This window comes from Neofelis nebulosa, chromosome 5 (genome assembly GCF_028018385.1).
Source record: "Neofelis nebulosa isolate mNeoNeb1 chromosome 5, mNeoNeb1.pri, whole genome shotgun sequence".
NCBI lineage: Eukaryota > Metazoa > Chordata > Mammalia > Carnivora > Felidae > Neofelis > Neofelis nebulosa.
In genome coordinates this window covers 14,246,496-14,390,674 of record NC_080786.1, presented here as the reverse complement: position 1 = coordinate 14,390,674, position 144,179 = coordinate 14,246,496, and the positions used below count along the sequence as shown (strand labels likewise).

At 37.3% G+C, this 144,179-nt stretch overlaps 1 protein-coding gene and 1 pseudogene across 1 annotated transcript; both read left to right on the top strand.

Moving 5' to 3' along the window:
- LOC131513035 (SIN3-HDAC complex-associated factor-like) overlaps positions 1-820 on the top strand; it is a 1,727-nt pseudogene extending 907 nt beyond the window's left edge.
- A 32,889-nt stretch (positions 821-33,709) lies between these two features.
- On the top strand, positions 33,710-122,718 carry ZCWPW2 (zinc finger CW-type and PWWP domain containing 2). The gene is given in 10 exon segments (XM_058729661.1): positions 33,710-33,743; positions 33,745-34,058; positions 42,239-42,398; positions 64,845-64,959; positions 77,666-77,712; positions 99,344-99,393; positions 100,477-100,544; positions 106,735-106,859; positions 110,205-110,367; positions 122,314-122,718. Coding segments are annotated over 9 exon segments (1,062 nt in total). The 5' UTR covers positions 33,710-33,722; the 3' UTR covers position 110,367; positions 122,314-122,718.
- The last annotated feature ends 21,461 nt before the right edge of the window (positions 122,719-144,179 follow it).

Below are 144,179 nucleotides of genomic sequence, written 5' to 3'. Positions count from 1 at the left end.
AACACAAAAAAACGGAATCATGTGGTAGGTACAAGGGCAGGACTCAGTCTAAACTCTATATCGAAGCCAAAGAACGTGGAAAGTATCTTGGAAACAAGATAAAGAAGCAACCAGATGCGTAAACTGCAGGAAGAATTTCAGCCTCACAGTCCTGATACCCACCATACCCCCTCAAGTAATTTGGCCACCTCAGTCTCCCTGTTGCACTTACCTGTCAGATGATGGCTCTGATACAGAGATGGCTTCTGGTTCTAACAGCACACTTCCCTTTTCCTTTTTAATCTGACTTGTTGGAAAAGGTATAAACTATGTTGTGAGTTTAACTCTATAAAAGGCACTTTGGGGAAGTCCTTACCACCCATTTATTGTAGCCTTGCTGCAGCAACAAGAAGGGTTTCTGAGAAGCTGGACGATCAGGGTGCCAGAGCCTCTGCCATTTCCACTGAGGAGTGGTTTATGTAGATGGGGAACAAAAAATCCAAATTTAATTTGCTGGGGCTGCCATAACAAAGTATTACAGACTGAGTGGCTTAAATGGCAGAAATTTATTTTCTCCTTGTTCTGGAGGCCGGAAGTTTGAAATCTAGGTGTCAGCAGGGTGGTTCTTTCTGAAGTCCTTGAGGTAAGGATCTGTTCCAGGCCTTTCTTCTTGGCTTGTAGATGGTCACCTTCTCTCTGTGTTTTCACATTGTTTTTCCTCTGCAGGTGCCTGTCCAAATTTCCTCTTCTGATAAGAGCACCAGTCAGATTGGATTAGGCCCACCCTAATTTTAATTTACTTAAGCTCTTTAAATACCCTGTCTCCAAATACAGTTATATTCTGCAGCACTGAGATTTAGGTCTTCAACATATAAATTTGTTGGGGGTGGGGGGGAAGGGGAGATACAATTCAGCCCTTAATAGTGGCTTTCCAGCTCTTTGATACTTATTATTATGCTTAAAGGCAATTTCTAGAATGATTTGAGTTGGTTCTTTTCTCCATTTCCACAAACTCTGAAGCCAGTACTATAGAAAAAAAATATTTTCATAATATTTAAGATACTGTTTCATAGGACTCCTGAATGCCACTATAAAGTCTTTATATCCCCTTCTAATGAACGAAAGTAAGGGAATTTCAGAGGACTGAGATAGGATTAATTGTATGATAGACCACATGTAATTGTAGCCTTCTATATTGAGAAGCGGTGGTTGAGGCATTTTTCAAAGATGACTGGCTATACTTGTTTTCCCTCATAATAATAAATACTCAATCACGTAGTCTTGTCACTGGAAGTATTTGTTAACAATTTTGAATTAAGGTTTTGCCAAGGTTCTGATCACTCAAATCTTTACTACTGAAATATTAATCAGGACACACTATGCTTCCTAGTGTAAACACCTTGAAGGAGAAAATAATTCCTAAATATACAAAGAGGTAACTTGACTGTCTATGTTGTATCTTGTGTCACTTCCCTCTGTGTTAGTATTTGATAAGGTGTTTCATTTATATGAGACTTCTAATGCATAACCAAATCACCTCTTTGGGAAAACTTATGAATAGTACCAAAACACTGCATATAGTAGCTAATATACTCTATCACTCTGTTACACTCTCTGAAAAATAAAATGTGGATCTTCAAGATGGCACAGAACAAAGGCTAACACTTCTTGAGCTTCATTTCTTAGAAGGCTTACCATATATGTAAACAGTTGGCTTTTGTTTTTATTATGTGACCAATGATTTCACTAAAAACCTGCACAATTCAGTTTTAGCTGTGGGTTCAGTTGACCTTTGTATTTACCTGTGTAGGTGGGCATTTGACTTGTGGTAATGTATTAGGATTTCTTGTTTAATATTAAGGAAAATTTCTAGGAGAAAATACATGTGTATTAATGCTGAATGGATTGGTTTTTTGGGTGTCTTATTTTAGTCAGGCTTTCTATACAATGAGATGTCATGTGATTAATGAATCCTGAATGTGGAGCTCTTTAATTCTGAAATCACCATTAAAAGCCTTTCTTAGTTGAGCCCAAGCCAAAGTGTTCTCATTGCTGCTTTTCTAAAAGTTCAGGTGGGGAGGGGGTACCCACCAGTTCACTTTTTATAATGAGGGAAGAACATTTTGCCTACCTTATAAAAATGTGATTCAGTGTCATTCCTTAACATTGGATTTTAAAAATTGGATAGTTTAAATAACAGTAGCAGTGAGCCACTTTTATGGGTATCCTATAATTTTATAATTATTAATCTAAAAGTAAAGTTCTGTTCTTCTTTCTTTTGGACAAGCCTACACAGTACGTCCCATCCTAGACACAAACTACATAGTGAGTTGAATGGATTCTCCCATAGCCTTTGAGATATATTATGAGGTCTTACCCGTTATCATCTCTCCTGAGTCATATCTGAATTTTATTTTGTGCATTTTGGCTGGTACCGGTGGTATAGGATATACCATAATATAGATTATCTCTACTACTATATTTATTACTGGACGCAACCAGTCTTCTTTTTTCCCTTTTACCTCTCTTTGCTCATAGGATGTACTATATGTAGTCATATACTTTGAATTAATATATTAGAAATCACAAATCTGTTTTGTACTTTTTAAGTTGTTCAGTACAGGCTTGTACTAGGATAGTTAATAAATTTAGTATTTTACAAAATTCAAAAAAGAGTATACACAGAAAAGTAACCTTGAGGCTTTCCTGCTTTCCTAAAGCTCTTCTACTAAGTATATTCGCTCCTTACAATATGCATTCTGAATCAGTCCATATGTCTATATTTTGAAAATATTTCTTCCTTGTCTCTTTTTTGCCTTTCAACTTTTTTATGGTTTTATTTTATTTTTTTGAGTTTTAGTTCCACAGAAGATTTAATCTCAGTGTGTTCAAGTTTATTAGTCTTTTATGACTTTTATGTCATACATGCAAACACATTGGTACTTCTACATTATATATGTTATTTTACACTTTTTTACATTAGTGTTTAGTCATTCTGGAATTAATTTTTATAAATGGTGCTAGGTTGAGATTTAACTTTAGTTGTAAAAATTACGAATGAATGTTGAATTTCTCACATGTAAATATACAATTATTATATGGTTTTCCTTCTGTAATCTCTAATGTGATGTGTCATTGCAAACTATTGCAAGTGGCCAAACAGCATACATATCAAACCTGCTGGGGCAGTATTTGCAAGGGAAAGCTTCGAGGTATAGGTGTCTGTACCTCAGTGGTGAGTCACCATTGCCTTATTCCACTCTGAAATAGAGCATAGCAGCAGTCTCTTTGGGCCATGTGACAAATTCCATTGGACAGACCTTGACCATTGAACTATGAAACTTTTAGTGAGTAATTGGAGAAACACCAGCTCCTCCCTTGGCATGATCAAGGACCAGAATACAGTAGTAATATGATGCGGCACAACTTTGATTTCAGCACTGTCCTGACAGCATGGCATTCAGGGTTGATGAGAAGTCCCAGCCCAGCTGAAATCTAAGACCTTTGGTTATAGACACAAGATGCTTCAAGTTAGCAAGATTTGCCATGCTAGTAGGCCATATCAGTATACATGATTAATTGGGTTAACACCAGCCCCTTCCCTGACATGAGAAATGGTTGGAGGTGGCAGCGGGGCCGAAACATTATGGTCGACCAGTATTGATTACATCAGGCTCTGGCCATAGCCTGTTTCTGTGGAGCTTTGTCAGATGCCACATTTTTGGCAGGCCATCTTGCAGAGGACCAGTCTTATAACTAGTTAGCTTTTACTTTTCATTGCCTATTTGGCCAAGATCACTTTTTTCCCTTAATATTCTAATAGATGCACTTTACTTTACAAATCTGATCTGCTTTAGCTCAGATTTTTAAGATCTTTCCTAAATGAAATTGCCATAGTTTTTTTTCTTTTCTTATGTTCTCCTTATCTGTCTTTTTAAATTTCCTTTTGAGTTAAAAATATGCAAGGTATCTTCTAGGAGCTTTTAAATTTTTCTAATGCTCTATTTATATTTATAATATAGTTTATTTCTGAATTTTCTCTTTTTATTCTTTTTTTTTTCAATGTTTATTCATTTTTGAGAAAGAAAGAGCATGAGCAGGGGAGGGGCAGAGAGAGAGGGAAACACAGAATCCAAAGTAGGCTCCAGGCTCTGAGTTGTCAGCACAGAGCCCAACGCAGGGCTCGAACCCATGAACCACGAGATCATGACCTGAACTGAAGTTGGATGCTTAACCAACGGAGCCACCCAGGTGCCCCTGAATTTTCTCTTTTTAAGGAACCAGCTTTTGTTTTATTGATATCAGCTAAAGTTTGTCCCCCAAATTCATATGTTCAAGCCCTAATTCCCATTGTAGCTGTATTTAAAGATGGGGCCTCTAAGGAAGTCATAAGGATTAGGTGAGTTCCTAAAAATGGGGACCTGATCTAATAGAATTAATATCCATGTAAGAAAAGACACCACAAAGCCCATCCTCTCTCTCTCTCTTTGCACATACACTGAGGAAAGGCTACCCAAGAGAAAGGACATAGTAAGAGGAAGCCATCTACAAACCAAAGACTTCCAGTCTGCAAAACTGTGAGAAATAAATTTGTTCTCTGTTGTTTAAGACTGTTATTTAAGCCACCTTAGTCTATGGTATTTTTTTTTTTAGTGGAAGTTTATATTGATCAATTCTATTGGTTCTTTATTATTTGTGTTTTTTTCTTGTTTCCTTATACATCATTTTTTTTTAAGTTTGGGTTGCATTCTGTGAAAAACCCTTAGTTCAGTCTTGTAGCTCACTGATTTTTTTTAACCGTCTTGACAGCATATTGGTTTTTTTAAATTTCAGTGGTCAAATTTTAAATTTCTATGATATTCTGTTATTTCTTCTTAAGTTTATTCCTTTTGAGAGAGAGAGAGAGAGAGAGGGAGGGAGAGTGCACACGCATGTGTGCACAGGGGAGTGGCAGGGAGAGAGAATACCAAGGAGGCTCCACACTGTCAGTGTGGAGCCTGATGTGGGACTCAAACCCACGAACCATGAGATCATGACCTGAGCTGAAATCAAAAGTCAGATGCTCAACTGACTGAGCCAACCAGGCACCCCTCTGTTATTTTTATTTTAAAATGCATATCCTTTTATATCTTTGTGAAGTTACTAGGTATTTTAAAATACTATCCTTTTTACATTATTAAGCTTATATTTTATGGGTAATGAGTTCTTCCTTTTGTTGGGCTTGTTTCTGCTCTTTCATTATTGGCTCTTCTTTTTGATTATTGTGATTGGGTGCTTAACGATGTATTTAAGGTTGTTTATGAAGTCCCTGTTTACTTTAGCTTTTCTCCGTATATGGAAAGAGGAGTGAAGGGACAAAACCTCTGGATGGAGTGGTTCAGTAGCTGCTTCTGGGTAGTAACAGTTCTCCATTCTTATTGAGGTTGCTAGCCTCCTTAAGTTCCCATTTTACCTCTTTCCCCCCAGCATCAGCTATTTCTGCTCTTTGTGACAACAGACATCTCTGTTGCTTGCTGCCTGGCCCAAAGAAAGATGATGCTGTAATGCTCCACTTAAGTACTCCAACCAGTCACTCTTGGTTGTCCAGATCCCTCCTGTAGTCATCATCTGACAGTTGTAGGCTTAGCACATCCCTGGACCAACTTCCACCTTTATAGGCATTTTCTTCTGTGCATGTTTTGGGCTGTGGCTTCCTTCTCTACTTTTTTTTTTTGTTTTTTTCATGAAAGGATTCCTCATAGTGTCTGAAGACTGAAGATAAATACTGCTTTTCTTTATTATTATATTTTAAGAAATATGGCACAGTATACTCTTCTGTAATTTTTTGCCACTTGGGATCAGATGAAAAGGCTTGGCATATATTCAGTCTTCCTTCTTGAACCAGTGTCCGAGGTAGCTACTACTTTCTAAAAATTGCTATATTTTTATATAATTTCAGACTTACAGAAAAGTTTTATGAAGAAAAAAGAATTTTGGTTTATTTTATATTCAGCTTTCCATATCAAATATGTCATATATATATATATATATACACACACATACATATATATATTTGGTAGATATATCAAATATATGCTTGAAAATACATATTGGATTATTTAAGAGTAAGTTGTGGTGATATTCCTAAAAATGGTAAAATAAGGAACTCTAAAAAAATATGTCCCTCCACTAAAGCAATGTTTAAACCGACAAATACTGTTAGAATTAGCATCTTTGGAAATCTGGAATCTAATTTTGCAATCTAATAAAAAGTGAACAATACCTAGAAGAGTGCTTAATAAAGAAAGAAGCTACTAAATTTCAATAAGTGAACTATGTGACATTTTTAATTACCCACTGTATTATCAGGGTTCTCTAGAGAAGTAGAACCAACAAGATATATTTATATAGAGAGAAATCATTATTTTAAGGAGCTGGCTCATGTGATGTGGATTCTTGTGAGTCCAAAATCTGATGGGGTAGGCCAGAAAGCTGGAGACTTAGAGAAGAGTTGCATTTCAAGTCCAAAGTCTGCTGGAAAAATTCCTTCTTGTTTAGGGGAAGTTCATTTTCAACGAACTTCAACTGATTAGATGAAGGGCCTTCAACTGATTAGATGAAGCCCACCTGCATTATGGAGAGTAATCAGCTTTATTCGACTTTATTCGATCAAACATCAGTTTGATGTTAATCTCATCCAAAAAACATCTTCATAGAAACATCCAGAATAATATTTGACCAAACAGCTGGGTACCCTGACCCAGACAAGTTGATACATAAAGCTAATCATCAGACCCACCTACTGTCCCCCATTCCCCAGCTCACAGATGGCAGTAGGGATGGCAGCTTGCATTCTTGGTGCAGCTTGCTGGTGCCAGAGGGGTTGACCACACACAGCAAAGAATACAGCATTTCAAAGAGTAAGTTGCAAACATGATCCCTCTCTATCACTTGATATTTCAGTGTGCATTTCCAAAAAACAAATTATTTTTATTATTACGTGACCATAATGTAGTTATCAAAGTCAGCAACTTAGCTTTGATGAAATACTATTACTATATGGGTACATTTAAAAAAATTTTTAATGTTGGGGTGCCTGGGTGGCTCAGTCAGTTAAGCGCCCTACTTCGGCTCATGTCATGATCTCACAGTTCGTGAGTTGGAGCCCCGCGTCCGGCTCTGTGCTGACAGCTTAGAGCCTGGAGCCTGCTCCAGATTCTGTGTCTCCCTCTCTCTCTCTGCCCCTCCCCTGCTCATGCTCTGTCTCTCAAAATTGAATAAACATTAAAAAACATTAAAAAATTTTTTTAATGTTTATCTTTGAGAGGGATGGAGAGACAGAGCGCAAACAGGGGAGGGGCAGAGAGAGAGGGAGACACAGAATCCAAAGCAGACTCCAGGTTCTGATCTGTCGGCACAGAGCCTGATATGGGGCTCAGACTCACAAATGGCAAGATCATGACCTAAGCCGAAGTCCTATGTTCAACCGACTGAGCCACTGTATGCCGCCCAGCTATATAGGTACGTTTTAAAGGCCCTTGGTACATATTGCAAAATCTACCTCCCAAAGTTTCTACCAATTTATACTTTTGTCAGTAGTGTATGACAATTTCCAGTGATTCTTTACCATTTTATTTTTTTATTTTATTAAAAAAAATTTTTTTAATGTATGTATTTCTGAAAGAAAGAGTATGAGTGGGAGAGGGGCAGAGAGAGAGGGAGACACAGAATCTGAAGCAGGCTCCAGGCTCTGAGCTGTCAACACAGAGTCTGACGCAGGGCTCGAACTCATGAACCATGAAGATCATGACCTGAGTTGAAGTCAGACGCTTAACCAACTGAGCCACGCAGGTGCCCCTCTTTACCATTTTAAAATTGTAGATTTATGTTGCTGAATTGATATGCCACCTAGCATTCATTCTAATAGAGCCCCTATTTCTTTTTTCTTCTTCTTTTTTTTTTAAATATAGACCTCATCTCCCTCTTCTGTATTTTGGTTTTTCTTTTTCTTCATGGAATCTTCCTTAGGAAAAAATACAAAACAAAATTCCAACTCTGGGAATGTTGGGGGAACTTCCAAACTTGACCGTTCCTAATACAAAAGCGTTTTATTTGTTACTCTATTTGTTCTCTATTACATACATTTATTTTTTTAATTCATCTTTACAGCCTCTTTATGAAATAATAATTTTGGAGATAAAATTGTGAGAGGTTAAATGATTTTCCCCAAGTTCTATCACCAATAATTGGTAGATTCTGAACTCCTCTTAGACTTCCTGACTTCAGAGCTGATATCATATTGAGCTGCTTAGGTGGAAAGGACAGTGAAAAACTCTATCAACATTTGCCCAAGGGAATTCATATCTGCTTCATTTAATTGTCTTGAAGGTAGTGATAAAAGCATCTTTCATGAGAGACGATAGAAGGTATCAGACTGAAGACTCTGGATGGGGATCAAAGGTGATGAAGAGTGCTGGGTGTTAATGATTGGCAAGACATGTACCTTTTAGTCTAATATGCTTGCCAGGTAAAGGGAGATTATGTATGAACTGAAGACAGAATAAACAGTGAAAACCAGCACAGACAAAGCAAATAAGGTTTAGCAAGTTTTCAGAGCTGATGAGACTTAATAGCGCAGATGCGATGAACCGGTGGCTAATGAAATTTGGACTCTGATACATGGCTAAAAAGGACAAAGCATAGGAGCTGATAATCCAGCAGGGGGAGTCGAGGATTTTTGAGAAGAGCAGCCAGAGTGGAGAAATCAAGAAACATTAATGCAGAACTTTTTAGAGATCATCTAGCTTTATTTTCCTTACATTACAGATAAGAACACTGGGGCCCTCTGGAAATTACAGAGCTAGAAAGTTACAAAACCGAGATTAGAAACTACATTTTTTACACCAAGTCCTGATCTTTTTCTTTTGTCTCTTGAATATGATGAGATTATAATCCATAATATTAAAATTATTCAAATTCTCTTTGGAAATAGGTTCATTATTGCAGTCTTATGATCAGTGGTTATAGTGAGACATTATCTAGAAAATAGAAATGATGAAAATTGAAGTTATGATGCTAAAATGCCTGAAGCCTAAAGACCTTGATACAGATACTATTACTTTTCTCAAACCCAAAAGAGTTGCATCATCTGGAATAGCCTGTGGTTAAAAATGGAAACACTTCCTATAACAGCAGTGTCGGAGAACAAAAGATAATGACAACTCTTTTTTTTTCTTGTTTGGAAGAACAATCATTATTTTTCTCATTCACATACAAACAATAAAAACAATTTCTATTACAAGCAGTCATTTATCTTCATTCCTATTCTGTATGTATTTTTTCACACTGTCTCATTAAATTCTCATATTGTTCAGAACTCCTTGGATATGTTGTAATTTTACCATCTGGGATTCATCAGTCACAAGATACATATACATCGTAATAAAAATGGATGCTTCACAAGGATTCATATTGGCTATAGTCCATCTTAAAGACCTTTGTTGTGTTGAACAATGGACTGTGTAATATTTCAATTCAGGAACAGATGATCTTATTTTGTAATTTTTTCCGACTCTACAACATTCTAAAGTAACATTCATGGAATACAGAAATCTTTGGAGAATGTATGTCAAATCCATGTGCAGTTTTCTAATTTTCTTTAGCTTATAAATTTTACTTTAATGCCACAAATATCCATAATAGTAATTATACTTCATAAAGTTGTTTAAAACTGTTTAGTGGGGTTTTACAGATTTTAGTGGTCTCTTTTAAGAAATGTAATTTAACTCCTAATGCATTATAATGTATTGTTACAAATAAAATATTACTGATCTCTTTTCCCTCTGTTAGCTAGATGCCCCACAGAAATATAGAAGAAACTGAGCAAAATTAGGGAAATGATATGAAAAATGCCTGCAAGTAAATTGTTATTTAGGCATTTGGGGATCAGAAAACAATGTTTCCATCATCAACTGCACTGCTGGAGATACAAAAATAATGTGTCTGTCCTCAGAGAGCTCACAGTCTAATGATGGGAAATATGCAGTAACACTGTAATATGAACTAGAATGCTGTAAATATCACAAGTTAAAAGAACATGAAAGCAAACAGGGAGAAATTGCAGCTCATTGGGGATATCAGAAAGACTTCTTGAAAGAGCTGGTATTTGAAGTGGATCTTGAAAGTCAGCAATTTACAAGTTAAGATAGAGTAAGGAGGATAACATGAGCAAAAGTATAGAGACAGACACACTGGGTATGTTTGGAAAATATCAAATAATGTAAGAGTGGATGTAGTTTGAAAGACTTATAGAAGAAAGTAATACTAGCCCTCATTTAATGAGCATGTACTGTGAGCTCTGCTTTTTGCTACCTACTCGATATGCATTATTTTATTGAACTTTAAGAACATGCCATGAGGTAGGTACTAGTATTATTCCCACTTTTTAAATGAGAAGATATTAAATGATTTGCCCAAAGTTATACAACTATTAAGTTGATGTTCTTGGATCTTAATCTAGGCCTGACTGGTAATAAACCCAAACTCCTAATCACTAAAATATAAAGTTATATTGTGGAGATTTCAAATATAAAATGGGGATCTTATTTCCAGTAATGTTATCAATAGAACACCGTGTGTGTGTGTGTGTGTGTGTGTGTGTGTGTGTATGCAAAAGGACCAATTTTTAAGAGTTCCTAAGATTAACCTATTATCAATGAGTTGAAAGAACACATTTGGGGAGAGAAAGTAGACTAGCTGGTCAGTAGACTAGCTGAGTGTGCCAATGAACTGAGTGGGTTTGTGGGTTAGTAGCATTGAAAAGGTGGGAACACACAGAAACTTAATTTTTTTAAAGTTATAATAAAATGACAGCCATTTTTAAAGTTTATTTATTTATTTTGAGAGCGAGAGAGAGAGAGAGAGTGAGCATACATGCACAGGGAGGCGCAAAGAGAAGAAGAGAGAGAATCCTAAGTAGGCTCAATGCATGGCAAATAGCCCCACGCGGGGCTTGATCTCAGGAACCATGAGATCGTGACCCAAGCCGAAATCAAGAGTTGGACGCTTAACCGACTGAGCCACCCAGGCACCCCACAGAATGACAACTATTTAAATGGAGGGGGTGAGGAGGTAGGCAGTTTCAAAGATGACCCTGGGTGAGTGAAATAGCAATAATGGGGAAGAGAAACTTCTGAAGGAAAAGAAAACTCAATTTGGCCCAAGTTACAGGGTGCCTGAGCAGCATCCAGGTGACAGTGTGAAAATTACTTGGAATGTAGGTGTGAAGTTGAGACTTGAGGTGGAGATTTGGCAGCTATTTGCATAGGAAAAAGTGTCAAAGCTATTTGAGTGAATTCCCAAAGATGAGAATAGAAAGATAAGTTTGAAGACAGAACTTTGAGAAAGGCCTACATTTAGGGACTATGAGGGGAAAGAACTAGTAAACGAATCAGTAGTGGTTAGACGAGCCTTTAAGTTTAAGAACAAGCCTTATGACTAGGTGATTAGAAAATCTCTTGTCTCTTTTAAAAGACCATAATAAAAACCAGATGGTCAGTTATTGAAGTAGATGCCTAGGGTTTCTGGCAACTAGTTGATACTCTGACTTTCTGTTGTGTGGCTCTAGAACTTTTCTCTAAGGAACAGACCCATAACTTTAAATTGTCTATCTAGCAGACCCATAGGCATCTTAAACTCAAGATCAAAAAGATTGTATTATTGTTATCCCCCAAAGCTCAAGCTTGCTCCGTATTTATGTTCTCTTTTTTTAAAACTATTTGAATTTTAAACTATTTGGTTATTAAACCTATTCAGTTATTAACTCCACTGTTCATTTGCCCCAAACAGAAATCGCAGATTGATCTGCCACTATCCTCCCTTTCTTATCATTAGGACTTCCACTTCCAAAACCAACATATATTTGATTATTGCTATAGACTGAATATTTGTGTCCCCCCAAAATGTGATGGTGTTAGGAGGTGGAGCCTTTGAGACGTGAGTAAGTCATGAGGGCTCTGCCCTCATAAATGGAATCAATGCCCTTTTAACAGAGACCCTGAGAGATACCTTGTCCTTTTTGCCATATGAGGTTATGCAAAAAAGCAGCCATCTATGAACAAGGAAAAGGGCTTTCACCAGACAGTGAATCTGCCAGCACCTTGATCTTGGACTTCCCAGCCTTCAGAATTGTGAGAAATAAATGTATGTTATCTGTAAGTCACCTAATCTATGGTACTTTTGTTATAGGAGCCCAGATGGGGTGCTGCTCTAAAAATGTGAAAGTGGGTTTGCAACTGAGTAAGATTAGATTAGATTAGATTAGATTAGATTAGATTACATGATTAGAGAGGCTGGAAGAATTTTGAGGTTTGTGCTAGCAAAAGCCTACCTTACAATGAACAGCCCATTAAGAAGGATTCTGTTGATAACCCAGAAAGAAAAGAGAGCTACAAAGAAAATACTTGGCTGGATATTTGGCTGAAGAAATATCTAAGCAAAGTATTGAAATTGCAGCTTAGCTTTTCTTTATTATAGTAAAATGCAAGAAGAAAGAAAAGACAGACTTGTTCATCAAAAAGGAAGAGGAACTTAAAAGATTTGGAAAATTCTAAGCCTGTCCGTATTAAAAAGAGTGGGTGAACTGTTTGGGAGAGAATACAAAGAATGTGGCCAAACAACCATCTGATAAGGAAATGAGCCATCAAAACTGAATTTAGGAGCTATTGTTCAAGACAATGGAAGAAGGCAATTTAGTGATCATCCTGCTCTGCCACCCCCATTACAGAGCCAGAGCATAAAGGTCTGGGAGGCTGAATGATTTCAAAGGAAGGGCTGAGGGCACTTGTGGGACTGTGTTTAGCCTTGCCTCGAGAATTTCCACTCCCTGCATTTGTACCAAGCCCCGTGATTGCCCCAGGTGCATTTCCGGTGAATCTTTGTGGTGGGAGGCCCCAGTAGTTACCCCACCAGAAGGCACAGGCAGCAGATTTTGCTGCATCCATGTGGTGCTGTCCCGTGGCAACATCTCTGCCAGGGCAGAGTGCACAAGCTATGAGATCAAGGCTATTTCCACCTAGATTTCCTGATGCATGACCCAGGCAGAGAATCTCTGCAGAGGCTCCAGTGGAGCTGTGGGGCTGGGGTTGCCCTCATGAACACCTTCAGGCGATTCCAGCCCAGGAAAGGCATGTGACTTTAACCTTTGAGAGCTATGGTCTGGTCTGTTCCAAGCAGTCATAGGGTTGGGGGCTGCCCAGAGGCATGGGGGGAAAGCCATCGATAGCCTTTGGGACCCAGCCCCTATCTGGCAAAACTGTGGGAGTGGGACCCCAGTGGGTCTGGGAAGCAGGACCACAGCTTGGACAAAGACAAAGAAGATTCTGCTCCAGCCTTAGGTTTTAGACTTGATCAGGACCTGTCATTACTTTCTTTCTTCTTTCTCCCTTTTGGAATTCTGAATGTCTATCTTATGTTGTCCTATCATTGTATTTTGGAAGCACATAACGTGTTTGATTTCACAGGTTCACAGCTGGGAAGGAATTGGCTCAGGATGAAGCCTGCCTTCAGTCTCGCCCATATCTGGTTTAGATGATTTTTAGATGAGACTTTGGACTCAGACTTTGAGTTGATGTTGGAACAAGTTAAGACTTTCAGGGGTTGTTGAGATGAAATAAATGTATTTTTCATTTAAGAGAGACATGAATTTTGGGGGCCAAGGATCAAATGCTACAGATTGAATATTTATCCTAATTCATATTGAACTTAACCCCAATACGATGGTATTAGAGGATAGAGCTTATGGGAGGTGACTAAGTCATGAGGGCAGAGCCTTCATGAATGGGATTAGTACCCTTATAAAAGAGACCCCAGGGAGCTCCTTTGTCACTTCTGCCATGTGAAGTTATATTTAAAAGACAGCCAGGAAGAAGGTTCTCATCAGAAACCAAATCTGCCAGTGCCTTGATTTTAGACTTCAGAACTGTGAGGAAGAGATTTCTGTTGTTTATAAGCCACCCATTCTATGTACTGTGTTACAGCAGCTTAAACAGACTAAAACAACGATCAGTTCCTATTATTCTTCCGGAAAGGTTCTTCTATTCCATCTTACCTTATACAACATCATACTGTCCTAATGAGGTCCTTGTCATGTTTTCTGTGTACTTTGTAGTAGCTTTCTTACTAGCCAATTAGCCTGCATCTAATTTCTTTGCTTTTTGATTCTACATCAAATACAGCTCTCAGAGCTATATTTCTATACAAAACGAATGTAAAATAACATTGAAATAGTAAGTGCTATTATTTCATATACTAACAAAGAAGAAAAACTGCCTAATTAAGCTACAACACAATGCTTTCTTAATATGTAGGATTTTTATTTCATAATTAAAAAATTCTTTTGGAGATATTTAGACATATTCTTATCACATCTCACTTTTGAATAGACATAAAAAAGAATATAAATGAAATAAATTGGTTAAGGAATTCCTAAAACTTCTTTGTATATGAGTACTTTTCCTAAATAACTTTTCATTTTGATGTTGGTGTTTTCACACATCTTCTGTGCCATCAAAAGCATTGGTGAGACAATTTAAGAGTGCTTCACTGTTATCTGAGAGGTTTTCTTTCAAATCACAATACAGTGTCTCCAAGTTTGGATTCTGGTGTTATTCTGCTTTTATCTGAATATGCCAATGAAGGTTTTTGATCAAAAACCAGGACTTGGGGTGCCTGGGTGGCTCAGTCGGTTGAGTGTCCGACTATTCACTTCAGCTCAGGTCATGATCCTGCAGTTTATGATTTTGAGCCCTGCTTTGGGCTCCACACTGCTGACAACTTGGAGCCTGCTTGGGATTCTCTCTCCCTCTCTCTCTCTGCCCCTCCCCTGCTCACTGTCTCTATCTGCCTCTGTCTCTCTTTCTCAAAATAAATGAACTTAAAAAAAACTAGGACTCATTCTTGAATTAATATTGAATTTATATATATTTAGTGGTGGTATTTGTCTAGTCATTCCATGAGGAAACAACCATGTCTCTACACTTTTAGGTGAGTTTATACTTTAACTTTTATGTACAGACAAGGACATTTCTTTATGACTTTAGGAGGCCGTTAATTGGAAGACACATGGTGATTTTCAAGATAGGAAAATGTGAAAAATGTGTACCGGAGAAATTCTGAAGTAAGTTGTCTGACTTTTGTGATGCTCTTGCTTCTAAACAATGGCTCCTCTCTGCCTCCAGAATAACTTCTATTAACATAACATGGTAAATAAGGCCCTTTACACTCTTGCTCTTAGATGTTTTCTTCAGCCTCACTTGCTGCCACTTTGTTTCCCTTAAGAAGTATTCTAACCATGCCTGGCAGCTCAGTATTTCTGTACATGCTTTGTACTTTTGCACCTTCATGCATTTGCTTGCAGTTCTTCTTATATATTCTTTGCCCTCTTCTCCGTGATGAACTCCTATATCCTCTCAGGCTCAGCCCAAAGGTCAGCTGTTTCATGCATCTTTCATGGAACCCTTCTGTCCCAAAAAGAATCATTTCCTCATTTGTGTTCTCACAGGGTTTTGTTCATTTATTCTAACATGTATCACCCATGTTACATTTATCCAGTATTTTATGGAACGTGGGTTTATCTGTGTCTCTGTCTGAACTCAAGAAGAGACATTGTTTTTTGTTCATCTTTTGCTCATAGTCCTGAAATCCATGCTTGACATTTAGTAAAAACTCAATTCATGAGTTTTTGAATTGAATTGAATTGAAATGAGTTCAATTAATTTGAATTAATGTTTAAAGTCAGTCATTTATTCAACAAATATCTATTGAGTATCAAAAGACTGTAATACATGGTACCGGGAGCTCAGTACAGGGTAATGGGTAGTACTTTTGTTATCTCCAGATGCGGGACCAAAGATTTAGAATGGTTGACTCATTTGTCTAGTAAAAAGTGGTAGAGCTCTCCGACTGAAAATTGATTGTCTATGACCGTTCATGAACTATTACCTTGAATGAAAGAACTAATAATGTATAGCCTGAACTTAAGGGTGTATAATTTTGGGTAAGTGTTTCTGTTTTTTATTTTCAAATTTAACTTTCGAATTTTCTTCTGAATTCTGTAGTTCAATGTTAGCTACATTATGAAATCAAAAATTAAAAACAAGTCATGTAAAGCAAGTGTTAATGCTTAGTGAAGCTTTGCACATATCAATATCTTTATAATCTGTAGTGTGAACTACTTAGACATGAATTTATAGGGACACCCCCCCCCCCGCCAAAGACTTTAGAAGTTTCCAGACTACATTGTTTTTCCCCTTCATTTGCATCTTCTGTATGTGGTAGTAATTTTGAAAACCAGCAAAGTGTTGGAGAAAAGGTAATACAGATAATGAGAATCTGGTTTGAAAAGAGTAAGTGTTTTGTAATCTGTATTATACATTCTATTAGCCTGGATAGACTGTGTCAAATCTAAAATACCAAGAGGTTTAAGTTAGATGCAATTGAAAATGAGTATCACTATCATTTGAGTAATAATGACATTTTCTTAGTGTTAATTTATCTTCTCAATATTATCCACTGTGAGACCCAACTTCCTAAGAAAATCTGAAAACTTTATCTACCATTTAAAAGTAATCTTTTAATCCCTTTAACATTTTATAATAGGCTATCATAATGGATTTTCCTAAGCTTTCCATTGAAATGGTACCATAAACTTAGAGTGCTTTCTCCATGATAGCAGTCCAGTTGTTGCAGGATAGACAAAATTCTAGGCAATTGAGTGCTAGATAGCAATCATTTTTCACTTTCTTTCTTATCTCTTACACATTAATTATTTGCATTATTAGCATTCTCTTAAATATGTTGTTTCTTTGTAGAAATATTTTAAAGTGAATCCATTTTCTGAGGAATAACACCTGTTCAGTTAGTTAATTATAACTCGAATGAATTGCAGTATGGTAAAGGTAAATAGCTGAAGAGCACCTCTGTGAAACACTCTCATTTGTGGTACTTTCCACTTTTCCAGCAAGGCATCACATCACATTTAGGACATATGACCTGCCTTTATATGATCTGAGTGAGGATTCTAACATCAATTTGAAATTAAATATTAAGTCCTGGTTTTCTTATTTATTAAATAAAAACAAATAGAAGTTCCTTGAATGAACTTGTAATGGATAATCTCATTATTTCTAGAACTGTACCCAACTCCTTGCCCTCAGCTTATGTGTTACATAATTTCCCAATAGGTGCCTTAGACTTAGAATCTTCCACACCTCTCTTTATATTTGATTTGGGGGTTGGTAGCTTTTCACCCGGTGGCCAACATCATGCTTTCCTACTGTTTTCTTTGCAGCTAACTGTGGGGACTTGTGGAGGATGGATGACTGTGTCCTGAAACAAAAAAAGAAAGCCTTGACAGGAATCACTTTAATTTCTTTTGTTTTTGATGACTAGATTTATGCTTCACTATTGTCAAAGTCCCAACAAGATAAAGATGTCTGCTATTACTACTGGTGTTTAGTATTTTCCTAGAACTAATGTAAAAGTAAAGAAAACAAAATACAAAGGATGTCAGCATGGTGGCAGAATAGTAGATTCCTTACTTTGCTTCCTCCCACAGATTCACTGAATAAACAGCTACACACAAATCAATTCCCTTGGAGAGAAATAAACTAGTTGAGTGACTCCTACACAGTAAGTGACTGAGAAAATACACACATTGAAAGGAGTAGGAAAGGTTGAGACACATTCATCCCATAAACTCCTGGCTTAGCAATTTGCAATAAGAAGGGAACCCCAACTGCCAGCTTTTCCCTGGGGAGCAAAGGGTTTGGATCACATGTCTAGCTCCCCAAATTTATTGTTGCTACACAAGGAATTGGCTCCCAAATCACCTAGCTGTGAAAGCCATTGGAGCTCCACATTCATGACTCCCTCGGGACCATATTAAACAAAGAGGAGGTTTTAAACAGAAGTGTGAGCACTTACCGTGACTATACCAGTGGCTCAACACAGAGAGAACAGACAAAAAGACAAAGCTACCAGTTTCCCCATTGAAGGGATTTGACTGCACAGTTTTATAGCTGCTGTCTGAGGGTCCAGTGTCTTCTCCTTCTCCCCCCACCCAAGGTTGAGTTTCTAATCAACCTTCATCTGGAAGTTGACTGGACTTCTCTAGGGGCCTGAAAGGGATTATGGGTACTTCAATACTTTTCTTTCCCCTCACTCCAGTGATGAAAACAAGTGTCCGTCTTCTCCCTGGAAAGAGATTATCCACACATCTAGCATCCCACCTGTCATGACTGCCTCTTAAGGGACTGGCTCCCAAATCACCTAGCTCAGAGATCCAAAAGGGCTTGGCATTCACAAGTCCTCCTTTATCACCAAAAACAAAGAGGCAATTTTTAATAGATGTGTAAGCACTTCCTACCACCATCCCCCTACCATCAGTACAGAAGAAGCAGACAAAAACACAAGACTCTCAATTTCTCTCTGGAAGGAATTTGGTTACATAATTTCCCAGCTGCTGCCCAGGGGCCAGGATTCTAATTATCCTTCATCAGGGAACTGATGGAGCACATAGTTAGTAGTCTTATGGAATCCTGAACCTACTATGGGAACTTCCTGTGCCTTTCCTTCCAACTCACCTCACTGATAAAACCAATGGTGATAAATGATTTACCTGTCATCTAATTCAAAATAATGGCCATAAAGATGCTCACCGAACTCATGAGACCAATACATAAACAAAGTGAGTTTCAACAGAGAAAAAATATTAAAAAGTAGTAGACAGAAATTATAGAGCTGAAGAATACAAGTGAACAGAAAAATTCAGTACACGGGTTCAACAGGAGACTGGGTCAAGCAGAAGAAAGGATCAGTAAACTCAGAGGTCAGTGGAAATCATCCAGTCTGAGGAGGAAAAAGAGTAGAGATAGCTTAAGGAACTTACAGGATGCCAACAAGTGGAGGAATAAACACATTATGAGAATATGAGAGTCCCAAAAGGAGGAGAGAGAAAAAAAGTCACAGAGAGATTATTAAATGAAATAATGGCTGAAAACTTCCCAAACCTGGGGAAATAGACATCCAGATCAAGAAAACTTTAAAAAGCACAAAACAAGATAATTTTAAGAGACCTGCACTGAGACACAATCAATTTTTCAAAAGTTCAAGAGAAAAAATGTTGAAAGCAATGATTGAAAAGCAACATGTTACATACAAGATAACCCCTGCCCCAAGACTACTTGCAGATTTTTCAGGGTAAACTTTGTAAGCTAGAAGGGAATGGAGTGATACAGTCTAAGTTCTCAAAGAAGAAGGAAGGAAGGAAGGAATGGAGAAAAGGAAGAAGAGAGGAAGGAGGGGAGGGGAAGGAGGAAAGAAGGAAGGGAAGAAAGAAAAACTGCCAGCCAAGAACACTTCGCCAGGCAAAATTGTCCCAGAATTGAAGAGGAGATAAAGATAAGACAAAAGTTGAAGGAGCATCACCACTGGACTTGCCTTACAAGAAATGCTAAAAGAAGTTCTTCCAGCTGAAATGAAAAAGTGCTAATTAGTAAAATGAAAACATGAAAGTATGAAACTCACTGGCATAAGTGGATATATAGTCAAATTTGGAATGCTCTAATATATAATGGTGGTGTATAAATCACATATAATTCTAGTATAAAGGTTGAGACAAAAGTATTAAAAATGACTACAGCTGTAATAATTTTTTAATGAGTACACTAAAAAGATATAAATTATGACATCAAAAACATAAAATGTAGGGTCAGGGAGTAAACATATAGAGCTTTTATATGCTGTCCAAGTTAAGTTATAAGCTTAAAATGGACTGTTACAATGTTTTATGTAAGCCTCATGGTAACCAGAAAGCAAAAACCAGTAGTAGATACACAAAAGATCAAGAAAGGAATCAAAGCATACTACTACAGAAAATTACCAAACAACAAAAGAGGAGAGCAAGAGAGGAAGAAAAGAACAAAGGGTCTACAAAACACCCAGAGAAGAATTAACAAAAGACTTTACCTACCAAAAATTACCTTAAATGTAAATGAACTAATTATCCAATCATAGACTGAAAGTGAAGGGATGGTAAAAGATATTTCCTGCAAGTGGAAACTGAGAGAACAGGTGCAGTGATAATTATATCAAACAAATAGACTTTATGTCAAAAACTATAAGTGACAAGGCCATTACATAATGATAAAGTGGTCAATTCATCAATAGGATGTTAAAAAAATATGCACCTAATATTGGAGCATCTAAATGTATAAAGCAAACATTAGCCGATCTGAAGGAAGAAACAATAATAATAGGAGACTTCAATACCCCTCTTTGAACAGTGGGTAGATCAGACAGAATATCAATAAGAAAATACTGGACTTAAACTACACTTTAGACAAAAAAACATCAAACAGACATATACAAAACATTCCATCCAACAGTGGCAGGATACACATAGAACATTCTCTGGGATAAATCATTTATTAGGCCACATAACCAGTCTTAACAAATACAAAAAGATTGAAATCACATCATGCATCTTTGCTGACCACAATTACATGAAACAAGAAATCAGTAACAGAAAAACTGTAAAATTCACAAATACGTGGAGATTAAACAACATGCTTCTGAACAACTAATGGGTTAAAGAAAAAGAAATTTAAAAGTATCTGAGACAAATGAAGATGGAAACACAGCACGCTAAAATTATGGAGATGTGGTAAAATGAGCTCTAAGAGGAAAGTTTATAGTGATAAATGTCTATATCAAAGAAACAGAAAGATCTCAACCTAACTTTACATCACATGGAACTAGGAAAGGAAGAAGCACTAACCCTGAATTGAGTAGAAGGAAGAAATAACAAAGATCAGAGCAAAAATAAACGAAATAGAGACCAGAGAGATAATAGAAAAGGTAATGAAATTATGAGTTGGTTTTTTGAAAAGATAAATTTGACAAACCTTTAGCTAGCCTAACAGAAAAAAAGAGTGAAAACTCAAAATAAGAAAAGAGATGTTACATGTAATGCCCCAAAAATACAAATGATCATAGGAGACTACAGGAACAATGATATGCCAAAACACTGGACAACTTAGAAGAATGGATAAATCCCTAGAAACACACAGCCTACCAAGAACAAATTATGGAGAAATAGAATATTTGAACAGACCAATAACTCTTAAGGCAAATGAATCAGTAATAAAAAAATCTTTCAGCAAAGAAAAGTCCAGTAACAGATGGCTTCACTGGTGAATTCTACCAAACATTTAAAGACTTAATAACAGTCCTTCTCAAAGTCTTCCAAAATAATTGAAGAGGAGGGAACACTTCCAAACTCATTTCACAAGGGCAGCATTACCTTGATACCAAAGCCAGATAAGGACATTGTAAATTAATAGGCCAATATTCCTGATGAATATATATGCAAAAATTCTCAACAAAATACTACTAAACAGAATGCAACAGCATATTAAAAGGATTACATACAGTGATCAAGTTGTATTTGTTTCTGGGTTTAGGTAGTTTAGCATATTCTAAATAAACATGATATGCCACAATGAAGAGAAAAAAAATCATATCATTGCAGTAGATGCAGTGAAAGCATTTCACAAAATTTAATAACCTTTGATAAAACTCTCAACAAGTTAGGTATAGAAGGATTATACCTCAAAGAAACAAAGGTTTTATATAGCAAGCTTACAAGTAACATACTCACTGCTGAAAAGCCAAAAGTTTTCATCTAAGATTAGGAGCAAGACAAAGAGGCCCACTCTCATCAATTCTATTCAACTTAGTACTGGAAGTCCTAAGCAGCACAATTAGGCAAAAGAAAGAAATAAAAGGCATCCATATCAGGAAAAATGAAACTTGTTTTGTTTTCAGAATACATTATCTTATATATAGAACACCCTAAAGACTCCATCCAAAAACTGTTAAAACTAATGAATGAACTTAGTAAAGTTGCAGGATACAAAATCAACAAATGAAAATTGGTTGCATTTCTACACACTAACAACAAACTATCTGAAAAAGAAATTAAGAAAACAATACCAGGGGCGCCTGGGTGGCGCAGTCGGTTAAGCGTCCGACTTCAGCCAGGTCACGATCTCACGGTCCGTGAGTTCGAGCCCCGCGTCAGGCTCTGGGCTGATGGCTCAGAGCCTGGAGCCTGTTTCTGATTCTGTGTCTCCCTCTCTCTCTGTCCCTCCCCCGTTCATGCTCTGTCTCTCTCTGTCCCAAAAATAAATAAACGTTGAAAAAAAAATAATTAAAAATAAAAAGAAAAAAAAAAGAAAACAATACCATTTACAATTGCATCTGAAAAAGAAATTAAGAAAACAATACCAATTACAATGGCATCTTATTCTTAAGAATAAACAAAGGAGGTGAAAGATCTATACAATGATAGCTATCAAACATTCATGAAGAAAATTGAAGACACAAGTAAATAGCAAGACATCTCATGTTCATGGATTGAAAGGGTTAATATTGTAAAATGTCCATACTATACAGAGTGATCTACACTTTCAGTGCCATCCCTATCAAAATTCAAATGGCAATTTTACAGGAATAGAAAAAAAAAGTCCTAAAATCCGTATGGAATCATAAAAGACCCTGAATAGCTAAAGCAATTTTAAGCAAGAAGTGCAAAGTTGGAAGCATTATACCTTCTTATGTATGTTACATAACTATATCAATCAAAACAATATGGTATTGGCATAAAAACACAGATCAATGGGACAGAATAGAGAGCCCAGAAATAAACCCACATATATATGGTCAACTAATTTTCGACAAAGGCACCAACAATACGCAATAGGGGAAGGATAGTCTCTTCAATAAAGGGTATTATAAAATTGGACACTCACATGCAAAAGAGTATAATTGGTTCCTTATACGATACACAAAAATCAACTCAAAAGGGATTTAGGATTTAAATTAAAGACCTGAAACTGTAAAACTCTTATTAAAAAAAAACATAGGGGAAAAGGTCACTGAGATTGGTCTTGTTGGTGATTTTTTGGATCTGACACAAAAACTAGGTTTTTGTTACTAAAATGTTACTGTACAGCAAAGGAAGCCATCAAAAAAAGGCAACCTATAAAATAGAATGGAATGAAATATTTGCAAGCTATACACTCAATAAGGAGTTAATACCCAAAATATATAAGGAACTCTTACAATTAATAGAAATAATAATCAAGTTTTAAAATGGACAAAGAACTTGAATAGACAGTTTTCCAACGACATATGTGTGGCCATCAGATATATGAAAAGATCCTCAACATCAATAATCACCATGGAAATGCAAATCAAAACCACTTACTTATTGCCTCACACCTGTTTGAGATGACGATTATCAAAAAATTAAAAGATAATAAATATTGGTAAGAATGTGGAGAAATTGGGACCTTGTACACAGTTGGTAAGAATGCAAAATGGTGGCTATGAAAAACAGTATAGGAGTTCCTCAAAAAATTAAAAAGAGAACTACTGTAGGATCCACCAATCCCACTTCTGGATACCGATTTAAGAGAAATGAAATCAGGATATCAAAGACAGATTAGCACTCCTGTGTTCATAGAAGCCCTATTCATGATAGCCAAGATATGGAAATAACTTAAGTTTCTGTCGATGGATGAATGAAGAAAGCCTGCAAGGGAATGTTATTCAACCTTAAACAAGAAGAAAATTCTGCAACATGCAAAATATTGCAAAATATTGGATATTGGTCAATTCGGGGCCGTTATGCTAAATGAAATAAACCAGCTACAGAAAGACAAATACTGTATGATTCAATTTATATGTGGTGTCTAAAATAGTCAAATTCATAGATTCAAAAGAGTGGGACTAAAGAGGAAACAGGAAGTTACTAATCAGTGGGCATAAAGTTTTAATTAAGATGAATAAGCTATAGAGATCTGCTATACAGTGTTGTAACCTATGGTCAACAATATTGTATTATACACTCAAAATTTTGTTAAGAGGGTAGATCTCATGTTGCTTCTTTACCACAATAAAATAAAATTTTTTAAAAAACTGAAAATGAATCATCTAAGCACCAACTCAAGAAGAGAAAGTTGAGGTCAACAAAGAATGCCCAAGAAAGTGGAGGAAGGAGACAATAAAGTTCAGCTATTAATAGAATTCTAAAGAAAAGATGGGGAGAGTAAAGATGGTGTAGTAATAGGGGGACTCTGTGATTGCCTTGTTCCTTGAACACAGCTAGATAAATATCAAATCATTCTGAATACCAAGAAATTGATTTGAGCACTGAGAGAAGAAACTGCACAACTAGAGGGAGAAAAGAGGCTGCATCATGGAAGGTAGGAAGTGCAGAGAGTGATTTGGGGGAGAAAAGAATCATAGTGTGCTGCAGAGGAGAGGGAGCCCTAATAACAGAGACAGGAGAAAGAGAAAGGAAGAATGCAGCATACAGGTGTAGGGTGCTGCACAAGAAAAACACTTCCCCCAAATCATTGAGGAAATGAGAGTGGCTGATTATCACAAGTTTTTACAAGCAGCAGAGCTCAAAGTCTGAAGTTTTAGAAGTCCACACTATCGCTAAGGTTGATCCTGGTAGATGTGGTGGTGCTCCTGGAGAAGGAGGGTAGAGGTCCGGGAGCAGACAGCGTGGTCTGAGGTTATCCTGGGTCCCACCGGGAGAGACAGTTCTCCTTCTTCGAGTGCATTTGGGAGAGGTGGCACTGCCCCTAAGGGGACAAAAGACCAGGCAGGCACCATTGAGCTGCCTCATTCATCAGCATAATGCACCTGCTAAGTGTAACTAACCAGGAAGCTAGCTTTTGGCTGCACTTTACCATAAACTCCCAAGCCCCTGCTCAGTCCTGGAACTGATTTTCTGGGACAAATTGGAAGCAGCCAAGCATGGCAATCCTTCCCCAGAGGATCAGTGTAGATTTGCACCCTGCCACTCCAGGTCCCTAAAATTTGAAGTTTTGAATGCCAGCCAGCACACCTGATGTAAAACACAGGAGCAATGTGCCACTGGGAAGGTGGACAGTTTGGACACAGACAAGGGTGAAGGCAGGGATCTGATGGAAGCCTGTGACACAAGAAGGGATTGTTCACTCTTCCGTGAGGGCTTCCTGAAGAGTGGCAGGCATGAACTACGCTCTCTAGGGACTAGAGCAGGTGGATGCCATTTTTCACCCCTTCCATCAGCACAGATGTACTTGAGAGAGAGGCACAATGCCCACAGTAGAGGCTTGAGCCACTTACACCAGGCCCTGCCCCCCTGAGCTCTGCAGGTGTATTTGTTTCTTTGTTTTATTAAGGGCAAGCTCTGAAAGCCAGAGCTGAGGAGGGCTCCTCCCCCACAAGACCAGCATAAACCCTCTGCAAGCACCAAGTCTACTGACCATAGAGTGCTGCAAAACTTCAGCTCTAGAGGAAATAGGATCTAACCTTTTTTAACAAGCAGACTAAAACACACCTAGTTAAAACTTGCCACATACTGTACAAGGTCCAAACACTCCCCACTGCAGGTAAGGAGAAACTCTACAGAGTACTGATCTGAGGAAAAGAGCAGCCAAACCACAACAGCAGAGCACATACAGCATACACCAAAACACTTCCTGAAGCACCATACCCTGGGAAGTATATGACATCTTAGTAATATAGCCATTACTCTCAGGAGCAGGAAATATAACAGGTTTTCCTAATGCAGAGAAGACAGAGATCTAGACAAAATGCCAAGATGGAGGAATTCATCCCAAAAGAGAGAACAAGAAGAGATAGAAGTAATGGCCAAGGAATAATCAAAACAGATATAAGTAATATACCTGAACAAGAATTTAAAATTTTTTAATGTTTAAGAGAGAGAGACAGAGTGCAAATGGGGGAGGGGCAGAGAGAGAGAGAGAGAGAGAGAGGAAGACACAAAATCTGAAGCAGGCTCCAGTCTCTGAGCTGTTAGCACAGAGCTCGACGCAGGGCTCGAACCCATGAATCATGAGATCATGACCTGAGCCAAAGTCAGATGCTTAACTGACTGAGCCAACTGGGCACCCCTACCTGAACCAGAATTTAAAACAACAGTCATAAGGATACTAGCTGGGCTTAAGAAAAGCATAGAAGTCACTAGGGAGTCCCTTACTGCAGAGATAACTAAAAACTAGTAGGCCAAAATGAAAAATGCTATAAGATATATGCAAAACCAACTAGATGTAATGACCACAAGGATGGAAGAATCAGAGGGATGAATAAGTGATATACAAGATGAAATTATGGAAAATAATGAAGCTGAAAAGAAGAGGGAAATAAAAATATTGGATCATGAATATAAACTTAGGGAACTCAACAACTCCATAAAGCATAACATTTGTATCATAGGAGTCCCAGAAGAAGAGAGGAGAAAGATGGCATAAGGTTTATTTTAACAATTACAGCTGAAAACTTCCCTAATCTGAGGAAGGAAATAGACATTGAAATCCAGGAGGTACAGAGAACTCCCACCAAAATCTATAAAAGCCAGCCAACACCAAGATACACTGTAGTAAAATTTGCAAAATTTTAAGAGATAAGAGTCCTAAAAGCAAGGGAATAAAAGTCCCCAACCTACAAGAGAAGACAAAGATTTGTAGCAGATCTCTCCACAGAAACTTGCCAAGTCAGAAGGGAGTGGCATGATATATTCAACATGCTGAATGCAAACAATATGCAGCCAAGAATACTGTATCCAGCAAGTCTGTCATTCAGAATAGAAGGAGAGTTTCCCAAACAAAAACTAAGGGAGTTTGTGACCACTGAACCAGCCCTGGAAGAAATATTAAAGGGGGCTTTTTGAATGTGAAAGAAAGCCTAAAAGCAACAAAGACTAGAAGGGAACAGATGAAAAACCTCAAGAAACACCAACTTTACAGGTAAATGGTACTAAATTCATACCTATCAATAATCACTCTGAATGTAAATGGACTAAATGCTACAATCAAAAGACATAGGGTATCAGAATGGAAAAAAGTAAAAATAAAAATGAAAAAAATAACCCCACAAGACCCATCTATATGCTACCTACAAGAGACTCATTTTAGACCTAAAGATACATGCAGATTGAAAGTGAGGGAATGGAGAATCATCTATCATGCTAATGAGTGTTAAAAGAAAGCTGGAGTAGCCATACTTATATCAGACAAACTAGATTTTAAAACAAAGAGATGATAAAGGAGGCACTGTATCATAAAGGAGTCTATCCAACAGATATATAATAATTGTAAATATTTATGCCCCCAACTCATAATAACTAAAATATATAAATCAACAAAAAGCATAAACAAACTCATTGATAATAATACAATGATAGTAGGGGACTTTAACACCCCACTTAGAGCAATGGACAGATCATCTAAGCAGAAAATCAATTAGAAAACAATGGCTTTGAATGACACTCTGGACCAGATGGACTTAACATATATATTCAGAACATTTCATCCTAAAGCAGCAGAATACACATTATTTTTTGAGTGCACGTAGTACATTCTTTAGAATAAATCACATACTGGGTCACAAATCAGGCCTCAACAAATACAAAAAAGGTTTAGATCATACAATGCATATTTTCTGACCGCAACACTATGAAATTTGAAGTCAACCACAAAAAAGAATTTGGAAAGACTACAAATACATGGAAGTTAAAGGACATCCTATGAAATAATGATTGGGTTAAACCAGGAAATTAAAGAAGAAAAAAAAATACAAGGAAGAAAATGAAACTGAAATCATGGCAGTTCAAAACCCTTGGAATGCAGCGAAAGCAGTTATAGGAAGGAAATATCTAGCAAAACAGGTCAACATCAGGAAGCAAGAAAAATCTCAAATACACAACTTAACTTTACGCCTAAAGGAGCTAGAAAAGGAAGAGCAAATGGAGCCTAAAGCCAGCAGACTATGGGAAATAATAAAGATTAGAGCAGAAATAAATGATATAGAAACAAACAAAAAACAGTAGAACAGATCAATGAAACTAGTAGCTGGTTCTTTGAAAGAATTAATAAAATTGATAAACCCCTAGCTAGACTTATCAAAAAGTAGAGAGAAAGGATCCAAACAAATAAAATCATGAATAAGAGAGGAGAGATCACAACCAACACCACAGAAATACAAACAATTAGAAAATTAGGAGCAATTATATGCCAACAAATAGGGCAATCTGGAAGAAATGGACAAATTCCTAGAGACATAAACTACCAAAACTGAAACAGGAAGAAATAGAAAATTTAAACAGACCCATAACCAGCAAAGAAATTGAGTCAGTAATCAAAAATCTCCTAACAGACAAAAATCTCCTAACAGACAAATGGCTTCCCAGCAGCATTCCACCAAACATAAGAAGAGTTTATACCTATTTTTCTCAAACTGTTCCAAAAAATATAAATGGAAGGAAAATTTCCAAACTCATTCTATGAGGCCAGCATTACCTTGATTCCAAAACCAGATAAAGACCCCACTAAACAAAGGAGAATTATAGGCCAAAGTCCCTGATGAATATGGATGCAAAAAATTCTCAAGATAGTAACAAATCAAAAATTATTCACCATGATCAACTAGGATGTATTCCTGAGCTGCAAGGGTGGTTCAGTATTCACAAATCAGTCAAGATGATATACCGCATTAATAAAAGATAAGAACCATATGATACTTTCAATAGATGCAGAAAAGTATTTGACAAAATACACTATCTGTTCTTGATAAAAACCCTCAACAAACTAGGGACGAAGGGAACATTCCTTAACATCATAAAGGCTATATATGAAAGACCCCCAGTCAATGGAGAAAAACAGCTTTTTTCCCCAACAGTCAGGAGCAATATGGGGATGTCCACTCTCACCATTACTTTTTAAGATAATACTAGAAGTCTTAGCCTCAGCAATCATACAACATAAAGAAATAAAAGACATCAAAATCAACAAGGAAAAGTAAAACTTTTGCTATTTGCAGATGACATGATACTCCATGTAGAAAACCTGAAAGACTCCATCAAAAAATTGCTAGAATTGATAAGCAAATTCAGCAAAGTCATAGGATATACTATCGATGTACAGAAATCTGTTGCATTTCTGTACACCAATAATGAAGCAGCAGAAAGAGAAAATAAGGAATTGATCCTGTTTACAATTGCATCAAAAACCATAAGACATTTAGGAATAAACCTAACCAAAGAAGTAAAAAATATGTAATATGAGAACTGTAGAACACTTATAAAAGAAATCAAAGAGGACGCAAAGAAATGGAAAAATATTCCATGCTCATAGGTTGGAAGAACAAATATTGCTAAAATAGTCTACACTACCCAAATATACATATTTAATACAATCTATACATTTAATACAACCCCTATCAAAATACCACCAGCATTTTTCACCAAGCTAGAACAAACAATCCTAAAATTTATATGGAACCACAAAAGACTCCAAATAGCCAAAGCCATCTTGAGAAAGAAAAGCAAAGCTGGAGGCATCACAATTCCGGACTTCAAGCTATATTACAAAACTGTAGACACCAAGACAGTATGGTACTGGCACAAAAACAAACACATAGATCAGTGGAACAGGATAGAAAACCCAGAAATGGATCCACAACTATATGGTCAACTAATCGTTGACAACGCAGGAAAGAATATCCAATTGAAAAAAGTCTCTTCAACAAGTGGCATTGGGAAAACTGGACAACAACATGCAGAAGAGTGAAACTAGACCACTTTCTTACACCATACACAAAAGTAAATTTAAAATGGATGAAAGACCTAAATGTGAGCCAGGAAACCATCAAAATCCTAGAGGAGAACACAGGCAGCAACCTCTTTGACCTTGCTAGAACAACTTCTTAGTAGACACATTGCTGGAGGCAAGGAAAACAAAACTAAAACTGAACTCTTGGGACTTCATAAAAATAAAAAGCTTCTGGACAGGGAAGGAAACAATAAAACTAAAAGGCACCCTACAGAATGGGAGAAGATACTTGCAAATGGCATATTGGATAAAGGGTTAGTATCCAAAATCTATAAAGAACTTATCAAACTCAACACCCAAAAAATAATTCAGTTAAGAAATGGGCAAGACATGAACAGACATTTTTCCAAAGAAGACATCCAGAAGGATAACAGACACAAAAAGATACTCAACATCACTCATCATCAGGGAAATACAGATCAAAACCACGATGAGGGGGGCGCCTGGGTGGCTCAGTCTGTTGGGCATCAGACTTTGGCTCAGGTCATGATCTCACAGTCCATGGGCTTGAGCCCCACATTGGGCTCTGTGCTGACAGCCCAGAGCCTGTAGCCTGCTTCGGATTCTGTGTGTGTGTGTGTGTGTGTGTGTGTGTGTGTGTGTGTGTCTGCCCTGCGCCCCCCCACTCACGCTCTGTCTCTGTTTCTCAAAAAATGAATAAATGTTAAAAAAAATTTTTAAAAAAACCATGATGAAGTACCACCTCACACCTGTTGGAATGCCTAAATTAGCAACACAGGAGGCAGCAGAGGTTTGTGAGGATGCAGAGAATGGGGAACCCCCTTACTCTGCTAGTGGGAATGCAAACTGGTGCAGCCACCCTGAAAAACAGTATAGATCTTCCTCAAAAAGTTAAAAATAGAACTACCCTACAACCCAGAAATTGCACTACCAGGTATTTACCCAAAAGATACAAAAATAAGATTTGAAAGTGCACATGCACCCCCATGTTTATAGCAGCATTATCTTCAATAGCCAAACTATGGGAAAAGTTCAAGTGTCCAATGGAAATATACATATATACAATGGAAGTAGTATATATACAATGGAATCTTATTCAGCCATAGAAAAGAATGGATATTTGCCGTTTGCAACAATGTAGATTTTATAAACAGCTGGAGTTTATTATGCTAGGCGAACTAAGAGAAAGACAAATACCGTATGATTTCACTATGCAGAAATTAAGAAACAAAACAGATAAACATAGGGGAAGGGAGAAAAAAAAGAGCGGGAGGCAAACCATAAGAGACTCTTAAGTATAGAGAACAAACAGAGTTGCTGGAGGGGAGGTGAGTTGGGAATGGGCTAAATGGGTGATGAGTATTAAGGAGGGCACATATTGTGATGAGCACTGGGTGTTATATATAAGTGATGATTCACTAAATTCTCCTAAAACCATTATTACACTATATCTTAATTAAAATTTAAATAAAAACTTGAAAAGAAGAAATGGGGAGACTCAAACTCTGGTTGTTTAGAAAGTATGGACAAGATGAATGAAGTAAAAAGAAGATATAAACAAGTTTCAGAGTGAAAGAAACATAATGAGAGACATAGTAGATACACCAGAATTCTTAGATGTATGGCAGAATTGGGAATTCCTCCCTTGGGCAAACTTTGCCAAAAGGGGAGACATTCTGCACTTCATTTTATGAGACTATTTTCATCTTGATATCAAAACCAAAGACAAAAAAGAAGAGAATTGAAATTATTAGACCAATCTCATCTATAAACATATACATATGTTTATATATATAAATCTTAAATAAAATCTTATATGTAAATTATATAAAATCTTAAATAGCTGTTAATAAACTTCATACAGCAATATATATGTTAAAGAAAAATTCTCCTAACGCTTGACAATGTAGGGTTTACCTGGAATGCAAGTATGTTTATCACTAATAAATTCATTATTACAACATACCCAATTAACAGGCTTAACAAAGTCTTTGTTTACCTAAATATATACAGAAAAGCAGTTGATAAAATCCAACAGTACTTCATGACTAGCAAAAAAAAAAATCCTTGTCGTAAACTGGTAATTAAAGGAAAAAAAAATTTTTTGTAATCTTTTAATGTTCTTTACAAATATATATATACATATTTGATTTTATAGTCAAATAGAACCATTCTCTTTGAAATTAGAAAAACGTGTCTACCATCATGGCTTCTATTCAATATTATGCCTGTCTTAGTATAGTCAAAGATGATACAATGATTGAAAATACATAAACAAAACTCTCTCTCTCTCTCTGTCTCTGTCTCTCTGTCTCTGTCTCTGTCTCTGTCTTTGTCTCTCTCTCTCTCTGTCACACACACACACACACACACACACACACACACACAGGAGGAAAATACACATAATGTGATGTGAAATGCAAAATAATGTATTGCCCAAGGACAACTGGTGAGTAGCCGAACCAGGAGTTCACATATAATTTGCCTCTGAAGTCTGAACTCAGCAACTTGTGCTGTACCATCTAGTGGCCCAGAGAATGGGGAAGACTAGCCATTTCAACTGCAATCTAAATTGCAGTCTTGCTTCTTGTAAATTTCCTCACCAGTTTAAATAACCAGAAATCTTAAATTAATATTATTAACGGAGTGCCTTGATGGCTCAGTTGGTTAAGTGTCCGACTTAGAGGCTCAGGTCATGATCTCACTGTTGGTGAGTTTGAGACCCAAGCCAGGCTCTGTGCTGACAGCTAGGAGTCTGGAGCCTGCTTGGGATTCTGTGTCTCCTTCTCTGCTCCTCCGCTGCTCATGCTCTCTCTCTTTCTCTCTCTCTCTCCCTCAAAAATAAGTAAACATTAAAAAAATTAAAAAATAATAATTCTAATTAATATTATTAGCAAAATTTTATATTTATCTTCCAGAAGATTTGGTCTTCATGTTTTCAGATTTTTCCACTCTTCCCGTATGATAAATAGTGCCACACTAAATATTCTTGGGTCTTCGTATATGTAGAATAGTCTCTTGTAAGTTTATTTTCTGTGGATACATTCACACGAGCAGTATTAACAGGTAAAAAAAAAATGTGAGCCATGGCTATTGGCATATGTTGGCAAATTTCTAAAGCAATTTGTGGTGACCCTGTAATACGATAAGTAATTGAGTTTCTAAACATATGATTAACTCATGAATTAAGAACTCGTTTAAATGGTGCTTATACTTGGAGAATAGTATTTTACTAACTCATGAATATGGTATATTGACATCATTCTTTAAAGTAGGTTTTTATTGCAAAATAAGTTGCTAATATTTTTACTTTATTTTAGTTATATTATTTTTAGTACACACATAATTATTGAGCCTAGAAGTTGGAGGCTTAATCATATAATTCTAATGTTTTGTATGTTAAAAATTTTTATAATAAAATACTCAGAGAAATGTTGTTTTCAAACCACTTGAATTAATGGATAAAAGGCAAAACTGTATAAGCAAAAGATTCCTTTAGTTTTAAAAGGAGATTTAAAACTTTGATATGGTGAAATATTTTGTTACACTTGATTTTCATCAGAACTAGAAAAGGGTTATCACATAATTTCATATACATATACATATACATATACATATACATATACATATACATATACATCCCAAGAGGCAGTATAGCTTAAGTAGGTAAGACCACAGAATTTGGAGCCAAACTGCCTGCATTTAAATCCCAACTCTACCATATCCTAGCTCTGGGACCTCAAACAAATTTCTTAGCTTCAGTTTTCTCTGTAAAAATGGTCATACTTATTTTTATTTTTATTTGTTACTTAAAAAATTGTTTTTAAGTTTGAAGCATTTTATGCCCAGAGCAATTGATGCTTCTATTTTGTTCCTTTCTTTCTGGGTAGGTGGAAACATACATTGTTCAAAATGTATAGTCTTTATGGGATAGAGAAGATGTAAACAAAGAAGGTATAATAGGGCTGTTTCTCTGATTTTAGTTTGAACTTTCTTTCCTCATATTCTTGAATATTTATTCTTTTCTTCTGGTTTTCCAGATTAAGTGTATTTATGGAAAAAGAAAAATTGGACTGTAATAGTAGAATACTGTAATGCCGCAATGGATTCCTCAGCGGAAAACAGTATGTACGTAAACAAATTGTGGGTTCAGTGTGAGTATGAAAGCTGTTTGAAGTGGAGATTGTTGTCAAGTGAGGATGCAGCCAGAGTTGATCACAATAAACCATGGTACTGCTTCATGAACGCTGATGCAAGATACAATAAGTGCTCTGTTGCTGAAGAAGACTTTCCTGAAGAGTCTCAGCTTCATCAAAGTGGATTTAAGATTGTCTATTCACAACTCCCTCTTGGAAGTCTGGTTTTGGTAAAATTACAGAGTTGGCCAAGGTAAAGTTTTTGTTGTTGTTTTATAATAAACCATTGAGTTACAGTCTTGCTAAGTTTATGAATTTTTTAAACTTTTCAAACAATCAACTTTTTTCTACTATTTGTCTGATTTCTTATTTACTGTTTCCTGATCTCATCACTATTATTTCCCTGATACTTTAGGGTCTGATTCTTCTTTTTCTAATTTTTTAAATTAGAAACTTTAGGTAACCTAAACTTTAGGTGATCTTCTTTCAAATGAGCTGTTAGAAGTGTATTTTTAAGTTATGTAATATTTGGGGATTTTTAAATATCTTATTGATCTTGAGCTCTAGTTTAAATATATTGTACTCAGTTTCTTTGAATCTTATTTTATGGCCCAGCATAGTCTGTCTTGAAAAGAATGTATATTCTATAATTGTTGACTAGATGCCCAAAATATTTTTTTTCTTTTAGATTCTATAGATTTACTATTGTATAGCTCAGCGTTTCCCACACTAGACTGATTTTCCCAAGTGTGCAATATGTACTGTCGTTTGGGAAACTGTTTATCGCTCTTTCTATTCTGAATGATAGCCTTGCTGGAGTATTCTTGGTTGCAAGTTTTGGGACTTTTTTTGTTTTTTTGTTTTTTGTTGTTTGTTTTTTTTTCTTTCAGCACTTTGAATATATCATGACCACTCCCTTCTGGCCTGCAAAGTTTCTGCTGAAAAATCAGCTGATAGCTTCGTGGGGCTTCTTCCCTTGTATGTAATTGTTTTTTCTCTTGCTGTTTTTAAAATTCTCTTTATTGCTATCTTTTGCCATTTTAATTATTATGTGTCTTGGTGTGGACATCCTTGAGTTGATTTTTTTGAGCATTCTCTATGCTTGCTGGATCTGGGTGTCTGTTTCCTTCCCCAGATTAAGGAAGTTTTCAGCTATTATTTCTTGAGATAAAATTTCTGCCCCTTTTCTCTGTCTTCTCCTTCTGGGACTCCTTAATGCAAATTTTATTATGCTTGATGATGTTACTGAGTTCCCTTAACCTGTTATCATTTTTTATTATTCTTTTTTTTCTTTTTGTTATTCAGTTTGTTTGCTTCCCATTACCCTGTCCTCCGGATGTTATCTGTTCTTCTGCCTCATCTAATATGCTATTGATTCCCTCTAGTGTGTGTGTTTTTTTCTTTAATTTCAGTTACTGAGTTCTTCATCTCTGACTTGTTCTGTTTTATATTTTCTAGCTCTTTCTTGAAGGTCTCACTGAGATCCTTCACTCTTTTCTCAAGTCCAGTGAGTATTTTTATGACCATTACTGAATTCTTTATCATGCATATTACTTATCTGTGTTCCATTTAGCTGTATTGCTGTGGTTTTGTACTGTTCTTTCATTTGTGACATATTCCTCTGTTTCCTCATTTTGTCTAACTCTCTGTGTTTGTCTCTATGTATTAATGAAGTCAGCTATGTTTCCTGATCTTGAAAGTGGTGGCTTCATGAAGAGGAGGTCCTGTTGTGGCCTATAATGCAAGGCTCCCTGTTCACCAGAAACAGAGGTGTGTCCTATGTGATTTGCTTGCACCCTACTAATGTGGCTGAGTTGCATTTGCCTTAGTCCAGTTGGCTACAGTGGCCCACTTTGCTTGTGGGTGCACTAGGCAACGTTTGGTCCTTGTGCCATTAAGGGGTTAGTCTAGGTTGTCATGGGCTTGTGGTTGGGTGGTGTCAGCAGTCAGACCAGATGTCTGTCCCCAGTCTGCCTGCTGGGGCGACAGTTGGACTGATCAACAGGGCACCCTCTCTGTGCTGCCAGCTATAAGGTTTGGCCACTGGGACTGTGGGGGCACTGATATGTGTGGTTATCTTCCCCTCTCCCTGGGGCAGAAGTCATTTTGGAGTGGTACCAGTTCCACTTGGAGTTGCTTGCAGGCTGTATTGGGGCAGGAGCTGCTTTGGAGGGACTCTTGCTGTGTCTCTTTCATTTTATATGACATGAGTTCTGTTCTTTAAGAGATTTTTTTCAGTCTGTTTTCTCTCTGTTGTTCAGATTGGATCATTAGCCATCAGCCATCAGCCCAGAGCCTGACGCGGGGCTCGAACTCACGGACCGCGAGATCGTGACCTGGCTGAAGTCGGACGCTTAACCGACTGCGCCACCCAGGCGCCCCTAAAAAAATATTTTAAAAGACATGACTATTGGAGCACCTGAGTGGCTCAGTTGATTGAGTGACCAACTCTTGATTGCAGTTCAGGTCATGATCTCAGAGTCATGGGATCAAGTCCCGCATCCAGCTGCACCCTGAGCATGGAGCATGCTTAAGATTCTTATTCTCTCTCTCTCTCTCTCTCTCTCTCTCTCTCTCTCTCCTGCCCCTCTCCCCAACTCACTTGCTCTTGCTCTCTAAAAAAAAGGCATGAATATAAATGCTTATTTTATGATGTTACTTATGACAGTATTTGTAGTCCCATGTCATTTTTCAGATCTAAAATTAATATTTTGAAAGCATAGAGGTTTTATTTTCTAATGGAAATTCTTAAGGTTCAATAACTAATTCAAGAAATGCATTTGTTTCTTGTCACTATATCTGAAATATTATGTTATAAATCTGATTAGGAATTTCTGTTGCAGTTTTGTGCTTATAACTGAGGGTTAGAACTTGAAATACACATGAAACATGTTTTACTCCAGCCCCTAAATGTGTCTAATCTATGATTAGAACCATCAGAATACCTGCAAAATGCAGCTATATCTACCTTCTTGCTTACTGGAAAGAGTAGAATGCATTTGGCTAAGTAATCAGATGTATTCCTCTTTATGAAATAAGTATAGTTGAATACAGGCTTAAAATATAACTTTAAAATATAAAAACTCAAATCTAGTTATATTTTTTTATTTGTTACTGTAAATACATACAAAGATTATAACAGGATAAATTGCAATAGCAGAATATAAAGGTAGAATTAACCCACTAAAAACAATCAAACATCAGTTCTTAGTTAAGCAACATTAAAGACGTTGAAGTTTCAAGTGGGAAGACCAGCTAGGTGGCTATGGAGACACTTAGGAAGTAACATTATCTGGGTCAGTTCTTGTTAGCCTATGGGTCTTACACTGAGCTTTGAAGGCTCAGAAATTCAATCTTATCAACATCTCAGAGTTAGTCTTTACAAAAGAGTTGACCTTTTCTAATAAAGCTAAAAAAGCCAAAGAGAGACTGATACAGAATCTAGAAAGGCCTATTTAATCTTTATGTAATAAAAACAAATAATTGTCAAGAGAAAGCACTCTGTCTATGGGCAAACTCCATGGAAAATCAATTTATAATAGTTACATTTACCTCCACATTGTGAGATACCTCCACACTTACATGCTTACAAAAGTACATATGTAGCTTCTTGTCTTTGATCTATGCATGTCTGTTGTGCTTAGGGTGGGGATACCTACATGTACTAAGAAGAGAAAAACTATCTTCCTAATGTTTAAGCACCCTTAATTTTTAAAAATCGATCAAATAGCATGGTATTCAGCTAGAAACAGCATAGAAGTTAAAAGTGAAAAATAATGGTGCATATTTTCCTCAGCAGAAGAAGATACATTGTCAAGCAGAAACTAGGCTCTATTTAGGGTAACTACCTTGGGCATATTTACACAGACATTTTACAAAGTTTTTCATAAATATGAAAATAAGTTTATAGAAAATATATTTGCATTCTAATGTAGTGTAGTAGTAAAATTTATAGTAAAATATGCCTTTAAATTAACAAACCAATCCAGTGATACATTTTAGATATAGTATTTAAATTTCTAAAATGAGATTTCTACTAGATCCTTTCACTATTATAAAATATTATTTGATTACTTCTTATTTGCATTATTTTGCCTATAGATTAATATACTTATAATGGGGGGGTGGGGGTGGGGATGGGGAATCTCCTCCTCCCATCAGCCCCCTGTAGTTGGGTACAGCTTAGAGATTTTGTGGCAAGTATAACATTCAGTTAGTGATGATTCCAATTCATCCATTTTGTTTCCCACAGATAAAGAAGGAGGCCCAAGTAAAATCTGCTCTCCTCTTAAACATCCAAACCATGGTTTGAAAATAACAGTCATGTACTTCTCACTGAGTATAAATACACAGCAACTGAAATCATGCTTAAGCTTCAACTTCTATTGAAGGCAGTAGCTATCTCATTAAAGATCATTTCTGGGGCACCTCGGTGGCTCAGTTGGTTAAGTGTCTGGCTCTTGGTTTCAACTCAGGCCATGACATCATGGTTTGTGAGGTCGAGCCCCATGTTGGCCTCTGTGATGTGACACGGAGCCTGCTTGGAATTCTTTCTCTCTTCTCTACTCCTCTCCTGCTCATGCATGCTCCCTCTCTCTCTCAAAATAAATAAACATTAAAAAAAAAAAAAAAGATCATTTCTACTGGATGAGAAATGTGTAAGACATCAGTTTCTTCATGGTATATTTGCACTTGAAGTTACCTGTTGTATCCAAATTTCTCCTTTTCTCCAAGTGGATTCCAATACATGGATCTATTTGTGTTGTATTTGTGTATTTTACCTCCCACCACCCACAGATTCTAAAATTTATCACACGACTTTTCTTGTAATTCTGATACCTTCCCATCGGGTTGCCATCTCTTACTCTCCCTCTCTCCCTCTAAGCCCACAGACAACACTTTAGAATTTCTCATCAATATGGGGGCGCCTGGGTGGCTCAGTCGGTTAAGTGTCCGACTTCAGCTCAGGTCACGATCTCACGGTCTGTGAGTTCCAGCCCCGCGTCGGGCTCTGGGCTGATGGCTCAGAGCCTGGAGCCTGCTTCCGATTCTGTGTCTCCCTCTCTCTCTGCCCCTCCCCCATTCATGATCTGTCTCTCTCTGTCTCAAAAATAAATAAACGTTAAAAAAAAAAAAGAAAAGAATTTCTCATCAATATGGATGTGAGAAATCGGGGGGTGGAGGTGCACAATGCAGTGTCATTGTTGACAGTTTTAGAACTCAAATGGAGTTCAGAGTGAGATAAAAAAAATGGACATCAGCTTTCTTCAGTCACACTGAGTCAGAGAAAATGATGGCTGTCGCATGTGGAGAGAGGTAATCTTGCTTTCTGCAGCCATTGCCTCTCCTCAGCTTCTCCTGCAATTTGGTACATTCTATCTAGTCCTGCTTGACTAGGAGTCAGACAATTCCTTTGCACTGCCTGAAGAAATACTAAAGTGCCCCAGTTATTTGGACATTTGATGATACTTTTCATAATTCATTTGTAAACCAGCATGCAAAATTTTCTATAATATAACATGTTTTAAATAATGAATAGAAGCTTTTTTCTTTCATTGGCATCTAATTATTTTTAGGAGTCACCTCTATTTTTATTTATATTTTTTAAAGTAATAATTTAAATTGAATACCCTTGGGCCCAATAGGTTTGTGTGTAAAAGAAGTTGTATCAGAATTTGTGTCAGAAAAGCTTATCTTAAACATAGTAACTGCAAAATTTCTTTTCATGTTTCAAGTGTTATAAATCCTGTGATTGTTTTACACTGAATGGAGTTGATGCTACTTATAATTTGATATTGCTTGGCAATAATCCTTTTTAAAATTGCTGTGAGGTGCAAATCACCTAGTATTAAACATGAACCCCTTACATTTTACAGAGCAGTCAACAAATATAACAATCACAATTTGGCTTCTTTTAAAGTAGTTATTAATCCAGTTGGAGGACCTACTGTTTCTTGATTTCTGATAAGTTAGAAGTGTCCAATGCAGCTGCCATTCATTCTTAATCATTTATTTGCCTATTGAAATCTTTTTCTTTTGAGTGGGTTCCTTCAGAAATGTAGATTTCCAATGTAGGTTTAAAAGATAAACTCCACTCAAGGTTTCTTTTAAGCATTCTTGAGCCCAATAAGGTTGCCAAATAGCAGTGATACTGTGATGTGAGCCTGATAATAACTAGATAGGTCCTGAACCTCTCTTTGACTTTTCCATTATCATTTCCAGTTTTCCAAAGTATTAGACTTCTTTGGGTTCTATGTAGTCTGACTCAATTTGTGATCCTCCAGCCCTTCCTTTTCCCTGATCTAGGGCTGCCGGACAGCCCCTTCTCCTAACTCAGAAAGGCCCAAGAGTCAAAGAACTCTGCTCAGCATCCCGTTCAATTCACATACTCCACCATCCCTGGTGACTGGTGCACCCAAGTCATCACCTGGCAACTATACTTGGGATATGTCAGCTTCCTGGAATCAATTTTTTTTTCATTAATACTAACTATGACATATTGTGTTCGTTTACATTGTGTTATTTGTGATCTGTAAAGACTTTTTTTTACAGTGGTATGGTAGATGTATTTCTATATTTAGGACTTTGTAACTTTCATATCAATAGATAATTTAGTAGAAGATCAACCATCTATGGTCCTCAAACCCAAGAAATTTGTAGATTTTGCATTTTTGTGATTTCAGATTCTTTATAGCGTGATTTGTATGCTTTCTCTAGGTTTTAAAATTATCTAAATGTCTAATTTGTCCAGTTTCTAAATAAATGCGACAAAATAATGCTTTGTATCATTCTTCCTACTTCTCATTTATACCAACAATCTTACTGTATATGATGTATTAGTTTGCTAGGGCTGCCATAACGAAGTATCAAAGACTAGGTAGCTTAAAAATAACAGAAATTTATTATCTTACCCTTCTGAGGCTAAAATTCTCAGGTCAAGGTGTGTCAGCAGGGTTGATTTCTTCTGAGACTCTCACCTTGGTTTGTAGATGGTTTTCTCCTTGTGTTCTTCATATGGTCTTCCCTTTGTGCATGTATGTGTCATAATATTCTTTTTTATAGGGAAACTAGTCATGTTGCATTAGGGCCCACCTTTTAACTTAGTTATTTCCTTAAAGACACTATCTCCAAATACAGTCACATTCTGAGATACTGGAGATGAGGACTTCAACATGTGAATGTGGTGAGGGGAACCCAGTTTGGTTCATAATGGCGGCACTCTACAATATTTCGATTTGCCAAAACCCAAAAAATGTATAAAGCATGTACTTGTTTGAATTTTATAACTAGGACAGTGAGGAACCAGAGTCATAGCAAGGCCTAGTTACCTGCTTGAGGCCTCTTGTCTGGTAGAAGGCAGAACAAGAGCCTGAATCTTCTGATTTGAACCTGACTCCCTTTTTTCACAAGAGAGCTGCAAACTGAAGTAGAACTTGGCATTCCTTAGTCACAGCTTCCTGACCTTATTTGCTGTCTTCCTTTCCTGCATTAGTCTCCGAACAGTAGGTCAGAGTCTCAAAAGATTACTAAAACAGTCAAAACTTAGTTGATGTATATATATATCTTAAAAACACCTATATACATATACAGATACATATATCTTTATATATATAACATATATATATCTTTATATATATCACATATATATGTGTGATATATATATCTTTATATATGTAACATACATATGCATATGAAATATATATATATATGTATATATATATGTTTTTGCCAAATGGAAAAATGAACCTATCAAGGAATTTCTAGAGGTTTTTTGTCGCGAAAGAACAAACCTCTAAAGATTTATTTTTAGTAAAGGATAAATCTTATTTCTAGAACTAAAATTTTTTAGAAATTTGGTCTTCCAGTGGAGCAGATGCAAGGAAGGGGCAATATAGAACTGCTGAGCTCTGTTTCTGCATTTCCCACAGTAGTTAGAATTTTTAGTGTTATCGCAGCCTAAGTTGCCAGTACCCCTTTGGCAGCCCTGAGCCCTTTGGCTCAGGAAATGCCAGCTCTCTTCTACCCTGTCAGAAACTGTCAGTGGGTTGACATTTTAGTAATTAAGCCTTCTGATTGGTTAGAGTTGATTCAAAGCTGCCATGAATCTTACATTTCCTATTAGCTCTGACTAAATGTCTCTTACAGATCCTGGAGATCATCCTTCTGTCTTATAATTCTTTTTCCTTGTATCTTATGTTTATCTTAAATATGTGACTTTTCCAAAGCTTTCTATATCTACAAAGATACAACTGATTACATCTATCAAGTGAATATCCTACTTTTAAAGGATACAAGTATGAATATGTTTAATTTGGGGGAGTTTTAAAAATTCCTAGGAGAAAGTTTGATATATGATTGTAACAGATGTATTGATTTCTGCCTTTTTTTTTTTTTTAAAGCATCAAAATAATTAAAACTACTTTCTTTTGAAAGCTGGCCAGGGATACTTTGCCCAGATCCTTTTAAAGGGAAATATGTGACCTATGACCTGGATGGAAATGTTGAACAGTATCACATAGAATTCCTGGGTGATCCCCATTCAAGATCATGGATAAATGCAACTTTTGTTGGACATTATAGTATCACATTAAAGGTAGGTACAGTAACATCCCGAGTTTTATTCTTCTTGTGCTTGTTTTTAGTTATGGCTATTTTTGTCTCAGAACCTAAAAGATACATAATTATTTAGTTTTATACTTATATGAACAAAATAGTATACTATTTGTTTAAACCAAATATTTGGATTTTTGAAGAAGTTTTTTCGAAGGAAGTGTGAAAACTAGAGCAGTTTTAAATTTTATTTTCCTAATGGCAGTATAGTATGAATCAATGGAGGACTTTACATAATTGCCTTTTGAAACAATTTTAAGATTATCAGTTGGTAATTTTTTAAAATTTCCCTTGAGAAGACTCTAAGTTGTAGCCCTAGCTCATAGGGAAAATTACTTGTGGAATGCAACCAGAGTTTCAAATTTCAAACAGAATATTTCATTATACTAACTCCTTCAGTATCTTTTTAAACTTTAAATCACACACTACAATTAATGAATAGGCTGGACTCTCAGGTTAATGAGAGTAGGTGACGTGGATCTATTTCCGTGGGTTTTGTTTAGTTATTATAAATCAATTCAATTATCTGTGTCTGTTTTATAATATTGAAACTTTTCATCTGCAAACCATGCTTTCATTAGAAATCTGATTTAAAAATAGATGTCAGAAATGTGGATTCCTTTGTTTCTATTTTATGGTGAAACATATATATGTTCCAATACACATATAGATGAATGTACATTTAAACCACACCATTTAATCCACAGTGTATGTAAATCTGTGTAAATTTGAGGTAGTTTAAAACAGGCTTTTACTATATCTTTGGCATAAGCACTATCTTTTTTCCATGCAACTTGAAAGAAACTGGAATGGAAGGCCATTTTAATAAAAATATTTAAGCATGAAATAACATACATACATTCATTCCATGGTAGTTGTGAGTCAGTCATCTTAATGTGAGGCACCTTCTCTGCTTTGACATTTTGGATGTGTTCCTAGCCACTTCTGCTGGCAACCACAGAAGACAGGAAGAATTGTTCTCCCTTCTGTGCCCTTCTCCCCTTTCCTAAAGGACGGGAAAACCTGCTAGCTCTCATGGAGCAGGCCTTAGAATCTTAGACATTTGACAATATGGTAAAGAGCAAGGCATTCTTAAGAAATTATATTTAAATATAAGTGAAAACTAGAAGTGAATTTTTAAATTGTCTCAACTAATATTTCTCTCAAGATTTGAATTCTGTCAGGATTAATTTAAGTTGATTCCAGTGAGCATACCATTAATCCCTGGGACAAGGAAAAAAACCTGATGCTAAACAAAGCTAAACTCAAGCATCGGGAGCCAGAAGTTTTTAACTTTCTGAAAGCATTAAAGCAAACTTGGAAATTCTCGGCAAAGACCATCAATTCAGGGCTCCTTAAATTAAGCAGACCCCTAATACAAGGATGAGAACAGAGAAAAATAAAGTATTCATTTCCCCTTTTCCTTCCCCCAGTCTCCCAGCTAGCCAGGTACTCTAGGTAGATAACCCATTGGGTGCCCACAGGCTTGGGCAGTTCTCTTCTCTACTGTCACTCAGGGTACCTTTCCTACATGCTCTTGTGTGTGTGTGTGTGTGTCTCACTCTTTTTGTCTGTATCTTTTTCTTGTTCCCTTGGAGCTGATAATAATAGGGGTGACTTTCTCTGTGGGTCTCTTCATTCAAGGCTAAAATTTTAATTCCCTTCTACCTAATTCAGCTGGCACAAGTCAGATTATTCCTTTGTGCTCTGATTCCCCACTCCTGCCTATCTAAGGATCTCCACTTAGCAGGATGGGAAGACTCATATTGAAGCCTCATTGCCCCAAACTACTCAAGAAACAGAAATGAAGGAGGTTGACTCTAGAAACCCTGCCAACCAAGGTAGAAAAATGGTAAACAAAAATGTTACATATGAGAAATTGGTTGAAAAAGAATAATTTCAATCTATGTATTATCCAGGGATAGCTGAGATTTCCCTGTCCCTGGGAGATGGAGATAGTATTAGCCCCAACCTACAGTTCTCTTGTCTAGACTTCCCAGAAATTTAATATTTTAATGGTTCTTTCTTCACTGGAGCTCCCATAGCATCATATTCTGTCACTGTGATGACTCCAATGACTAAAAGAGCCCACAGACAGCAAAGATGCAATGAGTCTCTGCCATAGGCCGTGGGTTGAGTAGATCCTTTTCATATAAATTTTAAAGTCTCATAGCAATCCCATGAAGATTGTCACTATTTGACATATAAAAGAAACCAAGATTCAGGCTACTTGTCTAGCCCAACATCATTCAACTACCAACAGATGAGACAATGATTAGAATCAATGTCTAACTCCAAAGTCCAAATTATTTATCTTTCTATACCATGCCAGTTTACTTATGCATCAGCAGTGGCCTGGTTTATTGTGAATGTTTTCCCCACATTTGCCTTTTAATTCTAAAAGGTTGAATCGTGGAAGTCTCTGGTAGACTTGCTCTTTGTTTGCCCCTTGTTGTTCCCCTTTGGAGGACTAGTGACCAAGCAGAACCCTTGATATTTTCAAATTACATTTGCAATCATCATAACAAGTGAATATGGATTAACATCTACTTGAGCAAGTGTTTTTGCTTATTAGGATCCAAATTCTAAGAGTGTAGTTTGTAATAAGGATTAGCAAATTAGTGTATAACTAGATCATCAGGCAGTGTTTTGCTCTTAGAGTAATGGAATAAGACTGGATGCAAATCTGTTGATCTAACTCCATGGAAAAGTACATTTGTAATATCAATTATATGTGTGTGTGTGTGTGTGTGTGTGTGTGTGTGTGTGTGTATAAAACACATATTTCTCATCTTACAGTGTGGTTACATTCTGATAAAACCATAATAAGTTGAAGATATCATGAGTCCAAAATGTATTTAATATTTCTAGCCTACCAAACATCATAGCTTAGTGTGGCCTACCTTAAATGTGCTCAGAACGCTTACATTAGCCCACAGTTGGGCAAAATCATCTAATACAAAGCCTAGTGAATAATAAAGTGTTGAATATTACATGTAATTGAATACTATACTGAAAGTGAAAAAAAGCATAGTTGTATGGGTATGGAATGGTTGTCAATGTACCGGTTGTTTACTGTAGTGATTGTGGCCTGACCAGGAGCTATGGCTTGCTGCCACTGCCCGGCATCATGAGAAAGTATCCACCACGTATCGCTAGCCCGGGAAGAGGTCCAAATTCAAAACCTAGAGTATGATTTCTACTGAATGTGTATCATTTTGCACCATTGTAAAGTTGAAAAATTCTAAGTGGAGCCATCATAAGTTGGGGATCGTTTCTCTATATGTGTTTTTGCACCGTGTTCCTGCTTGCAAATAATCTGCATAACAAGCAAATTCTCATAAGTTTTTATTGTATGAATTCCATATTTGATATAAAATTTGCTGTAAATTTGGTATTATCGGATTCAGATTTTTTATTTGTGTGCTTGTTTTCTAAGCATTCTTTAGTTCTTGGCCTGGAGAAAGGTTAAGAAAATTAGAGTATGTTTCCATAACTGTGACCTTATTTGTGACTAATATGCCAAGAAAACTTTTGTAGTAATGTATATTAGGGAAAAAATTAACTTGTCATAGTAGTTCAAAGGGCAAGCCCTAGAGCCAGGCTCTTTGGGTTTGAACGTTGGCTGTGTTACCTACCAGATGATTGACTACGGGCGAGTCACTTAGTCTTTACAAATCCCACATACCTCATCTTAAAATGGAGGTTATAATGGTATCTGCCTCCTAAAGATACTATAGAGGCTGAGATAATACATGCAAAACATTTGTCACAGTGCTTGTCATGTAATAGGTTCTTTTTAAATTATTATTATTGAAACATAGTTGACTTACAAAGTTATATTAGTTTCAGGTGTACAGTATAGTGATTTGACAATTCTATACATCCCTTAATGCTCATCACAATTAGTGTGGTCTCTGTAGGAGGTTTTTAATAAACATTAGTTGATGTTCTTCACTGAAACTACAGGTGAAGTATACATTTAAAAGTATTTATTCCCTTTCCCTAGAAACCCACATCTACAGAAAGGAGTACCAAAAAGATACCAAGAACAATAAGATAGGAGAAAAGATCTTTTCTTTTGATTAAGATCATATGTGAAAAATGATACAATTTTAGTGTTTTTTATCAACTAACATTATGCTCCCAGAAATGGGAGGAAATAAAGCTAATTGATCATCTTATCCTTTAATTCTTTAGCACATGACTGAAAGAGGCCATTGCTGCAATGCTTTTCTAGTTGACTATAAACAGAAGTGCTCTGAAATATTGAAAGCAGGAGATAAGTTAGAGCCTTCTTAATCTGACTCCTTGGTGAGTGAATAGTCCCCAATATCAGCAATGTCTTGAGAATACTTTGGATTTGTTTGATGGAATTTGGAAGGAGAATAGGAAATATTATCTTTCATGTTCTTTGCAACTGAATGAAACCAGTTTCTTTCCCTATCTCTATTCTGCTTTTTGATTCACTCACATTTATGTATGCTGACTTTGCTGCTCCAAATAAATTCTTGAATTCACCTCTGTCATCTTCTGACTTCATCTCTTATGAATTTAGATAGCTGTGAACTTCTACTGAAGTTAAAAAGTCCAAATTCAAATAATATGACCAACTTTATACTCAGATTATAAAGGATAGAACAAGTGGCTACCTTTCCCATCATCAAATGCATGAAAAATGTATTAAGTATCACCTAGGTTTCTCATATTGACTCTTCACTGGAACAGTAGTAATCTTTTCTAGGAAATTCCAATATATAGCTTTCTCAATTTTCTAGAGGTGTTTAGTTTCTGTTAAAGAAATCAGAGTCAGATCATTGTTCATAAGCCAAAATATGAGGCTTACTAAATTGCCTTCAGAGTCATATCCCTTATTAGTAAGCCTGCTTTAAAATGAGTCTTTAGGGTGCCTGGGTGGCTCATTTGGTTGAATGTCTAACTTTGGCTCAGGTCATGATCTCATGGTTTGTGGGTTTGAGCCCTGTGTCGGTCTCTGTGCTGACAACTCAGAGCCTGGAGCCTGCTTCAGATTCTGTGTCTCCCTCTCTCTCTGCCCCTCCCTCACTTGCATTCTGTCTGTCTCTTTCTCAAAAAATAAACAAACATTAAAAAATGTAAAATAAATAAAATCAGTCTTTTAGGTTGATGTTCTTAAATTAGTAAATAGTAGTGGAGTAACTTTTTGGTACATTCTTCCATTAGGGAATTGTGAAGTTCAAAACTCATAATCATATAACTGAAAGTCTACAATTGATCTATTAACTTTCTTTTTTCATTGTTTTAAAAAAATTCCCCCACATATTGATTAATTGTATCACATCTTCTAGCCAAAAGCCAGGACCAGTCTATGACTCAGACAAAACCCATTATTGCTAAACCCTAAACAATACTGATTGAACTAACTTTGAAAATAAATTTCAGAATTACCACTTACTTACCATTTGTTTAGCTCCCAGAATATGTGCTGATTCTGCATCACATATTTAGCCATCCTCTTCTAGAACTCCCACCTGCTTTTATGATTCTATCCTGAAGCAGAATCTGGGCATCTGTTTGTAATAAATACAACTATTGTTTTCCCATAAACATTCTATTAAAAATAAACAAGCAAATGTGGGGCAGAAAATCACAACCAGGATGCCTGGGTGGCTCAGTCTGAACCAACAGACTTTTACTATCATTTTGATAGTAAAAGACTCATTTTGGCCATCCCCATAAGGTTGAAGGAACACAAGAAATAATGTGGATTTCTATTTAACGAATAATTTTCTAAAATATTCCTTCTGATATGGTGCATCTGAGTGGCTCAGTTGGTTAAGTATCCGACTCTTGATCTCAGCTCAGTTCTTGATCGCTGGGTCATGAGTTCAAGCCCCACACTGAGCTCTGTGCTGGGCGTGAAGCCTACTTAAAAAAAAAAAGAAAAGAAAATAGCATCCAACTAACTTTCCTTTAGGTCCAGGTCTTGATAACCATACATACTGTTGCTTAAAATCTGTTAGACCAATCCTGGCATTTTTAAGCCCAGGATAAATAAGCACATGTTATTTTCCTGGTTGATTTAAACCTGTTTTCCCAGTTCTGTTGAATGTCCCTAGCTATAACAGGCAGCCTAGCTAGAGCAGTGCTTTAGATGAGCAGAGACCTTAAAAATTATTGGCTCAGTGCTCACTTTGCTCCCTGTGCTCTATTTCATCAATATATTAGTAATACTTCATTACTAACAATTTGTTACTAATACTGTCATTTTACATAGCAGTATTTACAGCAGCTCTCTTGCTGTAGATTCAGTGATATACTTAGTTTTGCAAAATAAAAGTCTACAACTTGAAATCAGAATATGTAAAATTCTTTAAACTGTACATAATAAATAAAGTTGATTTAAGTTTTTGATTCTTTTTAAAAATTGGGATTAAATATATGTAAATATATGTAAAATTTAATATTTAACCATATGTTCAATGGTGATTTAAGTTTTCAACTACTGATAATAATCCTAGATGAAATTTTCCTAAGTAGTGTAAATATGACCTGATACAGAAAATCCAGATGGCAGTTTTCTGTTATTTTCAGTACACTGTATTTCTTATGATACGGGCTATGAGCCTTTTCATAACACCGTCTTTGAGATTTGTGAAACAGACTTGCCTTTTATTGAAATAAAATTTTATAGTGGTAGAGCCCATGAATTCTGGAGCTTGATTTGTATGAATTCCAGCTCTGTCACTTACTAGCTATATGAGCTTGGGGAAGTTCTAAACTCAGTGCCTCAGTTTCCTCTTTTGTAAAATGAAGATAACAATAGTACCCACCTCCTGAGCTTGTGAAGAAGTTAAAATGAGTTGTTTGTAAAGTGCTTAAAACTGTACTTGACACCTAATACTACAGAAGCATTGATTAAATTAGTAACTTAAAAAATTAATAATAGAGGTGCTTGGGTGGCTCAGCTGGTTAAGCGTCCGACTTCAGCTCAGGTCATGATCTCATGGTTCACGAGTTCGAGCCATGCATCGGGCTCTGTGCTGACAGCTCAGAGCCTGGAGCCTGCTTCAGATTCTGTGTCTCCCTCTGTCTCTGGCCCTCCCCAACGTGTTCTCTGCCTGTCTGTCTGTCTGTCTCTCTCTCTCTCTCAAAAATAAATAAAAACATCAAAAAAAATTTTTTAATTAGTAATAGACTCTTTAGAACTCCAACGGAAATAAAACGTATACTCAGTCAACTCCTCCCTACTGTGAATAGAGTTCCTATCTCATTTTCTCGGATTGCATAGACCAAATGATAAATATTTATGTTCTGATCACTTATGACATTACTAATGGACATTCGAAAAATGCTTTACATTTTATAAAGTACTTTTTACATACACTATCGCATGTGATCTTCATTCATTGTTAAGAAAGTTGAAGCTTAGGTTAAGTGACTTGCCTGAGGTCACACAGCAACAGAACTGGGACTGAAGCCTAGGTCTTCTGATTACAAACTCCAGGTTTTTACATTATATGTCAACCTTCTTGACATTTATATTGAGCCATCTGCTTCTAATCTTCAGTAGCATACCAAATTTATAATAAGCTATCATCTGTAAACTGGAGTATCCCAAAGTCCTTCTTACTGATATCATGCTGTTAATTCAACCTACTTGATTAATTAACTTAACCATAAACCAGAACTTTTCAAAGTTTGACAAAGGTGTAAAAGCTTTTTTCTTCATGTTTAGTGTATTGATTCCTGGCCACAGATTTAGAACCTCTCCATGGCTGTCATTAAAGCTTAGTATTTATTTTATTCTCTTGTAACCTTAGAAGTAATTGGTTATCATTTAATACAAACATCGATACTTGATGCCAGGATTTGTGTTTTTGTTTTTGTGTTTTTGTTTTTGTTTTATACTCTACTGTTTGTTCCCAAAATTGCTCAGTATCACATTATCCCATAGAGCTCTTTAAAAATATTACTGTTCTTTGTTATTGAGCCATTAAAAAAGATAAGGAAATTCTACCATTTGTGACAACATGAATAGACTTTGAAAGAATTATGCTAAGTGAAATAAGTCAGACAGAGAAAGACAAATACTATATGACCTCACCTACATATGGAATCCAAACAACAACAAACTCAGAAAAAGGGATCACATTTGTGGTTATCAGAAGTGGAGGGTGGGGGGAAGGAACTGAAGAAGGTAGTCAATGGGTACACACTTCCAGCTAGAAGATCAGTAAGTACTAGGGGTTATAAGGTACACCATGATGACTGCAGCTAACACTGCTGTGTGATTTATAGGAAAGTTGTTAAGAGAGTAAATCCTGAGAGTTCTCATCATATGGAAAACAATTTTTTTCTTCTTTCTTTTCTTTTTATTGTATCTATATGAGAAGATGGATATTAGCCGAACCTATTGCGGTAACCATTTCACGATATATGTAAAGCAAAACATCCTGCAGTGTACTTTAAACTTCTGCAGTGATGGGTGTTAATTATTTCTCAATAAAACTAGGATAAAAAATACACACACGTGTGTGCATATCTATCTAGCTATTCCTGAACCTACATACTGGGGAGTGTTCTGTGAATCTATATAGTTCCTTGGTGAATCTGAAGAACCACTATATAGCAGGTTATCTTACCTACTTTCTATCTGCTTCTAATCTTCAGTAGCATACCAAATCATGCCTACTTTCTATCTTTATTAGAATTAGCTAAAGAAGGTGTTTATGAAAATGTTATTTTTTTAAGTTTATTTTGAGAGAGAGAGGGAGAGAGAGAGAGAGAGAGAGAGACAGACAGACAGAGCAAGTGGGGGAGGGGCAGACAGAGAGGGGGACAGAGAATCCAAAGCAGGCTCTGTGCTGACAGCAGACAGCCTACTGTGGTGCTTGAACTCTCACAAACCATTAGATCATGACCTGAGCTGATGTCAGACATTTAACTGACTGAGCCACCCAGGCACCGCCAAAATGTATATTTTTAGTGTGTGTGTGTGTGTGTGTGTGTGTGTGTGTGTGTGTGTGTGTGAGAAATGTGTAAATGTGTAAATGTGTTTATGAGTTTGTGGTGCTAAACAAGCCAGACAAATCTTTAGCAAAATTGTGATGTTAGACCCCCCTGTCCTTTTAAATGGTTTCTCTCCTTTGGTGGTGGTTGATTTTCTCCCTGCAATGACAGCTGGAGCCCTCTTAAGACTTTTTCTCTCCTTTCAAAATCTGATTTCAGGTCCATCACACTAAATGACCGATGTATTGTTTGTATAAAAATTGTTTTCAGAAGGATGTCAGTGTAAATAATAGACCAGCCTAAAGTGTCAGACTGAGACTTCTTAAAAAAAATAACAACCACAGCATATAGTAGTTGTCTATCCTAATAGGAAAAGAACTTATATATTCAATATCTAAGTAAGTAGACATTATGTTAGTAAATATATGTTAATAAAAAGTTTATATCATAGCCTGCAATTTTTTCATTTTCCATTCAGACTATTTTAAACTGCTTGGCTTCCTACCCCTCCCTCTATACCCAGCTTTGCAAGGAATACTCAGTTCCTGTTTTGGTTATATTTGGTAATATTTCCCAATATTTCAAGCCAAGTAATGGAATCATACTTTAATTGGACTCTCAGATTTCTTTTTTTTTTTTTCTTCCTAATTTCTCCCCTAGTATTCTTTGCATTCTCAGTATTATCTCTCAGGTGTGATACATAGTCTCTCAGATCTCTGTAAAGGATCAGACTAAACAGAACTAGAACTTTTTTTTTGTCAATCTAGCTAGTTCACACTTAACGTTAGTGTGGGGAGTGGGGGACATAAATTATTTTCATCTTAAAACCCTGCTCATTAGAGTAAGCAAAATTCCTATTTATGTCTTTGGAAACTTAGAGTAAACAATAAATTAATAAGATCTTGAAAGCAGTATTTGCTTCTGGTGTTCAAAAATTGGAATAAACTGTCTAAATAATCCAGAGTTGATTATATGAAGATTCTATGAACCTATGTTAAAGATGAGAGATGAGAGTGGAGGGTATTAGGAAGCCAAGGAGTGTGTGATGCACACGGGTGTGCTGTGACTGACCGTCTTCTAGTGTGCATCCAAGGAACAGGAATGTTCTTACTGTCTGGATTACTGGTTGCTTTTGGAGAAATCCAATTTAAGGAGGACAAGATATCCTTGTGATTAACTTTCTACTGAATTGCTGTAAGTGAAAACAATCTTCCCAACAGAGGAGAAGAGCGATAGCTTTGGTGAGATAGTAAATAGAACCATGCATCAGGGCAACGCATGGTTAGAGTCAGCGAGCTGCACTGCAAGTTTGAATGTATAAATAGCAGCAATTAACGTAAATCACTAGGCGGAATACCTTAGAATAGGCAGTAGTGTTGATCCCCAAACATTTAGTGGAGATGCATCCCAAAGGAAAATTATTTTGTATTTTTTTAGATTATGAAATGTATGAATTATATCCTTATGTTTCTAAAGACATATTATGTAAGACATAACTTAAAGTAATGGTCAATATGTGAAGTCATTTCAGTGAATTTATGAAGCTCAATAAAGTAGGCTAAGTACCTATGATTCTAGTTTTTCAGGTCTTTAATATATGCTGAACGTTGTGTGTAAAAAATACATTTTCTAAATTATAAGTACTTATTTTGCAGTTAACTTTAATATTGATATAACCAGAATGATAATTTTGGATCATAGATGTTACTGTTGTATCTACAGAATTGTAGTGAGACTCTACCCTCCCCAACATAGGTCACATTAAAAATCATTTGATTGAATTACTTTAGTTTTAAAATTAGGTACGACTTTTTGCATATTTAAAGGACTTGAAATTAGACACACTCTTTTTCCTAAGAAAAAATATACTACTAATATCATGGGCTAAATCAGTGGGCCCATGAAATATTTTACAGATCTGAATTCTGTATAAAAACTGAAGTTCTGTATTGTCTTTGATAGTTATCATGTTTATAAATTTTTCTTCTCCTTTTCTAGGGTTAATCACATAATTCAGGATTAAAATATAGTAGCCTTTCATTTTCATCTCCAATTTTCTGACTGGATTGTATCAATGCCACCCTGAACAAAAAAAAAAAAATCTATTTTTAATAACAATTACTTACTGAGCTCCTATTGTTTGTGACTCTTCTAGGCTCAGATGTAAATAAAACAGACAAAATTCAAATGCCCTCGTGAGACTTAAATTAATAGGGTAAGACCCGTAGTAAACAAATAAATGACAATAATGAAAGATAAGAAGGTATGTTAGTTGTTGATGAGTGCTGTGGGGGAAAAGTGAAGGGAAAGTAATAGGGGGGATAAGGAAGCAGGGTGCCAAGGGGAGAGGAGGGAGGAGGACCTATCTATTCTAATACTCGAAGTCCCTTAGTGAAGAAATTCTTCCCCACAGCCAAACACCAATGGGTGGTTGATAATACTTGTTTTGATTGTGTCTTCCCATTTCATTTATTCTAAAAGGTAGTCAGGCCCCTGGTGCTCCCCTGTCTCAGGGGAATTTTCTGTTGTAGAGATCAAAAGCAGAGCTTGCCTGTCTTCCTGACCTGAGTCCCTCAAGGGTGGGAAGGGTGGACTGGGTACAGAGAAGTCAGTGCCTCTGAGAGGGACGGGCAGGGGCATCTGTGCAGAGAAGAGCCTCTCCGACTTGGAAGAGGACAAAGTCTGTCAGTGCCCTGGGCAGCGGCAGTACCTCAGAGGAAAATGGCACTGTGTCACCCAGAGGGATGCTGAACTCATGCCATCAAGGTTCCCAACTTCCAAAAAGCTTCTTTTGCCTTAGCGTGGCAAAGAAGCTGTTAGACTGTCTGACTTCAAGGGACTGGAACAACAATGTTGTTATTCTTGAAACCACTATGGGTTGTAGAGTAATGATCTGTCTTCACTCTTCAGGCATCATATATTTCTTTCCAATTTATAGGAACCTAAGGAAAGTAAGGGGTGGCTCCCAAATGCCTGAGATCAAATTTCTTATCCTTGTTGGATGTGGGATATTACATTGATTTTTATTTAGCAAAAATTGGTAATGGAACACTGCTTACACATTCAAGTTTGAAGCATAAGATTTATCCTGCTAGAGCTTCAGGTTTTTATACTTTGAATAACTCATAGGTGGGGAAGCAATCTTAAAATACAAAGGGACAAAAGATACGAATTTCTGCTGGATTGCAGATTTCACTCCTCTGGCCTTCCTGGGTGAACAGGCACAAATACATTATTTTCTTTGACTCTGCCACTCCATACTAGTATGTGGTGATAGCACAAACCTTATTCAGTGAAAAGGGACATTCAATTTCTTCCTCAAATCCTGGGAAATGTAAAAATGATATTAAGTCCTTTCAGTCAGCCAATAACACTCAGTTGAAACAAGATCATATAAAACAGTACCTTACAACCTTTTCAGTTTTGGACATAGCTGGGAATTTTCCCGGACACAGGTACTGTCTTCCTTGTCTAACCATCTGTGAGAGTCTCAAACCTCATCCTTACTCCATATATTTACATGTTTATTCATCCACCAAGAATACATCTATCAAGAATCTCTTATTTACATTCATAAATTCACACAAAGTTTTAGACTGTGAGTCTTCCTTTTCTTTCCATGATGATTACTTCTTTTCCTCTATGATTACTTATTTTTCCCCTTCACCCTAAATTTAATAAATTGATTGATAAACCTCAAGTTGCCACAGTAATATAAACGTAACAAAGGAATTGATATTCTGTCTTTGCATCATAGAATTTACTGGGATTTGAAGATGTCCTGTCCTTTCTATGATCTTACATAAAGTTATTGATCTTAATCCTTCACTTTATAAGCTGTTAGCAGCACCTTGAAAGTTTGCTAAAGAGCTGCATTTAAAATTTCCTTCTTAAACAAGTATATTTGAAAACTTTTCTGTGTTTTGTTTGTTTTGGGGTGGGAGAAAATTTGGAAGTTTTAACATTAAAATATATTCAGGTTTTAGTGAAATACATTAAGTCTTTAAGACTACAAAAGATGAAGACAAAAATAACTGTTTTCACATTGCAAACTAAGGTACAAGACTTTCACATTGCAAAGGAGGGGCTAAAACTGGCTTGGCAGCCCTTTGCCTAATTTATGCAAGGATATAAAAGGTTTGAGGTTGAACATACAGGAGTTTCTTTGGAGAAAGTAATGATATTCTATGACATTTTCCCTATACCTCCTCACTACCCATCTTGTGAAAAGGAAAGATGTTCATTTTCCTGTATGAGGGATTTTTTGAGAGCATGATGTGTGTACTCTTGAGCTTGAGCAACACAACATACTGGTGCTTTCCTCTGAGAAATCTGAGTGAGAGTGCCTGGTTATCAGGTCTAGCAACAGAATGAAAAGATCTAGAGGCACTGAGAATGGCCAGCATTCCCGTGGTTTGGGGGAGAGAGGATGCAGGCAACATGGGAAAAAGAATTGTAGTCATTTTAATTTTTTTTAATGTTTATTTATTTTTGAGAGAGACAGAGTGTGAGCAGGGGAGGGGCAGAGAGGGAGGGAGACACAGAATCGGAAGCAGGCTCCAGGCTCTGAGCTGTCAGCACAGCTGTTCAAGCAGGGCTTGAACCCACAAACTGTAAGACCATGATCTAAGCCGAAGTCGGACACTTAACCGACTGAGCCACCCAGGCACCCCGAGTAGTCATTTTAGAAGGGTCTTCTAGAAATGGCTTCCTCCATACAGAGAAAGATACCATATGTTTTCACTTTATGTGGATCCTGAGAAACTTAACAGAAACCCATGGGGGAGGGGAAGGAAAAAAAAAAAAAAAGAGGTTAGAGTGGGAGAGAGCCAAAGCATAAGAGACTCTTAAATAAAACTGAGAACAAACTGAGGGTTGATGGGGGGTGGGAGGGAGGGGAGGGTGGGTGATGGGTATTGAAGAGGGCATCTTTTGGGATGAGCACTGGGTGTCGTATGGAAACCAATTTGACAATAAATTTCATATACTGAAAAAAAAAATTAAAAAAAATAAAGATGGCTTCCTGTTCGCGTGAAATCTAGACTGAGCAATACAGGGAAAGTGGTAATGGGGTAGGGGGTTGATTGAAAGCAGCCAGCTCAAGAAAGATCTCCTCTGTCAGGGAAGTTGTTCCTAGTTGGTAGAAAACATTCTCCAAAAACCCACAAAGCACCCCACAATAAAAAAAAATGCTTTAAGCCTAGAAAGCACCAACCCCAAACTGCTATGTAGCAGTCAAAAATATTTATTGCAATTTCTCTTCCATTCTCCACACCAAATCTTTTCAATCCCAGAGAAGCCAGAAGATGTGGGGAGAGAAAGAGAAACACATGGAGGAAAAGGAGGACCACTTCAGCCTACAGTATGTCCCTAGCTTGAGGAGGAACAGAAGCTTTAACTTCAAATGCAGTTTTGGAATTTTGTTTCTTACATATAAGTAGACATTGTAGTTTTTGAATTTCAGGGAACTAAATAAGTAACTCTGGGACATTTTATTATCCAAGAGTTATCAGGAAAGTCACAAGAGTTGCTGTAGATTTCAGTCAAGTGTTAAACACCTCCACGTTGCAGTTGATAGAGTGAGTTTGAATGGCAGTTACTTTCTGCTTGAGTTTGAATCCTATTTTCAATACCACTTGGTCTTGAAAAAATCTTTGTTAATCTAATTATCTTACTTGACTTTTGGCTGCAATGGTAAATTTAAATGTTTTCATGCCTTTAAAAGATTATCTTTGTTTAAAAAAATTTTTTTTTCTTAAAAAAACCAGGAAAAGGTAGTTTTTGCCTTAGTTTAGGCTTATTCAAAATAGAATTGTTTCCTTTGCTGAATTTTGTCTAAAATGTAAACCTTCAAGTTGAAGATTTATCTCATAAAATACTATAGTATTTTAATATTGAACCTAATCACAGTGTTATTACTATAATTCATTCAAGCATGATGTTCATTCATCCTTTACAAATTTTGCCCTAGTAATTAGTGTATGGAATGAATCTATTATGTTTGGTGAAATGCTGTGTCTTTATTTCTTTCTTGTCAATCCAGAAGCCCTTTCTTGGCAAATTCCAGTTGAAAGATTATGATAATGTATTAAACAGTTTAGTATATGAAGGTGATTACAAATAAACATTTCTTTTTGGTAGCTTCTGCAGAAGAAGTCTATTTAAATAAACGTGAATCACTTCTGCATGTCTTGAAAAATACATGAACTCATTCAACTGAAAGTTCTATTTTAATTAGAGAAGACATTGGTTGTTCTGGTAGGAAATTTGGGTTTTAAAAGTATGTAAGATTACTACAATTATGTAATTGTCCTGGTAGAATTGGCTAATATAATTAGCCAAAGAAAGGAGCCAAAGTACATATACAGGAAAGAAAAAAAGCAAGATTATCATTATTAGTAGATAATTGTTTACTTGGAAAACCCATGGAACTCAAATCTAAAAACTATTTTAAACAATAAGAAAATTCAATTATATGGCAGTTATAAAATTAGTATACAGAGGCAACCAGTGTGAAAATATGAATGGATAAAAGTTCCCATTTATAATAGCAACAAAACATACTTAACACACTAGAATAAGCTTAAGAAGCATATGTAAGAGCTATGTGAATACAACTTCAAAATGCTACTAAGAGACAGAAAATAAAACCTAAGTAAACGGAAAGATATATTCCTCTTTTTGGTTTAGAAAATTTAATATGGAAAGATGTCAATTCTCCCTAAATTATTTTTAATGTAATCTCAATTTTAAAAAAGGGCTTAAGATGAATGCTAAAATGTATAGGAAAATTAAACATAGAAGAGGGAAGTAGGCCTATAAAATACAAAATTATAATAAAGCCCCATTAGATAAAGCAGTTCCGTGCTAACAGTGATTTGACAGATAAATAGAACAATATAAAGTCCAAAAATAGACTCCAAAGTACTTGGAAATATAGTTAGTGGTTAAGATTGTATTCAAATAATTAAAGTTGTATTATTAATAAATTGTATGGGTACCAATGGCTACTTGGGAAAAACACAAAGTAGAAGCTATACCTCATAACTTACACACAAATTAGTGCTAGAAGGATGAAAGATTTAAATGAACAAAATGAAAATACAAATATATCTAAAAAATTAACTGTCAACAGGAAAAGATACTTGCAATACATGTAACAGTGTATTACTTTTTTAATTTATACAAGACTCTTGTAAACCAATAAGAAAAAGACCTATATAAATATTAACACAGGACTTGAACAGTCACTTGTAGAAAAGAAAACATAAATGGCTTTTAAAAATGTGAAAAATTGATGAATAAGATCTGGGATCTAATGTACAACATGGTGACTAAAGTTAATAATACTGTATTATGTGGGGCACCTGGGTGGCTCAGTCGGTTAAGCGTCCGACTTCGGCTCAGGTCAAGATCTCGCGGTCCGTGAGTTCGAACCCCGCATCAGGCTCTGGGCTGATGGCTCAGAGCCTGGAGCCTGCTTCCGATTCTGTGTCTCCCTCTCTCTCTGCCCCTCCCCCGTTCATGCTCTGTCTCTCTCTGTCTCAAAAATAAATAAATGTTAAAAAAAATTAAAAAAAAAATAATACTGTATTATGTATTTGAAAGTTGAAAAAAAAAGCAGATCTTAAATGTTCTCACCACACACACACACACACACACACACACGCACACGAGTTATTGTGTGAGTTGATGGAGGTGTTAACTAACTCTATTATGGTAATAATTTTACAAGATACACAGGTATCCAATTATTATGTTGTGCTCCTTAAATTTGCATAGTTATATGGCAATTGTACCTCAGTAAAGTTGGAAAAATATTAAAAGTTTCTCATAATTACTAAATTTAAGAAATGAAAATGATAATAAAAAAGAAATACTGTATTTCTCTTAAAATATTGACAGAGATCTGAAAGTGTGGTCACAGAAGTCTTCTCCAGGGTGTGAGGAAACATTCTGTTTGTGGCATTGTAAATTGTGATCATCTCATTCAAGAGTGAATTCACAGTAACTTCCAAAATTTAAAATACACCTTCAAACCTGGTAATTCAACATCTAGAAATTTACTCTTCTTACACTTTCACATGGGAAAAGTGATATATGCACAAATTTTTTTATTAAAGCATTGTTTCAAATTACATAATATTAGAAATAGCTTAAATGTTCATAGCTAGGGCATTTGTCAAATAAATAATGGCACATACAAAGCACGTGTGTGGATATACCTTCATCTGTTTCCTCGTTACTTTGGTTATGTCATCCAGTTTCTTGGCTTTAAATTCTGTGTGTGTGTGTGTGTGTGTGTGTGTGTGTGTGTGTGTGTATGTGTGGATGATTCATAAATATTATCTGCTGTTCTCATTTCTCTCCTGAATTTCCTTACCACACTCTTACTTGGTATCTCCACTTGGATGTCACAATAGACATCTTGTACCAACAGGTCTGAACTCTTGATCTTCCCCCTCAGAATCTCACTTCCTTGACAGCCTTCTTCTCACTTGACAGCAAAGTTCATCCTTCTGCTAATTCAGTCCAAAAGCCTTAGGGTCATCTTCTGCTTCTCTCACACCCAATTTTCAGTTGGTCAAGAAATTTATTTTGCTGTAACTTCAAATTATGTCCAGAATCCTACCACTTTTCACCACAATGGCTGCCACTATCCTGGTCTATACCACCATCATTTCTTGCCTAGGTTATTACTGGTAATCTTATATCTACATGCCTTTGTATAGTTTATTTTGGTCAAAACAATCAGAATGACACCAAAAACCATAAAATACCTAGGAATAAATCTAACCAAAGAGGTGAAAAATCTATACACTGAAAACTATAGAAAGCTTATGAAAGAAATTAAAGAAGACACAAAAAAATGGGAAAATATCCTATGCTCCTGGAGAGGAAGAACAAATAGTGTTAAAAGATCAATACTACTGAAAGCAATCTGCATTTTCAATGCAATCCCTATAAAAATAACAGCAGCATTCTTCACAGAGCTAAAACAAACAATCCTAAAATGTGTATGGAACCAGAAAAGACCCCGAATAGCCAAAGCAATCTTGAAAAAGAAAACCAAAGCAGGAGGCATCACAATCCCGGACTTCAAGCTGTATTACAAAGCTGTAATCATCAAGACAGTATGGTACTGGCACAAAAACAGACACTCAGATCAATGTAACAATAGAGAACCCAGAAATGGACCCACAAACATATGGCCAACTAATCTTTGACAAAGCAGGAAAGAAAATCCAATGGAATAAAGACAGTCTCTTCAGCAAGTGGTGCTGGGAAAACTGGACAGCAACATGCAGAAAAATGAACCTGGACCACTTTCTTATACCTTACACAAAAATAAACTCAAAATGGATGAAAGACCTAAACATAAGACAGGAAGCCATCAAAATCCTCAAGGAGAAAGCAGGAAAAAGTCTTTGACCTTGGCTGAAGCAACTTGTTACTCAACAGGTCTCCAGTGGCAAGGAAAACAAAAGCAAACATGAGCTACTGGGCCCTCATCAAAATAAAAAGCTTCTGCACAACGAAGAAAACAATGAGCAAAACAAAGGCAACTGACGGAATGGGAGAAGATATTTGCAAATGACATATCAGATAAAGGATTAGTATCCAAAATCTATAAAGAACTTATCAAACTCAACACCCAAAAAACAAATAATCCAGTGAAGAAATGGGCAAAAGACATGAATAGTCACTTCTCCAAAGAAGACATCCAGATGGCCAACCGACACATGAAAAAATGCTCAACATCACTCATCACCAGGGAAATACAAATCAAAACCACAATGAGATACCACCTCACACTTACATTAACAACCCAGACAACAACAGATGTTGGCAAGGATGCAGAGACAGAGGATCTCTTTTGCACTGCTGGTGGGAACCCAAGCTGGTGCAGCCACTCTGGAAAACAGTTTCGAGCTTCTTCAAAAAATTGAAAATAGAACTACCCTACAACCCAGCAATTGCACTACTAGGTATTTATCCAAGGGATACAGATATGCTGTTTCAAAGGGGCACATGCACCCCAATGTTTATAGCAGCACTATCAACAGTAGCCAAAGTATGGAAAGAGCCCACATGTCCATCGATGGATGAATGGGTAAAGAAGATGTGGTATACATACAATGGGGTATTACTCAGCAATCAAAAAGAATGAAATCTTGCCATTTGCAACTACATGGATGGAACTAGAGGGTATTATGCTAAGCAAAATTAGTCAGAAAAAGACAAATATCCTATGACTTCACTCCTATGAGGATGTTAAGATACAAAACAGATGAACATCAGGGAAGGGAAGCAAAAATAATATAAAAACAGGGATGGGGGACAAAACATCAGAGACTCTTCAATATGGAGAACAAACAGGGTTGCTAGAGGGGTTGTGGGAGGGGGATGTGCTAAATGAGTAAGGGGCATTAAGGAATCTATTCCTGAAATCATTGTTGCACTATATGCTAACTAATTTGGATATTAAATTAAATAAAATAAATAAATAAATAAATAAATAGTATAAAAAATCAGAATGTTTTAAAACACTGAATCAAATGTTATTTTTCTGCTCAGAACTATGGAATGGGTCCCATTTTAGAATAAAAGGCAAGATCCCTGCAATGGCCTGAAAGGACCTCCGTGATCTGGCCCCTGTTAATTTTGTGATCTCATTACCTGTTACTCTCCTTCTTCATTTAGCCTCAGCCACCTTGGTTTCTTCGATGCTTCTTGAATATACTTGTATCCTCCCACCTTAGAGTATTTTTTTTTCTCTGCTTGGAGTTCTCTTTTTTGGAATATCTACATGGTTAACTCCCTGTTCTCTTTCACGTCTTTGCACAGATGTCATCTTTTCAATGAGAGTTACCCTACTTTTTTGCCTTAACTTTTCTTTATTACATAGAACTTGTAACCTCCTATTAACATACTGTAGGTTTTATTTATTTGTTATGCTTATTGTAGATCGTCTGTTTCACTAGCTAGAATGAAGGTAAGCTTTATCTACCTTCTTCAGTGGTAGATCCCAAGGGTTTAGAATATGTCAAATCAATCAATAAACGAAGCAATCTGCAAGACAAATTGAAAAACTCAAAGTATATGTAACTGTTCACAACACTCTGTAAAATTAGATATATTCATACAAATGACATAAATGTAGATCCATACAGTAGCTGTGAAAGACTGTGAAAGAAACTGGTAATAATGGGTACCTTGGGGAGAAACAATACCAGCGATGGATATGGCAGCACATTCCAGCCTTCAGGGTGTGTACACACCACTTTAGTTGGAAAATACAGTGCATAGTTGAGCCTAATTGTGGAATTCAAAATTCTTTATAAATTATAGTCTTAATTTTTTGTTTCTTTGAAGATGTTTGATTGTACTACCACTAGATGGCACATACTTACTGATAAATTCTTAAAGAATCTCAGACACAAGTTTTTAAAAAAGCTTTTTGGTTCCCCAAACTCACCGAAGTTTACTTTAGCTATCTATAGTATTGATTTTTCTCAAGAAATTTTCTTAACATCAATTGTTTAGTGCCATATCAGCTTCTAAGCTATTTTTCACTGATTTCTTATTTAGCACCATAACATTAGAGCTGCAGAAATATCTTAAACATGCAGATACTAAGTTAGATATTCTTAGTTTAAATTTTCTAATGTCTATTAAATTGTATCTGCCTCTTTTTCTATGCAACTAATGAATGAAATTTAAATATTCTGTGCACAAAAGTAGGTTTTTGAAAAAAAAAAGTAGGTTTTTGTTTCATTATATTCTTTGACTCCTTTTTATAAAATAAATCATTGTCTAGAACAACATGCAATTTAACAAGCACTTTCGGAATGCTTACATAATATGCGGTGAGATTAGGCAAGTGGGTACTATGGAGGATAGAAAGATGAAATATTATTTATTGCCTCTGTCTTCAGGGACTTTTCATTTTATGGGTAGGGGCAGTCATGAATACAAATAACTATAATACAACTCAGAATGTAGTGAATGATTAAATGAAAATATTAAGTGTAACAGGAACAGATAGTTGATATTAATTTGGGGACTCCAAGAATAAGGTGGAGTTTGAGAAGAGCTTTAAATATATGGATAGTTTCATTCTCTAAATGAATTAAATATAGGTGTTCTATAGATTTACATTTCTGTATAAGGAGTAAATTATGTATCTGAGATAAAGATATGATTATTGTATGCAAGTGGTAAATATGGAATAATAGAATAAAAGCCTGTATTTTTTTATGGTAAACTTCCAAAAAAGAAAATGCTGGTATGAATTTTATAATTTGTAACATTTAAAAATATTGTAAAAAGTTTTTTAGGCAGATTCTTGGATGCTTAGTTGGCTCAGTCAGTAGAGTACGTAACTCTTGATCTCAAGACTGTAAATTCAAGACCCACGTTGGGTGTGGAGATTACTTAAAGACAAAATCTTAAAAAAAAAACTTTTTAGTCAAGTTCTAAAATAACAATGGAAAAATTAGTGAGTCAGATAATTTTTAAAGTCATTTTTAACCTAGAGATTCTTTGACTCTGTTTTTCTCTTTAAAAATTTCTGTAAAAATAAATTACATGTAGAAAAAGTACTGAATTCAAGTAGAATAACATTGATTGAGTGCTTGCTATGCCAGAAAACTGTCATCTATTATTTCATTTATTACTTCTGAAACTTTATGATTAGTATCCACATTTTAGAGATGAAGAAATTGGGGCAAAAGTTTAAGGAATTTGTATGAATAGGTCACTTTTCTGCCATAACTCAAAACTGGATGTGAATGGAATTAATTTTCTTACAATAAGAAACTTGGCTTTTCAGTTTATACCACTTTAGTATCATTGTTATGTTACTTAAAAGAGAATCAAATTGGGGCGCCTGGGTGGCGCAGTCGGTTAAGCGTCCGACTTCAGCCAGGTCACCATCTCGCGGTCCGGTCCGTGAGTTCGAGCCCCGCGTCAGGCTCTGGGCTGATGGCTCGGAGCCTGGAGCCTGTTTCCGATTCTGTGTCTCCCTCTCTCTCTGCCCCTCCCCCGTTCATGCTTTGTCTCTCTCTGTCCCAAAAATAAATAAAAAACGTTGAAAAAAAAAAAGAGAATCAAATTACGCTAACAAAATATATTAATACTGACTACTTTGTTACATTGGTGGTCATAACTTTTTGTAACTTTTTAAATGTGAGAGGAATTATATTAAAATATTATCTTAGTGAATCAAGAATCTAACCCTTTGTCTTTTAATGTACAACATTCCCACAACTTTGCTATACTCTAATAATGAAATAATAATTATATACCAAAGTCTACATAATGTATGTTACAATGCTTAAATCGGGTTAATTTCAGCTCAATAGCTAAATCATGTAGATATTAAAACAAAATTATACATTTAGAAATGAGTCATTATTTTTCTGTGTTTCTTTAGCTAGGAACATGTACGAAGAAAAAGAAATGGTATAAAAGTGCACTACAAGAAGCATACCTTCTCTATGGACATTCTCACGAGCGAAGACTGGAAGTGTGCCGCCTATCCAAACAGGGTATTTGAGTTTTTTTATTCTTTACCACCCCCAAATGAGGATTTATTCAGATGCATGCTTTCTGAAATATATTTGCACATTTAAAAAATATTCTTTTCATAGGGATAGGATATATCTTTGTCCACTGAAAAATTGGTTTTCTATGGATTAATAGTATGTATTTCACCCTCTGAAACTAAGCATACACTCTATTTAAATGCAAGGGTTTTAATTAACGCTTCTATCATCTTCTTTACTCTTAGACTATCTACGTAAGTTCTTTTATGTGTTTCAAAGTATCATATTTCACAATTAGAAGCTATGTCTTTAAAATATATTTCTGGGATGAAACTTTCATTTGCATGTGCTGTTTTATTTCAGACCAAAGTATTTTTCAAAATGTTTTATTTGTGAACACATTCAAGGCAGAGATAAAAACCATCATCAACTTTTTTTTTTTAATTAGGTAAAAAAATATGGTAAGATTTCAGGTCATTTTCAAAGAAAGTTCTTTTGAATCATCAATATTATGGTTTATAGATAGCTTTTTAAATGAATTCATCATAATGATTATAGTAGGTAGGATACATTTTTAACTCTGAATGTGATTTCATATAAAAATGATGATTTTCAATAAATTTAAATATGTTTTTAAATTTTGCTGCTTAGCGATAATAACTTATCACCTTCAGTTCTAAAGATTATGCAAGGATCTGGCCTTCAGTGCTGACTGAATTTGAAAGTAAGAGTGGTATTTTTTTCCTCCCTTGGAGAAGCTTAATATATATTTTAAAAAACTTATAGGTGAAAATATTTTATTTAAGAAAAATTTAAATATTAACCCAGCTATCTAGGTTTAGATTTTAAAGGAAATAAGTAGATTTAAAAACAGTGGAAAAGAATGACAAGCACATTACTCTGGTTTACTCTGAAACTGGGAAAAGGGACATTTATTACCATGAATGTGATTTTTATTCCTTGTGCTGAAAATATAATGTCTCTGTTTATTAGCAGTAAAGGTTGAACTCACTGTATTGTCACAAATGCAATTTTATTCTTTTCATGGATTATACATTTTTCTTGTGTAACCAAAATAAACTTTGAAATATTTAGGGTTTTAGGGTTTTTTAATATAAATGCTGTAAACTAATATAGTCAGTTATTTTTTAAAATTATATTACAGCCATTTCACACTAGCAATGGATACACTCTTTCAATAAATATGGAACTGTGTCTTTGTCATTGTTGTGGGTGCTGGAGTATTAACGTCTGGGTCCTTTGACATTCTTACTTGTCCAGAGTCTATGGAGAGGGGTTATTTCTCATTGGTTTTGTAGCAGACCATTTTTTTGCTGAAAAACTGATGATTTTTGCATGCAGAAATTGATGTAATTCAGTCTGAATGTAGAGAATCCATGCCTAGAGACTTTCATTTTGTTCATCTTATTGTTGAGTTTTAAGAGTTCTTTGTGTATTTCAGATAACAGCCCTTTGTCAGATATGTATTTTGCAAATACTTCTCTCACTCTGGATTATCTTCTGATTCTCTTGACAGTGTATTTTGCAGAGCAGAAATTTTAATTTTAATGAAGTCCAACTTACTAATTATTTCTTTTGTGGCCCTTGCTTTTGATGTTCTATCTGAAGTCATTAGCAACCTAAGTCATCTACATTTGTAGATGGGGGGCATGAAGAGACTTGCAGGAATCCAGTCTTTGCCATAAGAGGCTCGCTTACTTCAGACTCACTCTTTACTGTCTCCAAAAGAGACAATATAGTCCTTGCTTAGCTTCTAGGGTGAATTCTTGTACGTATCCAGCTTCTTACTTTGTTCAAAAGTGGTTTTGAGACATAAATAGCCACTATTCAGATATTTTACAAAAGGTGAGTAGTTTAGAGGCAAACAACTTATTTCATCCCAACAACTTTGAGAATTTCTTCACCCCAAAATTTATTTTTCCAACCCAGAAATAATGACTCCTAATTTCTTGGCCTGAATTCTCCCTACACTGCAGACATTGACACACTATTATGTTTGATGCAACTCTTTCAGTGTTGAAATCTGCCGGGTCAGTAAATGATATGTAAAAAATACAGACCTGCTCATACTGTAAGAGATTTCAAAGTCCTGTCCACATAATTCAGTTCCCCTGTTTTTTGTTATATTAACTATTACTCCGAGTAAGTGATTCTTTTTCTGAGTATAGAAAGATTTTTCTTATGTAGGAACATTCATTATAATTGTATTTTTAAAATGAGTAGGGTATTATCCATATAGTCTCTTTATAATTTAGCTTTAGGATTTTGTGTTATTTGTAGGATTAATATTTTCTTACATGCTTTACATCTTAGAGTGGATGTTCCTATTTCTACCTTTTTTTTCCTAGAATTGTTTTGTTTTGTTTTGTTTTAAATAAACTTTATTTTTTAGAGCAGCAAAATTTCGGGTTCCCAGAAAAATTAAGCAGTAAGTACAGAGTTCCCATAATTCCCCGCCCTATACCCATACAGTATCTTCCACTATCAACTTCTGGCCCCAGAGAAGCATGAACCAACACTGACATATCATTATCACCCAAAATTCAGAGTTTACATTAAGGTTCACTCTTTGTGTTGTACATTCTACGGGTTTTGACGAATGTATGATGATGTGTATTCACCGTTGTAGTATCATACAGAATTGTTTCACTGGCCTAAAAATTTTGTGTTCCACATGTTCATTTCTCCCCCACTCCTACCCCTCTGCCAACACCTCACAACCACTGATCTTTTTAGGCTCCAGAACATCATATAGTTGGAGTCATACAGTATGTAGCCTTTTCAGATTGACTTCTTTTACTTAGTAATATGTGTTTACGTTTCTCCATGTCTGTAGATTCTTTAGCACTGAAAATAGTCCATTGTTTGTATGTAATACAGTTTATGTATCCGTTCACCAACGGAAGGACATCTTGGTTGTTTCTAGGTTTTGACAATTATGAATAAAGCTGCCATAAACATGCAACATAGGTTTTTTTGTGCACATAAATTTTCAGCTCATTTGGGTAACTACCAAGGAACACAATTGCTGAATCATATGGTAAGGGTATGTTTAGTTTTATAAGAAACTGCCAAACTATCTTCCAAAGTGGCTGCATAATTTTTACATTCCTACCAGAAATGAATGACAGTTCCTGTTGCCCCACATACTTGCCAGAATTTGGTGTTGTCAGTGTTCTGGATTTTGGCCATTTTAATAGGTCTGCAGTGGTGTTTTAATTTGCAATTAAATGTCATTAGAAAATGACATACAATGATGATGAACATGCTTTCATATGCTTATTTGCCATCTATAAATCTTCTTTGCTGTGGTGTCTCTTCATTGCCTGCTTTTTAATTCAATTGTTCATCTTGTTGACTTTTAAGAGTTCTTTGTATATTTCAAATAACAGTCCTTTTGTCAGGTATGTATTTTGCAAATATTTTTTTCTCACTCTGGATTATCTTCTCATTCTCTTGACAGTGCATTTTTCAGAGCATACATTTTAATTTTAATGAAGCCCAACTTATTAATTATTTCTTTCATGGGCCTTGCCTTTGATGTTATATCTAAAGTCATCAGCATATCCTAGGTCATCTACATTTTCTCCTGTGTTACCCTCTAGGAGTTTTATAGTTTTGCATTTTTCATTTAGATGTGTGATTTTGAGTTAATTTTTATGAAAGGTGTAAGGTCTAGATCTAGATCCATTTTTGGCACATAGACATCTAGTTGTTCAACACCAGTTATTGAAAACACTTTTCTTCATTATATTGTCTTTGCTCTTTTGTAAAAGATCAGTTGACTATATTTATAGAGTTTGTTTCTGGGCGGTCTATTCTGTTCCATTGATCTATTTGTTATTCTTTTCCCAATATTACACTGTCTTGATTATTGTAGCTTTAGAGTAAGTTTTGAAGTCAGGTAGGATGAAGTCCTCTGACTGTCCTTCAATATTGTGATGGCTATTCTGTATCTTTGTCTATTCATATAAACTTTAGATTCAGTTTGTTGATATCCACAAAATAACTTGTTGGGATTTTCATTGAGATTGTACTGAATCTATAGATCAAGTTGGGAAGAACTGACATCTTGACAGTATTGAGACTCCCCATCCATAAATATGAAATATATCCACATTATTTAGTTCTTTCATTTTGTTCATCAGAGTTTTGTAGTTTTCCTCATATAATCTTGTCCATCTTTTGTTAAATTTATGCCTAAGTATTTCATTTGGGGGGTGTTAGTGTAAATGGTAATGTGTTCTTAATTTCAAATCCTACTTTTTAATTGCTGGTAAATAGGAAAGTGATTGACTTTTGTGTATTAACCTTGTGCCCTACAACCTTGCAATAATCACTTATTTGTTCCAGGAGTATTTTTCTTGATTTTTTGGATTTTCTGCATAGATATTCATGTCATCTACTGAGAAAGGCAGTTTTATTATTTCTCGATCTATACTCTTCTTCCTTTTTTCCCCCTTATTGCATTAATTAGGAGTTCCAGTACAATATTGAAAAGAGTTCTGAGGCAGGAACATCTCTGACTTATTCCTAATCTTAGGGAAAAAGCTTTGAGCTTCTTACTATTGAGTATGATGTCAGCTGTAGGATTTTTATAGATTCTCCTTATCAAATTGAGGATGTTTCCCTTTATTCCTAGTTTGCTGGGAATTTTTATCATGCATGGGTGTGTTGGATTTTGTTAAGTGCTTTATTTGCACAACTGATATGATCATATTTGACTTTTCTTTTTTAACCTACTGATGTCATTGATTACGTTAATTGATTTTGATTGTTGAAGCAGCCTCGTATACCTCAGATAAATCTCACTTGCTTATGGTGTATAATTCTTTTTATACATTGTTAGATTTGATTTGTAGTATGTTGAGAATTTTGCATCTATGTTCATTAGAGAAATTGGTCCGTAGTTTTCTTGTAATGTCTTTGTTTGGTTTTGTTATACTGGCCTCAGTGAATGAATTAGGAAGTATTCCCCCTGCTTCTATCTTCTGGAAGAGCTTATAGAGAATTGCTATAATTTCTTCCATAAATATTTGGTAGAAATCACCAGTGAACCCATCTGGGCTTGGTGTTTTTGTTTTGTAAGGTTATTATATTGATTCAATGTTATAAAAAGATATAGGCTTCTTAGATTGTTTATTCTTGTGTGACTTTTGACAGATTACATCTTTTAAAGAATTGGTCCATTTCATCTAGGTATCAGATTTGCGGGCATAGAGTTATTGACAGCATTTCCTTTTATTATCCTTTTAATATCTTCACATCTGTAATGATGCCCTCTCTTTAATTTTTGATGTTAGTAATTTATGTTTTCTGTCCTTTTTTTCTAGTTAGCCTGGCTAGTGTCTTATTTTTATTAATCTTTTCAAAGAAACAGCTTTTTGTTTTATTTCCTCAATTGATTTCCTGTTTTCAATCTCATTGGTTTCTGCCCTAATTTTTATTTTTTGTGCATACTTCATATTTTAACTTGCTTTTCTTTTTCTAGTTTCCTAAGATGGAAGCTTAGTTTATTGATTTTGGGTCTTTGTTTTTTCATAATATACACATTTTAATGCTGTAAATTCCTCTCTAAATACTGCTTTTACTGCATCTTACAAATTTTCATAAACTTTATTTTCATTTTCATTTAGTCCAAAGTATTTTAAAATTTCTCTTAAGATTTGTTTTTTGACCCATATGTTATTTAGAAATGTGTTGTTTAATCTCCAAGTATTTAGAGGGTTTTATAGTTATCTTTCTGGGGTTTTTTTGTTTGTTTGTTTGTTTTGTTTTGTTTTGTTATCTAGTTTAATTCCACTGTGGTCTGAGAGCAGACTATTGTATGATATCTGTTTTCAAAAGTGAGTTAGGGAGTATTTTATGGCCCAAAACATAGTCAATCTTGGTGAATGTTCCAAGTGAGCATGAGAAGAATGTGTATTCTGCTACTGAGGTTGTAGTCTGTAGGTGTAGATTATATTCAGTCAATTGATGGTGTTGAGTTCAAAGTACAATAGTTTCCTCTTATATGCAGTTTCACTTTCTACAGTTTTAGTTATCCGTGGTCAGCTGTGGCCTAGAAGCAGGTGATCCTCCTTTGATGTTTCATCAGAAGGTCAGTAGTAGCGTAACAGTATGTCACAATGCCTCTGTCATTCACCTCACTTCATCTCATCATGCAGGCATTTTATCTCATATAACAAGAAGGATGAGTACATTACAATAAGAGATTTTGAGAGACCACATTCACATAATTTTTATCAGTGCATATGGTTATAATTATTCTATTGTATTAAGATCTCTTACCCTGCCTAACTTATAAATTAAACTGTATCAGGACTATGTATATATAGGAAAAAATCAGTATATATAGGTTTTATTACTACTATCCATGGTTTCAGGTGTCTACTGGGGGTCTTGGAACATATCCTCTACAGATAAAGGGGAACTACTGTATGTCCTGACTGATTTCCTGCCTTTTCTGATAAAGTCTCTAATTATCATAATGGGTCTATGTATTTTCCTTGAGTTCTATCAATTTTTGTGTTACATGCTTTGACACTGTTGTTAGCCACATTTATATTAATAATCATTATGTCTTCTTGGAGTAGTAACCACTGTATTATTAATTAATATTCTCTTTATCCCTGATAACTTTCCTTGCTCTGAAGCATTCTCTGTCTGAAATTAATATAGCTTTCTTTTAATTAGTGTTAACATGCTATATCTCTATTTTTCTACTTTTAACCTCTGTGTGTCTTTGTAGTTAAAGTGAGTTTTTTTGTAGACAGCATATAGTTGATCCACTCTAACAGTCTTTGTTTTTTAATTGGTATAATTAGACACTGAAATTTAAAATAGTTATTGATATAGTTGAATTAATAGCTACCATATGTGTTACTGTTTTCCATTTGTTTTTCTTTGCTCCTATTTTTTCTTTCACTCTTTTTCTGCCTTTTGTAGTTTAACTGAACATTTTATATAATTCTGTTTTCTTTCTTAGCATATCAATTATGCTTTCTTTTTAAGTTTCTTTAAGAAAAAAAACTTTTTAAGGAGATGGTTTTCCTAAATTGAACATATTGTTGCTGTTATTACTATTTTGAACACATTGTTTTCAGTTAAAGAATAAGAAAATTAAAAGTTTATATTTTACCTTCACTTAGTCATTCCCTGATGCTGTTCCTTTCTTTATGTAGATACAAGTTTCTACTCTACATCATTTTCCTCTCTCTTTTAACATTTCTTGTAAGGTAAATCTACTGGTAACAAATTCCCTCAATTTTTCTTTGCCTGACAAAATATATATGCCTTTATTTTTGAAGGATAATTTCACAGGGTACTGAATTCTAATTTGGTGGGTTTTTCTCTCACAACACTAAGTATTTCACTCATTCTCCTCTTGTTCTCACAAGTTCTGAGGAGAATTGGATGAAATTCTATCTGCTCCTTTACAGATAAGGCACACCACCCTCCCCCAGGCTTCTTTCAATAATTTTCCTTTATCTTTGCTTACCGCTTACCTTTGGCATTTATACTGCTTGTTCTCTGAGCTTCCTGGATCATTATTCGGTATCTGACGTTAAATCGGGGGAAATTCTCAGTCATTATTGCTTCCAATATTTCTTCTGTTCCTTTCTCTTTCTTTTCTGTCTGGTATTCCCATTACACATATATTATACTTTTGTGGTTTTCCCATTGATCTTGGATATTCTGTTCTTTTGTTTTCCAATCTTTTTTCTCTTTGCTTTCAGTTTTAGAAGTTTCTATTAATATATCCTCAAGCTCACAGATTCTTTCCTCAACTGTGTCCAATCTAGTGATATAAAACCTGTCAAAGGTATTCTGCATTTCTGTTACAGCATTTTTAATCCCCAGCACCTCTTTTTTATTATTTCTTAGAATTTCCATGTCTCTACTTACAATACCCACTTGTTCTTGAATGTTGCCTACTTCTAACGCTAAAGCCCTTACTGTATTAAGCATACTTGTTTTAAATTCACAATCTGATCATTCCAACATCTCTGACATACATGGGTCTGCTTTTGATACTTGCTCTGTCACTTCAGACTGTTTTTTGCTTTTCGTATGCTTTGTATTTTTTGTGGAAAGACAAACATGATGTACCAGTTAATGGAAACTGTGGTAGCGAGACCTTTAGCAGTGTAGTGGTAAGGCATGTGGGACTAGGGAAGGCATTCTATATTTGTTTGTTTGTTTGTTTGTTTGTTTTGAGAGAGAGAGAGAGAGAGTGCTAGTGTGGGGCGGGGGGGCAGAGAGAGAGAGAGAGGGAGAGAGAGAATCCCAAGCAGGCTCTGCACTGTCAGTACAGAGCTTGACACAGAGCTCAATCTCATGAACCATTAGACCATGACCTGAGCCAAGATCAAGAGTTGAATCCTAACCAACTGAGTCACCCAGATGCTCCAAGCATTCTATAGTTCTATGATTAGGTCTTAGTCCTGGGCTTTGAACTGTACAAGTGCTTCCCATTTTTTTTCACCCCCTTACATGGTACATAATGGATAGAGGGGATCCCGAGTTGGTATTTCCCTTCCCTTGCGTGGAAAACCATAGAATGCTTGATTTGGGTATTTCCCTCCCCCACTAATTGGTCAGGCTCAGAGAAAACCAGAATAGGTTAAGCTCTGGTAAAATAGTTTCTCTTCAAAGCAAACGGCTAAGAACTGAATGCTCTGGCATATTTCAAAATGGTTACTTTTTTCTTCCCACTGAGGAAGTGCAAAGGTGTTTTTCTCCAGTCTTTATTATGAGAGCCCGATATAGCTCCTGGAGGTAAATGCATAAAAGTGTGCCTCCCTCCTGCATGACTGGGTCCCCCAAGAATTTTTCTCTCTCAGGCTTGTTCACATTGAGGCTCCAGCAATTCATCAATTACAGTTCATGTGTTCCTACCCCAGCACTAGTTCCTGTGGAGGTTTCTGCTCCATTAAGTTGTGATTCTTTGTATTCACCTGTCTCTCCAAATTTGGGGGCCGCGGTTTGCCCTGTGACCTCATTTCTCTAAGGGATCTAAGAAGAGTTATTGATTTTCAATTTGTTCAGCTTTTTACCTGTTGTGAGGATGGAGTGTGACTTCTAAGCTCTTTACATGCCAGATCGGAAACTGGAATATCCTCTACCTTTTTAAGAACATGCTTTCAGCTGTCACCTTTAAAGAAGCATATACTAACAGATTTTCTGAGGCCATCAATGGATAAGCTTTAAAAAATATTTTTTTTAAAAAAGAAGCCACTGATTTATGTTAATATTTGTACTCCTTTCTAATACGGTTGTAAATAAAAAAAAATTTAACATCTGTTATGAGTCATGAGGCATAACCACCTCTACTGATTCGGAACATTTTCATTTTCTACCTGCAGCTCCTCTTTTGCACTTTAAAACGATGATATGGATGTAGCCCAGAAGAGGAGTGAAGGCCCTTTTAATTATCCAAATCTACATTTCCTGTTAACTGCTTTTCACTCTGTGTGAGGGTCCCTACATGCAGAGATTTCTGAAGGGAGGAAATTAAACCTTTCTCACTAGGGAAAATTCAGCTCTTAGAAAGTGTTTAATGTTGCTGAAGTTGAACACGGACCTACTGTTATTAATAGGAAAATTGCTAATGATTGTAATGTTTTTCAGCATTACATCAGACTTGCCCTTTGGCAAATCCCTTTGAAAATCAGAGTGGCTGTTGTTACCCCCGAAACACTTCTATATTGCACTGGGAGATGGTTGTGCAACGTTTCAACATAAAAAGTTCCTTGAACAACAGTTTGGATATTTCTGTTCCAAATGTGTCTCCCTACTGGAAATTTTACATAAGAATGATGTATATTTTGAGGAGAAAAATAACAAAATTGTATTCTTTTTTCACTAACTGGAAAAAAGACCAGTATATGACCAGGGTCCATTGGATCAATTTTAGTTTTGAGTTTCTTTTATGTGCATTTTCAACTGCATGTACAGATTGATATTTCATCATGAGTTTCATTGTTATTAGAGGTCTTCAAAAGAAGAAAGAGAAAAAAATTTTAGATACAACAAAATTTATTCTATCTTGTAATTATCATCAGGGCTCTTTTGTAAATCTGAAATGCATTATGGAATTTTACTAATCTTTGCTATTTTATCATTACTCATCAGTTTATTCCCAACTATGTTAAAAAGACTAAAACAATTATTTAAATGGTAGAATGATGGAATCACTTAACAAGATGATACAACAGTGACATGTATAATCACTAACCTATTTTTCCTAGTATTGCAAGGGTTAAGATCTCTCTGTATGTGTCTCTGTCTCTCTCTCTCTCTCACACACATGCACCCATACCCCAGAATGTCTTTATTAGCTAATTGTAAAAGAACATTGTTAATAATCTATTATCTACCACACATTGTTTTAGGAGTTTTATTTACATAAATTCTGTTACTTGAATCTTACAATATACCAATAAGGTAATAATTATTACTCCTGGTTTATCAATAAAGAAACTAAGGGTCTGAGAACATATATGGTGTTTTATATCTTACATTGTCTAGTATAGTCACTTACACCATGTAAATGTTCTATGTATTTTAACTCGTAAGTTATATTAATTTGTTCAGGTAAAATGTGTATTTCAGATCCATGTGAGATTTTGAATAAGATACATGTACATTTATTAATTATAAAAAAAATTGAGCACCTACTGCATACAAAACTTGGCCCCTGACTTTAAGGCACATTCTAGTCTTGTAGGGTGCTTTGACCGTATATAGAAGTAACCATAAGACAAGGAAGAAAGTTCTGTGTCCTGTCATGACTGTGGTTTTGCAACAAAGGTGGTTATTTCTCCTAGTTGGAAGAATTTTCTGTGACAGTGGATGGTCTTATACATTCATCAGTGGGGAGAAAAAGGGTATTCCAGAAGAAGGGATTATTTCAAGCACACAGCTGAACATAGGAAAGAGGACAGTTTACATGTGGCCAACTAATTATAGGCATAAATATAATAACCTGCTTCTCTGGATTTGTATGCTTTATGCCAATAATTTTTTACTGCAAAATTTGCTTTTAGATAGGCAGCATTTATTTACTGTCACATCCATGGATATTTATTCTCTTTGTTTGTTTTAAGTTTTCATTGTGAATTATAGTCCTACATTGATAAATTAAATTTTTGGGTATTTTTTAATGTTAAATGTAACCCTAAAACCTTATTATTAATGTCCATAATTCTCTTCATTTTTCATTACCACAATATTAAGGTTAATAAAACGTATGTGTGAATAAAAATTTATGTACAACTCATTTCGTTGGAATTCTACATTGAACCCATAAAAAATACAATTTCTTAATTATTATTGCCAATAAGTTTTACTAATTCACACGCACAGTTTTACATATATCAAAATTATATCTTAACATAGTTTTCTACGTGCTATTTGTTTATCATCCTCCTTGCTGAGTGTTGCTTAAGGGTCCCGCATGGAAGCTGCAGACATAAAGATTAAACACTTGCAGTCAGATGGGTCTTGCCCCACTGCATGGCCTCAGGCAGGGTACTTAGCCTTAACTTTCTTAGCTGGGAAATGGACTACATACTTTTTTGCAAGTTTATCATGAGGTTTAAATAAGAGATTGTCTATGTAAGGCCTTTATCCATGTCTGGCATAGAGTAGATGTGCAAGTGGAGATAGCTGGGATTTCATTCCAGGTCCTGTATACTCCAGAGCACATTAGCTGACCAGAACCTGGAATAAGATACACTAGTTGCTAACTTGGAAACATCCAGCCAACCAATTAGATTTTTTTTTTTTTTCCTGTGAACCAGCTATTTATTTTAGAGAAGGTGGTCAAAGAAGTCTATTCTGAAGGAGTGATGTTCGAGCAAAGACCTGAATACATTTCTTATTAAATACAGTTTCTTACATGCCATGTTGAAATGCTTGGATTTTATAAGTGTGATTAGAAGCCAATGAGAGTTTTAGGGGCACCTGGGTGGTTCAGTCAGTTAAGCATCTGACTTTGGCTCAGGTCATGATCTTGCTGTTCACAAGTTTGAGCCCTGCATCTGATTCTGTGCTGACAGTTCAGAGCCTGGAACATGCTTTGGATTTTGTGTCTTCCTCTCTCTCTGCACCTCCCCTGCTTGCTCTCTCTCTCTCTCTCTCTCTCCCTCAAAAATAAGTAAACACAGGGGCGCCTGGGTGGCGCAGTCGGTTAAGCGTCCGACTTCAGCCAGGTCACGATCTCGCGGTCTGTGAGTTCGAGCCCCGCGTCAGGCTCTGGGCTGATGGCTCGGAGCCTGGAGCCTGTTTCCGATTCTGTGTCTCCCTCTCTCTCTGCCCCTCCCCCGTTCATGCTCTGTCTCTCTCTGTCCCAAAAATAAATAAAAAACGTTGAAAAAAAAATTAAAAAAAAAAATAAGTAAACACAACAGGCAACTGGGTGGCTCAGTCAGCCGCCAACCAATTAGATTTAAGGGAGGAGGCTTGTCAAATAACTATGCGGATCCCTGATATTATTACCTTTGGATTATTTTGTTATACTCAACTTGGAGAAGTTGAGTTTAATAGCATTATGATTAAAAAATCATTGAAAACACATATCACAGCATGAGAAAGTAGAAAATTCTAACTGTATAATGTTGCATTTATTTGAACAGGAGTGTAGGCACTTTTTTTGAAACAGCCATACTTTATTATCTTACAGATAAATCCAAAGCAGATGGCAAAGTTGCTGTGGTAGCCAAGAAAAGGGTAAGATCATGTTTCATTATATAAAATATGCAGACTTCAAATTCCATTTGATTAAAGCTATTTTTAAAAGAAAATTGAATTAATATTTAAAAGCAAAATGACATATAATCAGTATTTTCTTCTAAATGTTAGTTGAGTGCATTTTTCCTTTTTTAGGTTAACACTAGGAATTTAATTTTTATGATTACTTACATCAGTGTTACAGACTTATGAGGAATTAGAATGATAGCAATATTTAAAGTTAACAAGTAAGTAATTGCTTTTATTTATATTTCACATACAGGGGTTCCTGGGTGGCTCAGTCAGTTAAGTGTCTGACTTCAGCTCAGGTCATGATCTCACGGTTTGTGGGTTTGCACCCCACGTCAGGCTCTGTGCTGACAGCTCACAGCCTGGAGCCTGCTTTGGGTTCTGTGTCTCCCTTTCTTTCTGCTTCTCCCCCACTCATGCTCTGTCTCTCTCTGTCTTTCAAAAATAAATAAACATTAAAAAAAATGTTTTTAAAAGTTGTATTTCACAAACATACTCTCCTATACTAAAATATTTTTTGTATACCATGTTATTGGAATGTGTGCAATCTCGTGGACGATTTAAATAATTAAAATTCACAGCTTAATATGGACTTTACCTTGAAGTTGAGAACAGTATCAGCCATTTGTATAAATCTAAACATAGAATCTTTGAATAAATTTTTTTTTTATTTTTTAATGTTTACTTTTGAGAGAGAGAGAGAGAGAGATGGAGAGAGAGAGATGGAGTGCAAGCAGAGGAGGGGCAGAGAGAGAAACGGAGACACAGAATCTGAAGCAGGCTCTAGGGTCTGAGTTGTCTGCACAGAGCCCAAGGCAGGGCTGGAACTCACGAACTGTGAGATCATGACCTGAGCCGAAGTTGGACGCTTAACCAACTGAACCACCCTGGCACCCCTAAAGTTTGTGAAGTCAAGAGCATTTTAAAAGAATTCTAACACATCAATTTGTATATGCAGGAAGATGTTTAACTCTACCTATTGTCAAAACTTGATTGGGATAGGATGAACCTTTGACATTCTCCTCAAGTGACAGTATTCTTAACAGGACACTACTGAAAAAAGAGAAAGAGCCAATTCTTAAAACAAATTCTTTTAGACAAATAATATATTGGTGTCATAAAAAGAACTGTGATTGAAAGAAAAGCCTATCCCTGTAGTATTTCCTGTGTTGAATGGTGGTGTTGGTGCAGGGTGGACCCAGGAAAGGTTGAGTGTAACCTGGAAGAACAGAAAAGATGTTGGACACAAACCTATAGATGAACAGGCAAGGAAGTAAGTGTTGTTTTTATATTCCGAGTATGTATATAGGTCATGGGCCTTTTTTAAAATCAACTCTTCTGCTTTTTGACTTGTAAAAGTAGTCTGTACTTTTCACTGGCTAAATAATGTTGCTGCACCTTTGCAGAGAGGAAGTCAATATCATAGAAGACAAGGTTGCCTTTTAAAAAAGAAAGAAGGGGTGCCTGGGTGGCTCAGTCGGTTGAGCGTCCAACTCTTGATTTTGACGCAGGACGATCTCAGTTTGTGGAATTGAGCCCTACGTTGAGCTCTGTGCTGACAACACAGAGTCTACTTGGGATTCTCTCTCTCCCTTTCTCTCAGCCCCTCCCCTGCCTGCACGGGAGTGCGCTCTCTCTCTCTCTCTCTCTCTCTCTCTCTCTAAGTAAATACATAAGCGTTTAAAAACAAACGAGGAAATAGGACTTGTGTGTATGTCTGAAGATTTAGACAGGAATTTTTGAGATAGGATTGTTAATGTGGGTAGAATTGTTTATTTTAGTCTCAGCTAAAGGATATTTAGAATAAAAAATGATAAGGATAATAACTAACATTTTTATATACTGTTTTATTTTTACCAGTGATTCTCAGTGAAAGCTATACTACTGTCTTTAGGACAGTGCTATTTAAAGTGTGGTCCATGGACCAGAGCTGGTCTGCAAACTATTTATTATTGGTCTGCAATGAGATAAAAGCCAAAAATGAGAGGAACCATTTAGAAACTTGTATTGTAATTCCACAGGGTCATTTTTTCTGTTGAATGTAATGATAAAATAGAACTTACATTTTATATTTGTTTTCTATTTCACTTTTTTCCTAGTAACTTGTTTCTGTTTTTAATTTTGTATAGAAGTATAGATCTTAGGCAAATTAGGGACAAAACGTCCTTTAACACAGATAATTTGAGAGACATCTCCCTATGAGATATGTTAGGAATTTGTAGAAGTGTCTTGGGTTATAGTAATTTGGGGAATACAGGGCATTTTGTTGGCCAAAGGTTAAGGAAACTAGATATCTTGCAATGCATGGAACAGAACTATTTCACAAAAACTGTCTAACATTTGGCATGATTTTTTAATGTGCTGCTAGACTCAGCAAACTACAGAGATACAATTGACCCTTGAACAACAGAGGTTTGGGGCACTGACCACTATAGTCAGAAACCCATGTATAACTTCTGACTCCCCCAAAACTTAACTACTAATAGCTATTGTCAACTGAAGGCCTTACTAAAAACGTAAATAATCGATTAATACAGATTTCTGTATGTTATATGTAATATATACTATATTTTTACAATACATTAAGCTAGAGAAAACAAAATGTTAAAATCATAAGGAAGAGAATCTACATTTACAATACTGTATTGTTAAGAAACTGCATGCAAGTGCAGGCTTTTTATGGAGTGGAATAAACACATTGTTCTTGAAATTATTGAATAATTTACTTATTTTCTATTCAACATATTGTAATGTATTTAAGTATATATTTAGCTGTAAGAATAGAAGTGCAGTTACTGAGAAATCATGGAAAACATTTATAAATCTGTAATAGGAAATTTGAGATGATTTTTAGCAGTCTTAAAATCAAACATTACTAAACACAGATAAATGAAATGTATTGATCTGTTTGTATTTCAAAAAAATAAACATTTAGAAATATTTCATAGTATTGCTACCCTTTCCGTTTGTAAACACTTTACAATAGTGATAAGAAATCTATGTTTAAATATTTACATATTGAGATTATTTGGGAAGAAGGCATAGCAGACATTATCATCATCATCTTACAAAGGAGATCATTTATAGTTAGAGAAGTTAAGGAATTTGCCATACACCCACAGTGCTCCTTAGATAATTTTACTTAATCTTAGTTTTTCTTAGTTCTTATTAAAGTTTAGCAAGCTAGTCCTATTAGAGTTTGAGTGTTAATTTCAACTAATATGGTAGCTTTTATTTTTTTATATATTTGGATCTATGGATATCGAAGACAGTATTTTTTTTAAAGATAGAACTGTTTTGGGGCACCTGGGTGGCTCAGTCGGTTAAGCAACTGACTTCGGCTCAGGTCATGATCTCGCAATTCGTGGGTTGGAGCCCTGCGTCAGGCTCTGTGCTGACAGCTCAGAGCCTGGAGCCTGCTTCAGATTCTGTATCTCCTTCTCTCTGCCCCTCCCCTGCTCGTGCTCTGTCTTTTCTCTCAAAATTAAATAAATAAAAATTTAAAAAAATAACAATATGATGTGTTAAGTGCCTACAAAGGCCAGGGATACACATACGTTACTTCATTTGATTCAACAACAATTATGTGAGGTAATCATTGTTGTCTGTGGTTAATGAATAAAGAAAATAGGCATAGGGATGTTCACCACTGCAAAAACTACATTACAAAGATGAATGATAAAAACAAGTAAGGTAGTTTTCTGTACAGCCCCTTACCCTGGGTTGCAAGTCTTAATAGTCTATTTTCTTTATTTATATAAACAGAGGTATATATGTACATGTATAAATGCTTTGTGATTGTCTTGTTTTTACAACAATGAGATCTTATTATATATATTATTCTACAGATTTAACTACTTAAGCAGATACAGATCTGTTTTTAGCCTTCTACATAGCATACCATAACAGATATATCAGTTTTAATCAGTGAGTTCTATATTGATGAATGTTTGGGAGTTTTTCAAGTTGCTGTTGTGGTTTGATACTGCTACATGCAATGCTTTAATAAACATCTTTATGTATATATTTTAAAATACTGATGCCATTATTTTTATAGGATAAATTCCCCAAATGGGCTTGATAGATTAAAGCTAACCACAGTGTCACTTGCCTCCCTTGAATCATGAAATGACCTTGAGGAATAAGTTGTCAAAGTTAGGTGTTGGCCTGTGCTGAGTTGTAGAGGCAGTCTTTACAACCTGTTTGAACCAAGGTATAAGAATGTTCCCACCTTGAATACTGTTCCTAAGTGCCTATTAGGAAAGTGCTTCTTGGGTAAGTATGAGAGCTCTATCTGCAAGCCTCTGCCATTCCCATAGGCCCCTTCTTTTAGCTCTTCAGCCACATGTTAAGATAGAGGTGAGTAGTAAAGGTGCCCCATCTTTTCACCTGACCACTGCTCTGCCCAATGGCAGCAGTCTGAATGAAAAAGAATTAGAGTAAGTCTCACCTACCTCTGAGTTCCGCTTGCAAAAAAAAAAAAAAAAAAAAAAAAAGAAGGGGAAGATTTGGATTTTCTCCTAAGTCCCTTCCTGCTCTAATATTCCATGAAATATTTATAACAGCTCAGTAAATACTTTCAGAATGTCAAAGGACTTGTGCAGACCAGAGTAAATATCTGGGTCACTTGGCCCAAGAAATAAAGAAATAAAAGAATAAAAACAGTAGTGTATGGGGAAGATGGGTGGAGTAGCTGATGGTGTTGCCTGTTACAGTTCTGCGAGATGTTTGAATATAAAAAACAAAGATTCAGGAAACAGTATATTGCGGTAGAAGGAGTAGGAACTTATGAATGAACCAGATCTGCTTTCAAGGGCTAGTTCTGCTACTGAGTTGTGTGACCTTAGGCAAGTTAACATCTTTGTGCCTCATTGGATTAATCTCTGATTTGGGAACAATAAGAATTACCTTGTATGGTTGTTATAAAGATTAACATGAAAAGCAATTAAAACAGCATAGAGTTTACTACATTTTAGTAGGTACTTGTTTAATAAATGCCTAGTACTTCTCTAATTTCTTCTTAGAAATAGGAAGGATTTAAGAATATTTAAAATTTTCAGACTTATAATAACATCATAGTCTATTAGATAGTTAAGATTATGTAAAAGTCTTTTTTTTAAAGGAAGTCCAACATTTTAATCATAATATAATTTTTTTCGAAGTAATATAATAACATTGTATTTGGAGAACAGAATTTTTAAATCATCCAAAATCCATCCCCTCAATTATAATTTTTAATTAATTTTATGCATTTGTTTACAGTTATTTCTATATGCATATGTTTATTTGCATGGCTTTAATCATTGAGTAATGTACCATTATTGTTTTCATTTATGCATTACATCACAAATCTTTTTCATGTTGTTTTACCATTCTTATTACTTTTAAGAGGTTTTTTGTTTTGTTTTGTTTTGTTTTTAATTAGAGAAGTAGCATTGTGAAAAAACAAAAAATAGGGGCACCTGGGTGGCTTAGTCACTTAAGCGTCCGACTTCAGCTCAGGTCATGATCTTATGTTTCATAGTTTCAAGCCCTGCTTCAGATTCTGTGTCTCCCTTTCTCTATGTCGCTCCCCCACTCAAGCGCTGTCTCTCTCTCAAAAATAAATAAGTATTTAAAAAAAATTTTTAAACACAAAAAATAGGTATAAACCCTTTCCCAGCTATAATTTCAATTTTAAAAGAAAAGCAACTGTTAATAGTTTTATATACTTTATGCATGTATAGATATATGTATCATGTGCACAAATAAATGCTTATGAATAAATAAAATATGTATATGTATACATATATGTACTTTATTAACATAAATGAATTAAACTTTTTTCATTCAATAATATATTGTGGGGGCGCCTGGGGGGCTCCGTCGGTTAAGTGTCCAACTTTGGCTCAGGTCAGGATCTCACAGTTCATGGGTTAGAGCTCTGCTCTGGGCTCTGTGCTGACATCTCAGAGCCTGGAGCCTGCTTTGGATTCTGCGTCTCCCTCTCTCTCTGCCCCTCCCCTGCTCACACTCTGTCTCCCTGTCTCAAAAATAAATAAATATTAAAAAAAATAATAATAATAATATATTTTGGACATCTTTTCAAGTCAGAGATTTACCAGGTCTTACCCAGTAGCATAGCATATAATTTTATGGAAATGTCTTCATGTAGAACACTCTCTTGGACATTTAGGTTGATTCTGAATTAGTAAAATTATAAATAAAAATGCAGCAACATCATTATATACAAACCTCTTTAAATGTTTCTGTAAGTATTCCTACACTAAAAATTTCTAGAAGAGGGCTTGCTGGTTCAAAGAGTAGGCACATTTTAAATTTTGCCAATTGTTAAACATCTCCCATCCAAAATATTCCCCAACATTATTTTACCAATTACTGTCCTGTTATTAGTGTAAGAGAATATCGAGACCGCTTTAACATGCCAACTCTAGCCATTAACAGTCTTTTTTCTTTATAATTTGTTTTATTGTATTTTTATTATAAACTTACGTAATACATACTAGGGAAAAAATACCAAGGAATACAAAAGTGTTTAAAGTGGAAAGGATAAGTCATTTTCTTCCCGCTTGTTACTTCACCTCTAACGTTTCAGGATTTCAAAATCTGGAAATAAGCATCCTTGTCCATTTTTGCACATTTGTGCACAAATTTCAGCAGAATAATTCCTGTAAGTGAAATTGCTCGGGTAAATGATGTGGGTGTTTAAAATCTGGTTATATATAAGGAAAGATTGAAATATTGTTACATATTGAAGGAAACAAAAGGCTGTAACAATCAAACGTAATGTGTGATCCTAGTTGGATCCTGAAACAAAAAAAAGGACATCAGTGGAAAAACTGATGAAATTTGAATTATATCTTTATTTAGTTAAGAATTTTATAGCAATGTTAATTTTTTGTTTTGATAATTGTACTATGATGTGTGTAATGTTAACAACATTAGGGGAAGCAGGGTGAAGGATATATGGGAACTCTTTTGAGCTAATATGCAATTTTCTGCAATTCTAAAATTATTTCCAAATAAAAGTTAAAAATTCTAGTAAAGTACTGTCAAATTCTTTTCAAAACAGCTATATCTGAATATTCTTACCAATGCTTTTCTCACTCTCTTGCCAGCTTTAGATATCACCAATCTTTACATATTTGCCAATATTTAAAAGGTGAAAAACATGGCATTGTTACTTTCATTTGCTGTTACTTATTTTTTTTATTTTAATGAAGTTGAGCATTGTTTAATGTACTTATTGGACATTATATTTCTTCTGAAAACTGCCTATTTATACTCCCGCCCGTTTCTTCCATAGGCTGGCCTCTCTCTCTCTCTCTCTCTCTCTCTCTCTCTCTCTCGATTTGTAGGTGCTCTCTTTAGTTATTGATCCTTAATACTTTGTTAATATGCTGCAAACATTTTTTCAGTTTTCCTTTTAAGTTTTTTTCTAGTTCTCTTGCTGTGCTTATATATAGTAAAACTTTTTCTTTTAGGACTTTAGAGCTTTTGTGACATGATTTAAAAGACTGCCCTTTATTAAAATATGTTATGATTCATTTCATCTTTCTCCTATTGCAGTTGGTCACACTTTGATGCAAATCTCTGTGAATATTGCTTGCTTTCCCACCACATGTTTTGTTTCCTTCTGATAATTCCCAGTAGAAGGATCCCTAGGACAATAAAGAGGAACATGTCAGGTTGTTCAGTCTCACCAGCAGTGCATGCAAACGCCACAGTCATTGACAGGTGTTACTACATAAAGATTTTGTTGCCAGGTTACATCATACTTTATTCTTTTAATTTGCATTTCTTTGACTTGAGGTAAATTGTGTCTGAGTTCTTAATATTTTCTTACAAATTTATATGAACATTTTATTTATTTTTTATTTTTTAATTTTTTAAAATGTTTTTATTTATTTTTGAGACAGAGAGAGACAGAGCATGAGCAGGGGAGGGGAAGAGAGAGAGGGAGACACAGAATCCGAAGCAGGCTCCAGGCTCCGAGCTGTCAGCACAGAGCCTGACGCGGGGCTCGAACTCACGGACTGTGAGATCATGACCTGAGCTGAAGTCAGACACTTAACCGACTGAGCCACCCAGGCCCCCCTAGATGAACATTTTATATACTAGTAATGAAAATATTAATTTTTTGTCATAGTTTCAATATATGCTTGCTTTTCTGTCATTTTTTTCCTGGAAATACAGAAGTATTTGTATGTGGTGTGCTCACATCTACATTTCTGAGATTTTTTATTTATTACTTAGCATAGACTTCATAGATACTAATGCAGTAGAGTGAGTAAGGAAGAGGACATCTAGAGGTAGACTGTCAAGGTATCCTGGCTCGGTCACCTTCTAGCAGTGTGGTCTTAAGTTAGCTGCTTACCTCTAAGCTCTCAGTCTCCTCCTGGTAAGTGGGAAGAATGGAAGTATTGCAAAGTAAGACTGCTCTGACAATTTGTGTAAAGCGCAAAGCACAGTGGTATGTCCTTTATGCATTTCATAGCTTTATGCATTTTCCTATTATTATGGGAATATGGATTTATTTTTATATGAGGTATGAGAATAGGGTGTAAAAGTTTTACACAACTTGCTAATGATGGGGTTCAGGACATGCTACCCCCAAATATGGCATCTTGGTATATTGAGTATTTCAAGCAGAAGGAATTTGTGAAATGGCAGGTGCAGGAAGGATTTTCTGACTTTCCCTGGAGCAGGTTATAAGAGCCTCATGTGAGATGTCATCCCTAGACTGGAAGAAAAGGAGCATTCTTGCCTCTGAAGACAAAGGGAGCCCAAGAGGAATCTGAGGGAATAGGCCTTACTGCTTCCCACAGTTTACTGCAATTAGCTCCTACCCTTTCCTGTCCTGTCACATATTCCCACGACCTTCCACTCTTCAAGCGTAGCATAAAAACTCTCAGGTTTAACTGCTTCTTTGGGTCTTCATGTTCTTAATGAAGGCTCCTAGGTCACATAAAACTTAAATTAGATAAATCCGTATGCTTTTCTCTTGTTAATCTATTTTTTGGTTACAGGGGCCCCAACCGAGAACTTAGAAAGATAGAGGAAAAAGACATTTTTCCTCCCCTATACTACTAGTTATTCCAGTACCATTCATTGAATTTTTTTAAGTTTATTTATTTTGAGGGAGACAGAGACAGTATGTGTGGGGAAGGGATAGAGAGAGAGGGAGAGAGAGAATCCCAAGAAGGCTCCATAATGTCATCGCAGGGCCTGACACATGGCTTGAACTCATGAAACCATGAGATCATGTACTGAGCCAAAACCAGGAGTCGGATGCTTAACCTGAGCCACCCAGGTGTCCCTCCGATACCATTTATTGACTAACAAGTAATCTTTCCCTTCTTTACTGTTTTGAATCTTCTTTACAGTGTATAATATATCTTCTTCATAAAGTAACACATGACATTTAACATGTCAAAATACCTATTTCTGTATCTATTCATCTATCTGGTCTCTGTATTTTAAGTTTATTTATTTAGTTTTGAGAGAGAGAGAGAGAGAGAGAGAGAGAGAGAGAGAGAGAGAGGGAGAGAGGGAGAGAACATGCACACACCAGCACAGGCAGGGAAGGGGCAGAGAGAGAGGAAGAGAGAGCATCCCAAGCAGGCTCTGCATTGTCAGCACAGAGCCCAAGGCAGGGTTTGAAATCACCAGCCGTGAGATCATGACCTGAGCCATGATCAAGAGTCAAATCCTCAACCAACTGAGCCACCCAGGCGCCCCAATCTATCTGGTCTTAAAACAGATTTCAAATTGCTTTAATTATTGTTAATCTTTAATGTGTGAATTCGTGATCCTTCATGACTGTAATTTTTCAAAAATTGTTTTCCTGGTTTTTGTCTGTTTACTTTTTCAGATTGTATTGTGTCTGTGTATACGTGTGTGTATGTATGTATGTACATGTTTTCTGTATATTATGATGTTTTGCCATTTAAAAAAACCTTTCTAATGGGCGAAGGACTGCCCCTTTTAGGTAGCAAAGGGTACATCTTTCATAGGCAAACCAACCAGTCCCAAACCCATATCCCTCAACCACCTTCTTACCAAACTCTGAAACATGAAGCCATTATTTCCATTGCCCTAAATCATCCCAGAATCAAGTACCAGGCAACTGGAGACCATTCCCATAGGCCAGAGCCCTCCAGAATTATTCAAACTAGCCAATCCTGAACAGTTCACCCTACCCTATCTTGCCTTTCCTTTAGCAGCCCCAATAAAGGCACAATAAAGGCTTCAACTACACACAAATGAACTTTAGAGTTATTTAGTGAAGTCCCGAGAAAAATTCTGTTGAGATGATGATTGGCATTGTAGAAAATCTCTGTATTAATTTAGGGAAAAAGTACATGTTTATAATACTAAATAAACACATGCAGAAACATAACTGTCTGTCTATTCATTTCTCTTTAGTTTTTTTTTTTAGTGTAAAATTTTATATATTTCTAATTAAGGCTATCTCAGATATTGTTACTAATTGGAAAAGGATCTCTTTGTCATTTGGCTTTCTAATTTGGCTTATATACAGAGATTATAATGTGCATGTATGGGTATCTTTTTGTCCTAACACTTTGCTTTTATTAATGCCAAGACTTTAACTTGTAACACTTTGAAAGACAAAATTAATGATCACTCTCTTGATTTATACATTTCTGTATGAGGAAATTAGGCTATTATATTTTCTGATGAAAAAAATATTTTCCCCTAAAATTATTGCAAAAATTCTTTATACTAAAGCAGGAAATTTTCATTAGCCCAGTTACAGTATAAGTTGCTTATATTTTATGACTAGATGTCTAAATATTTGTGTTAATTAATAAGCTTGCTGTTAATATGGAATTCATGTACTGCAACTCACTTGATTCACTAGCTTTATATGCATCTTTCCCCAAAGATAAATATTATAATAGATCCTTACTGCTGGCTTCTAGCCCCAGGCAGAGAGAAATCTCTGAAAAGAATAGTAAGCAGAAGAACCCCTTGGGAAGAGTCACAGTCAGAATTCAAAACTCATTTGGTTTCCTTTTGGATTCTTTGTGGGTGTCGTTCACCTTTCCATAGATAGGCCAGTTGCCTAACTCTTTCTTTGCTTTGACTTTCAGTCCATGGATCTGACTTTAGCCAAATTTGTCTCCTTGTCATTCCAATAAGATGGTCAGTGGGAGTTGGGGGGTAGGGGGGAAATGTGCCTTATCTTCCCTGGAGATGAAGCAACAGTGTCCTAGTGTGAAGGTCATGCATGCTATTCTCCAAGTTCACGGGGCTTGCTTGCTGTGGAAGATGTGTTGGCTAGCAGCTGGCTATTCAAGGCATCTTGACCATCTCAGGGCTGTTGGGCTGCCTGTTGTTGTTGGGGTTGTAGTTCTCAGGGGTGCTATAGAAGGTGCAAGTGGAGAGGAATATTGGTGATGCCTTCTTAAACCAGTAATTTTTCCAGTGCAGTGATTATCTGAGAAAATTCAAGGTTTGTTACGCAGATGTGGTACTTGGTAAACAGAAATTTATGTTTATCAATAATTTTCTCTCTTTTAAGAATTGTTTTTGTCCCAGTTACTGAAAACAAACAAAAAGTATCATTTTGAATGTTGACACTAAAATAATAGAAGTGTTGAACAGAATAGTTTTTGCTTCTGTATACATAATACCCATTGAAACATTCACTCAAAATATTAATTCACTTGGAATTTGAGTTCTTACATACTTAAAAAAATTCAAAACTTTTCAACTATTACTCTCTCTGTTTTCTACTCTATATTTTAATGTTGAGCCAGAAGGCAATAGAGATAATTCTACAAAATGTGATTGCTCTTTTGTTAAGAACAAAAATCTCTTCATGTTGAGTCCTGGTTATCACATGAAGTTTCTAGGTATTGTCCTTTTTGTTACTTGGAACTAAAGGTTATGGTATGCAGCTTTCTTCCACTTGTTTTGCTGATTATATTCATTACAAGTATTATCTTTTCTTTCTGATTCAGAGACCCATTGATCACGTCTCCAACATCAACCTATATACAAGATGAATCTGTTTTTCTTCGAAAGCTTGGAATATGTCTCATCCGCCATCACCTTCCTTATCCCATTCCATTAAAACCAAAAACAATGTTAGTAATAAATAGAGAGTGGTTATTGATTTAATGTATAATAGGAATTTGAATAATGAGTTTGTATTTTATGGACTGTAGGTATTACACTAGATATTAAATGATCTTTCTATGCCTAATATTAATAACTACTGTTTTTCTATTTGCAAAGGGAAAGAGTTATCATTGGAAAAAATAAAATGTCAGTGAAAATTAGGAGAATTGACTCATAACGTATTAGAATTCATCTGTAATTTCAAATTTATAAACATTTGGCTTCTTCCAACAAGCCTTCCAACTTTTCATTTATATTAGACAATGCAACCCTCTTGCCTTCTTGAAGACCTATAAATTATTACCTTTTAATCCCTTAAAATTATAATGACTTTGAAATGATATTTATCTTTCTTTTTGCTTGTGTATTTAATACCTTCACTTTGATCCCAAAATAATTTGCTGTATCATGAAATACATATATTAGGCACACATCTTAAATCTGTATGCCCCCTACATAGTGGGGACATACAGAGTCATACAGATTAAAGGGAGATATATCCTCCATGCCCTCCCATGAATGTAAGTGCAAGAATGTCTTCCATTTCAACTTCTGAAATCCTCAGAGAGTTGATTTAAAGACTTGGATCTAGACAAAATTTCTTAAAGAATATATTTTTTTAATTATGCTCTTGTGTAGAGTCTATGTATTCCAACATAGAAGAGAGATCATCTTCTTTTGCGCAATGCTGAGGATAAAGGCTCAGAAGATTTGACAGTGTCCGTGGGTCAGATAATCAGGCTGGTTATCTTGACCACTCAAGCCGATGGAGCAAAGAAACAGATAATGAAGCTCTCAATGTTCATTCTTTTATCCAGAACAAAGGTGTAATATGGGTACTATAACCATTGGATGCTCTCACGCATCAGCTTTTTTAGCATTTAATTGAAATGCAGGCATACCTCATTTCATTGCACTTTTTTCTATTGCACATCACAGATGTTGTGTTTTTTAACAAATTGAAGATTTGTGGCAACCTTGCATTGAGTAAGTCTGTTGGTGCCAATTTGCCAACAGCATTTGTTCTCTGCCTATCTCTGTGTCACATTTCGGTAATCCTTGCAATATTTAAACTTTTTCATTATTATTATATTTGTGACGCTGATCTGTGTTCAGTGACCTTTGATGTTACTATTGTAATTGTTTTGGGGTGTCAGAAATCATGCCTGGGTAAGACAGTAAACTTAATTGATAAACGTGTTCTGACTGCTCCAATGACCATCCATTACCCTCTTTGTCTACCATCCCTGTCCTTGGGCCTCCCTATTCCCTGAAACGCACAGTATTGAAATTAGGCCAGTTAAATAGCCCTATCGTGGCCTCTCAGTGTTCAAGTGAAAGGTAGAATTACAGGTCTCTCACCTTAAATCCAAAGCTACAAATGATTCAGCTTAATGAGAAAGGCCTGTCAAAAGCTGAGACAGGCTGAAGGTTTGGCCTCTTATACCAAACAGCCAAGTTGTGAATGCAAAGGAAGAGTTTTTGAAGGAAATCAAAAATGCTACTCTAGTGAACACATGAATGATAAGAAAATAAAACAGTCTTATTGCTGATATGTAGAAAGTTTAGTGCTCTGGATAGAAGATCAAACCAATCATAACATTCCCTTAAGCCAAAGCCTAATCCAGGCCCTGTCTTCAATTCTACAAAGGCTGGAGAGGTGAGGAAGCTATAGAGGAAACAGTTGAAACTAGCAGAGATTGGTTCATAAGGTTGAAGGAAAGAAGGTATCTTTATAACATAAAATTGCAAGGTAAAGCAGTAAGTGCTGATGTAGAAGCCATAGCAAGTTATCTAGAAGATCTAGCTAGCATAATTTATGAAGGCGGCTCCATTAAGCAACTGATTTTCGCTATAGATGAAATAGCCTTATATATAGTGGAAGAAGATGCCATCTAGGACTTTCATAGCTGGAGAGAGGTCAGTGCCTGGCTTCAAACCTTCAAAGGTAGGCTGACTCTCTTCTTAGGGGCTATTTTACCTGGTGGCTTTCAGTTGAAGCCAATGTTCACTTACCAGTCTAAAAATTCTAGGGCCCTTAAGAATTATGCTAAATTATCTGCTCTGCCTGTGCTCTATAAATGGAACAACAAAGCCTGGATGACAGCACATCTATTTACAATATGTTTTACTGAATATTTGAAGCCCACTGTTGAGACCTACTGCTCAGAAAAAAATGATTCCTTTTAAAATATTACTGCTCATTGACAATGCATATAGTCACCCAAGATCTATAATGGAGATGTACGATGACAGTAATGTTGATTTCATGCCTGCTAATTCAACATCCGTTCTGTAGCCCATGGGTCAAGGAGTAATTTCAACTTTCAAGTCTTATTATTTAAGATATGCATTTCAAAAGGCTATCGTTGCCATAGAGGGTGATTCCTCTGATGGATCTGGGCAAAGTAAATTGAAAACCTTTTGGGAAAGATTTACCATTCTAAATGTCATTAAGAACATTTGTGATTTATGGGAAGAGGTCAAAATATCAACATTAACAGGAGTTTGGAAGAAGTTGATTATAATCCTCATGGGTGACACTGAGTTATTCAAGACCTCACTGGGGAAAGTCACTGCAGATATAGTGGAAATAGCAAAAGAACTAGAATTAGAAGTGGAGCCTGAAGGTGGGACTGAATTGCTGTAATCTCATGATAAAGCTTGAACAATTGAGGAGTTGCTTGTTATGGATGAGCAGAGAAACTGGTTTCTTGAGATGGAATCTACTCCTGGCATAGATGCTGTGAAGATTGTTGAAATGATGACAGAGGATTTAGAATAGTACATAAATGTAGCTGATAAAGCAGTGGCAGGGTTTGAGAGGATTGACTCCAATTTTGAAAGTTCCGTTATGGGTAAAATGCTGTCAAACAGCATCACATACTACAGAGAAATTGTTTGTGAAAGGAAGAGTCAATTGATGTGGCAAACTTCATTGTTGCCTTATTTTAAGAAATTGCCACAGCCATCTCAGCCTTCAACAGTCACTACTGTGATCAGTCTGCAGCCGTCAACATTGAGGCAAGACCTTCCACCAGGAAAAAGATTAGGTTTCACTGAAAAGTCAGATGATGATTAGCATTTTTAGCAATAAAGTGTTTTTTTAATGTTTATTTATTTATTTTGAGAGGGGGTAGCATGCATGTGCACATGCAAGTGGGAGAGGGGCAGAGAGAGAGGGAGAGAGAGAATCCCAAGAAGTCTCCACCCTGTCAGCGCAGACCCCTATGTGGGACTCGCGCATGAACTGTCAGATCATTATCCAAAACCAAGTCGGGTGCTTAAGAGACACCCAGGTGTCCCTAAAGTGTATTTTAATTAAGGTATGTACATTGTTTTCATAGGCATAATGTTCTTGTATGCTTAATAAACTACAGTATAGTATAAATATAATTTTTATATGCACTGGGAAACCAAAAAATTAATTTGACTCACTTTATTGCAATATTCACTTTGTTGCGGTGGTCTAGAACTGAACCTATAATATCTTCAAGGTAGGCCTGTATGTCAATTCTGGGAAGTCTTCCTTAGAGACTCTATGTTATCCTAACATTCCTCTTGCTTTAGGAAAAACTATGTGCAAATAGGAATTGTTTGCAACTGACTTGGATTCTTAGAATATCAAAATAGAGGTGAAATAATCTAATTTACTGGTACCATTTAATCAGATAAACAACTGTGACATAAGTGCTGCTTTTCATGGGGGTCTTTGAGTCTCTAGACACCCTGTTTTTATTGGCTTTTAGTATTCTTAATCTCTTTATAGATATAATTGAAATCTTTCCTATTTTTTTAAAAACCATAGTGAATTTATATGTTATATCCCTGGTATAGATAGTCAAAATCTATTTAAAAAAATTAAGTCCGGGGCGCCTGGGTGGCGCAGTCGGTTAAGCGTCCGACTTCAGCCAGGTCACGATCTCGCGGTCCGGGAGTTCGAGCCCCGCGTCAGGCTCTGGGCCGATGGCTCGGAGCCTGGAGCCTGTTTCCGATTCTGTGTCTCCCTCTCTCTCTGCCCCTCCCCCGTTCATGCTCTGTGTCTCTCTCTGTCCCAAAAATAAAAATAAAAAACGTTGAAAAAAAAAAAAATTTAAAAAAAAAAAAAAAAATTAAGTCCAAGACTTTAAAAATTGTCTGTGAAGTAGCTAGTCATAGAGTTTCTTGAAGTATGCTGTTACTTGTATCCTCAGCCAGGATTGGGAGGTGTTAATAGAAAGTCTTTCATGCCTTCTATTTAAGGTGGTCTAGTGGTCAACTTCTATTTTTAGGGAAAATATTCTCCTGTGTCTCAGCTCACTGCTTGAGTACACACTCCAGTGTTTTCTCTGCTAAGCCCCTCAAAGCAGAGAAATCCACAGTACTTTAGTGAGAACTTAGACATGGCTAAAGATAGTGCAGGGGACAGCAAGATATTTATAAATCATATTGCCAAGGACTGATCTCTGATATTGTCCAAATCTTGCAGGAATACTGAACTCTAGTGAGAGTGACTGGACTGGAGCATATGGTAATTGACTGAGATTTATGTAAGAAGCACTAGATTTGTATTCTCTCTATTAAAATCGTGTTTAAAATAGAGCTAGAAAATGATTATTTAACTTTCCCCCTTTTCAAAGAAGATTAAAAAAACCAATCATTATCTAGGTCCGAAGACTTAACTTTATTATTTGTACTCTCCAGATACTCAGATTAAGTAATAACCACCACTTACAATGCTGCATAAAACTGGTTTTCATCCTTATTCCAAGCATACTTTCCCAGTAGATTTTCCAAAGGGAAATGAGAATATTGGCATTTCCTTCTATATGATAACTTTTGACAAGGAGTTTGTGTACATTATTCAAGGCACAGATTCATGTTTGGAAATTCTGTCAAAGTAAGCATCTCTTTAGTGATCATTGACTGATAATTACTCTCAATGGAAGGTTACAAAACATATTTATGTCTTCTATGAGCATAAAATGCTGAATCAAAATTTTATGTTCTCGGATTTAACACAGCTAACAAACTTGTTCTTAAAAATAAAATGATTTTCATTTAGATGAATAGTGATTTAAGGAAATGGACAATGTCAAGTCACTTTATGAAGATTATATAAATCTGATGTAAACACAATTCCTATGGATTATCTGATCTTGGCAATTAGAGGCACTTCTATCACTTGCAATTCAAGCCAGTAATCCTAATTATCATTATATATATGCACACACACACACACACACACACACACACACACACACACACACGTTTTTTCGCAGTAAATGGCATTTGCCCTCTTTATGTATGTCTCTTGGTTTTTTTTAGATCTAACAAGAAAAGAATTAATACTTGCTTTAGTTTCCTTATAATCAATGACAATATATAACATATTTGTATGGATGGGTGTGGGCTAGATAGACTAATGCCTGAAAAACTCCAGTTTGCATACAAGTCATCTGAATAGCTTCTTTAAATATGGATTTCTGGACCCCACAGTAGGCCTAGGATGGACATGAGAATTTGTATGTCTAACAAACTCTCAGTTGTTGCTGATTCTCACATGGTGGTCCTGACTCTGAATAGCCTGGGGCTCGATGACATAGGAGAATCAGCAGTGTAACACAGGAAGAGAAGTGGAAGGGGTGGAATAGATAAAGATTATAGTATCTACTTGTGGGTGAATAGCAGCCCCCAAAAGTACCAGGAACCTCAGAATGTCACCTATTTGGAATAAGGATCATTGCAGATGTAATTAAGGTAAGGATTTTTATATGAAATCATCCTGAATTAGGTGGATCCTAACCCAAGGAAATTGTCCTTAAGGGTCTGTCCAGGGGCACCTGGGTGGCTCAGTCAGTTATGCATCTGACTGTTGATTTCAGTTCAAGTTATGATCTCCTGATTCGTGGGATCGAACTCTATATTGGGCTCTGTGCTGACACTGTGGAGCTTGCTTGGGATTCTCTATCTCTCTCTCTCTGCCCCTCCCCTCCTCATTCTCTCTCTCTCTCTCTCTCTCTTTCAAAATAAATAAACATTTTTTTTTCAAACACACACACACAAAAGAGTCTGTCCATAAGAGACATACTTCTATCCTACAGCCCTATAACAAAATCAATTTCTGATGCTTTACCAAGTTCATGGTAATTTGTTATGGCAACCTTGGGAAACGAATGGACCATAAGTCCAACCATACCAAAGTGCTAATAAGTTCCATTTGTCATATGCTTTAAGGAAAAAGGATAGAATTCTGACACTAATCCAGTGGAGTAGTCTAATAGGTTAAACAAACAATGATCAAACATAGACTAATTGTTGAGTACTGTTAGATACTTTCTGGCATGGTATTTAATTTCATCTTACCCCTAAATGCTCTGAGGTGGTTATTTATTTATTTATTTATTTATTTAAGCAGTAGTTGTAAAAGAATATCCTGAAATGCAGAATAGCCATTTAGTTGGAAAATATTTGTTAAGTGTTGACTTCATACCAGGCTCTTGCTAGATATTCCAGTGGTCAGTGACTTACCAAAAGTGATACAGGTAATAAGTACCAGGGATTAAATTCAAATCATGATCCTGTCATTCCAAATTTAGTGTTCTTCTCCATCACATCATATTTTATCAAAGCCCTGGAGCAGGAAAGCACAGGACATTTGGTGATACTGACTAGTTCATTTTGGCTGCTGTGGAATATTTAACAAAGTAGGAAGGAATTTATTATCTCTAACAGAAATCTTCCTGATTTATGGTAGCTATTTAACAGTATTTCTTTCTATTAATACCTATGAAATAGTTTGTACTTTGTTACCTTAATCTTTTTTCCCCTTGTAGCAACGCTTTCACTTTAAACTCAAATATGCACATAATTTAAGCTGATCCTTAATAATGAGTTAAAAATAATAGCTGTACATTGTCTTTATAGAGATGTAGATCAATGATTTAGACAATCTAGTTCCATATACCTTTTTACCTTATTTACTTTCGTATATATATAACACAAATGGTGGAAAAAATATTTGAATATTAACTTGAGGTTGAAGATCACAAAAAAACACCTATTTTTTGGCATCATAATAATATGAATTCCCTGAGTGTTTTTTTACAAACTTCCCTTGAATGCTTATTAAGGTATTTAAGCTATTTAATAATGTTTTGAGAGTTATTAAATTCAACCTTCATCTCATTATAGTTCATGCGTTTGAACATAGCAATATGAATGGCACTCTGCTAGCTGCTAAACATTTAGTATGTTAAAAAAAAAAAATCCCACCGTTGCAGTGTGGATACTTAATTCAAGATCAGTAAAATTAAGATCAGTGTAACTATGAAAGATTTAGACAAAATGGGCTGAGACACTGCTCACTTTAGCAGGTAAAAGTGAAAAGACAAATAAAAGAAGGTAACAAACATAGAGGTGAAAGTGGCATTGAGGTTCTGTCTTAGGAAATGAGGGTGAATCGTACGAATTCGTTAAAAGCCTAAATCGACAAACAGGACAGTTCAGAATGGACGGGAACACTGACACTGTATTCTCCTTGTGATATTTGTGTTTATTGTATCTTTGTCTGAACACGTACTCATTCATTTGTTCCACGAACACTTTATCTGCACCTATGGCATGCAGGGCATGGCATGGAGACAAATGTACTACCTAGTGAGAAGCTAAGTCACATATACCAGTAACTAAAATATGAGACAAGAACTCTGACCTAAATGACATAGATCATAACTCTTATCACAGAAAGGTTTATGGGACAGTATAAATTCTTCTACATCTATGAATTGATTACAAATTTTATTCACTTATCTTTTGGGGTTTGATTTCTTAATGTATTTTAGTCAGTGAATATGGCTCTAAAACAGCGGTTACTATTTTTGAGGCTTCCTTTGTGACCTAAGAGGTGGTCAAATTTGTAAATGTTTCAAGCTTGAAAACAATATGTATTCTTTAATTATTCAGTGCCAGTTTCTATATGTGTTTATTAGATTCAACTTATTATTTGTATTGTTGAATTCTCCTGTTTCTTTGCTAATTTTTTTGCTTTATAAGTTTTTTATGGGAAGTAAATAAAAATATCCCATTTTAACTGTAAATTTATCAGTTTCTACTTGTAATTCTTTTCTGTTTTGCTTTATATATTTTAAGGCTAAGATTTTATGTATAGACAGGTCAGAGCTGTTATACTTTCTAGGTGGATTGTTTCTTTTTGCATTAGGTAATAGCTTTTTTTTTTTATCTCTGATTATGCTTTCTTGTAACAGTAATAGTGCTATATTGGGTTTCTTTTGCTAGTCATTGATATATTCTACCTCTTTACTTTCCATTTTTCCATGTCACCAAGTTTTTGAAAAAATTATACCTTTATTGAGATGTAATTTAGTCACTCTTTTTAAGTATACAATTCAGTGGTTTTTAGTATAATCACAGTTTTGCAACCAAGACCACTTTATAATTTTAGAACATTTTTTCATCACCCTAAAAGAAAAGCTCATACCCATTGGCAGTCACTGCCCATTTCCCACCTTTTCCTAGTCCCTGGAAACTACTAATCTTTCTCTGTCTCTATGGATTTGCCTATTTATGGACATTTTGGATAAATGGAATCCTACAACATGTGGTCTTTGTGTCTGACTTTTTTCACTTTTCGCTGAGCAAAATGGTTTCAAGATTCACCCATGTTTAGTATTTTTCAGCATAATTAGTCATTGTTTTTAAAGGTTAAATAATATTCCATCGTATGGATAGATCACATATCATCTCTCCATTGATGGTTGTTTCTACTTTTTGACTATTATGAATAATTATGTTGTGAACATTTATATACATTTTCTTGTATGGACATAATAGTTTTGTTTCTTTTGGGTACATACCTAGGAATGGAATTGCTGAATCACATAGCAATTCTACATTTAGCATCTTGAAGAACTATCAAGTTATATTCCAGGGTGGCTCCACCATTTCACCTTCCCTTCAACAATGCAGGGAGGTTCCAATTTCTCCACATCCTTCATCTCATCTTTGCTTAGACATTAAAATCCCAAGCCCTTTTGGCCCTATCCTGGTATACACTTTTGGTAGGCCTTCACCATGTCAGTTCCTGTCTATAGTTTTGCATTCCACATGTTTCTGGCATCTGAATAGTTCTTTTTTTTTAAAAGGTCGTTCATGTATAAAAATGTAAAGATTGTTTTACTTTGTATTATTATGTGTCTGTGAAGTGAGGAAGGGAAGTAGATATGGGAGATGGGAATTCATATTGGATTAGTCTACCATTCCTGGAAGTTGAGAAGATTGGTGTAATTGTAGTGACAATGAGGTGGTTGACTTAGAGTTATAGGTGTGGTTGAGACCTACAGGTCAGAGTTTTTCTTCTGGACTAAATTACTTGGGCCATTTGGACTCATTATCTTACTGAACTCATCTAGTCTCATTTGAACTAATTCATCCTTTTGTTGTTATTTGATAGATGCAAGTTTCCAGAAACACTACTAAACCAAAATTTAGAAGAAGGATAAGGTATGGGTTTTTTTTTAATTGAAAAGTATTGTGATGAAATTGAAGTGTGTGTAAGAGATTTAATTATTATGACATTTACCCCTGATTCTTGATTCTTTTTCTCTAGGGAAGCATTAAAATTTTCTAAAAGAATTAAGGTGATAAGTAATAGTCTTAGAAGTGTGGAGAAAGCTTTATGTTTATATAAATATGTTGAACCAGAACAGTATAAGATTAATATCATGTGAGCAACCATATGAGAAGCAGGTGTTTAGTTTAAAATAGTGCAAACCAGAAACAGGTCTTTATAATGAATTGATAAGCCACCAATGAGAAGTTTTAGTGTTTATCACTGAACCAACCACACAGTTTATTTTTTTGATGAATGATAATTAGTGCTGTATTAAGAGTAGTCCTGCTCAAAGACAAATACTGGCTCTGATATAACAGTCTTCCTCTTATTCTTTGTCCTTTTTCAGAGGATGAGTAATTACCTTTTTTTAAAAAGACTTACTGCCTTATCTTAGTTATATTTCACAGTAACCTCATCAAATAGGTAGGGGGTATGTTATAATCATCTCTATTTAAAAGATGAAAACTTTATGACTTAGAGAAATTAAGTGGCTTTCTCAAGATCTTATGGCTAGAGAAAATACATTTGAACAAATGTTTTCTAACTCTAAATCAGTGACACAGGTAGTGGAAAAAGCATGGATTTTGCAGTCTGAAAGAATTTAGCCATGTCATGTTCAACCATTACCTACATCGTCAAATTTCTCAATTTTGCAGAGCCTCAGTTTCTTTATAAAATGAGAGCAGCAATTACTTAGTAGGTTTTCGGGGTGAGAATTACATAAAAAAGCCTATGTAAGGTACTTGGTAGATCATTAGTGCTTTTCACCTAGTGAGGGCTCAGATCAATATTATGCCCCTTTGGTTTTTCACTGCATCATGCTGCCTTACTGTATTAAGAAACCAAGGAAAATTACCTCAAGATAAAGAAATATATTCATAATTTACAATGATCAATGAATATACATAAATGGCCATTTAAATATACGTGATTAATCTTTTGAAACTAATTCTGTCAAATCCTTTTTCTAGGAAACCTATTTTAAAATACTCTTTCGAAAATGTTTGTTCAGATGACGCCATGTCAAAGGAAAATGTGGGTATGTGAAGGCCTGTCCTGCTTCTGGTTCTTATATCCCTCTAATTCTACCGAATGTGGTTGTCGTTCTTTGAAGAAAAAAAATGTTGTACCTATATACATATAAGAGAACTCTTAGTGAGTCATTTTGGTATTAATTTTCATACTAGGTATTTGGGTTGTGTTTGGGTTTCTATTCTCTTGCATTAAATTCGGCTCTGTCATGTATTTAATTTCTTTTAAAAATAAAGCACCAGCAGTTGTGGGAGGAAATACCTACATCAATACATTAAAATCCAGACCTCCCCATTCCAAAATTATTGGGGGCCTAGGGGTGCCAATGGGAGAGAAAGAAGAAAAGCGGCAGCTTGGGGCTTCCAGCTGAATTAATTGCCATTGGTATTAGAACACGGTAGGGCGAATGTGGGGAGAAAGTTTAAGTTTTCAAAACCACTTTACTCTTCCTTCATTTTGGTTAGTCTTGAAAAGTAGGCAAATGCTTATTTGCAAGATGGAACTTTGGCAGCCACGCAGAGGTTTCAAAGCCCATTAAACCCCAAGAAGTTACCCGCACCATATTCCCTCTCCTTTGTGGCCACCCCCAGGTCCTATGGCACTGCCTTTCCAATGGCTAAATCAGCCATTCATTTTTAGTCTTATCAAAAGAAAGGAAAGCAGTCAGAAGAAGGACAGAGTGGTTATTTTTTTTTTTTAAATCCTTTTGTTCCTGTCCTAAACCACCACAAAATTCTGTTGTTTCTATCTCTTCTTAAATGTATTCCGCTGCTGCTTTCCTGCTAACTCAGGTGCCTTTTCTTGACCAAGTTGTCCCTTTGCCTCCCATGATTAGTTCAGATATTGCTGTGGAAAGGCAAAAGTCTGCTCATCCCTGGACTGAGTTCCCACTAGGAGACCTTGGCACTGCAGCTGAAGGCTCCAATGCTGGGGTCCTTTCCCCCTCTGACTCAAATGGGCTACCTTGGAAGAAACCCCAGGACATCACAGCCATGACTCCATTGACTGGAAATCACTCTTCTGTGTAAATGGGTGAATACATCTCCATGGATATCCACTGATACCCTTTTAGGAGTCTCACATTCTGAATGGCTCTCAAGTCTCAGTTAATTGTTCAGACCGTGAACCTGATCTGTGTCTTACTCCTTCTTCACATTTTGAACAACTAAAAAACAGAAATATCTAGTTTACTGTGTTCTTTGCAAGAGCTGACTACTTCTGGAAAGAGTGGTTCTTCTTCAGTAAATTAACCCTCCTCAATTTTTTTACCCCTACTCATATTTCCATGGATCCCTTGATCTAAGTCTCTGATATCACTCCTTTTCTTCTTAGCCTGAGATAGGATCAGTCCTTGATCAAGTGAAAATTCTACCGTCTTCTTCTTGAATGTCTGCCCCACTTTTTGGAGCCACTTTCCTTACACTCCCAAGTGCTAAAGTCTCCCAGCAGCCTCCTACCCAGATTTGCTGTTCCTTTCTAGTTTTTAAGCTCTACCCATTTCTTTTCTCTGTCCTTTAGTTAGAGATCAGGAGGAGAGCTCACTAAGTGCTACTTTACCTGTCCAAGTATCAGTTGCTTCATCTGTAATAAAGACATGCAGTAGAAGCCCTCTTATCCAACAAGGAGAGAATTTCTGGAAATTAATAGAAAAAATTGAATAGAAATTAATAGAAAATTAATATAAATCATTAAATATTTTAAACTGTAGCCCATGGCTATATAGATTTAATCTAAGAAATAACTACTTGTGGAGCATATCTATGTTTGGGGGAAAATTAGTACCAGGAATATTATGTACTATATTTGTATTGTCCCTATAACTCTTTTTTTTTCAGTGTTTAGGGACAAGAAAATTCATCTATGATGATGAACTAATAACACCAACACCTGTACCAATTACTCTGTGTCTTCACTGTTCTAAACACTGTGTATATATTAGTTTATTTAGCCCTCACAAGAGCTATATAAGATAAACAGTTAGATATTATTATATCCCCCATTTTATCAATGGGGAAACTAAGGCACTTAAAAGGTTATATGGTTTTTCTCAGTCACTATCTTCCTTTTTTTAATGTTTATTTATTTTGAGAGAGAGAGAGACAGAGTAAGAGTGAGGGAGGGACAGAGAGAGAGGGAGACAGAATCCGAAGTAGGCTCCAGGCTCTGAGCTGTCAGCACAGAGCCCAGTGCAGGGCTTGAATCCAGGAGCCGTAAGATAATGACCTGAGCGGAAGTCGGAGGCTTAACCGACTGAGCCACCCAGGTGCTCTTGTCACATATCTTCTTAAAATTAAAGTGTGCAGCTGTTTCCTTGGTTGCTTTGAGTATCAGGAGACTTAAAGCGAAATACAGGGGGGTTGGGCACAGTACTTGTAGTTGACCTAGGCACTTTTAAAATCTCATTATTGCCCTTTGTATCCCCCTTAATGAATTGGTTTTGATTTCTTTTGGTCTTTTGGTTTTAGTCATTTATTTTGTTGTATCATTGTTTTTTGTTAGAGAATACCTCCTTTATTCTTGGGTAGTAAACAGTCTATAAAAGTTTAAAAAGAGATTGGCAGATTACCCCAGACCAACTGATAATCTATGACACTCATTATCAAATTAGCAAAGGATGTGTTCATCAGCCACCTGAGATAGATAAACATGGAAAAAGATGGTTAATCCAGGAAAGGTCTGGATCATGGGGTGAGCCCCAGGGGAGCATGAAGACCTTAGGGGCTGGGGCTGGGGGGTAGAAGGGGGACAGGGAGACAGGTGATTTTTTGCTGCTCAGGACAAACTTTGCCCACCTGCTCTTGGTTTGGAGTCAGCTTTAGCCTCTAGGGTAAAAGGTGGGGTTGGCCCACATGCCCCTTTCCTAGAAAGCTCCTTGCCTCCTATTTCTGTTTGTGTCTCCAGGAATGGTGCTCTCTTCTTCATTACATTCTAACTTGTATTGTACTCATCTCTACATTTAAATTGTAAGCACACAAGAGGAGTGTTTGTGGTTATTTAATAACAAAACAAAACCAAGTACTTTTTGCTCCTCCTCAGCCTCCTTCTGTAAGAATGCTTTCAAAATTTCAATATTGAAATGACCCTGCAAATTTATTTCAGATGATATTTTTCCATACCAGCTTTGGGGTATATAAGGAAATAAACAGCTTCTTTAAACATTTAGTAGAAAAATACAGATTGAAGGCTTTTAAAATAGTGACTGATTTATTTAAGAGACAAACAGTAAGCTATTTCTTATCAGGAATGGAAAAACCACACAGATTATTTTATAAAATTTCATTTTTAAAATCCAGGTGTGGACTTCAGTATAAGAGATATATTTTTCTTACCTTTTTTAAAAAAACTTTTTCTGAGTGATGGAATAACTGTAATGCTACCACTTTACTCTAAACAGCAAATTGAAACAAGTCAGGGAAACCACAGGATAATCAGTATTGATAGAAGATGATTGGTCATGCAATCAGCAAAGGCATTCATTCTGCCTCTATCTTTGGAGGATATCATTGGCCAATTTTGATAACCTAGTTTGTACATTACGGTAACTGCTATTTCTTGAGAATTATTTTTGAATTCTGTCAGTTTACAATATAGAAATACCTATTTAGAAAAGCAAACCTCCCATTGCTCTGGAAGCAGAATTTGACATCAATCAAGTTGGTGTTATGAACCCTAGTTGATTTATGAAGTCATCCATTACTTTGTCTACCCTTTGAGCAGAAGGCAGTGTACATATTTTTCCAGATCACTTGAAAACAGAGAGCCTACAATGCCATTTGGCAATGACATTCATTATCATAAATTGATTGTATTTTAGCCTAGCCTTAGAAATATAAAGATGTTTGTGTCCATTTTTCCTTTACAGCATAGCTCAAAATTCATCTTCTCAACAGTGCATTAAATGTCAGTATCAATTTCCATAGACTCAGAATATAAAGTAGGAAAACACAACATCTGTAAGTGGGACTGGAGAATCAGTCTGAAGATAACCACAAGTAGTTGTCTGTTCAGTAACAGGTTACTAGTAAGAAATCTATCGTAAAGAGAAGTCAATTCGTTAAACAAAATAGCTTCAATAAAAATGTACATTCCTCTAGAAAATCCTGATGCAGTAAACATGGGTTGCATTCATGTATTTTTTTAGTAAATTCTCCCAGTGATTCTTATGCCCATCAAATTTTGAATAGCATTGTTTTAGAATGTAATAATTAAAACTCTGTGTTCTTACGCTTTACCAATTACCACAGAACACATATCTATGTGGACACAACTAACATGTCAGCTACAGTTTTTGTTTTGTTTTTAAACATAGGAACTGATTCTAAGGTGTGCAAATGGCTTATCAGAAAGCTACTTTCAAACTGTTTGGAAAGAAGTCTTCCATAGAGAAAACCTGAGATTGGCTAGGAAGAGATGATGGCCAGGAAGGCTCGTTGGTCAATGCCTACTCTTGAGTCCCTTGCCCTTTGTAGGCACATAATTGATATTTGTTGACTGAATAAAAAAGTACTTGGGGCAAGTGATAAGTACTGACAGAAAAATTATTTTTGTAGACAAAACTGTGAAGTGAAAAATGTTAACTAAAAATTGTTTTTTAATACTGTAGTGACAACCAAGAGAGGGAAAATTTTCTATTTCATAACCTCCCATGACTTTATTTGACACTATTATTTAATAACGTTCTAGCAGAATTTTAAACTTTCTTTCTTACGAGTACTAGATAAGAGGAAATTACCAACAAAGAAGATTCTAATAAAACATGGATTCTTTTGAACTGGAGGAAACAGTGCATGAGACTTTTCACATTGATAATTTCTGTTTTTTACCTTTAAACATGCTTAGTTTACAAGGATACTTCTGTGTGTGTGTGTGTTCACACACACACACACATAAAGGGATGCATATGCATGTGCAATCTTCCTAAACATAATTAGTTAGAAGAATTTTAAATATGTCCAACAATTAGATTAAAACTGAATGTTAATGCTGAGAATGCCCTGCTTGCATATTCACTGATAATAGGTTAGCTCCAAAGCATATGTCCTGTGTGGGTCTGTTTTCGTGTTCCGTGAACTTTTAGATGTTCTACGTAGTGGGATTTTTGGTGTCCTGCCAAAGAATGGTGGATAATAGAGGGTACTATGTCCAGTTTTTGTCACCGGAGTGGAAAATAATGGGGTGTGTATTCATGGCCTTTCGCTTTGAATCATGTTGCCTTTGGAACGACTTCTCAGATGCTCCCTCTGTCTGTTGTGCAGGACAGCAGGCCACATGTGGCTTCCTTTCCTTGATTTTTACTTCAACAAGTCTATATGAAACAAAAATGTTTATTTTATTTAAGTCAGGAATCCAACTGCATGTTATTAATCAGTAGTTGAGTCTATAGAGTTATTTAATAGGAGTTCATTTCTTTTGTGGGGATATTATTTTATGTCCTCAAATTCAGTGAATTCATGTCACAGTAGTACACACACACACAAATTTTGTAAGTGTGGTATTTAAATATATATGTGTGTGTGTGTGTGTGTGTGTGTGTGTGTGTATGTATATACACACACACATATATAATACATATATTAGGCAATTAAGATGTGTTGGTATTCAGATTAGGAGTAGACTAGCCTGTGTTTAGCCTGACCGCTTAATTACATCGTCTCTCCTTTTAAACAGTAGTTTTAATAGTTTATTGTAGGCATGGCAAACTGGCCCACAGGCCACTAGTTTTTGTAAATAAGGTTTTATCGGAACATAGTCACTCTCATTTATTTAGGTACACGTGTATGGTCTGCACTGTAGCAGCAGAATGAAGTCGTTGTGACAGAGACCACAAAGCCTGCAATATTTACTCTGTGTCCATTCATGGGAAAAGTTTGCTGACCTCTGGTTTATAAAAAACAATTTAGTTTGGCCCTGATTTAAAAAAAAAAAAAAAGCAAAACAAGACACTTCTAGTGAGCTTTTCATGATGTACACATAGCAAGAATATCACCTACATTTTGACAGGAATAATTGGAAAATATTCACCTGGAAATCCTTAATTATTTTGCATTAAGCAGAGGCCATCTGTGAGAACTATATAAAGTATTTGTTTTTTATCTTGTAACATTTAGATTTTCTCTTTTGAGTTGGCTAAGATTATGGATTAGATTGAATTAATTAAAATGTAGCACTTTTTCTGTTATATTAATGATGATTTTTAGTTGTCTCTGAGACAGAAGTTTTACTAAAAGAGCTGGAGCAAATGCTACAGCAGGCACTAGAGCCCACAGGAGCACCCGATGAGTCTGAAGAGGAACGTGGAGAAGAAGTGAATACAGGAGAAAAGGTAGCACTGTAATCATTATCAGGCCTAAATAGCAAGTTCAGATTCTGTCAATGGCAGAAATTGTTCCTGGCTGTACATTTTAATTATATGAAAAACATTTTTCCCTTCTGAAATTTGAGCCCTTGATTATCCTGAAGTGAATAAACTAGTAACCTGTTGAAAGGTCAGAATACAACTATCAGTTTTTGAAAAAAAAAATCTGTGAGTGTGGAGGAGCCCTTTGTTTTTTGGATCTTTGAGGTTGGGATGAAGAAAGAGTGGAAGGAGCTCACAGTAGTCGGTCGGGTGCCACCGTAGAGAGAACTGCCTACCGCTGCCAATTTCACAGTCAGGAGAGGAGGCTGGATAAGAGCAGCTTGCTAGGAAATCTGCCCTGCCTGGTTCATGCACAGAGACAACTTCTGTAGGGACAGACCTCATTATTAACACACTGGAGGTAGAATTTTTCGTTGGAATACTTTTCACCATTCATAACTAGATTTGTCTTTTTTTTTTTTTCCCTTTGGCTAGCTATGTTGGACTGAGAAAGGCCATGCATGCTTACTTTATTCAGTTCTTATGTGTGATAACATAAATTATCAAACTTCCCAGCAAATCAGCTCCATGTTTGTGCAAATAAAATGAGGGTACAAGCCTAGGTCATTAATACAGAGCAGCAGTGTGGTAGGTATGAGAAAAATAAGTCATAAGGCAGACACTTCTTCAAGGCAGTACAGCTGTTTTCCAGATAGGAAGAAAAATGGCAGCAAGAAGTCATGTATCCGTAAGGTTTCATTCATTCTCTCATTCATTCATTTAGATATATGCTGTGCCTGGAGTCCAGAGAACACAACAGTTGGGAGTTCTTACTCTGGAATATAATACCAATGTCCTAACCCCAGTCCTGCCAGGGAGGACTTGTGTGATTTGGCACAGTTGCTTATCACTTGCCCAAGAGGATTTCTTTGTGGGTTAAATAAGGCAAACTGGGAAAAGTACTTTGCATAGTAACTGACACCCAAGGTTAGCTGTTATTACAGATGAGAATTGGCAATGGCAGTCCCTGGAGAGAGTAAGTGCTGAGACTTCCTTACTTCCTCTCTTTTCCCACATTCTCCTGTTGAGCAACTGCCCATTCCCGAGTCTGTCTCTTCTCAGATGCTGGAAAAGGTAGATTTATACGTGGACAAGGTTGTTTACCCACTTTGGCAGACTGCCCAATTGCATGATTTCATTCAGAACTTCAACAAGAATAAAGATGATTCGTAAACACCTCCTTTACTGAGTTGGAAATCAAAATATACAAGATTTACAGTTAAAGAGAGCAATACACCAAAAGGAAATAAAATTAATGCTAAAAACTCTTACCACATTGAAAACCATAGTTTTCTTAAGTAGCACCAGCCATATCAACTTGTGCCTGAATTTGTACCGTTGTGAATGGCATTTTTCCAATTAGAGTTCCTTTTTGAAAAAAACAATTTTTTTTCTTTCTATAGATCTTACCTTTTGTCAAACAGGATCTGTAGATTAGCAACATATATGTTATAGACATATAATTAATATACAATTAGTCTTTTCCAGCAAATGTGTGCTTTGTTTGAGCACCATATGGTTTTGTGCAACGTGTTTTCAGTGTTTGCAGTTTCTCTTCTCAAAAATACAGCCAGGTTGATTTTTTATAGAGATGTCCTGGAGCTTTTACAGCCACAGAATTGGCTTCTATTTTACCATTATAACTAGTAACTTGATAGAACAGAAAATTACTTTGGATTTTTATTCCTTAAGGTAAAATACATAGTTTTAATATATCACCAGGCAGGAGCTTGCTTTTTGTTTTAGATTCTTGTAATATTTTATGCTTTCAAAAGCCACTTAAGAATTGTAAAAATTAACCATCTTAACTTGCTGGCAGGCAGGTGAGTGCCTCCTGCAGACTGGTTCATAAGCCATTCTCCACACTGAGCTTTGTAAGTCTGGCATTCACACCAGGTTCTGTATATTTAGGGCCTTGTTCACTTTTAAATGAGAAGAATAGCAATGAAACCAACTATCAAAGCTGGGACAATTTTCAGTTTAAAAGAAAAGAAATGATCACCACAAGGGTTTCTTTTTTTCTTTCTTTCTTTCTTTCTTTCTTTCTTTCTTTCTTTCTTTCTTTCTTTCTTTCTTTCTTTTTCTTTCTTTCTTTCTTCTTTCTTTCTTTCTTTCATTCATTCATTCATTCATTCATTCAAGTTAATAGGGAAAATTAATATGGCTTCCAAAGTTAACACTGCTTAAAGCTGGAGCTGCGTTTTATTTGTAGGAGAAAGTGGCCTCTTATAAGCTAACACACCAAAAAGAGCCACCTGATAATTTTAAGGTGCTAAAGCATGTTTATTCTCTGAGCAGATTTGGTTAAGCTATTTTCAAAGTTGTAAATTTGATGGTGTTTTCATTCTTCATTTCATGTATCAGGTTTGAGGTTGATAACTCTCAAGCATTTATACCAATGAGCGAGAGTGACAACATAAAAAAGAAAGCATACACACATGGATAATCAAAATTTGTTTCTATTTGTCATTGAAATGTTTTATGAGAATATTTTCCTCAGTAGAGTCACCTTCCTAATTATGCTCTTCCTTAGCATATTAACACTGGTTTTCATGCCCCAACTTTGTAAGCAAGAAGAGGAAATTAATATCAGATTTTTATAAAATCTTCCAGAATAATTCACAAATTAGATAAGCCATATACAAATAAAACAGTTTGCTGAATAATTATTTGTATTAAAAGGTACAGTTTTTGATGTTACATGAAAATACTTGTATAAATTACATGTATTTTTTTTTCTTAATTTCATGGAAGTTATCTCTACCTTTAATGAATCTTGAAGTTATAAATCTTGTATGTGTTTATGTATATCTGCACTGTTTTTACTTGTGTCTCTTCCCACCGAGCTAGATCAAGCTATCGCTATTTGTAAGTCATGCAGAGGCTTATGAGAAGATAGGCATAGAAGGTGTGACTCAAACAGTTTTAAGCTGTATTCCCTATAATAATAATTATAAAAATAAATAAATATAGAAAAGTCATAGAATGAAACTGATCATGTTTTTCCAACACGTAATATTAAACCTAAAAATGTATAATGTTGGGGGAAAGAAATACGACCTGAATAATAAGTTATTCTTATATGAACACATTTCTTGTACATTATACTCTACATGGGGATCATTATTTGACCACCAGCATAACAGAACACTTTGGGTAACTGCTGTGGCTTGTGGAGTTACTGACTACTTTACATTTGGTTCAAATAATTAAGCCGGTATTCCAGTAAATTTGATATCGTTCTGATGAATTGTATGGTTATTTTTACAGTTATCTGAATGCAGCCCTGAAGTTCCTGCAGGCGGTCCATTTGAAAACCACTATGAAGAAGACTGTCTTGTAATTGATGGGATAAAATTAAAAGCTGGAGAATGTATTGACAATATAACTAACAAGTTTAAAGAAATAGATGCTCTAATGTCTGAATTTTAAGGTATTATTGATATTTTCAAAAGTTAATTATAAAAAGTTACGTGTTTATATTTTTCCAAAGTCAAAAACTTGAAAACATGTAGGGAGATAGGTATATGTTATACCAAAGCTGCTATTTGTAACAACTTCCTGTTTTATGCTTTTAGAATATCCATTGTTTTGAGAGCCAATCAAATGGTCTTCAAGTTAGTGTTAAGATTTAGGATTTAAAAAAACAATTTAGCATTTAAGAAACCCTGATATTTGTATTTGTAGATTTTTTTTTCTTGTTTGCCTTAATTTTAAAATGGTTTATGAAACTTACTGTGCAAACACGTGCTTTACAATGATTATTTAGGCCCTTTATTCAAATGTGGCTATTTAGATGGCTGTCAAGGCTATTATAATTCTTCCATATAATTCAAGCGTAGTAGAGATTGAGTATGTGTGTTGGTAGTGGAATTAAGCTACTATAAAATAAAAGGAAATAATAAAAAAAAATTATTGTGTATTAGAGTTGGGGTTCTTCTCAAAGGTGCCAGTTGCCTTATACTGGAAATAATCATTTCAACCATGATTCCAAAACCTGATTGAGTGGAGGTGGGAGGCTGTGGAAGATCAGAATCCTGGATGCTTCCCTGTTAAATCAGTATCTCTGAAGGTGAGGATGGAAACCATGGTGAAAAATACAAGATTAAGTTAGGCATACTCACAACAAAAAAATTCTCAGCGTTATAGGAAAGCAAAAAGTGCATCCTACAATAGCACTCCCTTAACGCCTCCCTGAAACCCCATTCCATAGGGATTCCCATGAGCAGTTTCAGTGGGTGTCCTTCCACATAAGTGTTCTAACGCACATCCATCTCTAGTACCCACTCTCGCTCGCTCTCCATGTCTCTCTTGGGGGAGTATGGGATCAGGGAAAGGGCATTCCAAGCACATCGAAACCGAAAACAAAAGCTTGAGGAGAGAAGAGAAAGCAATTCAGCATCTTGGACCTATTGCTAGTTGAATTAGCTGGAGTAACCACATGCTGGTGTGAAGGTAGCCACAGCAGATGCGTAGCACTGTGCACACAGGCTGAGGGACTTGTACCTGTAGGGGCCAAGTGAAGAGTTTCAGACCGTGGAGTCCCTTTTACATTTCAGAAAGATCACACCAGCAGCAACACAGAGAATGGAGTGAGCAAGAGAGCACTGGAGACGGGGCTCCTTGGTAGGAGGCTGCTTGGGAAATCCAGTTGCAGGACTAGGAGAACCTGAGTATGGTGGCGCTATATGGAGAGAGCAGAACGGTTTCCAGCTGCATTAACATCAATGAGTGGATTATTAGGATTTTGAGAATGGAAATAGGCATGCGACAGTAGGGGGGAGGTGGGGTCGACTTCAGGGTTCTTGTATTCACAGTGCTGTTCACTGAAGGTCAGAATAGGTGCAGATTAGAAGCGTGGGGCAGATACCACGTTTGGGGCCAAACTGTGTGAGTTCAGCAAAGGTTCGAAACTCTTCGTGCTTTGACAGAGCCTGCCTTTCAGAACCACGCCATGAGCCAGAGTGACTATGACTACTCTCTCACTGCATCATATTTACTTCTAAATGGTATCAAACAGTGGAAACTAAGGCTTCCTCTTTTTCTTCTAACAGAATTTACTCCATAGCCTTTCAGAAAAACTTCGCCTCTTTCTCTCGCCGCTATGATGTTATATTCACAGCCTACAAAATGTCTCAAGAAGTAATCGATCCCATTTTCCTGTTACTTCTTAGAATCAACAATAAAATGACTACAATTGTATTTGAAAGACTTGACCCACAATTCGAGTGTTTGATCTAAGCCCCCAGGTGGTAGACTAATTAGATCACTTGCAGCTAATTCCTGTTGGTGGAATAGCCAGTGCTCTTCCAAGTTAGAGTCCATGGGTAAGACACTGAAATTTCCAGACTGAATTCATCTCTGCCATGTTCTAAGCTGCAGAAGTCCGGAATTTCCACTGAAGTCTTTGTGCACTTGGGCAGTTCAAATTGGTCCTGAGGACAAACATTTGGGTTGGCTCTGTCTGCAGAGGAAACTTCAATCTCCTTCCAAGAAGAGGCTCTTAGGGAAAAGGCCTTTTCCAAGAAGAGGACAGAGGGGAGCCTCTGTCCATGTGAGAATATAGCCTTTCAAATTTCCAGATAGAATGTGCTCAGGAAAACGGATGAAGGAGCAGTCAACTAACATCTCTGTCCTCAAGGCTGAGAATCCTGCCTGGCTGGCAAACCCTACCTGCTGGTAAAGACCCCATGTTCAGGGCAGGCCGCTCAACATACACCAGGGCATAGCAGTGGGACTATGGAAACGCGATGCCTGCCTTCACGTCCTGGTGCCGCCGCCGACTCATTGGGAGACCTGAGGCAAGTTACTTAACTTCTCTGAGCCAGGGCTTTTTTCCATCTATAGAGTAGAAGTTGCTTTGAAAGGAAATGTATGAATAGACATAAAATGCATAGAGCAATCTTAACACACAGAAAACTATGCAAGTCATGACCATGATTGTTGTCTCAAAAGCATTTCTCTTCTGACTGCCTCTGCCTGGTTATCCTAGGCCTAAAGCCTAAATGTGCTGCTTTCAGCAGAACCTGAGGTGATACACCTGCTTCTGGGGGACTGGGGCCAAAGACTTCTCTGACTATGCTGATTCCCAGGGCAGGCCTGGAGGTGGACAGTACCCTGCCTCTATAGCTAGGGCCTCCTGCTAGGCCCAGAGGAGGACATTATAAGGAAATTGTATCTGCTCATCAAGGGAGATTAAATTCTAAGCACACTAGTTATACCAAGTTTGATATGGGAGCTATAAAGCAGTATGTTAGGACCTTCTGCCTGAGCCTTTGGGTTGGAATAAGACCTCCTCTTTGTCTAGTTTGAGGAGTGGCTGACTAATCCTCTTTGCAATGAATTGACCAGCTAGTCTGTAGCCTCCATGAACCTATGGAAGGGCTGGGTCCACCAGAAGCTGAGTCCCCACTTAGATCTACAGACTGTGGAAAGTTAAGCACCAAAGCCAACTCTGTTGCCCTATATTCTAGGAAGTCCTGGTCCATTTGCCTCATGCAGAAGCTGAATTTATGCAGGTATTTCCAGTGGTAAGAAGCTTAGCTCTATCTTTAGTGGAGACAGGCTGAGTATTTTGACTTGTTGCCACCAGTGGGATAAAGAGAGGAGTGCACCCTTGCACTTGCAAAAGTCTGTAGTGTCTACAGCCTTGAATTTCCTGGCTCTGCAGTGGAGGGTGATGAGTCACAGATAGTTAATATGTTCACTAACAGACCTAAGCACTATCATAAACTATCTAGAGGCTTTGTGTAAAAAATTGGCAGTTAGCTCTTTTTGGAGGAAACTTTTATTCATGAAAACTGAAGTGAACTGTGTATTGCTTTTCATGGAACGAAACCATTCTATAACCTAATGCCTCTACCAAGTAGCTGGCATTCCATAACCACCACTTATTGGGGTTAAGAATTGGTATAGTTCTGTTCCAGATACTTCCAGACCAGTAGAATTTGCATCTGTGGACATTCCAAGGGACAAACGTAAGATTTTGAAAATCCAAAATAGAAATATCCAAATCCTGCTCTATTATTTCTTCCTCTGTATGGTTCCAAGAAGAGGTCTAAACATAGTGCAATTAAAAAATTCTGAGTTCTTTTTTAGGGCTGAGCCAACTCTTGCTGTCACTTAGTAGAATTCTGAAAGAGTTGTTTAGTAAAGACAAATTTGACGTTAAGGTCCAAGTGGGATATTCTATGTACGCAAATCTAAATATTAGGATTTTCCCACCCACTGAGTGGTTGCATGGTATAGGCATGCAGAGTAGTGAGCAGCAAATGAAAGGGTAGGGGAGAGAGGAGAAACTTGTTTCCAAGAAAAATTCTGAAAGAATGAGTTGTTTTCTTTTAAATGCATATAGGAAAATACTATGAGAAAGGAGATATGCTCAGAACCAAACAAGATAAAACACAGTTTGCAAGCAGCCCAGAAATTGCTGGGTTAAAAAATAAAACTTTTTAATCTTCAGCCTCTCCAACCAGAAAAAGATTCTCAAATTAAAATGTAGCCTGGGGACAGTGATCAAGTCCAGGGGTTGGTTGTTGAATCACAGCAAGAGAGACAAAGACCAAATCTAGGGGGCTTGCAGGAAAACATGGCCTCAGGGTAAGGACCCAATCAGGGGTGTGGCTAATAACATTACAAACTATTACAAAATGACTTTTAAACCTCCTGCAAAGCTTAAAGGTATAGTAGTGCAGCCACCTGACATGCCCAAAGTGCTAGTAATTAAATCTGGAGAGAAAAGCCTGTCTTGAAAATAACTGTGGTTTTGACACATAGAATGGACTAGAATCAAATACATAGAAAACCCACTAAGTTGTAGAAAAACTGACACCACCTTAAGTACTAATAGCCTGAACTAAATGAGACTGAAACTGTTTGAGAGGGGGAAAAAAGACCCCTGAGCCCCCAGTTTTCTATGTAGGAAATAGGCTAGGAAAACTTAGCCACCCAAAAGAAGTAGAAGTCTCAGTGTCCTCTTCAGAAGCAAATGAGGAAGATGGTGGAAAAGGAGGTCTCAGAGAACAGAGCTAGGAGCTGTAGAGAACAATGGAGCAAAGATCTTCCTCCTACACTACCAGACTCCACCCCACCCCCAGCTCACCTTCCCTTCCCCTGGGAGCAGGACCAAGGTCTGATGAAGAAACATCCTACTCGTTTGGCAGGGAAACTTGGCTAATTTGCCTAGAAGGATTTCAGAATCACTAAGGAACAAGTTTCTTCATTTTGAATGAGGTGTTTACTGTGATTTTCCTGTCTCTGTTATACCAATGCATATTGTGTGGGTGTGGAAAGGGGATGGGGCCTGTGATTTGTCTTCTCAGTTTATAGGTCCAATTCATATCTGGACCAGATGTAAATCATGAAGTCCTAAATGTTGAGCCTGATACATGATTGGGTGAGACTTGTGGTGTCCTTTGATGGGGATGGGCTGTTTTCATATTGGAGAGATGTGAATAATGTAGCCAAGCAGGTGGACAGTCATTGATTGAGTTCCTGATCCAAGTTCTTTGTATCTCCCTGCATTGTATAATTATCATGGATCTATCACAGACAGAGTGTACTACTACCGGGCCTTGTGACTTTGCACTTGGCCTCCTGCTTTGATCAATGAAACAGAGCTGAAGTGATGGGGCCAATTCATAGTCAAGGCCTTAAGAGGCTTTTGGTGTTTCTTCTTTACCTCTTGTACCTCTGCCATTGTCTTGAAAAGAACATGCTGCGACAAGCCCTCTAATTCAGGGAGGATGAAAGTCCCGGGAGAAGACCTAGACCCAGAGACTTGCAGAATGAAGCAGAACTGCCCCAGGTGATCTGCAGGTCCAGAATAGAATACAGTATTATTGTTTTTAGCTACTGAGTTTTGGGGTTGTTTGTTACACAGCATTTTTGTGGCAGTAGTTAACTGATACACTTGATTTCTTGGTTCCAGCAACAGTTTCACAGGTCGGGTGTGGTGGCAGCTTTCCAGCTGTATCTGACCCATGGGTTGTTTTCTCCTTAGGGTGGAGCTTCTATCAAAATAGCCCTGTCTCCTGGGTTGGACCCAGCGTGCTAGCCCAACGCCTGCCCAGTGACCCTTCCAGCTTTTTTTTTTTGGATCAGGCCCACATGGGCTCTTCAACTGATGGGGCTTAGCCCATTCCCCGCCCAGCCTCAGGTTGCTTTATCACGGAGGCAGCATATATAGAGATATTATAAGTTAATAGGATACCAGCACCACCAAAATATCACTAAGGGTTCATAAGCGTGGGTCACTTCTTTTTTAAGTATTTTTAGACTCTATAATAATTACAAAAGGTAGATAGGCCCATAATGGTGAAATGTCTCATTTGGCCAAAAAAGAAAAAAAAAAGTGTGCATATATTTCTATCCCCTTTCTGTTCCTCAAGTCTTCCAAGTCTTCCTTACCCTTTTGGTATTGTATCAAAGGATTTTAAGTTGCTAAATCTAGTTTTGGGTTCAGATTTTACCAACTTGCCTAAGTCACATGACCAATAAATGGAAAGGCCAGAATTTGAGTACATTTCTGTTTGTTCAGATCCCATTCCCTTTATAACTGTCTATATTGTTTAATGAGGATGGAACTATCTAAACAAAAGCATTGTTGTGAGGAATAAATGAGATATTTTATGTGAAAATGCTCTGTAAATCAACTTTATCTTCTATATATTCTTTTTGAAGGAAACTGAGTATGTGCTTAAGTACACTGCAATTAATTATTACTGAGATAAAATGTAATTATGCATTCGAAATGATCACTTGTCTTACTCTTGTATATCTCCATCTACCGTCATCAATATCAGAATTTTTTTTTCTCTTTTTTAAAATTAAGTTTTGGAAACCACCACTGGCGGCATGTGACCCTCTCTCTGATGGGTGTGTTAACAGCAATGTCTGTCTTTTAAGGGACATCTATCTCACTGTTAAATTTAACTTTTTTTAATGTTTATTTATTTTTGAAGGAGAGAGAGACAGAGTGTGAGCAGGGGAGGGGCAGAGAGTGAGGGAGACACAGAATCCGAAGCAGGCTCCAGGCTCTGAGCTGTCAGCACAGAGCCCAACACAGGGCTTGAACTCACGAACTCAGAGCAAGATCATGACCTGAGCTGAAGTCGGACCCTTAATCGACTGAGCCACCCAGGCACCCCTCACTGTTGAATTTTAGCCATGGCTTTAAATCACCTTGTTTTCTTCATTCCGTTAAAAAAGAAAAGGGGTGGGGGGAGTCTCAGTATTGATGAGTAGTGGCAGATTCTGTGGCATTTTAGATGCTTTCCAATAAACGTATGGATGCCTTTCACAGGGAGCACGGGTTGTATTTCAGCATGCCCTCCTCCAGCAAGTTGGAATTTAGGCCCTGGCTCCAAAGACCTTTTGAAAGCCAGAAAGCTCACCAAAATATATGGCCAGAGTTAGTCTGTTTTGGCAATGACACTTGCTTATTATGACATACAATTAAATTACATAGATTTAAAATTTTGTACAACAAGCCTCTTGCAGTTTGCAGAGGGAAAGGAGCAGGCAGAAGAGAAATATGAATATGGTCATGCTCCTCTCTTCTGGAGCCTACAATCTAGTGATGGAAGAATGTAAATAAATATAGGTGGTCCACAAAGCAGAAAATGCATTTGAAGATGGAATGTCTAAAAGCAGAAGGGAGTTCTCTTTCTAGATAGCTGAGAGTCAATAATTACAAAATCCTTTAATACGATTCCTTCAGTCTCAGGTGCCCCCTGCCAGAAGTGAGAAACCACCCTACGGAGTCTGACGTCTACAGACAGCTTTAGCCCTCAGCTGCCAACAGCTATTCATGGAGGGAGTTAAGCCAGAACTAGGGCTCCCCACTCAAGCCCTGCTTTGGTTCCTCTTGAATTGCGGAGAGGGCCAATGACAATGACACCTGATCTTTAAACCCCATAAGGTCTTGACCTAAGGGGACTCAGTGCTTTTACCAATACAATTGGATCAGACCCCAGGTCCTCTATGGGATCACCATCATTTATGCTCTCCACTTCCTGTTGAGTCTCCTGGCTGCAATCCACCGCCCCCTGTTCCTCCGTGACCTCCATAACTTCCCCTGCTACGGTGATGAAGCCAAAGTGTGGGAGGCACAGAAGGGGAGGTTGGCAAGGGACACTCCTCTTGGATAGGAGTTCTAAATGCGCCAGCAAGCTCTTGGAGCCCTTTCACTGCAGAGGGGAGCAGCCTTGTGCTTCTTCAGGGTAGAGGACTGGCCACACAGCCTCCAACTACCGCCGACGGTCTTTCTTCCACCTCCCCTATGGACTCCTAATTTCATCTCTCAGCAGCAGCTGCTCTCAGGCAACACCAGAGCTGGAAACTACCTGATCTATGAAAGCCTGACTTCTTCCAAGCAAAGGAGGGTTAGGGTGTGGATGTACAGAGAAGTGTGAAAGTGTAGATTATTTGGAAATGGGGGTCCAACCTTACGAGGTTATGTGTTAGGTACTTACGTGTTAAGTACTGGAGTAGACCTGTGAAAGGAGAGGAGAGGGAGATTAATTCTGACTGCAGACACAGCTTCATGGTGGCATTTTATTCGTTCCTTCACTCAATACTATGGGCCAGGTTTCATGCGAAGCACTAGTAATACAACAGTGAACAAGACACACATGATCTCCAAACCTGTGGAGCTGATTCTGACCTTGAGCAGTTTGCTTTAGCCTCACTTTCTTCATCTGAGAATTGGGATGATGGTGATGATAATAATAGTAATAACACTCATCTCCTAGAGTTGTTGAACAGAATAAAATGAGTTAAGATGGGCAAGGTGCCTAGCAAAGTTCCTGGCACATTGCATGTTATGTAAGTATCACTACTATTTTTACAGTCTAGTTGGGGAGAGACCTGTGAAGCAAAGCCAGAATTGGAAGGTGGAAGAGTGGGCTGGCTGGAGACGATGAAAGTCACAGTCTGAACAAAGCACAAAGGTGGGAAAAGCAGGAACAGCAAATACCTAAGCCGAGTAACCAGAGTGCAGGGGGTGGAGGGTGTGATACGAAGAATATTGGGAGTTAAGGCTGGACCAGGCAGGTTGGGCTTTGCTCAAGGAAAGCCTTGTATATCACACTAAATGGCAGCTCTTCATTCAGCAGGGGAGCCAGGTTAGTGCAATGATGAAGAGCGGTGACCACCACAGTCTCCAAGATCAAACACCCAAGGGTGCTGGGCACCATGACCGGCTTGGAACCAGACCATTGTGCGATTTGCATGCGCGGAGGGGCAGCAGGCAGACATTGCTATGCCAACCTGTGCCCCTGTGTCTGAGGAAATCCGTGCCCTGATGTTAGCTCGGATTGTCAGCTTCCACAGTGAGTGCCTTAGGGTTGCCAGCAGGCAGCCGGGGACCGGAAGGTTAGGTGTCTCTGCGAAGTCTTATTAAACTCTCAGCTGCCTGGGAATAATGCACCACAGCAGCAGAGTTTTAAATGGCAAAGGGTCTCTGGCTGTCAGCAAGGTTACAGGTAGATACTTTCATTTGTCCTCCATGAAAGCTTAATATCATTTTCTTCTGTTCAAGTCAGCTTATAGACCTCATTACTTCAAGTTCATCGGGCAGCTGAACAGACTTTTTGATTTTACTGTGCTTTCAGAATCATGTTGGAGAAGAGCTAATGCATTTTTAACCAACTTCAGCAAATTGAAGCTCTTTGGTGCTGTAGTGTACTAATACAATTGCTGCTAACTCTCTGAGAGCGGCATCTGGGTCCGGAAATTCCCGCTTATTGCGGTTGTGAGCTCCAGGAGGTAGGGGCTACATGTCCTTCCACTTGTGACCCACCCAGACCATAGCATAGTGCCTCGCACATGTGAGAACAGCAGTTCTATTTTTAGATTGATGTTGAACTTTCTGCCGGTCTAGCCTGTTCAAAAATGTTTTCTAACAAGCTCTATACTCAAGCACCTTTGGACTGAATCTCAGGTGGTTGTTGCTTTTTGATTCCAGTTCCCCAAACGCTGACAAGCTCTAGCTCTATCCGTTATCTATCGCGACAGTGATGCAGGGTAGCAGGTGACCACAAAATGCCAATGGCAAACAACAAAGCACGTCTCCTAGCTTGGGAGCCTGAAAAGTTCAGCCAATTTGGCTACTTTCAGGTGATCTCACTTCTCTGTCTGTGGGCAGCTGTGGGTCTACTCAGGTGTGGTTCTTCTGTGGCTCATACTAGGTGGGCTCACTTACCTATCGAGGACCAGCTAACAGTCTTAGATGGGGAAATGGGGCAACTCAGCTCTGCTTTATGCACCACCTGTCGTCTTGCAACACACTAGCCCAGGCATGTTGTCCTGGAGATAGCAGAGGAACAAGAGTAAGAGAAAATTCCAATAAGAAAATCCAAATCACCTGCAATTCCACCAACTACAGATAAATCACTGGTGACATTTAAAAATTTCTTACAATCTGATTTCCAAATAAATATGTTGTCTTAAATGCACAAGGAGCAACAACCACATAGTTATTTCCATAGCCTTTTTCTCTTAACCATATATTGTGAATGTAGTCCCATGCCATGAGATATTGTTCTACAACATGATTTTTAAGGATTGCATTGTATTTTTATCCATACAACAAAATACTCTCTTGATGGATGTTTAATTTGTTTTCACATTTTCTTTTCTTTTTTTTTCTAATTAAAAATTTTTTAAAATGTTTATTATTTTGAGAGAGAGAGAGAATGAGCATGAGTGGGGGAGGTGCAGGGAGAGAGGGAGATGCAGAATCCGAAGCAGGCTCCAGGCTCTGAGAGTCAGCACAGAGCCCGACATGGGGCTCAAAGTCACAAACCTCAAGATCATGACTTGAGCCAAAGTCGGACGCTTAACTGACTGAGCCATCCAGGTGCCCCTCCAGATTTTTAATAATAAAATTATAAACCACTCTGTCATGAACATCCTTATCATTTTATCTTTGTGTACCTTACTTTTCTTTCAACTCTTTTCTGGAAGAGGAATTAATAAGTCAGAGTGTCTACACAGTTGCAAGGCTTTTTGTGGCTATCATCTATTATCTTCCACCAGAGGTGTGTGTCTATTTCTCTGCTAGACTGAGGTTTGGTTTCTACTTGAATTTTATGTTACTTAAAACAGTGCGTTGGGTTAATCTCTGTCTTAAAGAACATCGACTAAATGACTATGAGATGGTAGGTTTTTGGTTTTTTTTTTCTAATTCCTTAGAGAAGGCTGAAGACTAGCATTAACATAGGCCATAGACTCAGGCTGAAAAGTGACTGAGATAAGAATAATAAACCAGGTAATGGGCAAATGTGAAAAGAAACAATGGTCACTTGATTTAGACATTAGATGTCCTTTTGGTCAATCATTGTTGTGACAAATACTAGGGCAGAGTCATTGGTCTGGAAAACGTTTTGGTCAGCTGATAAAATTAAAAATGTAGGAAGTTACATTCCAATTCGGGAGGAGTAGGGAAATAGAGGTGCTTGAGAGAATAGACCAGTTTTCACTGAATACTTCTATTAAGGTAGTCACATGGCTTCTGCTGGTGTATTATAATCGCGATTGATGAGTTTTTGATGTTAGATTACTTAGGTGATGATTCCTAAAATCCACCTTTCTTGTATTAAATTGAAATTGCTTATAATGAGAACATGAAGACTTTTATTTTCCATCCACATATGTGCTTTTGTGTATCTGTAATTTTTATTTTTATTTTTATTTTTATTTATTTATTTTTTTTAATTTTTTTTTAACGTTTATTTATTTTGGAGACAGAGAGAGACAGAGCATGAACGGGGGAGGGTCAGAGAGAGAGGGAGACACAGAATCCGAAACAGGCTCCAGGCTCTGAGCTGTCAGCACAGAGCCCGACGCGGGGCTCGAACTCACGGACCACGAGATCATGACCTGAGCCGAAGTCAGCCGCCTAACCGACTGAGCCACCCAGGCGCCCCTGTAATTTTTATTTTTAGTGCCCAGAGAAAAACTGGTTTTGGATGATAATTCTTGCCCTGCAAAATGTATTTAAATTCATTCAAAATGATTATTGCTCCAAAATTATGACCTTCCACACAATGGACTATGAGTACTCCCTTCTCAGGGTCTGGGCTTTATTCATAATCTGTGGTCCTAGCACAGAAAACAAGGCCTTAATAAATATTGTTTATAAATGTTTAAACACCCTTGCCCAAATGAGGGTTAAATTTGCCATCCAACTTAGCCTTTCTAATTATATAAGTCTAGATTCTCAAAATTAATTGAACCTTGAATGTTTTTACCATGTAGCACTTAATTACACATGGGCATTTATATGCCATTATTTATTTCATGTGTGGTAGCCAGTCTCTAAGACGATTCTCACCTGGTGTTCACACTCTTGTTTGGCTCCTTCCACACTGAACAGGGTTCGCCTGTGTAACCATCAAAATATCTCAAACATGACAGACTCTGACCTCCAAGGCTGGGTCATAAAAGACATTGTGGCTTCCACTTTATTCTCTTTTTGGATCACTCATCCAGAAGTAGTCAACCGCACGTCATGAGGACACTCAAGCAGCCTTAAAAGAGGTCCACGTGGTGGAACTGAAGCCTTCTGCCAACATCAGCACTAACTTGACAGCCACCTGACTAAGCTCTTCTGGAAGTGATGCTCCGGCACCAGTCAAGCCTTCAGATGACTACAGCCCAGGCCAGTATCTTGACTGCAACTCCATGAGACACTCTGAGCCAAAAACACCCAGCTAAGCACTCCTCAATTCCTGATGCACAGAAACTGTGTGTGATAATAAATGTTCATTGTTTGAAGTTACTAATGTTCTGGGGTAATTTGTTACACAGCAACGGATAACTAATATAATGTGTGACAGGCTTTTACCAACAAATAGATTATAAGCATCTTTAAAAAAAGAATCATATCTTTCATTTCTCATAGTGACCTGCATGATATTGAGATATTAGCCAAAATAAATGATGTTAATACTTCACAATTACCTTCTAGTCAAATCAACAAATATTTAATGCCTACCAGACACTCTTCTAGGAAAGCAGTAAACAAAAAAGAACTAAGTAAATGCTAGTGGATAAGACATATAATAATTGAAAATATAAATATGGACCAGGTCAGTGAAGATATGAAGCTCAGAACAACAATAAAAGATGGGCATGCTACTTTATATATTTGGTATTGGGTGTCAGGAAGGCATGATGTCTGATATCAAATGTCATATCAAATGTCTGTCAAGACATTTGAGCAGAGAACTGTGCATGTACCTGTGAAGGAGCATCCCAGGCAGAGGAAATGGCCAGTTCAAAGGCCATGAGACTGGAAGAATGAGCACATTCAACAGGGCCAACACGGCCAAGGCTCAGGCCGCCATTTGTTGCAGATTTCACTAGTTAGCTTGTTGTATTTCTCGCCAGTCCAACTACACATTTAAATCTGTCTCGGGGCTCGGACCCCACTTTCCCTTGGTTTTCTGAATTTGAACAGGGCACCAGATACTGGTGTAATTTAAACAGACCTTTTTATGTAAATGAATCATGATATAAACAGGAACACAGCTAATGAGTCAAAATAGGCTAATATTTGTAGCCGGAATGAAGAATTAGACAATTCACTGATTGCAATCTTCCTTTCATTACTTCTGCACTTGAAGCTTTCTGACTTCATTAAAGCCATTAGTGCCCACCAATAAATTACATAGCTTTGGTAGTAACACAAATATGTGTGAGTGTTTCTGACATTGCAGGAAATAATCAGGCTCAATCAATATATGTTCATCAAGACATTAGGTCTCAAATCGATGAGTAATTAGCTCTCCCAACAGAAGAACAAATAAAACTCTGTTTCCTAAATGTTCTGTCATTCTATGCTGCAAGTTTCACCTCCTTTCCCTCTCTTGCTGGAGGAAACACATGTCACAATGAATCGAATGATCACTGAATAATGAGTTCTGCTTTGATTACAGCATGTTCGTGATCATAAATAAATGAAATTGTGTTTGTATTTCATAGACATCTGAATTTTTTAATCTTGCATTTCACCTCAGATAAACAAGTTTATCTTTAATAGGTAAACACCCCTCTGAGAGGCATAATGCAGAACTTAAACTCACATTTAACATTTTAAATTATCACGTAAACAAGAGCTCCTGCACGTTCTCCTATGGCAGCAATTGCTGTTCTCTTGATACAAAGGTGACTGATTTTCTTTCTTGCTTGCTCTGTTTTATAAACATAATCTTGGCAAAGTAATGAATTATTTAATTTGTGTTTTAATTCTGAAGAGTAGATTTCATAGAGAGGGAGACATAGGGGAAGGCAGGGAGTAGGGTAGAGGGAAAGAATCAGAAAGGAAGCCAGAAAGAGACACAGAAATAAATGCAAAGACAGAAATACTGGAGCATGTGCACGTGTGTGTGTGTGTGTGTGTGTGTGTGTGTGTGCGCGCGCGTGCGTGCTGGGGGAAGAGAATAGAGAGATTGCCACTGAGATATAACTAGAAAGGAGAAAGGACAACTATTTAAAGACTAGGATTTGTTTGTGGGAAGGAATAACAGTATGTTATTTAAAGAAAAAAGATTAGTACTGAAAAAAAATTATTGTACGTGTTTTTCTTCTTAAATAAGAGGCTATTCAAATTATGAGGCAAAATATTACAAATAACCAAAAGGCAATGCACTTAATAAATACTTTACCCAGAAACCTACTGCTGTACATTTTTATCAAAGCAAATTAATTTAAAATACTTGAGGACCAGGCATATGTAGTATCATTTATAATGAATTTTTTCTCAGTTCTAAATGTGTTTACTGTATCTCATAGGTTATGAAAGTGAGTTCTTTAAATTGCTACAGAATTTTTTTATTAGCCTAGTTGTGCATAGGCAAAGGAATTTTTAACAAAATCTCTCTGTGGGGTGCCTGGGTGGCTCGGTTAAAAGTCCAACTTCGTCTCACATCGTAATCTCACGGTTCGTGGGTTTGAGCCCCACAATGGGCTCTGTGCTGACAGCTCAGAGCCTGGAGCCTGCTTCAGATTCTCTGTCTCCCTCTCTCTCTGCCCCTCCCCTGCTCACACTCTGTCTCTCTCTCAAAAATAAATAAACATTAAAAACAAATTTTTAAAAAATCTCTCTTTGGTGCATATTTAATTAATATGAAGTGTTTAAAATATAGAGACCCTTGAATATGATAATAATGATTTACCAAAATCATTAACTTCAATGGAAAGCAAGCAAATGAATTTTAAATGTAAAGAAAGTTCAATCTTTCTTTCAAACGATTTTTTTATGAACTGTAATACCAGTGACCTTATAAATTTGGCATAAATGTAAACATATGCTGAAATCTGTTTGTGTTAAATGCATAATCCTTAAAGACATTTGATTTAAGAACATTAAAACAATTTTTTTGGATTGACAGAAACTCAAGAATTTGGTTCTGTAAGTAGCAAGAACTTTAAATATTTATTCTCCAGAGAAATGGTTGTCTCTAACAATTTAAAGATAATTCAAAGCAGGGGCGCCTGGGTGGTTCAGTCAGTTGAGAGTCTGACTTCAGCTCAGGTCATGATCTCACGGTCCGTGGGTTCGAGCCCTGCATTGGGCTCTGTGCTGATGACTCAGAGCCTGGAGCCTGCTTCGGATTCTGTGTCTCCCTCTCTCTGTCTCTCTGTCCATCCCCTGCTCACACTGTGTCTCTCTTTCAAAAATAAGCATTAAAAAAAGAAATTTAAAGATAATTCAAGGGTAATTTTACTGAAGAGAAATTTTCGGCACTCCTTTAACTGTTTTAAGTAAAACAACAAGCAAACAAACAAAACAAAGCAGTAAATCCTCATAAATATTTTCTCCCAAGGACTTCTTTCTTTTGGAAACTATATTTCAAAGGAAACTTAATGTGTGTTCCTGATTCATTTATACACCTCAGATCCATTTGAAACACCAACACATCTTATGAACCTTTTTATAAGGCTTTTCAAAGGTATTTTTATTTGAACCAGAAAGTCATGTTTTGTTGGCAGTAAATGGAGCTTGGGGTGTGAGAGAAAAAGTTAGCTTGGAGCCCACAGAGTTCAAGTGACTCTAAACAAGGTCAAAGCTGTTCTCTCAGTCTCAAATGAGATTGAAATAAAGAAAAGAAATGTTCACTGTGTGATAGCATTTGTGAGCCAAAGGTTTTTAAAAGAAATAAAAAGTTCTTCAGAAACCATTAAATATCTAAGGCTCAAAACAAATTCTACGAATAAGTTGGAATTTCTTGAGAAATTTGCTTGGTGTGTGTTAATATATATATTGTTTTTTGAGAAAAAGAGAAATTGAGTGCACGCATGCGGGGGAAAGGGGAAGAGGGGGAGAGAGAGAGAGAGAGAGAGAGAGAGAGGGAGAGGGAGAGAGAGAGAGAAAATCTTAAGCAGGCTCCACACTCAGCGCAGAGCCCAACGTGGGACTTGATCTAATGAACCATGAGATTATGACCTGAGCCAAAATCAAGAGTCTGGTGCTCAGCTGACTGAGCCACCCAGGTGCCCCAGTAATTTTTTTTTATTTCAGGACAAATATGTTTTAAAACACATTTTTGTAGATTGTGTGTTTGTATTGCTGGCTGTCTTAGTTGGAGTTTCCCCCAGAATCAGATAAGACTTGGGCTCAAGTGGTTTATTTGGGATAGCCAACACAGATCATTTGTGCCAGACAAAACAGTATAGTAGGAAGGTGGGGAAGTGACACAGGGAAGGTAAGAGGTCACTGAAGCTGTGTTGTCAGCAAGCTACCCCCACGGGCAACTGGAGCTCAGTCCTGCTGGGGAACCCTGGGAGCCAGCATAGGGGCACATGCCTCAGAGCTATCCCACCCAGGGGGTGAGGAACCCGGGGTATTTATACACCCGTTCCCACTGGTTAAGGGCTTCTTCTGAAGGATGGTAATTCCCCAGGCCTCTGGCCTGCTGTGCACATTAGAATGGACTGAGATGATCAGGCTGATGGTAACAAGGTGATAGGAGACACGCAGACAGCATCTACTAGTCTGACACACATTCTGTTTTATTTCAGAGTAACAACCATGGGAAGTTTATGGTGGAGAATCAAGAAAAGCTAAGTGAGTTCTTAAAAAATTTATTTATTTTAATTAATTTTATTTATTTTAATTAATTTATTTTTAATTTATAGAGAGCATGAGTAGGGGAGGAGCAGAGAGAGAGAGAGAATCCCAAGCAGGCTCCACACTTTCAGAGCCCAACGTAGGGCTCAAACTCATGAACAATGAGATCGTGACCTGAACTGAAATGGAGAGCTTAACCGACTGAGCTACCCAGGTGCCCTTGAGTTTGTGGGTTTTTTTTTTTTTCCAATTGAATGTTTTTTTCAAGAGAAAGAAAGTTTGTGATGGGTGTAAATGGCATTTTGAAGGCCTTAATTATCGAGAGTTTAAAAATCAGACTTGGTGTGTATTTGCTTTGACACTCCACTTTCCTTTACGTGAATGATGGTAGTTGACTTCACTCGATGCTTATTATGTTCCCGGCACCGTGGTCTGTGCAGAGGCTTGAAATAACACATTTAATCCTCATAGCCACTCAGTGAGATGGGCACTGCTACTGTTCCTGTTCTACAGATGAGAAAACTGACACACAAAAACCTTCTGTAACTTGCCCAGTCTGGTAGCCAAGCGGGGGTTCCGATTCAGCCAGGCTCCGGAACTGTGGCCTTCCACACGACACATACTGTCTTGCTCCATAGCCCAGTGTATGTGATTTGACCGATCTACATTTCTTCTCTTACTCTTTGAAGTCATGGTGACTACCAGCCATACTAATGCCTGAGGCTAGAGAGATGCGGGACGGCTGTGCCCAGCCCTATGTGCTTCGTCAGTGCATGTTTGAGTTTCATGCTCTGCAGCCATTTGCAGAGTTCATTGGTGTCCATGGCTAACCGTTGCCTAAAACATAAGTGCCAACACTGCTGACTTGCCATCTATTGATGAGCTTTCCCAGTGACTGCTGGGCCTGTCCCTGGGTTAAAATGGCACATCGGTGCCTTTTCCCACTCATTTTGGTGGAGGAATGCGATGAGGAAGTTATTTTTGGAACATGTGTTCTTTCTGTGCCCTGGCTTTCACTGAGTTTTCAAGCTTTTAGGAACTCATGGTTATCTTGAAGTCAAATTAAACTTAAAAATAAATTTATAGAGGCACCTGGCTGGCTCAGTTGGTAGAGCATGCGACTCTTGATCTCGGGGTTGTAAGTTCGAGCCCCACCCTGGGTGTAGAGATTACTTAAAAATAAAGTCTTTAAAAATAAATACAATTGCAAAACAGAAAAACACCTTTGGAGCCAAGTAAAGGCTGAACATGTGAGTGTTTCCAAACATGCAAAATTGCATACTTGCACAACAGATTGCAGAGTTGTAGATGAGGCCACCTCTTCATTGTCCCTTAGCATATGAACAAAACTAAACCCTGGGTTCATCTACGCACAGTGTACAATTCAGATTTGTTTCATATGATATTTTATGAGCTGAAACTGTTTAGCAAATTGGTTGGCATGTCTTTGTCTAAAATGATCAAGTTGATAGGGTGCCTGGATGGCTGTTGGTTAAGCATCTGACTTTGGTTCAGGTCATGATCTCATGGTTTGTGGGTTCAAGCCCCATTGGGCTCTGTGCTGACTGCTCAGAGCCTGGAGCCTGCTTTGGATTCTGTGTCTCCTCTCTCTCTGTCCCTTCCCCGCTCTTGCTCTGTCTCTCTGTCTCTCTCTCTCAAAAATAAACATTAAAAAAGATTTTAATGACAAAGTTGCATTATCACTCCTTATAGCATATTTATTCATGGTTTTTCAAATGTTTATTTATTTATTTTTGAGAGAAAGGGAGAGAGAGAACACAAGCAGGGGAGGGGCAGAGAGAGAGAGAGGGAGACACAGAATCTGAAGCAGGCTCCAGGCTCTGAGCTGTCAGGGCTGAGCCCTACATGTGGCTCCAACTCACAAACTGTGACATCATGACCTGAGCTGAAGTCTACATCTAGCCTTCTGAGCCACCCAGGCGCCCCAGTTCATATGTTTTTAGAAGAGTTGCTATACGTCCCCAAAACAGGAGGTGGGTTACAGAGAAGACATTGTGAGAAAAGTAGCACAGCTTTTCAAGAGTTACTGGCTGAATGGCTTAAGTTAGGTAAGTCTAAGTATTTGCTTTCCAGTTTGTAGTAGAATAAATGAAAATCTGATATGAAGGAACCTCCATTTATCATGCATCTTTTTTTATGGTGCACTTTTTTGTGTCCATTTTTCAATTATTTGTTTTTTTTTTTTAATGTTAAGTCCTTAATTTTTTTTAAATGAACAGTCAAAATTTCTTTTGGTCTCAAATCTATTAAGACAAACAAAGTTAAAATGTGAATGCAGGGAACTCAAAGTGGGAAATACTCGTTTATTCTCATAAAAAAAGAAAATGGGGGGGCACCTGGGTGGCTCAGTTGGTTAAGAATCTGACTGTGGCTCAGATCATGATTTCATATTGTGTGAGCTTGGAGCCCCACATTGGGCTCTCTGCTGTCAGTGCAGAGCCTGCTTTGGATACTCTGTCCCCCCTCTCTGCCTCTTCCCCTCTCATTCTCTCTCTCTCTCTCTCTCTCAAAATTAAATAAACATTTTTAAAAAAACCCTTAGAAAAAAGAAAATGTGGTTATTTAAAGTGGCCAAGAGACCAAAATTAATTCTGTATTCTGAAAAGAGAATAAGGTGGTCCCCCAAATGATAGAATAGTGAGTTTTACCCCTAAGCTCCAGGAAAGATGTTTTTCAGATATTATTTCAAGACCTCATACTACAATGTGGGAAAAAAATAAACAGGTAAACACAACCTTTTCTGGAAGGGAAAATCATTCTAGCTATTAAATTCTTGAAAAGAGTAAACAAAAATGGCATCCCTATTTCACAGGACTTTATGAAAGTAGTTTACTTGGATTTTAAAGGCTATGATAAGGCTTTCAAATGAAGCCTGTGACAGGCTCAAGTCTCCATAAGCCATGTGGAACATCCAAAGGACACAGAACAGCTACCTTTCGGGGTACAAAGGACCAGTCCCAGCTTGTCCAGGGAAACAACCTTTTAAATGCTTTTTTAAACTTTATTCATTAAAAAAAAAACTTTATTCATTTTTGAGAGACAGAGCCTGAAGTGGCGGGGGAGGGGTGGGGGGAGACAGATAGAGAGGGAGACACAGATTCTGAAGCAGGCTCCAGGCTCTGAGCTGTCAGCACAGAGCCCGACATGGGTTAGAACTCGTGAACTGTGAGATTATGACCTGAGCTGAAGTCGGATGCTTAACCGACTGAGCCACCCAGGTGCCCCGATAGTGCTTTGTTCTTATTACCATGTACTCTTCTTGATTGCTGACTTTGGATCTGGAATGGGGTGAGATGTTTAACAGTCTGCAGTGCATGGAGATACAGGTTGAAGGAGGAATCACTCACAGTGTTTGGCCTGGGAAGATGGCCCCACAGTGGCAGACATTTTGGAAAGGTTTTCTGGCCCCTGAACATAAAGAAAACTATCTTCCCTGAGGTTGTACTCCATCCTCCCCAGCTATTTGTCCCTCTCAGGAGTTTAGAACTGGAAACAGAAGCAGAAAGGAGGAGTTGCTGCAGGTTAAGGGAAAGTGTTTGTAGAAAAGGTCTATCAACTTGAATGCTGGGACTCAGCCTCTGCCTAATTCCTGTGACATCAGTTAGCTCTAGCTATGTAGCAAATTTCCCCAAAGTTCTGTGGCTCACACCAACAAGCATTTATTAGTATAATGCACACATTTAGTAGTTGTCTGTCATGCATCATGGGACTGGCTGGGGGCTCTGATTTTAACTGGGACAGCTCTATTCCATGTCTGTCACCCACTCACGGGGCAGAGACCTAGCTGAGGCATGTTCTTCTCATGGCAGGAGCACAAGAGAACAAGCAGAAACATGCAAGATTTTCTGAGGAGCAGGCTTGGAATTTGCACACTGTGATTTCCATCTCATTCTATTTGTCCAAAACAACTTACGTGGCTGAGCACAGTCGCAAAGGCAGGGGGATTGACTCTGCGTCTTCAGGGAGAGGAATGACCAGTGCTCATGCCACAGGGAGAGGTGAGCACTGGGGCCTTTGATGCAGTCCTCTATGCTGCTCTGGGGGCATCTTGGTTGTATTGATTGCTTAGCCTCCCACACCTATTCAATACGTTCACTTCTTTTCCCTGCCTCATGAGTAACAAGGAGGAAGCACATCTGAGACCGCTGCCCCTTAGCACTGCCGAAGGAATGAGCCCCACTGTGGTCCTGGCTTAAGAGCCAGTTGTCATATCCATGGCATCGGGTGGAAGAGGCAAAAGACCATGAACCAAACTCCGATTTATTTATACTGGCAGTCCCTGGGACAGGGAAGGACGAACAGTTCTCCTGTAATCCAGAACATCCCAAAACACGTGGAGTTCAGTTTTTAGTCAAATCCTCAAACTCCTCCTTTAACTCCATCCAAGTCACTGCCTGCAACCTTCCTCGGGGAAGTCCATCCCCCAGGACCTTCCAGTAACACTGTGTATTTCCATTCCCAAATCAGGCACCTCCTTGTATCACTGTGTCATTAAAATAGAAGGAGTGATTTGTTGTCCTGGGACATTTTATTTGGTGATGACTCCCCCAGGGCTCAAGATGACAATGGAATATGCCTGCCTAGCTTTACCGGTCTAGAGGAATGGAGACCTTTTTCTGATTGACACACAAGTGTCACCTAAGCCATAATACCCCTGGCTTTCTTAATTCTGCTTTGGTGATAATTCTAATGCTGGGTGATTTTTCTTCCAAATTAGTGCAAACTGTAGATGCCTTGTGGTTCAAATTATTCAAAGAACCAACTTTTACCATCTGGTATTATTTATAGCCACCAGTTGGTCTTTAAAAAAATTTTTAAGTTTATTTATTTGTTTTTGAGAGAGAGACAGAGAAAGTGAGCAAGAGAGGGGCAGAGAGAGAGAGAGAGGGAGAGAGGGAATCCCAAGCAGGCTCCACACCAAGCCTGATGTGGGGCTCGAACTCATGAACTGTGAGATCATGACGTGAACCGAAACCAAGAATCGGATGCCTAACCAATCGAGCCACCCCAGCACCCCAACCACCAGTTGGTCTTAAACTGACTTTTTTTCCCCCTAATTCTCCTTGTATTTTTGTGCAAACCTATTTTCCTTTAGAATGTTAACTGTACTTATTTCATAAGTGCTACTTGGACTTGAGCATACTAATATATTTTGTCGTCAATTTTACTGCCCATCTCTAGCTGAGACTGACTCTGGCTACTTATATGCAAAAGGATCTTAGCTAATACCTCAACCTAAGAAATAGTGCAAAGAACACCAGGATTGCTTAATCAACATGGCGGCTCTATCTGCAAAAGTTTAAAAAAAAAAAAAAACAACGCCAACGTAGTCTTGGCTGTATTAGCAGCATCAGGCAATTACGGAATCTGCTGCAATAAATGGCCAAGGTTATGACACCCATAAAGTTTAATTTGCATTCTGAATATCACGATGTGTTCACTGAGAATGCAAAGCAGGTTCTGCAGGACGGGAGCTGCTAAATTCGAGTGCATTTCAGGATTTCTTCGGTTGGTGTAAAGGCAGGAGGGAATGACTTGTTTGGTGTGTGGTCAGCCTCAACCTCTGCCTCCTTCAGCTGAACGTACAGAGCATTGAAGCAGATGGTCCTTGTGGGCTACCCTTGGAGGAGACGGAGTCACCAGATGGTCTGATGTGCATTGTGACTAAGCAGCACTGCAGCCAATTGGATTATCCGGTCGTTTTGGGGATTAATGGAGATGGCCAGAAGATTTATTAGGTTGCCATGATTGGAACCTGCTGGCAAGAGGATGAAATGATTGAGCCAGTTGTGCCAAATGTGTATTCCAAGTCACCCAGGGAGAAACTGAGCTGGCATCGTGCAGAGACCCTGCAACCAGATGAGGATCTCATTGCTGGAGAACTAGAACGTATAGGAAATCGTATTTCCAGGTCAACGGAATCACACTTCTACAGGGGAGATCGCCCATAACACTTTCACACAGCTTCCTCATGCTTACCTATCACGCATGGGTCAGTGGGCAAGGAGGGGAGGCCAGGGCTCTAAGCTTCTCTGTTTGACTGCATAAATCTCCCGCTCTTCTTTTCCCCATTCCTGGGCACCTTCCACATGTCAGTGTTTCCAATGAACCAGTGTGGAACCGAACCTCCAATGAACCTCCCCGTGTGGAACCAGCGATGCCCTGTGTCTGCCTGCTCCACACCTAACTTCTCTACCATGACCACTGGCATAATGGGCCTCAGACTTACAGAATCATAAGGAATTCCTTTTTGGTGAAATGAGATGGAGTTTTAGGACACCAGGAGAGAGAGAAAGAGTGAAAGACTGGCCAGAAGTATTTCACCATCCTTTATTCCCTAAAAATGCAGTGTGCCAAGCCAACGCAGACATGACCCCAATAGCAGGTGAAGGGCCTCTGCTGTTTAATGCTCCAGAAACTGAAGACTGGCTCAGAAAACTCAGTCTCGCATGTAAGGGTAGGGCAAGGAGGGCAGGGGAGAGGGGGAGAGAAGGCAGTAATGCTTCCTACCTGAGTTCGACTCTCTGAGCACTGGCACTCCAGAGGGGGAACTGACCTGGCCCCTCTTCCCGAATTACAGAGGGCAACAACAGGGACCAGCTGTGACCTCTAGAGCTCCCTTGACTCATTTGAGACGTTTATGAGCAAGAATTTAAAATTTTTTCACCTCACTCCCTTAATGATAATAGAGTTTCTTAGATAGTTGGTTTCTTAGAAAGTGGGTTTTTTGGTGAGGAATTTTTATTGTGGTATCTTCTGTAATAAAGCAAAGTGAACACATTAGCGGCCAAACAAAAAAGCCTATGGAAAAGAATGTATGCAGCAGACCAAACAATTTAAAATTATTGTTACATAATCACTGAGAGGAAAATATAACCTAGGAAAAGGAAAATAAAAAGTATCCATCATCCCCCACTTGGATGTGGGTATATTCCCTTCTGGCCATTTTTCTAGGTGGGTGTGAATAATTTTATAAAAATTGTATCATTGTATACACATACACATCACATATGCTTTTCCATTTAAGATTATAGGATAATCTTTCCCTCATATCATTAGTCTTAAACACAACATAATTTTGATGGCCATACTATAACTTTCTATTCTTTTCATGGTTTTTAATAGGGAACATGTTTTTATGCTCATGAATAATATGTTTTTAATTAAATTTTCTTGAGAGAAAGAGAGCATGTGGGAGCAGGAGAGGTGCAAAGGGAGAGAAAGAGAAAGAGGCAGAGGGAAGGAGAATCTCAAGCAGGCTCCATGCCTAGCGCGGAGCCTGTTGCAGGGCTTGATCCCACTACCCTAGGATTATGACCTGAGCCAAAATCAAGAGTCAGACATTCAACCGAATGAGCCACCTAGGTGCCCCACTCATGAATAATATTGAGTGAATATCTACTTATATAAATGTGTGAGTATCTTTCAGTTGATTTTTTTGGTATTTGATTACAGGATTGTAACTAAAGTTGTATTGCAGAGATAAAAGCCGTCAGGGAGACAGCAGTGGTGAGAGATAGACCCAAACGTGCCGTGGACTCCAGCATGCCCACCTTTCCCTACTCCGCACACCATTCCCAGACTACAGGCCACTGACTACAGGCCTGCCACCACATACTTGACCCCCATTGCGATCCCAGCCCCACTGGGGGATGTGCTTGCTAGTTCCACTCGTCCGCCTGTGCCACGGTCCCTGTTACTGACATTCCTCTGGTCCTTTGATGTCCCCTTTCCAGACCCATACTTCTCCAGTCCTCCCCACAGTGCTGTAAGGTCTCATTGCTTTAACACATTTTTTTTATTGCGCGATAGTCATGGCGGTTCCGCTTCCCTGATGGAGTCCTAAGGTGTGCTTGGACTGCTTCATAAAAAGGGTCCAGTGAATCCAGGCTTTACTTTCGTCCTCCTCCTCCTCCTCCTCCTCCTCCTCCTCCTCCTCCTCATCATCATCACGCATCTGCCCAGGTACCTGCTTTAGGTCTATAATTTAATGCAAGCATGCATCTTAGCTTTTTTTCTCAATTTCAACAAAAACCCACCCACAGAAACATTTGTAAAGTGTAGTAAATTGTACCGACAGGTGTAGGAGGATATGAAGGAGGATTTTCTGTGGTAGCTTTGAAAACAAGTCCACGTTGAAGAGCCAGACTTCTTATTCTTATTCTTGACTTTCTTCTGCTGACACTGGGAACTCTCCCTGGTTCTTTACCTGATGTACCCAAAATGCTTGCCTCTTCCAGGCTGTTCCCCTTTTTCTCTGCACTTCTCATCCTCAGGTCTGTTTTCTCCTCCTCTTTCCCAAGAGTAAACCCTACTTATTCTTATTTTGCCCTGCAGACCAGCTTGGCCTTGGCCTTGTTTCTTGGACTATTGTAGTGGTTCTCAACCAGGAGCATCAAGGGGGCATTTGGCCATGTCTGGGGACATATATGGTTGCCCCGACCACGTCTGATACTGACACCCGCTGGGTAAAGGCCAGGGCTGCTGCTAAACATCCCGCAAGGCACAGGAAAGGTCCTATCCCTAACTAAGATTTGTCCAGGGGAAAATGTCAAAAATGCTAAGATTCAGAAACCACATACTAGTGCAAGAACCGTGTTCTCACAGCCTCTCTGTGACCCCAATTAGCTTACCAAGCTAGTTTTCCAAGGAAAGGTACTTCTCTCTCCATGAGGTGTTTGGGAAAGGAATTGTATTTCCAACTCTGTATAAACAGAAGCTATGGCTGTCTCTACCCTGCGATGCCACACATGTTCCAGTGTCTCAGCTATCGGGTTAGTTTCTAGCGCTTTGCTGTCCAATATGATAGCCACTTGATACGTGTGGTTTTGAATTCATTAAAATTAGAGTTAAAAATTTGTGCCCTCAGTCACACTAGCCACATTTCGAGTGGCTACCAAATTGGATGGCACAAATATGGAACATTTCCATCATCCCAGAAAGGTCTATTGGGCGGTGCTATTATAGAGCTTCTGACGTATATCCTTTCCTTCTGGGTCCCTGGACCTCTCTCTTCACTCTTTTTTATTCACTCTATAGAGCACTGTGTTCATGATGATCCAAGTTAGCAAACCAAGGCAGGTCTTGCCCCCATTACCAGGGCCAGCTGAAAAATCTGTCTCCAGGAAAGGCATTCTGGCTTACATATGAGGACAGTAATTTAAAGATGCTTAGGGTCTTTGAAAGGAATTGTAAGGACCCTTTCTTTCCTTTTTAAATTTTAATTAATTTTTCTAATATTTATTTTTGAGAGAGAGAGAGACAGAGTGCAAGCAGGGGAGGGGCAGAGAGAGAGGGAGACACAGAATCTGAAGCAGGTTCCAGGCTCTGAGCTGTCAGCACAGAGCCCGATGCGGGACTCGAACCCACAGACCACGAGATCATGACCGGGCTGAAGTCAGATGCTTAACTGACTGAGCCACCCAGGCACCCTAGGACTTTTTCTTTCCTAAGGATCCACAGCACATAGCATGGTGCTTGGTGCGTGGTCAGCATTTAAGAAATAATTGTTCAATGAGTAAGTGAATTAATTACTTTTGTAGATTGTAAGAAGTTATGTATCCGTGTGTTGGCCTGAATCTTGGGCACTCCAAGACTAACCAGAATTGGCCCTCAGGTTCATGTAGCTGAGAGTTACATGGCAGTGTGGAGGAATGAACAGAGAATGGGAGTTTGCGTTTGAAGGCTTGAATTCCAGCTCCTTCCCGGCAAGGTGACCTCGATTGCTCAACCTCTGGAGCCTCAGTTTCCTCCTCTGTAAAACAGGGATTTAATATTTGATTTCTCTACCTCCTGGGGTTTTGTGAAGCATGAATAAGGTAGCATATGTGACAGCACTTTGTAAAATGTAGACAATAGTGATTTTAGTTATCACTGTAATACAAAGTCAGTGGTTCTGGTTAGAATTAGCAAGGACCATGTATTTCTTCCCACCACAGAACTCTGTCTTTCAGACTCATGGTAACATTCATTTATCTTACTGCTGAAAAGATTCTTGGTTACCTTGAACTTATTCTTTGACCCTCTTTCACTTCCTTTATTAAAGAAAAAAAAAAGACTCTAGTGCGCAGGGCTTTTGCTCAGGAATAGCTAATAAATTACAGATGCCGTAAATGCCAAGCAATGACAACAGGCCTCTCTCCAGGGTTCAATGTCATTGAATTCCACCACAGCAGTCTCTTCCACTTTCTTTTCTGCTGGCATTTAATGCCACACCTGATGACATCCTGGTCTCATCTTCGGAGAGTGGTGTAACACAAGTTAACACTTTTGTCATTATCCATTGAGCTGATGTTGAGATTCCTAAGAGGGTTTAAAAGCAAGAGCCTCTGGATCCAGTCATAGCAGATACTCTTTAGAAACCTGCTCTTCTGAAATAGCGAACAAGGCTGCATCTAGGTCTATAATGGAATTCATCAGAGCTGCTGCATTTCTCTTTCATTGGGGGGGCTGTCCGAGTTTAGGGCTTCCTACTATGAGACTTTCAAGTTGTAAGCATTATTTCTACAGCATATATTTCCAAGCCCTTGCTCTGATTGCGGTGCTCTTTATTTCACTTTATTCACATCGTTTCCACCTTTCAGGGTCCGTTTCTTTCTTCTGTTCTTCGGTGGACCTCTCTGGGAATATTACTCTCATTTTTTCCTTCCCTGTGGTAAGAGGATGGAATGACAGAAACTTGAAATTGGAAGGGATCTAGAGGACCCTCTAGCTCAAATATGCCACAGTGCTTGAATCTGTGCCAACTAATTGTTCAACAGGTGCTTGAGCCAAATATGATATCAGTCCTCTTAGAGTTTATAAAAGTGGTTCTAATGATCTTGTAACGTAGTTTTTACTCCTCAGTGAAAGAGATACGGGTTGTGCCTTCTTGATCTCTTTCAACCGTTAACATAGGGCTAGATGTTAGTATTTGTTAGGATTGCTTTTGGCTGCATGTAACAGAAAACTGAATGACAATAACTTAAACATATAAGGTTATAATTTCTCCCATAACAAGAGGTCTCAGAAATGGGCATTGCTCCTGTTGGTTCAGTGGGTCAGTGATGTTGGGGGCCAGCAAAATCTTTGCTATGGATCTCTTTGCTGGAGCAGATGTCAAATGGCCCCACGATTGCATTCAAGGCAGGAAGTGGGAAGTTGCATCTGTAACTTGTTATCAAGAGAACAACAGCTTCTCCAGAAAATTTCCAGTAGATTTTTGCTTATTTCTCACTGCCTAAATTGATCATGCTACCCTCTTGTAGTTACAACATTGGCTAGGAAAACAGAAAATGGGATTGCCCTGTTTGGCATATCCCCCAGATAATCTATTTCTGGGGGATGGGCTTACTGCCTCTCCTCAAAATATTAGGGTTCTGATAGCCAGGGAAAAAGGGAGAATGGATTCTAGGAAGACTGCTGCCATAGGCTGTGTTCCTCCAGAAGCTGATCATGAGACAAGGTTGCAAGGAAAAGGGGGTGTTTTATTTAGAAGGTGATCCCCGGAAGCATTGGCAAGGAGTGGGAAAACAAGAAAAGGGAGGGAAGGTAGCCAATTAAATGTATACTAATGAGAAGGTGAGTGCTGTAGGCAACTGGGACTCATTCCTGCTCAAGACCTCTGAGACACCCGCATAGAACATGCCTCAGAGCGGTCTCACCCGAGCGGCCAAGAAGCTGGGTATTTGTTCACCCATCGCTATCCGGCCTTGGCCAAGAGCTGCTCCCAGGCCCAGTAACTGCCCAGTACCCCCAGCCCACCCCATGTAATGACTCCGTGTCTCCCTCAAGCAGAGCCTCAGATGCTTGTGATAAGAAGCTATCCATGTAGTTCGGAAGAGTGAGTTCCCAGGGATATGCACAGTGTCTTCTAAACTACCATCAGAGTCTGTCACAGTCCTTACGAGGCACTCAATAAATACTTTAATTCAATGAACATTTATTGAGTACTTATCACTTGCAAGTACTGCACAAGATATTTACTAATTGATTTATTCTTAGGCAGAATTTCTTGGTATAAATAAAAAAAAACAAGTGGCATTTGCACTCAGATTTTGGTAATTGTAAAATGCACTTGCCTGGAGGCTGTGACCCTTCTCCCTTCCCTTTTCAACATTGGCATGTAAACTCCTTGTTCCTATCGAAAGACTCAGTCAGTCCTAGAACATCTTGTCACAGCACGTACTGCAGTTCTTAGGAAACAAGTTGTTTTATTTAATGAAGTGTTTAGCGTTTCAGAGTTCTACTTTGTCCTTAAGAGCAGACATTTACTAAATAGTCCATTAGTTGCCTGAAAGAGTGAATGCTTCTTTTTCTATTCTAGACCAGTGATTTACTGCCATGAGCTATCTGGCATTATAACCATCATTGTTCTTTTCTTAATAATTAAAATCAGGAAGTGACTGCCATGAATGTAAGACTTGGCTTTAATCCTCCTTAGGAGTTATTGTTGGTTACCCACTACAGCAGGAAGAATATAATCAACCTACCATTTGAGGCCATTTGCTTCAGTGCGAGGTTGTCTTTTGCCTAGTGAATTGAGTCTGATGCTGTGCTGTGACTGTTTTGTTCTCAAATTCTTTTGCTTCCTTTTTCTCTGGCTTTATCCCCCTGCTCTCATTGATAACTGATTCAGCAGGCTGTTCAGTGGGCACCAACGCCTTGCTGGCATCTGCCCCATCCCTTTTCTGTTGTGGCAGACATATGGTTTCGTGGCATCGACCATGCCCCCTACACACACATACATGCACACACAGATTCAGGGACAGGACATGATTGGCTTACATCAATTAAATTATCATATTATGTAGGCCATGGTGATTAGTTCATGGGAGGGCGTGCGATGTAATTTAGCCGAATAAGTGTGGAGCCGGCCAGAGGACAAAGATTATACAGCAGAGAGAGAGACAGATCGAAGAGAACAGTAGTGAAACCAAGTTTCCATGGACCCATCTTTACTGAAACAGATAGCTTGTACTTCCTTTCTGGTGGCAGCCTTGAATTGAACCCACATTTCACTCCTAATCCCCTTTTCTGTTTCATTGGATTCCAACTCTGGATTCCAGTCATCTAACATGCATGGCCCGACCTCCTCAAAATGTGGCCAGTGCTTGACCAATGGAAGGAGTCAGTTATCTAGTTGACTAAGACTTTCTTAGACATAGGGATTTACCATACAACATATGATAATTTTATCTTGTAATAGTGAGTCTTTTAATTGTATGCTCCAAAATGGTTGCCTTGTTCTAAATATATATGCAAACTCTGAGGAAAGAAAATGTTGAAGACAAGGCCAGTTCTGGAATTGGTGTTCAGGGTTGTTATTCCTTCCACTGTAAGCCAAAAGTCATGTATTTATAAATGGTGAGTGATTAGCTCTGGAACCTGAAAGGTGTAATTTTCAGCAAATTATATTTAGTGTCTTTCACCTTGTATTGATCTCTGAGGGAGAAGTCATTTCCACTTATAAGATGCAGTCAAATGCAATGCCTTTGGTACAACAGGTATTCTCCAGTGCTCTCCAAATAGCATGAGAGGAGAGAGTTTCACCAGGCCATATGAGAGAGTTACAGTCGTTATGAGGAAGCTTTTCTTCCTGGGAAGAGGCTTAAGAAGTGGATTGGGTTACTCAAGGATGTGGAGGAACATATCCACTCACATCTTTAAAAATAGAATCAACAGATTCTTAATGGTTGGATATGGTTAATTGGGGAGTTGCTTAAAGACACTAGAAAATAGACTCTTTGGATGTTTGAGGTTTAACACAGAAAAGCCTATCCTTAGTTTCATGTCTAAACACTCAAGTGAACCTTCAGAACGAGTAACACTGTAAACGCAGAAGAAAAAATTCACACCATCTTGAAGGTATGGGCTTTTCCTCTTTTCTCCTAAACTATCACTGCACAGAATTTGTTTGCCTCCGATATTCTGGTGTGTAGCTGATGCTAAAATAGGTCAGCTTTGGTTGAAATCTGACAGCTATGTGGCACATAGATTTTGCTCTCACTTTGACCATTTTTTGAAACCTTGTTGGATGTACTCCCATGTGGTCAGAGGATATTTATGGTTTGCTCAATAATCTTAGAACTCTTAATTTAGAAGCAACAGGTACATGTAATGACTCACCCAGTCTCGTTGATTATCTTTCTGATTCCAATTTAGAATGCAGTGCTTTGTCTTCTTTCTATGTCCACTGACTTGTTAGAAATCTTATTTCTTGCTTCTGTTACTGCTGTAGTGTCCTATTTGGTTTCCTTGACCTCTAGTCTTACTCTTGTCCATAGAGTTGTCATAGAAATCCCCTCCGTTTTCTTATTTCCAGCTTAAAATACCACAGTCATTCCCCCGTAGTGTGCATGGTCTCATGTCTGAACTTCTTACCAGGACACAGAAATGCCTTCATGATCTGGATCCAGCCAACTTTTGCATCAACCTGATGCAATTCTTGCACACACTTGAGGTTCCCATAATGTGTCACATTACTCTCATCCTCCATGCTTCTGTACCTGTTGTTCTTGATACCTGGAACAGCACGCTCCCTCCCTTTTATTCTTCCTTGTTAACATTTCCCCGTCCTTCCAGATTCAGCCCAGCCATCGCCTCCTCCCAGACCTCTCAGAGTAAGTTAGATGCACCTTGTGCTAATTGTCAGTCTCCAGATCTCCCGGAGTGCTAAAGCTGTGTCTTGATATTTTTCTTAGTGCCTGGCACAGGTCCTTGAGAAAGGTTTGCGAAATGAATGGATGAGTGAGTGAGGTTGATATTGTGCTTTGCATTTTCATTTAGGGAAGAAGTCAATGAGTCACGCTCATTATACATAGTCCTGAGAAGTTTGGACTGTGGTTGAGCAAAAATGCTGTCCTCAGAAGACCATGGTTGGCCTTGTTTTGCTGACTAAAAATGTAGACTGTACTATACAAAAAGCACAATACCATGAGTTCTATCATTTAGGCATACTGAGAGAAGACCAGGGCCCCAGAGCTTGTCCCACCTATATAGAAGGGTACCTAGATTGATACAAAGTTCCTACGCACCCAAGAGTCTGGGAAAGGTAGGTGAGGGCTGCAAATGCAGACAGCAGCATTCTTGATCAATGTGTCCTAATGTATCCCGACTAGAATCTCCTCTGTGAAATGTAGAAGTTTCAGTGAAGGGGTATTTCAAGAGTGGATCCACTAACATTTAAAATTTGCAGTTGAGGGGCGCCTGGGTGGCTCAGTCGGTTAAGCGTCCGACTTCGGCTCAGGTCATGATCTCACGGTCCGTGGGTTCGAGCCCCGCGTCGGGCTCTGTGCTGACAGCTCAGAACCTGGAGCCTGTTTTAGATTCTGTGTCTCCCTCTTTCTCTGACCCTCCCCTGTTCATGCTCTCTCTCTCTCTGTCTCAAAAATAAATAAATGTTAAAAAAAATAAAAAAAATAAAAAAAATAAAATTTGCAGTTGAAATGGAGTCTAATAATAATCCTTAATGTGTATTAATAAGTGTGATAAATAAGAGCTTGAGGTAATGTTATAACTTAACCCCCATGACCCAAAGGTATAGGAACTATTATTATACCTATTTTACAGATTGGGAAGCTGAGGCCCAGAGACATTTAATAATTTAGGTAACTTTCCAAAGTCATACCTTTACTGGTGGTGGAGTTAGGATTTGAAATGATATGATCAGACATCAGGGACTTGTACTTTTAATTAATCACCTCTCTTAAGCTTAGCTACCAGGGAAAGCAACATGTGCACATTCTCAGTTCTTTTTATTGATACTGTGTCAACAAAAGCATATGAGGTTTTAACTATATAAACAAGCTAGCAAGATATGAAGCATCAAATATTTAAAACTAAGAATCTGGAATATAAGTAAATATGCAGAGAAAATATAATTCTTCTGGCTGTGCAAGACAGAGGTTATTAGTTGCAAGGTAATGACGAAAAAACTGAGATCAGAGAGAGGTGTGCTGAGTTGTCCAAGGTCATAGAGTAACTGAGGTAGGATTTGAACAGAAGAGCCGTCTTACTCAGAAATCTTCATGGGGCCCCCCACTGTTGCGCACTGGTAAGGCTCTCACTTAAACTCGTCACAAAAATATAGAGCAGCGATAAACTTACTGCCAGAAATCCTGTTTATTACTTACCAATGACCAGAAGATGAGATTGAGTCGATGATTTTTGCTACCCAAAGCCAACTGTTCTGGTATTAAAATGAGCTAAGAACCACCATGAGGTACCACTGCATACCCATTAGGGTGACTATTATCAAAAAGACAGAAAATAAAAGGGTGGGCAAGGATATGGATAAATTAGAACACTCCTGTGTGGTTGGTGAGGATGTATATGTGCAGCCACCAGAGAAAACAAGCTGGTAGTTCTTTAAAGAATTAAAAATAGAATTACTGTATGATCTAGAATTTCAGTTCCACGCATATGCCCAGAAGAACTGAAATCAGGGACTCAAATCAGGGACCCATGTCCCTAGCAGCATTATTCCCAATGGCTAAGGCCCCATCAGCAGATGAATGGATAAACAAAATCTGGTACATACATACAATGGAATATTATTTATTCTTAAAACGGAAGGAAATTTGACACATGCTGCAACATGGATGAACCTTGAGGACGTTAAGTGAGATAAACTAGGCATAAAAGGACAAATACTGTATAATTCTACTTACACGAGGTACCTAGAGCAGTCAGATTCATAGACAGTTGAATGGTGGTTGCCAGGGGCTACGGGTGGGGAGAATGAGGAGTTGTTTCATGGGTACAGAGTTTCAGTTTTGCAAATGAGCAGAGTTCTGGAGATGGATGGTTGGTGATGGCTGTGGAACATACATGTATTAGTGTCACGGAACTACACATCTCAATATGATTATGATGGTAAATTTCAGGTTAGAAGTATTATATAATAATTAAGAATAACTTTAAAAACTGAGCTAGCTGGATGTATCAGTTGAGGTCCAATCAGCAACCCAGATGCCATTCTACTCTTTCACATGGAAGGGATTGTGCTGGAATTGGTCACATATGGCAGCCAGGGGATGTTGAGGGCACCAGAGGCTAGCCAGAGCAAGAGGTTGGTCCCATCCCTAGAGCTGGAAGCCCATGGGGAAGGAGGATGTGTTACCTAATCCCAGAATCTGGGGTTATACAGTGGGAATGGGAGCCACAGA